Source organism: Toxorhynchites rutilus, chromosome 2 (assembly GCF_029784135.1).
Source record: "Toxorhynchites rutilus septentrionalis strain SRP chromosome 2, ASM2978413v1, whole genome shotgun sequence".
In the NCBI taxonomy this organism is placed as follows: domain Eukaryota; kingdom Metazoa; phylum Arthropoda; class Insecta; order Diptera; family Culicidae; genus Toxorhynchites; species Toxorhynchites rutilus.
Window position 1 is genome coordinate 252,187,390 of NC_073745.1, and position 144,179 is coordinate 252,331,568.

The 144,179-nt window shown below is 38.7% G+C and overlaps 4 protein-coding genes, 1 long non-coding RNA gene and 1 pseudogene across 10 annotated transcripts; 4 read left to right on the top strand and 2 right to left on the bottom strand.

The window, feature by feature from the left end:
* Positions 1–2,968: 2,968 nt before the first annotated feature.
* On the bottom strand, positions 2,969–26,718 carry LOC129768691 (transcription factor 25). The gene is made up of 5 exons (XM_055770483.1): positions 26,272–26,718; positions 16,738–17,141; positions 15,640–16,677; positions 4,277–4,429; positions 2,969–4,203 (listed from the first exon to the last, which is right to left on the bottom strand). Exons 1-5 carry the CDS (start codon positions 26,422–26,424, stop codon positions 3,852–3,854), a joined length of 2,100 nt encoding a protein of 699 aa, XP_055626458.1. The 5' UTR covers positions 26,425–26,718; the 3' UTR covers positions 2,969–3,851.
* Positions 26,719–35,063: 8,345 nt separating this feature from the next.
* Positions 35,064–37,393, top strand: LOC129765508 (uncharacterized). Its single transcript, XR_008741445.1, has 4 exons — positions 35,064–35,213; positions 35,277–35,342; positions 35,400–35,465; positions 35,530–37,393. It is a non-coding gene; the product is annotated as an uncharacterized LOC129765508 (long non-coding RNA).
* Positions 37,394–37,608: 215 nt separating this feature from the next.
* LOC129765507 (nedd8-activating enzyme E1 regulatory subunit) lies at positions 37,609–39,431 on the bottom strand. The gene is made up of 3 exons (XM_055765898.1): positions 39,307–39,431; positions 38,437–39,241; positions 37,609–38,384 (listed from the first exon to the last, which is right to left on the bottom strand). Exons 1-3 carry the CDS (start codon positions 39,387–39,389, stop codon positions 37,689–37,691), a joined length of 1,584 nt encoding a protein of 527 aa, XP_055621873.1. The 5' UTR covers positions 39,390–39,431; the 3' UTR covers positions 37,609–37,688.
* Positions 39,432–43,619: 4,188 nt separating this feature from the next.
* On the top strand, positions 43,620–57,933 carry LOC129768314 (syntaxin-7). 6 transcript variants are annotated; one of them, XR_008741657.1, is made up of 7 exons: positions 43,620–44,070; positions 44,243–44,360; positions 44,422–44,491; positions 44,547–44,934; positions 44,990–45,145; positions 56,911–57,065; positions 57,122–57,933. XR_008741657.1 is itself a non-coding variant. In XM_055769868.1 (7 exons), the coding sequence occupies exons 3-7, from the start codon at positions 44,243–44,245 to the stop codon at positions 56,998–57,000; spliced, it is 822 nt and encodes a 273-aa protein (XP_055625843.1). In that variant the 5' UTR covers positions 43,620–43,907; positions 44,045–44,070; the 3' UTR covers positions 57,001–57,933. The 6 variants fall into 6 exon arrangements, 5 of the variants coding, with proteins under 5 accessions (XP_055625843.1, XP_055625842.1, XP_055625841.1 ...); XM_055769868.1 differs by having other exon boundaries at positions 43,620–43,907; positions 44,045–44,070; positions 56,911–57,933; XM_055769867.1 differs by having other exon boundaries at positions 43,620–43,891; positions 44,045–44,070; positions 56,911–57,933.
* LOC129772125 (U4 spliceosomal RNA) lies at positions 53,619–53,751 on the top strand (annotated as a pseudogene).
* Positions 57,934–128,101: 70,168 nt separating the features above from the next.
* On the top strand, positions 128,102–131,012 carry LOC129768325 (fork head domain-containing protein crocodile). Its single transcript, XM_055769896.1, has one exon. The coding sequence runs from the start codon at positions 128,716–128,718 to the stop codon at positions 129,952–129,954; it is 1,239 nt and encodes a 412-aa protein (XP_055625871.1). The 5' UTR covers positions 128,102–128,715; the 3' UTR covers positions 129,955–131,012.
* Positions 131,013–144,179: the final 13,167 nt, after the last annotated feature.

Consider the following 144,179-nt stretch of genomic DNA (forward strand, 5'->3'; position numbering starts at 1 on the left):
CTGAGTTCACAAGGAAGATCGTTGATATATAACGAGAAAAGTATGGGTCCCAAAACAGAACCTTGAGGAACACCAGAGCTAACGGGTAAAGGGTCTGAAAGAACATTATCATGAAAACCCTCTGATATCTTCCAGCTAGGTATGAATGGATTAGTTGCATTGAATCCCAGCAAAAACCGAATTGATATGATAACTTATAACAAAACATGTTATGGGAAATTTTGTCAAATGCTTTAGAGAAGTCAAGCAATATCAAAACAACTGAACCATTTTTATCTAATACCAGACCAATATAGTCATGGCAGTTTTGGTGCTATGGCCCTTGCGATAGCCCGACTGATATTCGAATAAGATACCGTTATCTTCAACATAACTACAAGGTGGCCAAAGGTCGTCTGAGATCAGCTCGGATTCCGAGGGATATCGCTGCCAAAATTCGGGCGAATATAGTGAGGAAAATGACGAAGAAATATGGGATCCGTGATTTTAAGGCACCGTAGATTGTAAAGGAAGATTGAGGGTCGAAGTCGAGGACACAAAAAAAACTCACATGAAAATCAACTGCATGAGCTAAGAGTCGAGCGATGTAAGAAAATCTTGAACTTCCTCAAACGAAAAACTCCGGTAATCCTGTTGACCGATGAAAACATGTTTACCGTCGATCTCGTATTAAATTCCAGAACCGATCGCTAATTAGTTCTCTCTCGGTATAAGACGTGGAACCGACAAAAACGTGTATCTGACCAAGCACCCTGCTAGGGTTATGGTGTTCTATGGGATTCCGATGGCAAGAAAATTAACCCGATGCTCAATCCAGAAGGCGACAAAGTAAACACAGAGGTCTTCGTCGGGATTTTAAGTCAGTATGTTCAAACGTGGATCGAATAGCAGTACGGCCCGAGGTCAAGCGTTGTATTTCGACAAGATGGGATGCCGTGCCACACCTCGAACCGCATCCAGAAATGGTGCCGGCAGAAGTGCCGTACTGGGAGAAGGATACGTGGCTGCCATCCAGCCTCGATTATAATCCGCTTGATTACTCAGTATGATGTGTCGTGAAGACCAAGGCCTGCTTCAAACATCACCTGAGTACAGCAAGTCTTAGACAAACATTGAGCCGTACCTGAAGAGAAATGGATCCAGACTACATTCTAAGGACCTGTTGTGCGTCCCGGAAGCGTATGGAGGCCGTAATTGTAACAAGTGGAAACTCGATCGATGATTAACATAGTTTAAAACTCGTAGAAACATCTCCCTTTTGAATAAATAGAAAAAATCGAAATCGAAATTATTGAGAATTTTTTTTAATTTCGACATTGCGTAATGGTACAAAGATCATTACGCATACGGTATAACTGGACCCTGATGTCTGTAGTTGCACATCATTATATGGCCACTTTTCTACGCTGAAAGTCTAAATCCTCTCTCGGCCGCCCACCGACCGATGACATTGGTAGCTGCCTGTATCCTGATGCGTGGAATTCCGTGGGTGTCACCCACTACCATGGGGTGATATGTCGTTCGCGTAGGCGAACACGAGGATTTCCCTAGGCAGGGCCTGGAATATGCTATCCATGGCGACGAGAAAGAGGGTAACGGTAAGAACAGAACCTTGAGGTACTCCTGTCTCCTCGTGGAAAAATCGGTAGCTGATATTATCAATTTTGACCTCAAAAGTTCGGCGTGTGGCGAAGTTCTTGATAAAGTCAAATAGTTTACCATCAACGCTCCAATCTGCCAGAGTATTCAGCACTAACAGGATCCCCGACTTTTCTCTGTCTAGTGCTACCATCTCCATGTGTTGACGATTCGGATATCACGTCTTCGAAGATCGAAGGCGAACTACGGATAGTCCTGTCTTCGGACAGAAATTGGACGGTAGCCTTTGACATTGTTGCTGCTTTGGCCGATCTTAGGTATGAGTATAAGACTCGGGAAATTCTTGTGTACTCCACATGTCGTTAAAGATGCTGAGAAGGACGGACTGTCCGAGCTGGTACAGCTGTTTCAGCTCCTCATAGCCGACACCGTCAGGGTTAGTTGACTCACCTTAGGTGGAAAGTGGGGCGAACGAATGTTCGAATGATAAAGTACCGGTTGAGGATTATTAAAACGAATCGTCGGGACCACAAATTTGCTGATTGAAGTGGCATTCGTTTTCTGTCGACGGATGAAATCGGGGTCATATTCGGAAATGGGGAACAATCCCGCGAAATATTTCCCGCGCGTGTTCAAAGTATCTGCCGGATCGCTGAATGTTATCCACTTGAAGTCCACTTGAAGAATTGGGTTGTGTAACCTTCTCTTCCCATGCAGCGCATTCACTCTGCGCCAAAGATCCGCAAAGGATCGGTTGTCGTTGAGAGACTTCAGAAAACAAGTCCAACTGTCTAATTCCGCTTCCCGGATTTTTCGCCATACCCTGGTGTATTATGCTCAATACCTGGCATCTTCATTTTGTCTCCGACGGGTAGTCGTTTGGCCGCACGCAAAAATTATCTCTGTTTATTGGCCTCTCATTTGATGTCATCGGACCACCAATGCAGCGCTTTTTTGCCCGGGGTGATTTATTTCTCTCTCTCATGTACCAAGCATGCATGCATCGATGTTTGTTAGTTTTCGTTTCACTTTATATGGACGTTAAAATAAGATTGTGTACGCGGGCAACGAGGTACATGTCAGGATTGAACAGTAGTGGTGGATTGGAGTCAGGTTGAATGAAGAGGCAGATTTGTATTCATTCGTCACGACATTTAGAATAACCATTTAACCTAGAATTGAATTGGTTAGAAATGAGTTGACGAGCGTTAAGAGCGAGGATGACCGATGAACTAGTCATGTTGGGAGTTGATATGTGTTGGAGGATAATGTTTATCAAATGTGATCCTGTATCGCCCTCTAGAATATTTTCGATGAGCTGGTTGTTAGATAGGGAGAGGGAAGTGATATGATAATAATCCTCATTAGGTTTACATCTGTGTGACAATTGGATTTGAACATTCTCTTTATTGTTTTAAAGATTCAACTCGTCATCAGGGTTATTACCAATAGTTGTTATGTCATTTTTCAGACTGTTTATCAGTTTGGTAAATATATCTCACTGTCGGAACAAATATCATTTAAATAGAGCTCAGTTAGGTGCCACCTTCACGCGATCTCACACTTGTTATGCTGATTGCAGTTTTTCCTTGATTATTTTTCTCTTCTCACCATAAAATATTGAGTTATATAGGAATTTTTATTATTATTAATATGTGATCTTTACAGCCACAGAATACGCATGACGGCTACTAGCGCGTCCGTATAACAATTCAATATTTGATTTCTGATTTGCGATAATAATTTTCCATATTGGTTTATATGAAGATTGAAAATGAATTTCGCTATTTATTATTTTGAAGCAATATATTGATTAAATATTTCAACACATTGAGCAGTGCTTAAAAATACTATAATATTTTGAAGCTTTAATTATCGTTGAGTTTACATTTTTGATTGAAGTAAAATTTCAAAGAACATACATAAAAAACGACTAGCGTAGCTTAGTGCTCAATCTTCTGTGTCGTTTTTATTGGTGTGAGGCTAATATTTGTAATCAAATGTCGTTTTGTGCAAGGCACAACGCTGCTCACATTCAACTTAACGATTTTGATAACAATGAGCAATAAAATTTTTACTACCAAAGTGAGCTAGAGACGAACTTATTTTCTAGAAACTTGACTATTTCGTGTGATGATAGTTTTGGAAATCACATTCACCCATTTGGAGGTCATTAAGCCAGCGAATTTGTGAAAAAAAGTACGACGAAAGCTACTTACTTGAACTAAGGAAAAAACTCTGGCGGTTCCATTCTACGTTAGATAGTCATTCTGTTCATTTTCGTCAGTGCTTCCATCATCATCGACATCGGCATCGTTGGGGCGTTCCAGTACTCGGATATCGGACAGAAAGTCACGCATTGCATCTACGATTGAATTCAGAGAGTTAGTGTAAGCCTGGAGGCCAGCGATGGCCCCATCGGCTGCACCAACGGCGGCAGCCGGACCTGCTGGTCCCTCTCCCGCTTCCCTGTTATGGTGCTGTAGTTGACCCAGCTGCTGCTGCTGTTGTTGCTGTATACTAAAACTGGGCAACAATGATTGGAAAAACATCGAGAACGGAGAGGCGTTGATCATTGTACGCGTCGTCGGACTTATCGAGGGCCTACAAAAGTTGTGGAAGTTATTGTCAAACGATTCACTGTTTATGTGATTGAAATCGAGGATATTTATTTTACCTGCTGTAAATATTTATTGTATCCAACGGAGGAAGGGGATCGTACATGAGCACGGGCTCCGTCTCCTTCTTGATAAACTGAGCTAGAGGGACCTTCTCCTTGAAATCCGATAGTACAATATGTCGCAGAATGGCCCGTGGAGGATTCATATACCTGACGTCGAATAAAAAAAAAATGTAAGGGGTTGTATCTAGGACGTAGAACTACGGAATTATATTATTCAATCCGACTGTTTATCACTTCGAATATTCACCCTCATTCTTGTTTTCGAACGAATAGGAAACGTTCGAAAGTATGCCACATTTGTTTTCTTGTTTACGTGTGAATCCATCCATTCGAATTTTCGAAAAAAGAATAGTTCGAAGGATAAGCCTATTCTAGTTTTCGTATGAATGCGTTTTTCACCTGCCTACCAATTTCCCTTTTTCTTGCAAATCCCGTTCGTTTGTTAAATCAGTATTCTCATTTTTCGGATAATTCAAGCTTAAGTCGTATTGGTTCTCCTGCTCAATCTATTATAGAAGGAATTAAGATGTTGAGAATTGTGAATATGAGTCATGAAGATTATTAATATTTCATTTCGATTCATTTTATGATGCGTTGAAATGCCGGTTTCAGTAAGTCTTCGCATGATAATCGCTGCCATCCCCCTAGTATTGTTTTCGCTATACAATTGCCCAATTTGCCTGACACCTGCTTAATACGTTCGTCGCCCCGTCGGCAATATACAGCGATATACGTATCAGATCAAACCCATCTCTACTTACTCTGAATTCAAAAAGGTTCATTTATTAGAATAATTGACCTAAACCTCATTGATCAAATCCAAACATATTTCGAGCATGTCCCGAATACTCTCTATGATCAGTTCTTGAGTTGAATAAAAAAACATTGCAACTTAAAGATGTAGAACCTTAGGTTGATCACTTGAAATGTACGATAAGTTCCATCCAAAAATTGTTCAATGTTTGATATTTTCTCCGATATGCAGATAATATAATTTTAGCAGAAGACGTTGAACACTATTGTCCATACTTATTCTTTATTCTACCTGCACAAACTCCAGGCATTTTTTTTTGTTTCTCCGTAAAGATGGAAATCACATCCCGGTTAATACAAGTAAGTCAAGTAACGAGTGATGAGATATGTCGAATGTGAAAAAAGGAGGTATGAACAATTTCTTTAAAAATCCGCAGTAGAACTCACGACAGCTGCTACGAAATGTTAGAACATCTTTATCGAAAATTTTGGCGGAATTCCTTGCTGTTTTGATTGTGTATTACGTTGTAACTCCAATTTCAATACGTGCAGTAGATTGGTTTCTGTGGGTTCGAGTTCAACGACTGATTTGGAAAAAAAGATAACAACACTTGAAAAGTTTAGGCATAATTTAACAATAGGAATATGAATCAATCGAATAATGGGTGTGATAAAAAGTCATTACAGAACTTGACATTGCAACTTAAAGATGTAGAACCTTAGGTTGATCACTTGAAATGTAGTATTATATTATAATAGTTAGCGACAACCCAAACGTAAACATAAACAAGGAGTTAGCAGCAGCCAGAACTGATATCGCGAGAACGGAGCTCGCCGACATAAACATAATAACTCATCAAAACAACGATATGAGCCTGCCGCCGGTCAGCATTATTTCAAGGACAGAAATCAGGCCACCCGAAAAGATAAACACAGCACGCGAGCTGACTTTAGAGCTTAAGATCAAATTGTACTTGAGTCTTTAAGTGATCATCAATAAAGGAGCTCCAGAAAATATATTTTGTTAGATTACTTGAAAGAAAAAAACTTTAACTGGCGCCCGAATAGGTACCCAGTAGTGAAAAGTGTGTTTATTGAGTGAAAATAGAGGCAACTGAAGAAGACTCAGTGCGTTACAGTGACTGATAGTTACAGTGTTTTCACTCAGAAGAAAATTAGCACTCGCGATTACGACCGCGTTTAATTAACGCAGCCGAACGGACTGGCTCCTGAGTAGTGAAAAGTGCAGTGAAAACGCGTAGTTAGAACAAAAAGGAAAGCAGCCGCCGTACGGGGACTAATCGCTAGCAACTGGGTTCCCGTGGATCCTGGTGTCTCAAAGTGAAACCCGGCACTACAGGATTTGGAATAATAGGAGTCGACAACGCCCCAGTCGCGCGTCCACAACCTTCCAGTGCCAACACTGTTAAAGGATTGTTGGTTGGAGGTATGTTTCCAGCAATTGTGTGGTGTTCCCACATAATGGTTGGATTAATATTGTAAGTATTGATCAAAAAGTATTGAACAAATTTTAAAAGTGAATTTAATAAAAAATAATAAACGATAAATTTTTTAACAAAAAAGTGAAGAAAGATAAATAAATACTGAGTGAATTTATAAATTAAATTTAAGTGTTTCATTCAAATCAACTTTTAAAGAGTGACTATTTTTATAAGATTAAGGAACAAATTTGAGCTGACATAATTACAATTGAAAAAATTAATCATCCAAACTAATTGTGTTTAAAAAAAAATATTTTTTTTCTCAATTAATCAATTAATAAAATGGCACATCAAATCGAAGATATTTTGAATAGACTGAATGTGTTGGAAAGCATGAACGTTGCATTTCCGGCAGCTGATTACAGTGACCCCGTTTTAATTTACGTGCACCCTGATGGAACACCAGCAGATCCATCTGCAATTGAAAAACTTCCCGATTTAATCAAGGAAATTCCCGTTTTTGATGGACAATCAAATGAATTAAGTGCCTGGATACGAGATGTTGATGCATTAGTGAGAGCATATCAACCTAATACCAACAGCACCGTAGATCAAAGAAATAAATTTTACGCGATCTGTACAGCCGTCCGAAGGAAAATAAAGGGCGAGGCGAACAGTGCACTAGTGAATTCCGATGTCAATATCAATTGGAATTTAATCAAAAAGACTCTTTTAACACTCCTATACTCGCGCATCGGTCTGTCAGACCGAGAAATCAATAATTCGTTCATTTCTCATAAAATATCAACACTACAACTTTGCGCTTCTCTCTAGCTTCGTTATTCGTTGTTCGTCATCGTTTAGCGTATCGCTTGTGTTGGTACAAAGAGGAACGGAGGAGGCACACGTGCCACTTTTTTAACACTTTCGGTCTGACACACCGACGCGAGTATAGGAGTAACTTTTTTGGACAAGTGCCTTTTTCATATTCTAGAATATTGTTGAATGAAATGTATGAATTAATGTTAATGGCGTGGAATATTTATTGCATATAATGCATAAGATCATTACCAGACTATACATATTTCATTTCAGTCCCTTTTGTAACTAGATTGAACGGATCCATATATTAACTATTCGTCGATATCTTCGTCGTTAGATTCATAAGTTTAAAAGGAAAATATACATGTTTTACTTTCGTATAGTTATTCGCTAAATATAATGGTCATACATATACATACTTGTGAAAGAATTCCACTTGTGGAATAATTATAAACAGTAAACTATATACCAATTAGTGGCAAATGGTAATTTTAGTTACAGTTTCGGGGAATTTTTTTTCATAATGAACAATATCGACAAGAAAACTAGAAAATGAAAAGGAAGTTCCTAGAAATCCTTTTATATCATCTGTTAATGCCCCATCTAAAAAGAAACATTAGTTCTTAGTTTACCAAGAATACATAGACAAAGAATATTAGAAATATGCAACCTTTATATTCCAAACTTTATATCAACAAAAAATATGAAATTTCATTATTACAGCACCAATTACAGGAAGTCAACAAGATCCACATTAGAGACGATCACCTACTGGTACATAAGAAGAAAAAATAATTAACGTATTATCTCATTTTCAGGATTTATTCCAGCCCCCAGATGAAACACTAACATTTACCACAAAAGTCAAAGCAGAAATACTAACTAACAATAGCGATCCCATATATTAAAAATCTTATCCTTATTCTCAAGCTTTGAAACAAGAAGTTGAAAACCAGATAACAAAACTTTTGAAAAATGGAATAATTCGTCCACCCTATAATTCTCCAGTTTGGATAGTTCCAAAAAAAGAAGACGCATCCAATACCAAAAAGTACAGACTAGTAATCGATTACAGAAAACTAAACTCCCAAAGGATAAGTGACAAATATCCCATTCCCGAAACAGCTACAGTTCTAGCAAACCTTGGCAACAATAGATACTTCACAACATTAGATTTGGCTTCAGGTTTTCATCAAATTTCTATGGATGAGAAAGACATAGAGAAAACCGCTTTTTCCGTAAATAATGGTAAATATGAATTCATTCGCTTACCATTCGGATTAAAAAATGCACTCAGTATTTTTCAAAGAGTAATGGACGACGTTCTTAGAGAACATATTGGAAAAATATGTAATGTTTATGTAGATGACATTATTATCTTCGGAAAAACCCTCGACGAACATTTGGAAAATTTACAAAAAGTTCTAGAGACTTCGAAAAAAGCTAATTTCAAGATACAACCAGATAAATCAGAATTTTTGAAGAATGAAGTTGAATTTTTAGGATTTATCGTTTCCGAAAATGGTTTGAAACCAAATCACAAAAAAGTTGAAGCTATTAAAAAATACCCAAAACCTTCTAACATCAAGGAACTACGAATGTTTCTTGGATTGTCAGGGTATTATAGACGATTTATCAAAGATTATGCAAAGTTGGCAAAACCCTTAACAATCCTTTTAAGAGGGGAGGATGGCCACGGCCGAATAACAAAACACGAATCAAAAAATTTTCCAATTAAATTAAATGATGAAGCAATAAATGCGTTTGAAACATTAAAAAACATTCTTACTTCAGAAAGAACTTAAAGAGTTTCTGGTACCAAAAAATAATGAATGGCATTATGACAAGTGAACCAATAATGGGCATTATACAAGAAATTTATAAAGGAGTATTTGATCCAAAGTTAGTACGAGCAAGATATGCACAAAAAATTGTAGAAGACATTAACAATGAGAATGATCAGATTAAAAAAATTGCAGAGATCTATAATTACGCACACTTCTTCTTCTTCTTGAATGGCGTTAACGTTCCCTGTGGAACTTTTGCCGTCTCAACGTATGTATTAACTAGCGTCATTTATTAATACTTAGTTGAGATTTCTTAAGCCAAAAAACACACCTTGAATGTATTCCGAGGGGCAAGCTCTAGAATACGCGTGCTCACAGTGCAAGTCGAAGGAAATTTCTCTGAAGAAAAATCTTCCGGCCAAAACGGGAATCGAACCCGAACACCCGTCATGATAATGTGAGACGCTAACCACTCGGCCATGGGTGCACAATTACGCACACAGGAATGCTAAAGAAAATGTGGCCCAATTAATAAAAAAAATGTTATTTTCCCAAAATGAATAAACTAACTATGAATTACATCAAAAATTGTGAAACTTGTAAAACAGAAAAATATGATAGACATTCACAGAAAATATTACCAGTAGAAACACCAATACCACATTACTCAGGAGAAATAGTGCATATTGACATTTTTATATATAATCAATACTTTTTATTTCTGTCTTCAATAGATAAATTATCAAAATTTGTTAAAATAAAGCCCATCAAGTCCAGATCAATAGCACATGTTAAAGATTCTCTTATTGAGTTATTATTCGATTGGGACATTCCTTGTACAATTGTAATCGATAACGAAAGAACATTTACATCAGAAATAATAGAACAACAAATTAAAAATTTAGGCACTCAAATTTATAAAACCCCAGTAAACCATTCAGAAACAAACGTTCAAATAGAGAGAGCACTTTCAACCATACGTGAAATAATGAGATGCACCACAAGTCCGAATCTTCCAATGAATGATTTAATTCAATTAGCCGTACATAAATACAACAATACGATTCATTTATTTACAGATGACACCCCAAAAAATGTATATCTTGGAGTTAACAGAGACAACCTGTCATTCGCAGATTTTGCAAAACAAAGACAAGAAAATTTGGATCGAATAATTAAAATATATCAAAATAAAAATAATAAAATCACAGTTCCAAAATATTTAAAATTCCCAGAAAATTGTTACGCATACGAAAAGACAAATACTGTATCTAAAAGAGATCCACAATTTAAAAAGATAAAAATAAAAGAAGATCATGAAACCTTTGTAATTGATGAATTAGGAAGAAAAATTCACAAATCAAACCTCAGAAAATGTATAAAATAAAACAAACCATTCCACATCATTATCTTTTATCTTTTCAGGTTCGCCCTCTGCGTACCCGTAGCATACTCAATATTAAAGGGTGTGTCACATCAAATTGCATCACGGAAAAAACGCTGTAGAAATTCGCCCAGTAGACCGATCCTTTTGAAAATTTTAGACAGTAAAATAAAAACTATTAAACAACTTTTGGCATTTTCCATTTTTCATACTTCGAGCCCAAGCCCGTATGCTCGTACCTTCCTCTTTACCCCGTCCATAAGGTTCTGTACAACGTCAGGTTGTAGTTTTTTTTGAACAGAAATCCATTTTCTCTTGAAGTCCGCCACCGATTTGACAACTTTTAGGTTCTTCCGGAGGGCCTGCTTCATAATCGCCCAATATTTCTCTATTGGGGGAAGCTCCGGCGCGTTGGGCGGGTTCATTTCCTTTGGCACGAAGGTGACCCCGTTGGCTTCGTACCACTCCAACACGTCCTTTGAATAGTGGCACGAAGCGAGATCCGGCCAGAAGATGGTCGGGCCCTCGTGCTGCTTCAATGGTGGTAGTAAGCGCTTCTGTAGGCACTCCTTAAGGTAAACCTGCCCGTTTACCGTGCCGGTCATCACGAAGGGGGCGCTCCGCTTTCCGCAAGAACAGATCGCTTGCCACACCATGTACTTTTTGGCAAACTTGGATAGTTTCTGTATGCGAATCTCCTCCGGAACGCTGAATTTGTCCTCTGCGGAGAAGAACAACAGGCCCGGCAGCTGACGAAAGTCCGCTTTGACGTAGGTTTCGTCGTCCATTACCAGGCAATGCGGCTTCTTCAGCATTTCGGTGTACAGCTTCCGGGCTCGCGTCTTCCCCACCATGTTTTGCCTTTCGTCGCGGTTAGGAGCCTTCTGAACCTTGTATGTACGCAGGCCCTCCCGCTGCTTGGTCCGCTGGACGAATGAACTTGACAAATTCAGCTTATTGGCGACATCCCGGACCGAACTTCTCGGATCACGTCTAAACTACTTAACCACGCGCTTGTGATCTTTTTCACTGACGGAGCATCCATTTTTGCCGTTCTTCACCTTCCGGTCGATGGTTAGGTTCTCGAAGTATCGTTTTAGTACTCTGCTGACCGTGGATTGGACGATTCCCAGCATCTTACCGATGTCCCGATGTGACAACTCCGGATTCTCGAAATGAGTGCACAGGATTAATTCACGACGCTCTTTTTCGTTCGACGACATTTTTCCAAATTTACGAAAAATTGACAGTGAAGCATGGCCAACGTGATCTATACACTCTTATCTGATTTTAAAGCGAAAGCTGAAGATATAATTCCTAAAAATTAAATTTCTACAGCGTTTTTTCCGTGATGCAATTTGATGTGACACACCCTTTACAAGTACATGATTTAACCAATAATCCGCTGGCCATAATACCTTTAGATATTGCAAAAAATATAGGTCACGCAAGAGTTGTCCACCCAATAAATCTAAATGAAATAGGAAAAACGATTGAAAATCTTGATCGAGTAATTCAAAACGATTATTCTAGCAATGCCCTACACGAATTGATACAAATAAAACATTACAAATTAGTGGAAATATATATGAAAATAAAACCATTCGAAAGAAGACACAAACGATGGGACACCATTGGCACTGTATGGAAATGGATCGCTGGAAACCCCGATGCTGAAGACCTTCGCATAATTAACTCATCAATGAACTCCCTCATCCATCAGAACAACAAACAGATATTAATCAACGAACAAATTGGAAAACGATTACTCGAAGTCACAAACATTGCAAACCAGGTGTTAACCTTAGAATCAGAAAGAATGAACAATCACTCGGCAGAAATAAACCAACTAATTATACTCTCTGATTTGGATTCACTTCAAGATCAAGTGGAAACAATTGAAGCAGTACTTATGGCAAAACATGATATCCCCAGCAGTAAATTGCTATCCATTCAAGATTTTAACATCATTGGTACTTTTCTGGAAAGCCAAGACATATACATATCGTCATTTGAAGAACTTCTGTCGCAATCACAAGCACAAGTTGCAATTAATAATTCATACGTCATGTATATTTTGAAAGTACCTAATGTAAGCTCCAATGAATTTCAATACAATTACATCGACTCTGTAATAAGAAATCAAAAACGGATAACAATCAAGCAAAACTACATAATACAAAATTCAACCAATATATATGAAAGTCAAAGAACCATGTGAAGATAGAGGAAATAAATTCATTTGCGATAACAGCAACCTGGAACCTACAACAGAATGTATTAACTATCTCATTAAAGGAAGACATTCAACATGTATTCTTGAAAAAGTCTACACGAAAGAAATCATCAAACGAATGAACGATGAAGTAATTTTCATTAACAGAGGGCTTTCGTTTCCTCCAGGGAGTAAATGTGTTCGCACTATCTTCCATTAATTCCATTCTTGTATCGAGCTGTGTGTATATGTGAATGAAATCGACATTAGGCATGAATTATGATCGCTCGTTGTGTTGCTCTCTCGCTCGCAACTGTGGTTTCATTTCATTCCATCCCATATTTGGTTTTAAACTTCTTCAGTTCATTCGCCTCTAGCCTTGAGAAGGGCCCTACTCCATACTCCTCCTTTACTTGTCTTGAGAAAAACAATCCACTCCCGATCGACGCTCGCGAGCTACGATGTAGCTTCGATGACCACCAAACGAAATGTGGTGTGAATTCAAACCTCGGATGGCTTATTCATACCAAATAAGTTGAAAACGGGCAGAAACGAATGTATTAGGCTGTCAAAAAATTCCTGCGGTATTTTTTTTGAAATTTTATTTGTTCATAAAATTAGTTACAATCATCTGTTTTAAGTCAAATATGCGCCGTTTTGTTCGATGACTTGTTCCCAACGAGATGCCAACTTCATAATACCCCTGTTATAGAAGCTCGCTTCCTTATTGGCAAAAAACTCGGATAGCCAATTTTCACAGGCCTCTTTTGTGGCTAACTTCTGACTACCTAGCTCGTTCGCCATAGACAAAAACAGGTGGTAGTCACTTGGTGCAAGGTCCGGACTATACGGCGGATGCAAAAGAATCTCCCATCCGAGCTCCCGGAGCTTCTGGCGCGTCACCAAAGAAGTGTGTGGCCTGGCGTTGTCCTGATGGAAGACAATGCGGCCTCTGTTTATCAAAGATGGCCTCTTCTTCATGAGTGCTACCTTCAAGCGGTCCAGTTGTTGGCAGTACAGGTCCGAATTGAGCGTTTGGCCATAGGGAAGCAGCTCATAATAGATTATTCCTTGACAATCCCATCAAACACACAACAGAACCTTCCTGGCCGTTAATGAGGGCTTGGCCACCGTCTGAGCCGCTTCAGCGGGCTTCGACCACGACCGTTTGCGCTTCACGTTGTCGTAAGTGACCCACTTTTCATCGCCAGTCACCATCCGCTTCAGAAACGGGTCGATTTTTTTGCGATTCAGCAGCGATTCACATGCGTCGATACGGTCAAAGATGTTTTTTTGCGTCAACGTGTGTGGCACCCATACATCGAGCTTCTTTGTGAATCCAAGCTTCTTCAAATGGTTAATAACGGTTTGATGACTTATCCCCAGCTCTTGGCCGATGCTACGGCTGCTACTATGCCGGTCTTTCTCGGCTAATTCAGCGATTTTGTCGCAATTTTCGACGACAGGCCTTCCGGAGTGTGGCGCATCTTCGACGACCTCTTCACCAGAACGAAAACGTTGAAACCATCGTTGTGCGGTGGAAATGGAACTGTATCGGGTCCATAAACTGCACAAATTTTAATGGCAGCTTGAGATGCATTTTTGCCTTTGTCATAGTAGTACTGTAAAATATGTCGGATTTTCTCTTTATTTTGCTCCATATTTGCGACACTATAACTCACGAACGACTTAACCAAACGAAACTGTCAAGGACTATATTATAGCGCGCAAAAATACCTTTCCAACAATCTATAGTATGACTCGATACAATGAATACAACTAGAACTACGCGCTTACAACGACACCTCGCGGAAATACCGCAGGACTTTTTTGACAGCCTAATATTAGTTGCTCGTTATTGATGGTACGGGTAGGGTTAGCACACAAATCGGCAAAACAAATGTATGGGAAAAAGGAAATTCTTCCAGTTTTCATTAATTTAAACCGTTTAGGGCTTTTTATTCCTTCGCGAGCAATCGGTTCTCTTCTTACTAACAATAGAATAAGTTGAGATGTAAATACATAGTAGATATAAGATAGGTTTAAGAATTGAGTGTGATGAGTGTGAATGAGAGTGCGAGTGTGAACATTGGCAACATATCCTTATATCCCATCTGTTCAGTCCCTGAAGAGAGAGAAACATTGGTTCGCAAGTTTCACCCCACCTCCTTTTGGTGATTCTCCTGTCACCAGGTATAGCAGTCTAGCAGCAAGGATCACATGAGTATTTTTCCAACCGCAAAGCAGTAAACAACGAAAGAGAGAAGTGAAGCAAAAGGTGAAGGTGTTGAAACCTTTTTTTTCTTCCATAATACTGAGTAGTAAAGAGTTTACATTTTAATCCTGTCGCAACGTGTGTTTTTTGCCATTTGCCCAGTTAGTTCCTTCCGGAACTGATTCCCGAAAGTGTTTCCGCTGAGAACTTCAAGTTCAAGTGTCCAGAGGCACGTTTCCCCCAGTGAAACGGTGCACCATCCGACCAGAACCTCCGCTCTCAAGGCTATCGAATCAACACCATTCTTTTTCCTGATAAAATTATGTTACCCTTCCAAACTCGAGTCAACCGTAATCGGTTTTCTACCTTATTAACAATAGAATTAAGGAAAATTGTTCATAGATATATAGATATAGTTAACATGTTTAGTTAAGAATTCGGCTCCTCTAAAGTTATGTAACTGATCCTGTAAAAATAAACGAATTAATAAAAAAAAACCATTTAGGGAATAGTGAACCGCAACGTATAGAATATCAAACAAATCTTAGAAAATTTCCGATTCGATTGGTATGCAAATTATCAGAATTCGTTCGCTGTGAAAATAGCTATTAACTTTTACTTTATTTTATAATGTGTTTTTTAACGTGTTTTATGATTCGGCACCCTTCCTGAAAGACGCAGTTCTACATAAAAAAATCCTCAAGAATTCGCATTTCTACGATTTATTCGCTCAACTTACCTCTGATTCCTCTTGACTGTATAATCGACCACAATCTCATCCTTCGCGTCAACGCGATCCAGTGCAATATTTACATTTTTCTCCAACCAGGGCAAAATTTCCGTATCCCTCCAAACGATTTTCGAGCGGCAAACGTACATCGAGATGAGCTGCTGGAGTGCCACTGTTGCTTTGTCGTAAGTGCTTGCGGCGAAATAGCTGTGACTGCTAACGCGTGGATCAGGCTGAATGGAAAGCTCATCCAGCAACTTTCGGAGTACAGCAGGGAACATAAGCAGGGCATACTGCAGTGCTCGATCGGCTGCATCCATGCGCTTTAGATAGAACAGTGCCAACGCGTAGGCGTACGCCATGTTCGGTAATTGGGAAAGATTGTTGGTGTTTTCCCATTCTTCGTATAATTGTACGAGCCAGTCGTATTGCTTCGCGCGGATAGCATAGTAGTCGATGATCAGGATAATCGCAAGAGGATCCGTGATGGGGTCAAAGCTTAGAATGAGTTTGGCCACTTCCAATGCTGTTCGCGAGCAAGCTCTGGATTCAAGATACTGTGAGTGCTTGAACAGTGTGATGAACAGAGCACGGTTTTCTTGTCTTCGATAGTCCAAACGACAATTACCCTGCGTTAGGCTGAACATCGTGTGGAACGAGGACTCCAAAGCGAACAACGCGTGCTCGATCAACTCGGAAGCCATTGCATGATCTTCCGACATTTTACAAAGTTCGCTCAATTGAATCAGTGAATCCACGTGATACGGTTGCTGGTTGACGATTTTGATGATGTTGTCCGAATCCATGCTTTCAACGGCGTTCAAAAATTTTTGCTGGATCTGTCGGTACGAAGGAGTATGCTCGAATGCAAAATAGATGACATTCTTGTCAGCTGTTCCTTTCGTCCCACCAGTTGATTGTTCTGGCGCTTGAGTTAAGTTCATGTAAATGCCCGACTTTCCAACCGGTGGCCAATTGTCCTTGGGATTCACCAAGTAGGTGGACTTCATCATACGTGGTGCGCCTCGATTGTTGCGTCGTTTATTTCTGAAGGAAAAAAAAAGATATCAACAAAGGCCATCAAACAAGCACCAGTTTCTAACTCACTGTTGATCTGCGACCACCTTACTGCCAAACATTCGCCTCATCTCGTACTGGGGATTCAAATTTTTGTGCTGAATCGAAAGTAGCGATTTAGTGACGGGACCTGCCGAATCGTGACAGGCATTGTTAGCCACAGCTGGACTATTTTCGGACTTCTCATAATCAGCGAACAGTTTATCGACTTCCTTGACGGTTTTCGCAAAATCATCCTCAACGTCTGCGTTGTCCTCGCTGCTACGGCGAGCCGCATTGGCCACATACTTGCCGGTTCGCTTCTTCTTCTTCTTTTTCTTCTTTTTGGACTCGGCGAGATGTGAGTTGAGCGTTCCACCGGCAGCATCCCGTTCGGTTTCATCGTTGTCGTCCTCTTTCACCTCGCTCTCCGAAAGGGATTGCTGTTGGTTCAGCTGAAACATTTGAAGAACGTCAATAATTGTATTTGTCTATACAGCGATCTGGCGTAGTGGTAACATCCATGCCTCTCACGCTAAAGGTCACGAGTTCAATTCTCACTCCCGACAATCTTCCAAAAAAAATGGAAGTAGAAGTGACGAACCAGCCAAATGAGTTGAAAGTCACTATAATACAGATAAAAAAAAATTATCCGCGAATGCGAGTTCCTTAGTAATTCTATAAACCTTCCCGAAATTTGTCAGTGAGTGGGTAGAGTCTTGCTCTTTTGTTTTGGCCATGGCTTTCACATTATCTGATCACTGATGTAAACGACTTTACAGATGGATAGTTCAACAATTTCTGTATTGATAAAACATAGTTTTCATGCTAAAATATCTTTCTTCGTGTTAGTACCTCATTTTTAGCCCTTTATTGCGTTATCCGCGATTTTCGTTGTACGCGGTGATCTAGCCCGACTTTTTAGCGGATAATCGGGGTTCTATTGTATATATATAGGGTTGGGGAAAGAGAAATGTCGTATTTCTGATCGAAATTTGACGTTTTATTTAAGATACTTAAAATTATCCAATTTAAGTCAAATATGCGCCGTTTTGTTCGCAAACTTGTTGCCATTTAGTAGGATTCATTATCCCCTCTTATAAAACCCCCCTCCTTATTTGCAAAAAGCTCAGACAGCCAGTTTTCGCAAGCCTCTTTTGAGGCCAACTTAGTATCACCAAGAGCGTTTTGCATGGACCGGAAGAGATGATAATCACTTGGAGTCAGGTCCGGACTATACGGTGGGTGCAATAGGACATCCCATCCGAGCTCCCGTAGCTTCTGGCGGGTCATCAAAGATGTGTGGACAACGCTCGGTCCTGGTGGAAAACAACACCATTCCTATTGATCATTTCTGGCCGCTTCTGGTCAATCGCCTGCTTGAAACGGTCAAGCTACTCACAGTAGAGAACCGAGTTCATTGTCTGGCCATAGTTGAGCAGCTCATAGTGGATGATTCCCTTCCAATCCTACCAAACACACAGCAAAACCTTCCTGGCCGTCAATCGTGGCTTGGCGATGGTTTGGGCCGGCTCACCGCGCTTCGACCACGACTTTTTTCGCTTTAGGTTGTCGTACGTGATCCACTTTTCATCACCAGTCACCATCTTCTTCAAAAATGAGTCGAGTTCGTCCCGTTTCAGCAGTGCATCGCAGGCGTTGATTCGGTCTAAAAGATTTTTTGCGTCAACTCGTGTGGCACCCATACATCCAGTTTTTTTTTGAATCCAATCTTCTGCAAATGATTCTAAACGGTTTTATGGTCTATACCCAGTTCCTGGCCAATCACATGCCGGTCTACTTGGATAATTTCAACGATTTTATCGGTTTCCACGACGATTGGCCTGCCAGTATGGGGTGTATCTTCGACAGCCACTACACCAGAACGAAATCGATCAAACCAACGCTGTGCTGTGCGAACCGTTACAGTATCGGGTCCATAAACTACACGATTCTTTTCGGACGCCTTCGTTGCAGTTTTACCTCGCAGGTAGAGGAAACGTAAAATATGGCGAATTTCTTGCTTGGTGGACTCCATCTTTGACGCGCTATAACTTGAGACTGAAAAGGACAATCACAACATTGTCAAAACGACACTTGTAGCATAGATTGTCGTCTTTAAATAGCCGTATAGTATGACCTGATGCCATAAGTACAACACAAGATATGTTTAAGTGTTGCCATATATTGACAATATACGACATTTCTTTTTCCCCAACCCAATATGTCAATGATTATGTTAAAATGATTGTTTTTTCTTTCTTCGGTTTAAATCGAACAGCTAATAAGAGAGTGTGACTAGCTGGCTGGTGTGCAAAAAATGTGTTCGTTTTGAATTTGCAATAAAAAAACGAGCCATCTATTGATGTCTTTCTGAAAAATATGCTGTCCGGCCCAGACAGCTTTTATGCGCTTGGTAGAAACAGTACTGGAACTCAGTATAAAATGAGGACAAAAAATACAAAACGACAGTACCAGAAACGGAACAATCAACAATATATTACGAGAGTTGAGTCCGTGCAAAAATAATAACTACTTAAAGCTTGATTCATTTAGAATTCGGCATCACAAAACCCGTTGTATATCGAATATATTGGTTGAAGATACAAAAAATGTTTTATATCGAAATGTAGATAAATTATTGTTCTTTTCAGGAAAAAATATTGAAAAAAAACTGTTGTTGGAGCAATGAGGAACAATTTTCGTTTCCGTTACAGTTTTTTTTCGTACTTTTCTTCGGATACCCTAGGAATTGAGGGCAGTTGGGAGGGTTGATGTCTTTTTCAATCTAATCGACTTTTAAGTCTTTTAAGTAAACGGGCTGCGTCATCCATATGAATGAATAAACTTCATAATATGTTATAAAACTTCATATTTTTTCACTTTTCATCATTTCAGAAAGGATTTTCTTCAACGCCACTATGTCTCAAATTGCTCTACCCACGAAAAACATTTTTTGAATGGAAATGAACGTACGAGACAAATATGATCTTTATATAACACTTATCAGAAATAAATGCACAAATACTTCCTTATAATAAAAATTTCGTATTATTCCTTCTTTCGGGAAAGTGTCGCATTCGGGTAATTCGGGTAAGTGAAAGTTTGGGTAGATGCTACATTCGGGTAGCTATCGCATTCGGGTATTTGTAACATTTGGGTGAATGTCGTTCGGGTAACTGTCTTCCGGGTAACTGTTTTGTTTCGGGTAAACGTGTCAAAATCTGTCACGATACCACTGAAGCATCTCCCGGCTGTAGAGGCAGCTTGCAAAATCTGACCAAAACTTTACCGAACCTTTGGGGCCTCAATAAACGGAAGAAGACGTTCCTGTGGGCACTCTCCCCTATACATTTTCGAGTCCATGTTTCAGCTTTCGAGTTTGTGATGAGAACCTTGGTTTTCTGTCTACAGTTGACCTGGGAGCTGTCTAAAATACATCTTCACGTACGTTTCGTCATCCATCAGCATGCATCCTTCGTACTTCGTCAAAACCTTGTTGCACAGCGCATCTTTTGACCACTAGATTTTGCTTCAGTGTCTTGTTTGGTTGCTTGCAGGCGCGGAAATTACGATAAGCTTCTCGCATACGGATTTATCGGATGGTACTTTGGTTGAGTTGTATTTTTGGCGATTTCGTAGTCCGTGAGTCCCGGTTTTGCCTTAATAAGAGGGCAATCAATGGAATACAGGTTTGTGTGCGAACAACCGCCGCTTATGATGGCGGATCGGCGATTGACTCGGATCGCGCCATCTTGGCGGCCACTGGTACTCAAAGTTGGGGTTCCTACTACAACACTCCATGGCATTGAGTGTCAAGAGGAGCATCCCCCATAAGCGCAAGTGAATTACAACCGAACTATAGATAATTGCGGTCAGAATAGAAGCACCCATTCGGGTAGTCATCGTCTCTGTTTACCTGCCATGTGGCAAGAACCTGGATTGAGAACTGGAATTTACTTGCAAAAAAAATTCTACGGCCTTGCGAGCGTCCTTTCGGCAGTTACCCAGAACATTCAGGAACATAGTGCCAAGATGTTGTAGATTCCGGAACAGGCGTATCCGACGTCCACAATGTCCGTTTTCGACGCGGCGGGGTACCGTTTTTGAACGCGCACACTTCTTAACGAAGTAGCTTCACGGTTTTCGCCATCACGGTTAGAGTTCGACTGATAGTGCTGTCAATTTTTTTGCTGGCTCATGGGTTACTATGATTGATGCTGCGTGGGTAGTTTCGTCGGTGCGTGTGAAGGTAAACCCATGAAAAATCGGCGAATTTTGTCCATTTTTTTCAATGCAAACGTTAAGTAAACTGGGGTGGAGCAAAGCAGGCGATCTACATAGAATTTGCTACTGGATTTTCTACAGAGTTTCCTCCAGCCACCTGATCACCAGAGACTACCGAGTGAGGCGTGCTGAATGGAAAAAGAAGATTCCGAAAACCTATTCTGCAAACGAATGGCACCAACTACAACGATCCCTTCGACACCGCGAATTTGCTAAACTGTCCTCAATTTCGGGATACGATTTTGAGTTCATCCGACGGCAAAAAAACGAACAGAAAGTCAGTCAATCGTTTCGTGGTTGCGAACGACCGGGTTGGAAAACACTCCATCAAACACTTCTTCGTCGAAGAACTCATCGTCGCGCTGCGATCCATCGAAGGGGAGTCTACTGGTCCCGACTGCATCGGTTATAATATTATCAAACAGCTGTCCCTGTTAGGTCAAACCACTCTCATGAACATATTTAATGCCCTCTGATTGGAACACGACTTCTCAGTGGAATTGACACATAGAATTGTGATTCCCATCCACAAAGGGTGCCTTCCAACCGAGGATGGGCTTAAACATGTATTTCGCATCCCTTGAAGAGGTGGAAGCTGTGCTTAAGCTTGGATACACTGTACACTTCGTAGTTGCTCTCCTTGATTGACCTGAACCAGCGAAATTGCATAAAGAACACACTGAATGACGCTTGGGAGTAGCAAACCATTCTCATTGTGTAAGTTTCGGTGATTCGAGCTTTAAATAATTTCGACAAGAATCACAACCCTATAAATTTTTATTTATTAAATGGCTCTAACGTTCCTAGAGGAACTTCGCCGTCTCAACGTAGTATTACATGCGTCATTTTCATTAGTCTTAGTTGAGATTTCTATTCCTATTAACACGCCTTGAGTGCATTCTGAGTGGAAAGTTCTAGAATACGCGTGACCACAGTGCAAGTTGGAGGAAATTTCTTTGACGAAAAATTACCCCGACCAGAACGGGAATCGAACCCGAACCCCCCGGCATCTTAGGTTTGACGCTAACCACTCGGCCACGGGAGCACCGTTAACATTTTTATTGTTTTATTCATTTGATGTTCATCGTGCTTCTGTTTTTCGGCAGATGTTCCTGCAATCCTTTCTGAGCGCTGTTCGATGTATGGTATGGAGCCCCATTTGTTGAAATTCAATATTTGGCTTCGAGCGTACTACTCTTTTACCCACGGAAGAACACACTTAAAATCCCGATTTAGACCTCCGTTTTTACATTGTCGCCTTCGGGAATGAACACCGGGTTCATTTTTTTTGCCATCGGAAGCCACCCATCCAAACACCATAACGCTAGCAGGATGCTTGGTCAGATACACTAGACAGATACCATATAGCGATCGTTTCTGGAATTTGATACGGGATCGATGGTTAACATGTTCTTGTTGGTGAACAGGATTACCGGATTTTTTCGCTTGACGAAGTTCAAGATTTTCATACATCGCTCGACTTGTAGCGCCCGGCTGCAGTTAGTGATCATATGAGTTTTTTTCGTGCCCTCGACTATCGTCATTTACGCTCTTCCGTGCCGTAAAGTCGCTGAGAAACTCGCCAACATTTGTCGGATACAGTCCTCATGCGGATCCCCGGTATAGCGGCACAGTCGACAATGAAGCGGCCAACCGTTTTGCCGGAATCGGTTACTTTGGACAGCTTCTAACGCGTGAAGCACCAAAGTCTTCAGAACTTTTGGACGGAGAAATGAACCATTGAAACTAAGCGACTTCTCCGGAGAATCAAAGGCTCAATATCTCAGTATCTCTGGCAAAATTACATCTTCAATGCAGAACAGCAACAGAAAATTATGTGGTGGCTGCAGAGGCGAAAGCAATGTCATCGAAACAAAATTTCAAATTCAGTTTTTCACCACAGAATACAACTTTCAACGTTGAAAAATACCTTACGTCACTTTCAACCCGAAAACATTGAAATCACGAAAGTTGAATGATCGATTAAAAATATCACGAATCAGTCATTCACGATTTCTGCATTACTCGAGAATTAATCAAGAATATGAAACCAAATTTGGCATGTGGAGGTTTTAGGGTGCAATAAATGTTTTAACGGTGGTTAGACACTCCACCCCCTCTCTAAGGGGGAGCTGCCATACAAATGAAACACAAATTTCTGCATAATTTGCGAGTTATCAAGCAAATTGAGCCAAATTCGGCATGTGAAGATTCTAGGGGGCACGAAACGTTCCTATGGTAGATAGACACTCCTACCCTCTCTCTGAAGGAGAGAGGGCTGCCATACAAATGAAGCATACATTTCTGCATAACTCAAGAACTAATCAAGCAAACGGAACCAAATTTGGCATGTGGAGGTTTTAGGGGGCAAGAAAATTTTTTAAGGTGGTTCAACACTCCTCCCATCTCTCTAAGGGGAGGCTACCATACAAATGAAACACAAATTTCTGCATAACTCGAAAATTAATCAATCAAATGGAGCCAAATTCGGCATGTGAAAGTTTTTGAATATGAGAAATGTTTCTATGATGGTATGATACCCCTCCCTTCTCTGAAATGGAGAGGGGGACCCGTAAATATAATACACATATTTCAACCAAACATGACAATTGAATTTTTTTTAATGTGATAAAACGCACTCCTATATCTTCTTATATCTATATAAATAAAAATGTATCACCGAATGTGTTGATAAGAGCAAAACTCGAGAAAGGAATTGTTCGATTTAGGGCTGTCTTTATTCTATCATATTCTCTGTATCAAACATTTATTCCATGTAACGGAAAAACATGTTATGTGCAAGTGAAAAATCTTAAACGAGATTTTCAACGTGAATGGGATAACGAAAAATAAATTTTGGGCGGGACGAAGTTTTCCGGGTCAGCTAGTTCTTAAATAACTCTTTAGTCGAAAGTTTGAGTGGCCCTGAAAAGGACCTACGCAGCTGGAAATGGTTGATTAATGATTCATTCTTGTTCTCACGAGAACAGTACACGCACTCAGAACAATACACATAACGCATTCAGTATGTATAGCGGCATTTTTCCCGTACTACATAAAGTGCGGCTTAAGGCGATCATATATTTGTCCCACACTACCGTTATCTATTTCATAACGCATAACGCATAAAATCAACAATTCCTACGATCTCCATGGTATGAAAGTCGACGACAACCCTCCTATTCAATATTTCTCTTCTGCTTTGATTCCGCTCTACACTATGCTTGCTTCTTGCATATTCTGAACATGCATTCTGTGGCAAAAAACCTGATCAACACAGTAGCAAAATAGAAACTGAGATTGGCCAGGGCGAGCACAATATTTAGAGAATTTTCGGTGACAGCCAACGACATGCATCGACAAATCTTGACTAAGATGGACTTTAAAGTAGGTACTCATATTTATGATTTTTTGTGATTTCAATAGTTTTCTATCGAAGCAGTTTTGAGCTATTGAAACAAGTTTTTTGATCAATTAGTAAACAGCATTACTCATACACATTTTATCTTTCGAATGAAGTGATTGGCATACCAGTTTGTACAACTGACAAAGAGGTGTATACGCTCGAAACTTTGCACCCCAACCTTAGAGTACTTGTTTCAGAAATTTCAAACTTGCACCAGTACAGATTCAAATGTGATGTGATGCAAAAATACAGGGGTATTCTTCACCAGACGGCATACAAATCGACGCTGTGCCCTCATCAAACAAAATTGTATCATACAGTGCGTATCTATCATTAATTCTTTCTTAGAATCGAGCAAAACCATTGGGTGCGACATCAGCATTGAGAAAGACTGCTGTTTGATAGCTGGAGCGAGACGACTTGAATGATGATGGCGATGATGATGTTTTGAATTATAGAGGCTTTCAAATTCATCAGTTCATTCGCCTCTAGCCTTGAAAAAGACCAATTTGGAAAACTTCACTAAACACTCGGATTTGAGAAAGATTATTCGAAAGACTCGCTGCTGTCTGGTCGCTAGTTAGATGACTGATGAATTGTGAATACTGTTTTGAAATCGCAGATGGCTTGTTTATACTCAATGAATAGATTACGAGGGAGCTAAGATTGCAGTACTATCCTTATTCACTTTGTCCGTAGAAAGAAAGCTGCAACTGCATTTCGAGCGATTAATTTACGCCTGGCTTATTAGCAGTGATATATGAATATTGTACCTCCCTCATACATACTCGGCCACAAGAACACGATAGGAAAATGTGTATTCTTCCAATTATCCTTAATTAAAATCATTTATGGGTTGGGGAACCGTAATGTATAAATTGACGAAAAAAGAATTTCCGCTTCGATTGGAATGCAAACCATCAAAATTGGTTCATAGCTAAAGTAAATACTAATAATTAATATAGAAAACCGTGACCAATTTTTTTTGCTTTGGTACCATTACTGAAAGACGTAGTCTTATTTAAAAAGAGGTAATGATTTCATATTAATATTTTCATATCGATATTTTAATTTTTATTCACTAATGTCGACAGGATTACCCCTAATGATCGGATTAAATGTATTTGATAGATATTTAATCAACTCATACCGCTTAACTAGACAACTAACTAATGTCTAGATGTGTAAAACTCCATTATTCTCATCTCATTTTACCTAAATGATTTATTAAGTTTTCGTTTTTGTTACACATACAAAATGATAACAGGCCAGGCGGGCCAACCAAAATAGCCAGGTGGGCCGCAGATTGAGTACAGCTGGCATAGACGAACCAGCCTAGGAAGCTGAAAGTCTAAAAAAATAAGAACAAAAATTACCAATATTCATCATCAGTAAGCAAACCAGAAAGTTGGATCGCTTACATTCAAACAATCTTGTCCGCATCCCCCTCTTTTTCTACTGGGAGAATTCGCCTGACTCGTAGGGCACCATCAAACCTGGGCTATGCGTGGTCACATTAGTGAAGGAACTCAAACTGTTTGGATAAGAATGGATGAACCATGTCGTACAATTATATCGAAAGCGTTTTTCTCAATTGACCATAATTATTCACGCATGCAAGTTCACTGAAATTGGTTGGTTTTTCGTAATTCATTTGTTGGAAGTGATCTATGTTATTAGCTTGGAATACGTGGTTCTAAACAATGAATATTTTCAACACGATTATTATTACATGATAACAGATCACCACACGAAGCATTTCTTGTTTTGTGCAATCTAGAAGTATGGAACATTGGCAACATTTATGGATTCTTACGATTGCCCAAATAGTCACACATTTTCTGTACATGCATACCACTCACTCGAGGGAATTCCCGCATCATCTTGCTTACCAAATCAAATCGATTGATGTTTATCTTCTTTCGATTGTTACTGCCGATACTATTGGTGTCATAATCTGCATCGGCACCGTCCGAGATTTCATCAATATGCTCTTTAATCTCCAGGTCGTTTCCCTGCAGCTTTCGCAATATACGATAAGACATCTTGTAGAATTTACCAAATTATCGTGTCATGAAATATATATTTTCTCTTGCTTTTCGCGGTCTGTTGTTTGTAATTCACTTGTCCACCGAATTGTGACACTATTGCACTCGAACGGTTCGCCGAAGCAAAAGAAATTGGGTCCGTGAAAATGCCGAGTGTAGTGACACGAAACAAAAACAATAAACTTTTCACTGCTGTTCCAACAAACTACTGTGGTGCAGCGAAGGAAAACACGCAGTTACGAAAATGGTACATTCTCGTGCTCTTTTCTCTTCTTCAACTGATATTTTGACGTTTTTCTAGCCTCTTGACATTCGATTGCGTGTCCTATGAGTGTTCAAAAATAGTATTGAAGCGATAGAAGCAGAGATGCTATATATGAAGAGATGTGTTACGATTTTTGACAAAAGCTGAGATCAAAATTTTTGTGCGTCGCGTCGCTTCGACGATTATTTTTGAAGATTTGTGTCTCCATATAGGCGGCCACAATGACATATCGTGTCGATGTAACAAACGTTGTTCTGTGCATTCAAGCGTAAAGAACACCTTTAAATACGCTGAGCCCTGACTGAACTAACGGACCGAAAATGAGTCTTTCGTGTTGTCCATGTCGGTTCCCACGGATCGATAGGTGACTTTTCTAAAAATAATTTTCTAGCTTTCATGCTGCCGTTCCCAGTGCCAACACTCTCCAAACGAAAAGTCCACCCTTCGGTGTCAGTGTTGGTCCCCAGGGAACGACGCGGGGCGTGTTTCGTGTTATAGATTCAATCACAAAATGAGCATTTGATTCGTTTGGCGACATTAAGCTTTGTGCTCCATTTCTTTGAAGCGAAATTGGTAATGGATTTTCGAGTGGAATAAAATACATTTTTTTCTACAAATGCTCCAGGACGCAGTACCTTTAACCGAGCCGAACGGTTCCTCATTCTCGTTAGGCTAAGGCTACATTGGCTCGGAGTACGCACGAAAATTTGATTGTACGATAACTGACAAAGAGAAACAAAGAATTTTGTTCGATAGAAGCTGACGAATTCAAACGAAGCAAGGGGGAAGCAATGTAACCACACCAATACAATTCTATGTAATTGTTTACTTATCACGATTGCATGCGTTTCGTGCAGTCGCAATTTCGTAAGAAGCTGCAGGCAGTATCACCGAGGCCTTAGTTATAATTTTGCATGATTGTTACGGATCTCACTTGGATAAAAAAATAACTCATGACAATGGACCCGGAACTGGGAGTGAAACATTTTGCTGATGTGTGAAACAATCTCGCGATCGATAGTTATTCCGTTGAAGTAGAATATATTGGGTCCGCCAACTCTCAAATCGATGGAGCATAATTAGTAGGATGTTCAGTCGAGAGGTTTGTTCGTCTCAAAGGGACATCCCAGTATCTTAGCAAAAAGTGAAATATAACCATAGAACTGCTGTGTTGAACAAACGAGTAGCCACTTTTGTCTAAACCAACATCAATTTGGACCAAACGCACCGTTTTCAACGGGGTAGTGCTGTATTTTCGACACTTTTCCATTGTCCCGTATTTTTATCAATTTGTACCTTATTTTGAGTATAAAGCAAAGAAAAAATTGTAATATTGTTATGTTGTATTACTATTAGTGATCTTTAAAACATTTATTGGCCTTGTTGAAAGAAATTATGTATCTCTGCCTATAAAGTTGCTGCTAATTTTGATGATTCTATTAAAATTCTTCAACATAAAAAAGAAGCAGTATTTTTGACTAGTGAGGTGCAAAGCGTTCTAAAAAATATAGAGGCTTATGTACAAGACAAGACCGCATTGTTGACGAAGGGCTGTGGAATTATTTCGCTTATTTACCGCTTCAACTGGAGGACCGATGCCATGCAACTTTGTTTGTCCCATTTGCAATCACCATAATAGTTTAGTCGAGTGAATATCGGGACTTCTTCATCCACGTCTTCTATGAGAACAAGCGAAGATCCGTGATCGCGAAACAAAGAGGCCTCAGTCGACATTTTACCATTCCCCGCTCAGAATCGGTCCCCTATGCCTAAAGATAATCTGAACATGTGAACATGATCGTATGACACCCAAAGGAAGCACAATTCTAAGGGATAAAATTGGAAGGTACAGGAGTTGAAAAACTCCTGAAAATGAAGTAATTTTTCAGACAATCCCTCTACATGGGTTTTTCGCTAGTAATGAAGAGGATCGCTTCCCAGGAGTGGGGTTGCAAACAAGTAGAACTTTCGGTATAAGGTGGCTGTCAATCCAAGGGAACCCAATGAACTATATTTACACTCTTCAAAGATTACACTATATAGGTTTTTCATCGTTTCAGCAACTGAGTCCAATTCAGCGCATGGAATGGTCAAATTGGAACAAAAAGCTATTTGTCGCATCACTGAGCGATTGTTTTCAAGTGAGGTTTTTTTTTCGATAGTCTGTATGAAGTAAAACCGTTGTGTGTGACATCAGCATTAGGAGAGACTACAAACTGCTTGCTAGTCGAAGCGAGACTGAGTAATAGAAATCGTGAATTGTTTATTTATTCTCAATAAGTTATAGACGGACGGGGCTAATCTACAGTGTCCGTACAGACCTAGGTAGTGCGGACTGAATCAAAACGGCTGTCAAAAAAGATCCAATTGAAATGTCAAAAGAGATCCAACGATCAGGAGTGTTATTTTTCTTATGATAATCAACACTATAAAAGAGGTATTGTTGTCAGGGGCAAAAATAATGCAAACAATAAAATGAACGAACTACATTTTTCCGTAAATTGTTTAATTAACCATTGCATCTCTGAAAGAGCATCTCAGCCTTTCACTGAGCTACGCCTTTTTAATGTCCCCTCTCTTTGACATAACGTTTTTCCGAACGAAATAAAAACAAACGAAGTCAGAGTCACGTAAATGTTTACTCCTGCGATTTGAAAATATTCCATAAAAAGTGGAAGGAAGAGATGCCAGATGATTTTTAAAAAAAGTCTGTAAAAACATGTGAATGTCTGTTAAAAATGTGGAAAAGTCTGTAAAAGTGTGCAGATCTATAGAAATGTCTTTTAACGTTAATTTTCACATATTCATTAATACTTTGTACATCGTGATGCACGTAAGATTGTATTTTGTATATATATACAGCCATTCCATGCCAAACCAATATAATGGTTCTCAGATCTTCGTCAAAAGTGGTAATATTGTACTTTATCGCAAAACATTAGACTCGTATTTTTTTATTTTTTCATTGGGGTGCCCATTTCCATTTTAGGGTGATCCAAAAAATCATTTTTTTCCACTTTTTCCCAAAATGACTTTTTTCAAAAATTTATAACTTTCGAACCACTTAACCGATTTAGATGATCGGCATATCAAATTGAAGCCAATGAGCTTTAATTGAGAAATATTGAACTTGCAGATAACATGGATCCTATTTTCGTAATTATTGATTGTACTCGTTTTTTAATGTTTTCATGGCTTTGGACTACTGGGCGCTATATTTTTTTATATTTTTTCTTGAAACGTGAGAATTTTTTACATAAAATATCTCGATATCAGAGATGCTATTTTTTTCGTTTTTGAAATATGATTTTTCAAAACTAATCGATGGTTTGAAAAACAAATTTTACCCATTTTTCCCACTACAAAAACATAACTCTTGAACTATTGGACCGACATGATCAAATTGAAGCTTATGAGCTATTTTTCTTTGGAAAAATGTTACTTTTGCGAAAAAATTTAATTCTTGTTTTTGTAATTATTGATTGAGTTATTTTTTCATAGTTTTCTCGTTTAAAGATAGGAGCGCTATATTTTTTTTATATTTTTTATGGAAAGCTGAGGATTATTTACCTAACATATCTCGATATCGGAGATGTTATAATTATCGTTTTTAAGTTATAAATTTGTAAATTTAACATGTTTTAAGTCTTCGATCAATATTCATATGTGACTAAACTAGAACTATGCTACTAATATCCGTCCCGCAAGTGTGATATTTTTTCAAATTTTGCTTATTGGCTTCCATTTAATACATCGATCATCAAAACCGGTTCAGTAGTTCAAATGTTATGATTTTTTGCAGAAAGTTTATTTTGGACAAAGAGGAAAAAATGATTTTTCGAACCACCGGATTACTTTGAAACATCATATCTAAAAAAACAAAAAAATAGCATCTCTGATATCGAGATATGTTATGTAAAAAATCCTCAGCTTTCAAGGAAAAATATAAAAATATAGCGCCCTCTAGTCCAAAGTCACCAAAAAAATAAAAAACGACTACGATCAATAATTACTAAAATATAATTATTTTTTTCGCAAGTTAAATATTTTTTAATAAAAGGCTAAGTCATTAGTTTCAATTTTATATGTCGATCATCTAAATCGATTCAGTGATTCAAAAGTTTTTAATTTTCATTTGTCATTTTTGGGAAAAAGTGGAAAAAATTGATTTTTCGGACCACTTAATAACTTATGTGTTGTAAGTGTGTTTAAATGTTTCAACGATCTACACATACATACATACACATACATACGCGTTGTTAATTTTTATAAAAATCGGTATTTCTTCGTTGATATATTGGACATCCACCAAGGTTTGCGGCCTTGTCGTTGATGAAACTTATAAGAAAATACAGTGTATATTTTCCATCCGCCATGCAAGGCTATACAAGTTTTAGATCCCCACTTAGCCATGAACTATGTCTGTGGTAACAATATCGAACAGTAACCCATATTTCGTCATAAGCAGGTCCGAAAGCGAATGTAAATTGTTGAGAATAGAATGAAAATTTCTATTCGATTTTGTTTTAATACTAAGAAGACATAGTCCTGACCCTAGCCTTACTATTTTTCAATAAATCTCCTTGCATTTCAGCAAAACAATCTTATCTAGAACAAAAAATAATTATCAGAGACAATTTTCGTTCAAGATTTTTCGTTACCTGCAGAGAATGCAATTTTTCATTAATTGTGAATAACCGTATCCTCTCTTTCGTCTGCAATGATGTCAGGGCAAAAGTACGGGTTCCAAACTTCATACACACCAGATGGGCCAACCAGAAAGACTGCCGGGCCGCAGGTTGAGAATCGCTGGTCTAACGTCATGTGTATTGATATAAACTAAATATAATAACTTTTCTGTATTAAAACTGTGGAAAATGTCATATGGTGAGTCGAATATTTTTGATGTGATGAATAGAGCCCTTTTATTTTTCAAAAACCTGTGAAATATTGTTATATCCAAAAAGTCTACAACAAAAACAAAAAGTGTTTTACAGACATGTCTGTAAATTTACAAACATATTTGTAAATCTGGCATCTCTGGTGGTCTAAGAATTTATTGCAAGAAATCGCTTGAAAACATGCATGAATTTGCTTGAAAATGAAGTGGATTGAGTCCGCACCACTTAGGTACAGACAAGTGCTGCATTTGAATTTCGACTTCCCTCGTTACTCGGACAGAAAACACAATAAATGTAAAAAAATGAGCATGCTTCCACTTTTTTTTAAAATTTAAACAATATATAGATTAAGGATGTGTAATGTTTAACATATCAAACAATTCTCAGAGAATTTTCATTGGCAGTAAAAATAGTTATCAATGATAAAACTATTTCATATAAACGTGACATGTTTTCTGATTTGGCTCCCTTACTGAAGGACATAGTTAAGTCGTGGGACTAGTTGATTCAGATGAAATATCAGAGGCTAAATTTATCATAACTGTGAAAAATCTGGGTTGAGATACATTGAACAATGGAAGGCTAGTCTAGGAGAAACATAACAGTATTATATTAAAGTCCATCCCGGAATTGCCAAAGATTCAAAGTGGCATTGGTAAAAAAAAACTTACAGGAATTATAATTAATGAGGCAACAAAGTTGGAACATATGATCCGTATCATTTGCAAATCGTCGTGTATTTTCATAAACTTCTTCACAAAATCTCTTCAGCATCTAAATTTTTTTTCTTTGTAGAGACCAAAGCAGGTAAATCTAAGAATGTTTGATTGATTGATTTTATTCTCGGTTTTATTTACTCATCAAAATTCTTCATAACATTTATGGTTCAGTCTTTTGGGTTTACGTGTTCTGTTTTTGTTCCTGAACTATTTGGTCAGCCTAATTTGGACCAGCTCCTGTTCCTCTCATCCAAACGCCAGATGGTTCAATAGCCCATACAGATATGAGCTTTTATTTTCTCTGAATTTTGTGTCTATTTGTTCGTAATTTTACAAACTCGTCGAATATTTTACCAGGATTGATTTGTCGTTTTTTGTCAAACATGCCGCATCTATTTCGAATCACAAGTGGTGTTCAAGGAACACTGAAAGCTTCATAAAACCGGACTCCTTGGTAAAACCAGTACCTTCGGCGGAGACAGGGGGTTGATGCAGGCCCTGCAAGACATCCGTAAAAATGAAACGCACAGGAAAATTCACAAAGAAGTTCGAGACAGGACAATCGTACTAGACCCACGCAAAGAACACGGACTAGAGATTGGAAACTCGAACATGGAACTGCAAGTCTCTCAATTTTTTTGCGAGCACGCGAATTCTTTCGGAAATATTGAGAGCCCGCTATTTCAACATCGTAGCGCTACAGATGGTGTGTTGGAAAGGTTCGATGGTGCGATCGTTTCAAGGTGGGTCTATCATCTACCAGAGCTGCGGTAACACACACGAGCTGGGTACAGCCTGCATCGTGATGATCAACGATCAACAAAAGAATGTGCAGATTGAGATTGACTTCTTCAATATCAGCATTTTTAACGTCCACAGCCCCCATCTAGCTAGCACCGATGACGACAAGGAAGAATTCTAAGCTCAGCTAGAGCGTGAATACGACCGCTGTCCAAAATACGACATCAAAATCGTCAGCGGTGATTTGAACGCTCAGGTTGGCCAAGTGGAGGAGTTCAGACCGGTAATTGGTAGGTGCAGCGCCCATCAGAGAACCAACGAAAACGGCCTAAGACCTTTCGACTTCGCTGCCTCCAAGAACATGGCCATACGTAGCACCTTCTTCCAGCACACTCTCCAATACCATTACATCTGGAGATCACCACAGCAAACAGAAACACAAATTAACCACGTTTTGATCGACGGTCGACACTTCTCGAATATCATCGACGTCAAAACCTACCAAGGCGCTAACATCGATTCAGACCACTACCTGGTGATGATCAAACAGCGTTCTATACTGTCAGTCGTCAATAACAAGACGGGTCTATGGTACTAGGTGAGGTCGTTTCGTCACTAAGTTGGTTAGGGGAGCGGTATATGAAAACAGTACGGAAGAAAGCAGAAGGGGAATTATTTGCTTGTAGCGTGAAAGAGACAGACTGATCACGAGCGAGCTTCGCCACTAGCGTATTGTGTATTGTTTACAAACAAAACACAGTAGACTTCCAAGATGGCTGAAGACTCGTTTTAGCAAGTTGGCCTTAGGATATACTTCTAGGCGCCTTGGTCAATAATACAAGACACCAGCGCTCACCACGGTACCTACGACGACAATAGGAGCGGAACGTTGCTGCAACATACTCGCAGCGTCTTGAAGCTGCGTTACCGGGGGTAGACGAACTTGATGCTGCTCCCCTCGATGAATGCTGGAACACGTTGGAAGCAGCAATTAGCAGCACAGCAGAGACAGTCATCGGGTATGAACAACGAAGACAACGAAACGAATGGTTTGACGACGAGTGCCGAGCGCTCCTGAACGAGAAGGATGCAGCACGCGCAGCCATGCTGCTACGAGCGACTCAGCAAAACCAAGGCGCCTAGAAGTATATTCTAAGGTGGGCCGCTTGTGCCCAATCTCGCTCGTGATCAGTCTGTCTCTTTCACGCTTCAAGCAAATAATTCCCCTTATGCTTTCTTCCGTACTGTTTTCATATATCGCTCCCCTAACCAACTTTGTGACGAAACGGCCTCACCTTAGAATATACTTCTAGGCGCCTTTGGACAAAACGTGGAATGGTACAGACTGAAGCGAAGGCAGCAAACACATCTCCTTCGGGAAAAAAGCGCCGCCTGGAAGAGGAAGAGTGTGAGGAGATGGAGCTGCTTTATCGTTCTCGAGAATCACGGAAGTTCTCCAAGAAACTAAACGCCTCACACAAAGGCTTTGTGTCGCGAGCCGAAATGTGCTGTAACAAGGAAGGAGGCATCTTGACGAACGAGCGCGAAGTGAACGAAAGGTGGAGGCTGCACTACGATGAACACCTGAACAGCGCGCAGACAGGAGACCAAGACAGCGTTGAGGACTACACCGGTGCAGTCAACAACGACGACGTACCACTCCCAACCATAGTTGAAGTTAATGAGGCCATTAATAAGCTAAAGAACCACAAAGCAGCTGGTAAGGATGGCCAAGGGAGGTCCAGGAAAACTTGTGTGTATGGGAGTGTATGCACCGGTTGATAGTCAGGATCTGAGACACAGAACAGTTACCGGAGGAGGGGAAGGACGAAGTAATCTGCCCCATATATATAAAAGGTGACAAGCTGGATTGTGGGGACTATCGTGCCATCACAATCCTGAATGGTGTCTGTAAAGAAACCCACTGATCTGGCCACATTGTTTGGGGCAAAAGCCGGTCTAGTGGGAATTGACATCATTGATAGGTAGGAAGAATAGAGTAGATAGGAGATGAACAGAACAAAAACAAAAAGAATAGAAGTGATTAGATTGGAAGTTTGGAAAGTTGTAAAATAAATATTTAAAATTTGTGCGTTTCTGCAATATTAATAGCAGTAGTACTGGAAGTGGTAGAATTAGTGCCATTTGATTAATTACACGGTAAGAGGAATACAGTAAGAATTGCGTCGATAAGTTGTCCGAATATGATCCTTTTAAATGTAGGTTATACCGGAAGGCAAGGGCCAATTATAGGATAACAATTCAAATTAAACTGCCAATAGTTATCTGGTAAGTCGAAGTCACATACGAACCACTTCTGTGAATATTAATTCAAGTTATATGCAGGCTAGTGTTTTGAAACTAAATAATTGGAGCACTCGTTGTAGGAGGTAAAGCGGAGAAACTATCTTTGTAAGTAGTAATTATGATAAAATTTGTAATTGAGCAATGTATTGAAGCTAAATTAAATTTGCAGTTTGAGCTGCTGAAATTTGCTGCTACAGAACGGTAGTGTATTCCCTACAATCCGAACAGTGTCTGTGGAACGAAGTGGATCGGAATACAAAACCACGAAAGAAAAACACAAGCTTAATAGTTTAACTTTTATTAGCGACCGTTTCATCTGAGAATTAAACTTCGAATGATAATGAAAGAACACATGTTTTCACACATTTTGTTAGTAACGGTAAGATGTTGCTGCGCAGTCATGAATAACGAGGGGCGCACTGATAATTTTGAAAGTGCCTACAAAATTCTGTCTTAGATTCTCTTTCGCCGTCCATCGCCAATAGTAAGTAGATTTGTGGGAAGTTACTAGGCCGGATTCATGCTCGGTTGCTCGACGACGGACCACATTTTTACACTGCGACAGATCCTCCAAAAGTGCCACGAGTTTCAGGTCGCATCACATCTTCGTTGACTTCAAGGCCGCATATTATACAATCGACCGACGACAGTTATGGAGGATTATGGATGAACACGGCTTTCCTCGGAAGTTGGCAAGACTGATTCAGGCATCGATGAACGGTGTGCGATGCAGTGTGCGGATCTCAGGTGAGCTGTCGGAATCATTTGATACACACAGGGAACTTCGACAAGACGATGGACTCTCTTGTCTGTTCTTCAACGTGGTGCTGGAAGGTGTTATGCGGAGAGCGGGCTTCAACATGCGGGGCACGATTTTTTAGTCAGTCAGTTCTAGTCTAGTCAGTTTATCTGCTTCGCCGACGACGTGGACATAATCGGAAGAACACATGCGACGACATGCCGACTTGTATACCTGACTGAAACACGATGCAGGACTGATTGGGCTTGGGATCTATGCGTCTAAGACTAAATACATGCTAGCAGGAGGAACTGATCGCAACAGAGTTTTTCTTGGTAGTAGTGTTATGATCGACGGCGACGAGCTCGAGGTGGTAGAGGAATTTGTCTACCTTGGCTCGTTGATAACAATTGACAACAACAATAGCCGTAAAGTTCGAAGACGCATAGTCAATGGAAGTAGTACCCCGTACGAAGGTTATCATGTACAAATCCCTAATTCGATCGGTTGTTTTCTATGGACACGAAGCATGGACGATGCTTGAAGAGAACAAACAAGCGCTTGTTTTTTTTAGAACGCCGAGTGCTCATAGCAATATACGGTGATGTACAGGGAAACGGAGTATGGAGAAGGAGAATGAACCACGAACAGGCGCAACTCTACGGCGAACCCAGCATCCAGAGAGTCGCTAATGCTGGACGAGTGCTACGTCCAGGGCATGTTGCAAGATTGCCGGACAGTAGCCTTGCAAAGATGGTGTTCGCATCGAATCCGGTAGGAACAAGAAGGAGTGGAGCCCAGCGAGCGAGGTGGTTGGACCAGGTGGAGCAGGACTTGGCAAGAATCGATGAAGCCGGGAGTTGGAGAACTACAGCCATGGATCGGGTTTATTGGCGAAAAGTTGTGAATCATATTTAGTCTCTCAATGAGATATTGAATCATTGTAAATGGTAACCCAAAAAAAAGCCAAGCGAACGATCGTGGGTTCGGCTTTGACTGATTGGCCTTTTTCAATACTAGAGGCGAATGAACTTTGTAGTTTAAATAGAAAAAAATCACACACGGATTGATGTTCTAACGAAAACATATGTAGAACATTTGAATTAGCATGCAAAAAACACGGGGTAGAAAACAGAACAAGATCAACTTGGATACAAATGAATTACTCACAAATTTATTACATTTTTAATATTAAAAAAATAAATTTTAATATATAAATATTTTTACTGAGTTGTAGGAGAAATTTTTAACTAAATTCTTATTCATCAAAGAAATAATTTCATCACTATCTTCCAAATCAGGCTACGGGCCGCGTAAATAAAGAAAACGAGCCCCATGCGACCAGCAGGACTGTCTTGGACAAAGGGTTCATGACGCATTTATCGTTAGGTGTTGAAAAAAAACTCATACTAATAGCATGGAAGAGTATCAGATAAAATGTTTCTGTTTGTTTACACTCGATTTCACGTTCTCTGTATATTTCGGATGTGTGGACTATTTTCTTCCAAGTTTTTTTAGTTGCAACGTAACTCATTTATTCATCATTCGTTAAGTAGGAGAACACTAAACTAAATATACGAAAACCATCTTCACAGTTTGAATATCTCTGTTTGGGAAGTGGTTCCATCGTAGAAGAACGTATTATCAAATGGTTTATATTGTTTCGTGATCAGTTTAATCAACTCATGAGCGATGCATCCACCCATGAAAGCCGAAATACTGTGAACCTCCGCCCCACCGTAACGACAAACTTCATGGGCAAGATCATCGCTGATTGGCGTGCTGATGCCCCAATCGCTTACCATCTTGCTCGCTAGACTCTTGATCCGAGTGGTGTCTCCTTCGACCTGACACTCCCCAGGAAAGTAACCGTGCTCTGCCTGGAACTTGTCTATCGCCCTCAGCGTTACATAATGAGCCATCAACGAGCTTGGAGTCTCCAAGCCAGCCAGAATTTGCGTCGCTTTGTAGCCCTTATCGTATTCAACTGCGATTTTGGAACCACGAATGACAGCAATATTGGCAGCATCACGACAAAATAATCGAACGTCTTTTTCTGTAATTAAGTCATTAGGTTTGTTCAGTTCTTTCAGCAGTTGTCGAGCCCTTCTATAAACAATTTCGGCATCATGTGCTGCTTGCGAGCGATACACGTTTTGGAGTTTGATATAGGAAACGGTATCGGCTGTCATGTCTGGCAAAACTCCTGGTAGTGGCAAGAAGCCATTGCCTTCATTTTCGACGAAGTTTCGTAAAGCACGTGCCAATATCCAAAAAGCGTTACTCTGGAAAAAATCTCAGTTTTCATCTGTACAAGATGTTTCATTTTATGCTCACCTCCTTATTCACATTAGTGCAACAATCATCTGAAAGTAATTTCCGGATTGACGAATTGGGTTTCCCTTCGCCGAAGCTCGAGTTAACCGCCTTGATTGCTTCTTCGAAGTTTTCCTCGTCCGCTGTCATTTTCGAACGAATAAATTCTCGAAATGCGACCTTCTCCTTGTGGACTGCTGGATATTTCCCTTCGTGAGCTTCAACCCACTCCTGGAGGCATTTGTACATTACCACCAACCATGGAATTTTCGAAGTCAATTCTGTTTCGGCAATGTGTTTCTTGAGTCCATCAAAGGCGTTTTCCAAGCGAAGATCCGTCTGTCTGTTGTCAGGATGAGATTCAATAACGCAGTGTTCTCTTATCTGAAGCCGGGCTACACCGTAAAAGCCAACTGATCGACACACGATCAACGGAATGTCCTGTTCCCATAAGAGATTCGAAAGTCTGATAATCGTTCGTTCATTGACGGCCGTAGCCACAATAACATCGAAGTTTTTGAAAAACTCTGGTTGAGCATCGATTAGCTGATCAATATTTTCGTCAACATAATCTCCATGGACATCCGGGTTCAATTCTTGCAACAGTTGCATGCAGCATTTAGCCCGGCTTTGGCCGACGGAATTTGCGTCAAGGAAAAAATTGCATCCAATGTCCTCCTCAGTGGTAAGCTTGTTGTCAATAATGGTGAATCCTCCTACACCAGGAAGAACTACCCCTTTCAGAATCTCAGCGCCAAGAGCGGTCGCATTGACCAAACAAATCTGAGCATTTTCCAGGATCGTTTGACCATGTTCACCCCATAAACTATGTCACGAGATAGAATATGCTTGAAAAACTAGAGCTTACTGTAACCACATTTGAGAACTCACCGAATCTGACGATCGTATTTCCGGTTTTTATCAGATAATTCCGGAGACTTTGGTACCGGCGAAGACATTTCGGAAGAAAACATGAACTGCAAGGGAAAAAACAATATTGGTAAATGTTTCGATTCTGCCCCGAATGACAAATTAGAGATAGATTCCGATAACACCGATATAGGGATGTCAGATATGTCTGATATAATATTAAGGAAAATTCACACTTATTCCTTGCAAATTATCTGGATGTCTTATCGTGACTTTGAACAGTTAAGTTCATTTGAAATGGAAGATGTGCAAGATGTGGAAGAAGTGAAAGATGTGCAACGGAGTCTCTTAGGATTGTAATCACGATCGTTTACTTAGTAAACGAATGCGCAGTCATTCGGCTGCTAACACCCACTATGAATTCAATCAATATTATTGATTGGCTCATTATTGTCATCCAGGCTTTCAATTATATTAAGTTCAAGTTTATTCTGGTTGTAGTTCACCTCTTACATTTTAGGAAGGAAATTTAATTTCGGTCATATGACCACCACGGGGTCCGTTTACAGGGATCGAACCGTTGGACCCAATTTCCCACTACTCGGCCAAACATTTCGACCGAAATGTTGTGAATTTCGCGTTGGATGTTGTCTATGAGCACTTTTAAAGTTACTGGCTTGTTGGCATACCAAGCATGCCCAGTGACTTGACATAACCCCATAGAAAGAAATTCAATGACGTTAAATCGCATGAACGAGGCAGCCAATCGATAGGTCCATTTCTCGAAATAACACGTTCACCAAACTTACTTTTCAATAAACCCATTGTAACGCGCGCTTTGAGGCAAGTGGCACTGTCTTGTCGAAACCACATACAAAGAAAGCTCTCTATAGCGACATCGCAAAGGGGCCGTCGTTATAGAGAATTGTCATTATAAAGAACTGTCGCTATATAGAGAGAAATGCTCAAGTTCACACGAAACAATCAAATTATATTAAGAAATTGATTTCGAACAATCTTGAAACAAAACATTGAACAATAGATATAAAATTCAATTCATTTGTCCCTCAACATATTGTTCTTCAAAAAAATTGAAAATTTTCTGAAGAGCTGTCCTTCGGTAAATTTGTTTTAGTTAATAAACCATCATAAATAGTTTGGAAAGCATCTTAACCTGATTTTGAGAGGGTGGGCTTATAATTACACTGTCAACTACTTCGTCAGGCACTGAATGAGTTTCATCAACAATGTTCTAGTTTCCTTGCCAGGTCATTTGCTTTTTCATGATCACGCAAGATATGGGGATGTTATATGTTTGTGTTGAATTCAGATGTCTGACAACAGAACAGAGATAGGGGAAACTGACAGTATTCCTTTTCGCCTCTCTCTAACTCTGTCTGACAGATTGGATTTTGTTTGCGCCAGAATCATTTTAAGTATCTTGAGAAAACGTGATCCACTACATTCACACAGTATCGCTTAGGTCGAGGACATAGTGAACGCGATGCGATGCGTGCGCGGGCTCGTTTACGGGAAAGCTCTTTCGTTCACGAACGTGGAAATCAAATGCAAACCGCCCTGACCTGACATAGTAAACGCGATTTCAATGCGGCGAAACTGTATGTGGAGTGTTTTGCCGCGAGTGAACGCAAGTGATGGTTGCCAGACGATTTTCATAAATATCTTCATAATCGAAAGAAAATGAAAATTAAGTTGTTAACTTATTATTCTCGTTTTGTTTGATAAATCATATAACTTTATTCTAATTTACAAATGCATATAATGAAAACGTTACGTTAAAGGCTTTCGAATTACAATGTTCACAGATAAAAACGATCTCACAATTCAACTGTTTACAAAATGAAGACATATTATCATATCTGGCATCCTTTTTCTGGGTTGTTTACATGTAGAATGGAATGGAATGAAACATCAAAAAACGCGCGACTAAAGCGATCAGTATGTCATAGCACGCGATGAGCTCCAATTAATCGCTTCACATCGCAAGGCATCGCACCACACCGCATTTACTATATCCTCGGTCTTAGTTTGTTCAGTTGCGCATCACGAGATCTTCAGAGTGATCATGTCCCTTTCGAGAGATATTTTTTGGATTGCACCTTTCGCTATACGAAATAGTACAGTCTGCAGATTAAGTACAGCAGAATTTTGAACAGAATTTTAAAATGTACCGTCAGCAGGATCGCGTCTGAATAGTACCATCTTTCAAATTTAATTTTTTTCTGCTTTTATAATATATCCGAAAATTCATAATAATTACGCGCGTACAGATGAATAATGTTCACAAAACGTAACATAGACTATATAATCTCGGGAAGTTTATAGAATAACTATGGAACTCGCTTTCGCGGGTAACCCGCAACGCGGGTCAGCCGCTCGCGGATAATCGGGGTTGTACTGTATATATCTCAAGGGATAGCAGCGTTGAAAATGAAAAATATAATCTGACTACCATTCCCTGAGGTTGCATCTAGCTAAATAATCATATAGTTTGCACTCTTCGAGAATTATGAACCAGGATCTGCTACATTAGTTGAATATGAATCATTCGCTTTGCGTAGTCCATGTGATCCTGCTGTTTCATGATGCATGGAGAGGATCGATATGTATATGTTAGAGGCAAAGTAGAAAATAAACTTTCTGCACCGAAACAGTACATGACGGTTTTGGTGAGTTGGCTCGTATGTCATGAAGTGCGAACCGAAACAAAGTTGTCTCGTTCTTTTTTGTGTCGTAATCTGTAGCACGTAAAAGCAGAAGAATGCCACTGGGGGAATGATTTCTGTAAGATGATATTTGAACCATCGAAGGCAAATTATTCAGTGAAAGGATCAATCGGCAAACACTGCGGATAACACACCTTGAATGCATTCTGGAATAGCTAGCTCCATAACAATAAATCAAACTGATGGTCGCAGCGGTTCAATGTTCCTACAGAAGTAGCTCTAGAATACCCGTGACTACAGTGCAAAACGGAGGAAATTTCTTTGACGAAAAATCCCCCAGCCAGAATGGGAATCAAACCCGAACCATCGGATTGATAATGTGGGACGATAAATACTCGGCCACGGGAGCGCACTCAATCGATATCCATCGATCCATCGTTATTCCACACTTTCAATCAATTCTCCTGCATACTCAAGATGTTTCGTTTTCAGTTCCGTCTCCCTCGTTTTGAGTTTTTTTTATCCAAGTTAGATCCCTCATGATCATGAGAAAGTATTGAACCTGCTGGAGTCTTCGCAGCCACATTGGGTGCACGTACGCTTACTAAGCGACCGATCATGAATTCAAATTCAGGGCCCTCATTTAACTATCTTTGTATTGTTATTGAATAACTACGTCCACGCAACAATCATCAGCGATGGAGATCGAATAACATTGGTTGCGCGTTCGCTTAGTAAGCGATCGATCGTGAGTTCAAAACTCATTGACTCATTGACCATGGTTGTGTTGTTACAGAATAACTACGTCCACGCAACAATCTTCAGCGATGGAGATCGATCCACGGTCGGAATAAGATCGATTCATCCATACAACTGCTCTGCTCTGCATACCACATCGGGCTGCTGTTCTATAAATAACTCAACAATGATCAATCAACTGTCTCCGCTGTCCGGTCTAACTGGATAATGGAAGAACAGAAGGAAAAAGCTCTTACGCTTAAATGGCTACTGTGTAAATGTGTACCATATGCAATGGTATAGAAGGGAATACTCTAATGTGCTAATCATAGATATGATAAACATGTGACATGTATACGATTAAAATTCGGCTCTGTTACAGCTAAAGTGCTAATGAGCCTAAAATAAACAAAAAGGGATAAAAAACAGTGCCTTCCTAAATAAACTGCAACGTACATTAGACCACTGTATTGAACTGCTTTAGCATGACCAAGGAGCCCTAGCTTTATTTTGCATCCTGCGATATCAGACGGAATTATTACAACGCACGCTTTATCATCTTGGCTCAGGAAACACACCTTTTTCGGTTCCAGAATCGAAGCTAGCTGCTCAAGCATATTGAATTTATTTGACACAAAATTTTTAGGAATAAGAATGGAATTTTAGTTTAGTTTATTTATTTATTTTCTTACATAACGATCATGACTAACCCATTTCCACCCCTTCTACGTAATTTGTGTACGCCGCCTAAGTATACGCTGAAATATTTTCAACACTAACATGAGTATTGATGAGTGTATCATTTGAAGGTTGATGGTCATATTGACATTGGAAGTTATATTGACCGTGTGCGCTGGAGATGGGCATACCTAAACACCCTGTGCATTGACATTTGTGTTGTCACCTCATTACGGGACTCCCAGCTGTGCTGTCAACTTCTGTTCCAGCTGCAAAATAGTGTTTTTGGTGCTACATTGGCGAAAAAATAATTTATTTGCGTTGTGTCATACGCGGTTTCTGCAAATCCTGCATTGTGCAAATCCGTGGTCAATGGATTGACGTTACTCGTAATAATTAAGATTAGTTGGGTGCATTTGGGTTGCGAGAAAGTTGCATGTGTATTGTTATTTTCTGTAGATTCTTTCCACCCACATAAAGAACTTTGTGCAGAGGGAAACAACGTAAGTGCAAAGTGATGTGAGTTCAAAGTTTCCCAACAACACTTTTTCTCGACACTAGCCAAATTGGCTGTAAGAACAAACGAAACTCGCAATCAAACCCATGTGTTAGAAATTCTTCAGATCAGAATAACTGATTGCCTTTTCTTCAAACAGCGATATCTGTTGAAAAACCGAAGAAGGTAATGGAGAGGTTGCTTGTTGAGAAGTTTATCGATGATTCATTCATTTGTGTTGCCATTTATTGCGCACGTTATTTAATTGGATTAAAAATTATTTTCGAATGTTTCGTTTACATATATCCAACGAGCTGCCGCAACTATTGATTTAGTGATATAAACGTTTGTCTTCCAGATGAGTTATTCGTCGTTCGAAAACAATGGAACTGGATCTGCTCCAGTCACCAATGAGGCTGATTTTCAGAAGTTGGCACAGAGCATTGCAACTAGCATCCAGAAAATTCTTCAAAATGGTAAGAATATATCTTACCAGCTGGATCTGAATTATGAGATACCACTATCATTCTATCTTAGTTTCCTCCATGCAACGAATGGTGAACCAATTTGGGACGGCGCAAGATTCACCAGAATTGAAACAACAGCTGTGAGTATCAGCAAACACTTTATTAGACAACATAAATAATTAACTTTGTGTTCAGTCATCAGATTCGAACTTACACACAGCGCCTGATCACCGATACGACTAATTTGCTAAATGACTTAGTTAATTGCAAGGAACGTCATTTGAAGATTCAACGGGATCGGTTGGTGGATGAGTTCACAGCTGCGCTGACGGCATTCCAGTCGGTTCAACGGAAAACGGTTGATTTGGAGAAGAATGCAATTCGCCAGGCAAGAAGTGCCAATGTGGCACTTAATAAACCGCCTGGGTCAAACCATTCCAGCATGGGCACTTACACGGCAGCATCCACATTCGAGGACAATTTCGTGAACGGAAACCAGCGGGGGCAGACACAGGAACAGCTCCAGGAGGAAATTGATTTACAGGCATTGGAGAATCAGGAACGAACGATCCGAGAGTTGGAGGTTCGTGATTGCGACCGAGGAAAAGCCGGAGATTAACTTTTGTTCATTATTCTAGGAAAACATTCTCAGTGTGAACGAAATTTACAAAAAGCTGGGGGCATTAGTTTACGAACAGAGTCATCAAGTTGATTCCATCGAAGCATCGGTCGAACAAGCGAGCGTTTTCGTATCGGAAGGAGTGCAGCAACTTAAGCAGGCCAGTCATTATCAGGTTGGTAGCAAACATCTGTTGGTAATTTGATGTGAATGATATATTTATTTGACTTCATACGATTGATGGTTGTACAATTCGTTAAACCTTCTACAGAACACTATGTTCGAGTATATGAAACTAACGCATCTAAATTATCACTGACTTGTCTTATATGGTATTTTGCTGTTTTATCTTTTACGTCCAACACGCATTGCTAAGAAGAGGTGTGCAATTTGTTTCTTACAATACATTGTAGTTCCAGACGTCAACACGTTACTGCGATATTATCTTGTTAGCTCAACGTTTGCTTACTTTTTATATTTATGCAATAACAGCTTTTTTTCGTATGCTGTATACACCATGAAGCTCCAGAGCCTAGAGACTCAGAAGAGCCACATTCATCTCTGATTATTCTGTTGGTTGTTTGTATCCACAAATATTTGTTGGAATCCTTCAATGTTAGCCCGTCGTGGGCAAGGTTCTATCACTTTTGTCAAAAAAAAAAAAAAAAGAAATAAAAAGCAAATAAGAACGCACAGTTTTCTACATGATAATCAATTACCTACGGTCCGTGGCGTCTCGTCCATATGTGCACCTCGTGCACTGCACAACCTAATATTTCAAAAAGAAAAAAAAGTGAAGCGCCCCTACTATCCTCATTAGCCCAGACTTTTAAAAAAAAAACGTATGGAATATATGAAAACCATAAGGAACTTGGCTACCCCGTGTACACAAGCGTTCTTGATCGTAAAGAAAACGAACGGCATTAAACGAGGATGCAAACATTGGCTTCTATTTCTATCGCTTATTCTACGCTCTCTCAGCTCGCGCACTTTCATTTGTGCATGAGAATTACGTATCTCTATACGCGGATTGATAAAATTGTGTTAAAGCTCTGGTTAACTGAACTGCCTATGTATTGGCAACAATTTCGTGCAGTGGAGGTTGTGCACAAGGGAAGAGAACGGTTGTGGGTTCAATCAGTTCTCCTCATTGTGAGTCTCTCTCGATTTTCTCGCAACCCGAACATAGACAACTATGCTCCAGATCCGCAATCGGCACGCTATGCATAAGGTGCTTTTATATAGCGACTCTCTGAAAGCTTGCTTGGCGCAGATGATTTATTACGTCATCGACATCAGCAAGAGACAATGCAAGAGCAGATCGCGCAGGAAATAAATCAAGCTGATTTCGTTGCAGATATGATCGACAAAATGACTATATTTCTAGGAAATCTCAGTTGGTTACAACATTACGATATTGCTCGAACGACGGTGGGTAGTAATGATAAAATATAAGTTCAAAAACGCATGACCCTTTGACATTCGTCATGAATTAAACTTTATACAAGTATTCCCGTCGAAATATTTGTGTCATTGAGAGATGTTAGTAGTGAAAAGTCCGGTACAGCTTTAGCTAACTATGTCGTTAGTTTACTGCAGTAATGGCGTATCACCTGCTAAGCTGGTTACGCAAACATATGATGGAGTTCGAGTGATGTCAGGAGATAAAGGAGGAATCCAGGCGATCGCAAAGAAGTCGTTTCCAAACGCTGATTATATTCATTAGGCCGTATGAATAAAAACAAAATTCACCTTTACTTTACTTGATTCGAACAGTCGAGCAGTGAGATTAAGTTTTTACTACGTTTGGTATGGATAAAAGAAACAACAAAGTATTTACTTTTCGAAAATGGATGTTTAGCTGATTTCGTATGAATAAACAGCATTCATCAAGTATTTACTTCGTTATTATCAAGTATGTTCATGAGCATACTTTGGATCTGAAAACACTATCATTCGTTTTGATGTCATATTCGATTTATGTTTTATGCTGCTATCTTGCGCTTGAAGTTAAACAAGTTAACGATCCTCATTGATGGTATTGAGTTTACTAGTTTAGGGGAGCGTAAAAAATTGATTGATTTTCAGGCGGAATGAACACGTTTTTAAAATTTAAATTATGAATGAAAAATAACCTTTACGTACCAATTTGGCATTCTGTTTAAATGAAAAACACTTTTGTTTGCAAGTGGTGAAAAAATCTTGTACGAATATTGTTTTTGAAGACAACTTTATATTATAATGAAAAGTGTCAGTAATGATGTTGGAAATGTATAGACAAAGGGTTAAATAAAAGTCGGAAAAAAGTGTTTTAAGTGATTAAATAACATGATGTGAACATTTTCATTCAAATTTTAACATTTGAAAACTGGCTTCGTGTCTTCTAATATGATAGGTATTACACTAACGAGATAGGGATCCAAACTATGGTCCCTAATTGAAAGTCGCCACCAGACGTCGACACTATTCCTTTTTCATCGCGAATTCACGCTTTGTCCAAAAAAACGTTTTGAAACGGAACCTAAACAATCAGTTGATAGATGTTTGACAAAGTAAAAACTATGTTCGAATTCGAAAATCAAATTAGTAAAGTAAACTTTTATTCATACGGATTCAAGTAAATACTAGGAAAGTTTACTTTACTTGGAAACGGGCAGAATAAGTAAATACTTTTTTTTATTCATACGACCTATTGTAAGGCGTATGTTCTCAATATTGTTTTGCTGCACTTTTGTACGAATAATTCAAAAACAAGTGAATCTTTTTTCTTTTCCAAAGCGCGATTGCGAGTTGAAGAAATTTATGCAGCAGAAGATCCCGAACGTGTGCAAAGTCAAGCGGGCCTACAGCTCTAGGATGATCAACATAATTGAAACATATAATAAAGAAATTTGTGCTTGTCTGGGAAAAATGTATCTAGGAGACACCAAGTGGGATGGTGATACGATTTCACTCACACGAGGGCTATGGATACATGCTGGATTTCGATACAATTTTCATCAATCAATCCAAATTTCTCATTCGCCGACATTCTGTACCATACACTAAAATAATGAGAACTGGACTACGTTGAATGTGATAAGAGTATCAGGAACACATGTGCAAGTATAATAGCGATGAAAGACGAACGAAAATTTAATGCTACTTGGGAAACATGCTTGGATGCGACAGGTTGCAGCAGCAGCGGACATCAAATTGAAAAATATGCTGTAATTTACATGTCAAATATCGACCGCATCCTCGACGAACTGAAAATGCGATTTGCTTATTCTTTCAAGTAAAGCATTTCATTTGAAATTTGAACTCTTCAACGCGGAGTTCCCCAAACAGTGGATAGATGATCTTTGTTGTCGATTCTCTAATTCTAACAATGTGAAATTAGGAAATGAACTGCGAGTGTTATATACGAAGTCAGAATTTGCCAAGAAGAAAATATCGGAGATTATAAAAACACTGATCGGTAGCAATCTTGACATTTTTTCGGAAATTATTGTACTCGCAAAGCTAATACTAACGCTTCCATCAACCACAGCATCGGTCGAACTAAAGTTTTCTGTTCTTCGGAGACTGAAGATCAACGATGGGAGAGAAGCGACTCGAAAAGCTTATACTTATGGCTATTGAAAACAAAATGCTTCTTGAGCTCCAACTTTAAATTATTTTTTTTAGAAAATATAATTGACCGATTTGCCCATCGCACAGAACGAATAATTTCATTACTGTATCGCTAGAAGAAATTTAATTAAAAAAATAATTTGTCCCCGGAAACAACACTAATTAACCCCCATTTTGCAATTTTGAGTAAACGTTTTGGGTTACCATGTAGGTGCACAACTAGTCAATTTACTCACGAGACGCCACTGCCTACGGTAGAAGTCTTTTTCACAACGGAATTGGTTGCTTATAAATTTACTAGCTGACCCGGCAAACGTTGTTCTGCCATATAACTTTTTTCTAGTGAATATGCTGGTTGTTAAATATAATTTGAGTGTTCTAACGATCTATAAAATAAATCGAATGTGTTCGATAAAATGGAACAAAAGAAATGAATGAATTTGACCGAAATTATGTTTATGCTGCCGAGAATGACGGTGTATATTGTCATTGGACGGGTAAATTTATAACTGCTGAGTCCCGTTAATCCATTAACGACCAAGCTGTAAAAAATATTTTTTCAATGAAAGCCATAGGTGCAATTTTGATTAATGGCGTTACAGAAACCCCAATCTGCAAGGATATTTTTTTTCCGTTCTTCTGTTTTCCCGAGAATAACAAAAAATCGAAAAATCGCGAAACAAAAACATAGGCCAAAACCTATATTTTTGTTCATGTAGGGGGTTAAATCCAGGAGCGCAGTGAGGGTAGACAGCGCCCCCGGCAAACCACGAAAATAGCACCCCCGAAATATCACTTTTTTTTCACTAGTTTCGAGATTGTTTTTTTTGGAGAAAGTGCTCCCGTGGTCGAGTGGTTAGCGTTACACCTAACATGCCGGAGGTTCGATTCCCGTTCTGGTCGGGGTAATTTTTCGTCAAAGGAATTTCCTCCGTCTTGCGCTGTGGTGACGCGTATTCTAGAACTTGCCACTCAGAATACATTCAAGGCATGTTATTTGGCATGAAAATCTCAACTAAATACTTATAAAAATGACGTAAGTATACTACGTTGAGACGGCGAAGTTCCCCTAGGAACGTTAGGGCTGTTTAAGAAGGAGAAGATATTTTGAGAAAACTACTCACTTATACCAATGATCACTTTGAGCAGTTTATTCGCAGCTTCGCTTATTCTCAAGTCAAATCTTTGCCTTGTGTGCTTTAGCTGAAGCAAAATGATCCACTATTGCATCTGAATCAAGATCTGTTTTCTCGATAAAAAGAATTGTCAAGTAAGGCGGCTCGCACACCAGAGCAATAAGCAACTAACAACTATCAACATGCAATAAGCAATATTATCGCCATTGGGTTTTCCCATTTAATTTTTGTTGATCTCGCACACCGACGCAATACGATATCGCTATCACATTTGTAGAGCAACACATATTGCTAGCAACACAACGTGTCGGTTGAAAAGCAACTTATCAACCATAATTTGATAAATTTCGTTCAATAGGCAGGCTGTTTGCATAATTTCAGGCGTTTTTATTGCTTTGGTATACGAAGCACAACAAATTATGCAGAACGCCATCTCGATGTTAGAATAAACTACTTCGAGAGAGTATCTGAGAATAATGTTCAAAATGTCTAAAGGCGTAGAAGAGTTTCGGTCAGGGAATGGGTCCTTCATTCACGTCTTAAACATTTCCACCTCTGATACAAGATCATCTGTATCATCATCTGAAAATACTTCCGTCCGAAATTTGACGCACGCTGTTCCAACTGTATGCACAGCAGTTTTATAGGGTACACGGATGCAAAATGATCTTCTAATTCTAGTCTTCTGCATACAGAAGATATGTTCAGTATACAAAACCGTTCAACCGGTCGTAGTTGACGTATCTGAAAATTTCCGACAGAAATATTTTTGCAGAATCTGTATCTTCCGACGTAACAAATCGCGTGGATCCGTTTTGTTTTGCAAAAGTTGAGCAGAATGGAAACCGTGAGAATAAGTTAGATTTTGGACACCCACATTAAAATCCGGCGTACATTCGCTGAAATTGGCTGCTGTGCTGTGCTGTGCTGAAACGTTTCCGTAAACGTAAAAAGGTTTCCTTTTTACTTATCGCAACTGTTGTTCGAATGGTTCAGAGGACTCGTCGTATTGGAATTTACGATCTGAAGCTCAGGTTGGAAGCATTGAGAACAATTAGGACAAACCCGAGACGCTCAGACTACGTCATCGTCAAAAAACACAACTCTAACCATAATACCATCCGGAGAATCTGTACACGAGAAGATTATTGTAATTTCCGTGCCTGAATGTATTCAAACAGGACACTGGAGCAAAATCTGGTGGCCAAAAAAACGCGCTTCAAAATTGTGCAACAAGGTTTTGACGAAGAACGAAGGATGCATGCTGATAAATGTCAAAACGTACGTGTAGATGATAAATGTCTCAGGCTTGAAATTTCATAAGGCCACTCCCATCGGAGATGTCCATTTTAGTTTCGCTGATCAATTTGCCAGGAAGCTCTTGATTTGGAAAAAGATTTGCTTTTTTGGAGCACAAACAAGACAGTGGAATCGAAATGTATAGGGAATAGTACATGCAGAAACGTCTCCTTCCGTTTATTAAGGCTCACAAAGGTCCGACGAAGTTTTGGTCAGCATTGACAAGCTGCCACTACATTTAAGAGGTGCTTCAGTTGTGCCGTGACAATAGGGCGCTTGCAGCGTGCATATGTATTAGTGATCTGTTGGGCAGGCAAAAGAGATCGCTGCATAGGATTTATATCGATCGACAATTATTTTAGCGAAATATGTCACTTTACATAAAAATATTTACTTTTAGCGTCAGAGATAAAAATATGTACGTGAAATATTCCAATACCTGAAAGTTGTAGCTTCAAAATGATGCACATCCCATCGATATGCGTTGATTTTTCACGCTGTTACAGCATGTCAAAGATCACTTCAAATTTCCAACTCCGCACTCTGTTCCTCTAACTTTTCTGTCGAGTGTATAATGTTTCATAACGTGATTAAACCGTAAATGGATGTTGGAAGAAATTTTCACTGGTTGTTGTTCCCCAAAGTTGTACAAAGAATTGAGAAGAAGAAATTTTAAACATAGGATCGAGAATAGAAACGAACATAAAATTGAATTTAGGCGCAATTCAACTATTTTTCCGATTTTTTTCCAAGAATTGGAGAAATGTCCACGTGGACAACAGGGGGAGGGGTATATAAAATGTCCATGCTTGTCCACGGAGGGAGAGGGGGGTGTCTTAAATCGTACTTTTTCTGTCCACGTGGTATGTGGAGAGTCCCTAAGGACAGAAGCAACTACTCATGAAGGATTTTTTTTTACTAAATTGAAAGATTAATATAGTACGGGGAAAAATTGATATTGAAAATTCTTGGATTTTGCCGCCCCAAAGGGTCAGTGCCCCCGGCAAATGCCGGGTTTGCCACCCACACACTATGCTGCTGGTTCAATACTATGGTTTTTTTTTCTACATCACAATGTGTGTTCTTTTATCAAAGTAATACTGTGGAAAAGTTTACATATTTTTACATTTTATTAGGTTTTGTTTTTTGTTAGGTTATGTATTTTCCGCACATCTAAACCGAATTTATTGCCCAATAAAGTTTTAGAAAAATGAATGAATTTGAAAGAGAGTGGTAGCTAAGCTATTATTTGATGCCAAACCTTACCATATAGTTGCTTTCCAAAACCATGAAAAATTATCAAAGTTGCTGTTCGATTTTTCGAACGCTTGGCCTAAAATGGGTTAATGAATAGAAACCCAAAAATACACCATAAAACTTCATTGGAGCTGATGTACCGACGATATTCTGAATTTTAAACCCAGCCACATTATTTTCCAGCCTTTGTCAGTAAGGTGCACCGGGGCAAGTTGAAACAATTTTTTCGAAGTTCAACTTGAAAGTTATCTTAAAAAATCACCTTATCACTAAATTGAAATCTGTTTGCGGCATATACAAATTAATAACGGATGACTTTCGATGAAAAATAGGGATTCACACTGGATGTTTCGAAAAATATCAATTTCGAAAATGTTTAGTTTTCATATGCATTGTTTCCCGTTGTCTCGTAGAGCGGGGTAAGTTGAAACGCGGAACTATCATGAGTTTAATGTGCGGTTTTGCTTCTCGAACTATCTGCAACTGATTTATGAAACACTAAATTGAAAGTATTACATATAAACACTTGAAAAAAGGGTTTTGGTACACTTGAGATGTGGGGAGTAGTCTAATACACATAAAATGGATACTATATACTAGGAATCAATATACGAAACAATAACATCAAGAACACTATTTTAGATGCTTTCATGTCAGAGTAACTCGTAAGTCTAAACGGTCACTAATAAGGTTTATGGGATCATTCAAATATTCAAATATTACGTAACGCACTCAAAAAGGAAGAAGGGGATGGCTTGTAGAAACTTGTTTAGAAATAAGTTCAACTAAATCCAAACATTTTTATGCAAATGGCCATTTGTTACATGTTATGTAGAGAAGAGGGAGTCTAAAATAGTAAAAAATGCATTGCGTAATGTTTGAACGACCCCTAGTTGCAAAATTAACAAATTTTGCTTATATCATATCTGTGTATTCATAAATTATATAGAACATACTGAGCAACGAAATATGAATGAATCTTTTTTTTAATTTATCACCATTCATTCATACAGCAATCATCGACAAATCCGGCATCTGCAGCAATGTTTAAAAAAATAGTCGATTTTCACTGGTTTCAACTTACCCCAAGGTTGAAAAAACATGGGGTGAGCTTAAATTAGTGATGAAACGGATAGTGGTTTGGCCGGATACCGGATATTCGGCCAGCTTCGAGGCCGGATAGCCGGATATTCGGCTCATTATTAGCAAATACAGAATTGAGAGAAACGGCGTGTGACATGGTGCAAATAAAGTGTTAAATGTAAGAATGAAATAAACGCATTTTTAAGTCAACATTTTGAACGAATATTAAATTTTTCGTTTAGAATGATTATCCAATTTAGCTTTGCGCATTGGCGATATCGTAACCAATGAGGTTATACCGAGGTGCGATTATTCCTAATTGAACAAAAAATCCAGTTTAATAGTGTATCATGTTTTCTACAAGGAATTTAGAACAGTTTTATTCTGATAATGGTTTTATATTATTATTAATAGAATTTTGTGAGTGTATTGGGATAATTCACATATTGGCCGAGTAAGAGTAAGAATTACATCCAAACAGCAATCAATTATTTTCATTGAGATTGAAAACAAATTTAGAACTGTCTTCAGGGATGGTAGAGGCGGTACACTTATTTCACCCGAAATTATTATGCTCGGCGACAAATCCACTGATTTGAAGGCTCAACAACTCCATCCAGGAGTGGGCTTTTATATATTCGAGGTAATTCCACATGTTCCTGCATCAAAAAAGTATTTGGATAAGGACGAGACTGCACAAAGAACACCGAACTTACCTCGTATGAGAATTTATTTAAACGCTAGAGATGTCGTTTTAACTATTTAGAAGAAGATCCAAATTATCTGACTGCAACTTTTTTAGACCCGAGGTTCAGGTCAGACCATTTTTTTAGGTGTTCTCGAAACGTAAACAGACAGTCAAAAAATCATGAAAATAAAAATCATCTCACAAAACTATCTTGAGACGAATCTTCTGAGAATAACAGCTCATTGCCGTCTTCAACGAAACGTTAAACGAAACGAAAGCGATGAATAAAAATTTGATGATATAAGTTGATAATAATTCAATTTCAAAAACATTTTGACATGTCAGTAATCACACCTTATTTTTAATCACGTGTGAATGATGTTTATATGCTATTGTGTTATATTTTTACTTATGTTAAAAAGATTTTTTTTCCAAATATCCGGTATCCGGCCAGAAAAGAGGCACTATCCGGTATCCGGCCGGATAGCAATCATCGGCCGGACAGGCCGGATATCGGATAGCAGTAGCGTAGTGTGCGGGCGGCAAACCCGGCATTTGCCGGTGGCGCTGGCTCTTTGGGGCGCCAAAATCCAAGAATTTTCAATTGCAATTTTTCCCCTTATTATATAGGGTTGGGGAGAAAGAAATGTCGTATTTCTGATCGAAATTTTGATGCTTTATTTAACATACTTAAAATTATCCAATTTAAGTCAAATATGCGCCGTTTTGTTCACAAACTTGTTGCCATTTAGAAAGCAACTTCATTATCCCCCCTTACAAACCCCCCTCCCCCACCTTATTTGCAAAAAAATCAGACAGTCAGTATTCGCAAGCCTCTTTTGAGGCCAACTTAGTATCACCAAGAGTGTTTTTGCATAGACCGGAAGAGATGATAATCACTTGGAGCCAGGTCCGGACTCTACGGTGGGTGCAATAGGACATCCCATCCGAGCTCCCGTAGCTTCTGGCGGGTCATTAAAGATGTGTGAGGCCGAGCGTTGTCCTGGTGGAAAACAACACCATTCCTATTGATCATTTCTGGCCGCTTCTGGTCAATCGCCTGCTTCAAACGGCAAAGCTGCTCACAGTAGAGAACCGAGTTGAGGGTCTGGTCATTGTTGAGCAGCTCATAGTGGATGATTCCCTTCCAATCCCACCAAACACACAGTAAAACCTTCCTGGCCGTCAATCCGGTTTTCGCGATGGTTTGGGCCGGCTCACCGCGCTTCGACCACGACTTTTTTCGCTTTAGGTTGTCGTACGTGATCCACTTTTCATCATCTTCTTCAAAAATGGGTCGAGTTCGTTCCGGTTCAGCAGTGCATCGCAGGCGTTGATTCGATCTAAAAGATTTTTTTACGTCAACTCGTGTGGCACCCATACATCCAGCTTTTTTTGGAATCCAATCTTCTGCAAATGGTTCCAAACGGTTTTATGGTCTATACCCAGTTCCTGGCCAATCGAGCGACTGCTCACATGTCGGTCTACTTGGATGATTTCAACGATTTTATCGGTTTCCACAACGATTGGCCTTCCAGTACGGGGTGTATCTTCGACAGCCACTACACCAGAACGAAATCGATCAAACCAACGCTGTGCTGTGCGAATCATTACAGTATCGGGTCCATAAACTACACGATTTTTTTCGGCCGCCTTCGTTGCAGTTTTACCTCGCAGGTAAGGTAATATGCCGAATTTCTTGCTTGGTGGACTCCATCTTTGACGCGCTATAACTTGAGACTGAAAAGGACAATAACAATACTGTCAAAACGACACTTGTAGCACAGATTGTCGTCTTTAAATAGCCGTATAGTATGACCCGATGCGATAAGTACAATACAAGCGTAAAGCGTTACATAGGGGTTTTTAAAAATCCGAAAAAATGCCAAAATTGTGACCATTTTTGTTAAAAATGAGTTATTTTTCATGGAAATTCGGTGTTTAAAGCTCATAAAAAAAAACTCTAAAGATTTAAATATCAGAAAACGGCTTTGTAAAATTGATATTGACTATGACTTATGGAGCTCGGTTGGAAGCTATAATGGATTTATGAATTCATTCCAAATATTCCAAATTTTATCAACTACCATTGTATACATCAGCAAATACTGTGCGCGAAAATATTGAAATCCGATGATGTGAGGAATTTGGCTCTCAAAATAGTCAATATAGTTAGTTCAAGTAGTTAACTACGTATAAAAAGCGGTTTGCAGAAACGCAAATTCAGGGCAAGAGAATTGAGGATCAAATATCGGAGAATTATTATTACACCCTTAGGTGCAAAGTTTTTTTTGAAAAATAATTAATTGCAACTGCCAATAAATCATATCCTCAATAAGTGAGTGCATGATCTCGTTTTTCATTGTGTCATCATAGCCGTGGAATCAAAACAAACACAAACACTCGCTGACTTAATCGGTCCGAAAACACTGATTTTTTTCAAAAAATTCGCCAGAATCGCACAGATAATAAAATAGGAATAATCAAGTGTAGTGGTTTTGAAAACTAAACTGAAAAATCTTTTTTGCTTAGCTCCTGTAGCATTCAAACTAGAGATGAAACGGATATCCGGTAACTATCCGGCAGCGGCGTAGTGAGGGTGGACAGCGCCCCGGGCAAACGATGAAAATGGCGCCCCCAAAAAATACCACATTTTCCGATTTTTTCACTAGTTTTGATATTGTGATATTTGGATATATATGAGGAAAACTACTCACTTATACCAATGTTCACATGGGCAGTTTATTCTTCAATATTTATTTAATTAAAAAGCATTTATCCATACAGTTCATGTATTCTGGTGTATATATTTGAGTGTTCTCATCATGTTCCTCCTTCGTTTAATTTTTTCTTTATTCACAGAACAGAGCTCGCAAGAAGAAGCTAATCTTGGCCCTGATAGCGGCTGCAATCTTGGCCGTTATAATACTGCTGATCATCATACGAAACTAGAAACGTAAGTCCGGAAGAAGGATGAGGCAGGAAACTTCATTTATAACGGCGGACTCTTCAAAGTGGTATGGATCTGTTATTTTTTTCGTTTTGAAACTATTGTCTCAATGCTGCTCCGTAGTTCAGTCGGTTTTATGTTGTACACCAATTTTCTGCAGAGATGATGAGATGATATATTTAGGCCGAATTGTACCTATAGCGGATAGCGGAGGATACATCTTGTGGATAGTTACGGATTATTCGAGGTCAGAAGGGATTAAATTTAAAACATTCGCTTATTGATAATGTTTCTGCTATGAAAAACTATGGGAAAGACATGTAACTCTCCTCAAATCAAACCCCATTCCAACAATTTGGGACTTTCAATGTTTCTTCAGGCCAGCATCAAAAATTGTTTGCATCGATCGCTTATCGGATTTTCAACGTTAAATGTCGAATGCATCTATTTATCGGATGTTGATTATTTTTGTTAACAAACCCTGTTATTTTGTAATCACTTATCACTGGAGTAATTATGTGTCCTCTTTGCGTTGGAACACTTTGATGTGTTGGGTCCCAGAAAACAAAAACAAAAATAGAAATAATATCAGAGGAAGCAATTCCAAATATTTTAATCAGGCAAAGTGCAGCATTGAGGGTATCTTTATAGTAAATAGATTACAAAACAACACTTTCGTAGTAGTGATATGCGCAGCAACATTCTATTTTATCGATCAATACACATGAGTTGATATTAAATACCTACTTAGGATTATTTATTATTTACATAAAAAAATACTTTGTAAATTTCTAAGAGTACTGTATCTATATCTATATCTACAACAATTGTTTGGCGCGAAGCAGTCGAAGTACATGTGGGTGAGATATGATCAAATGAAAATAGAAATTTTGAGAGTATAAAATAAAGAATGTCCATATGAAATATGAAATAGAGCACGCCCAATGTCCAAATCCATCCGAACGGTTCCCTGCACTCAGTGGGACAATAACAATATTGGTGTGCCGCGTAAGCTTATCTAGTGATTACATGATCTTCAAGAATCTTTAAAATGTCACCCAACATTGCATTTCTGGAAAACTAAAAATCTGCTGACTGTATGCATTGATCAAGTAGTTGAGTGGGAGAAACACTGACTCGTTCTACGGTTTAGCTTCTCTCGTCTATCGTGTGGAAGCTTGTAGCTGTCACCGATGAACCAGCAAGAAAGTGATGGGCTTGTGTCCTGTGCCCCAGCACTTCTGTCCTCTTGCCGCAACATTTCTGCTGTCAAAATTCCTGATAGAGATTCAATTTCATTGACGACCTTCATTTTCTGGAATGATGAAGTGTAGTGCTGGGCTAGGTCGGTGTGCTAGCAAAAGCCAACACTGGTGGTGGTGACATGACACTGATACAACTGTTTCCGGCATATCTACCAGCACGGAAATGATGTGTAACGTATGCATTAAATTAGATTGACTAATTTCGGATGGCGATGAAAAAAAAATACTAATGATCATTCAATGGACCAAGTTTACCTTAAATCCTATATTTATAAGACCTTCTACAAAAATATTCCGACGTCCTACCGGACTACCTTACGGTAATCTCCGAAGAAAAGAAGCTGCACACTACGCACTAACACACCTATCACTTTTTGTGGTGTCAGTAGCGTAGTGTGCGGGCGGCAAATCCGACATTTGCCGGGGGCGCTGGCCCTTTGGGACGCCAAAATCCAAGAATTGCAATTTTTTCTCCGTATTGTATTTCATCTTTCAATTGAGTAAATAAAAATCCATCATGAGTAGTTGCTTCTGTCCGTACATGAAACCAAAAACTTCTCATTGATTTTCGCGAAATTGAAACAACATCACATCACATTAGGGGAACTGGGTAGAGATGGGCAAACCGTTCACGAACGGTACGAACGAACTAGTTCGCCAAAAAGAGTGAACGAACGGTCGTTCTTTTTCAAAGAACGGTAATTCTCCCCACGAACTGATTGCGAGCGAACGGTTTGTGAACGAACTGATTCCGAAAGAACGGTTTGCGAGTGAACTGTTTGAGAGTGAACTGATGGAGAGTGAACTGCTTGTGAACGAACTGTTTGCGAGTGAACTGTATGGGAAAGAACTGATTGAGAGTGAACTGTTTGGGAACGAACTGTTTGAGAACGAAGTGTTTGCAGGCGAACGAGTACAGCTGAACTGATTTGCGCTGGACGGAATGGACAAATATAACGAGAACGTTTGTAAGGAAAATAGAACGATATTGTCATGATGAGCAAAATGCATCTAACGCACGGTTTGTTTCGTTAATGTATACTCAATTTTGTGTTACAAATTAAATTAGATTTTCGTAGTTTTAAAAGCAAAACTATATATTTCCAATTACATGTATTCTTTCAATTCCGCGTAACATTCATATATTTCCTGATTATCAGAAAAAAATCTGGGGGAAGCTGGGGCGATTCATGAATTAGGTAAACATAAAATCTTATAGTGAGGGCAAAGTTTTTTCGTTGCTTTCAATTCATTGTTTGGCCTATTGCGTATACGTGTTATCGTGATTGTTTGTATGATTTTTTGTTAGTGAAAATCGCTGCTGATTTTTCCCCTGAATGAACATTATGAAATATGATCTTACATGGAACCTGTGTGTTGTCCAAAAAGACAATATGAAAAATTGCACATATTTTGTGCACATCAAATTATTACATATACTTTTGTCGACCGACAAACATATTTTCGCATACAGTTTGCGACTTATCTTTCCCCACAAAATTTCAAAAATAGAAATCTCATACGTACACTATCCAATCCAACGATATCAATTAATAGCTGTCTATTGATGTTAGGTTCCAGCTAACATTCTATGTTGTTCTTAATACCGCTGAACGAAAGAGCGAAAGAACGGTTCAAAAGAACTGATTCACTTAGATGAACGGTTAATGAGTGAACCGTTCATCAAAGTGAACTGTTTTGCCCATCTCTAGAACTGGGCGAAATGGGGTCACTATAGTGCCAATGGATGTATGGGAAAAAAGTGACCCTCAAATTTTCAAAGCGAACTTGATTAAAAATGTTGATTCCCACGAAAAACTACCCTATGCAAAATATCAGCTCAATCGGGCTTCATTTACTAGTGTCGCACAGCGGTCAAAGTTTAAATTTTTTGAAAACCGAAAAATCGCCCAAGGGGGGAGTAAAGGAAATCGTGGTTTTCGAAAAAAAATTGTTGATGCCAAATATCTTCAAATTGCGGGAATTGAGTTTTCTGAAAACCGAAAAATCTCCCAAGGGGGGAGTAAAGGAAATCGGAGTTTAAAAAAAAATTGATGTCAAATGTCTTAGAATTGCATGAAACGTCGAGATTTACTATTATCTCGAAAAAAAATTACGTCAAAAATCGACTTTTCAGACAAAAACGACCAAGTGCCGAAAAGCCGAAATTTTTTTTTTTGAAATCACCCCCTTGGGTGATTTTTTGGTTTTCAGAAAACTTGAATTTTTACATCTGCGACAATAGTAAATGAAGTCCGAATGATCTAATATTTTGCAGAGGGTATTTTATCGTGCAAATTAACATTTCGCAGGGAGTTCCGTATGAAAGATCGATATGACGATTTTCATCAGCACCCTAAACCATACGTTTTGCTTCGTATTCCAAAAAAACGACAGTTGATTTTTTGACAAAAAAAAATTGGGATGACAGTAGATCTCAACGATTCATGCAATTTGAAAACATTTGGCATCAAAATTTTTTTTTGAAAACCCCGAATTCCTCTACTCAAAGTTTGACCGCTGTGCGACACTAGTAAATGAAGTCCGATTGAGCTGATATTTTGCATAGGGTAGTTTTTCGTGAGAATCAACATTCAATTTTAATCTAGTTCGCTTTGAAAATTCGAGATGGCCATTTTCATTGGCACCCTAGTACACATACAGGCTGGGAATTTATTCCACCAAGTGGGCGTCTTGTTAAGGCAGGCCTAACTACAGTGTACAATAATGAGAAGCTGGATAACGAAGCGCTATGGACACTATTTGTGGAGTTCGAGTGTATGATTAAGAACAGACCGTTGAATTATCTGCCCCTAGACTCCGCGAAGCAACGAGCTTCAACGCCAAATCATTTCGAGTTCGGTAGTTCATTCGGGGCGAAACAACCACCGGTCGATAACGAAGAGAACCTAGGAGTAAACGTGGACGCGTATAGGAACTGTTGACAGCTACGAATCGTAAAGTTCGTCAAGCGATTGTACAAACCACCAAATGTGTGTTGCGTAGACCTGTTTCCAAGCCAGCGATCCTAGATGTGGCAGGTGTAGATGGAACAGGAGACAAATTCGAGTTCCACCGGGAGAGAATGTTGCCACAGCAGCCGAGGAATCAATAACTTTGGCGAAAGATCCTTTTCGATCAGAAGAGATCGACACAAATTTCGCAAAAGCACGTCAACTCACAGAGCAATCTTTCAAACAGTATTCTGTGAAAAGACTTGTGAAACACTTTTGTTAATTGTTAGAACCATAATCGGCATTCGATAGGAGCTTATAAGATAGTGAGGAGTAATTCGAAGCATATCTACTATATCCATTGAATTGTAAGTTATTAGCAGTACTTAACCTTAAACCACATTAGTATTGGATTGGGGAAAAAGAAATGTCGTATATTGTCAATATATGTCAATATATGGCAACACTTAAACATATCTTGTGTTGTACTTATCGCAACGGGTCATACTATACGGCTATTTAAAGACGACAATCTATGCTACAAGTGTCGTTTTGACAGTGTTGTGATTGTCCTTTTCTGTCTCAAGTTATAGCGCGTCCAAGATGGAGTCCACCAAGCAAGAAATTCACCATATTTTTTTACTACCTTCGAGGTAAAACTGCAACGAAGGCGGCCGAAACAATTCGTGTAGTTTATGGACCCGATACTGTAACGATTCGCAAAGTACAGCGTTGGTTTGATCGATTTAGTTCTGGTGTAGTGGCTGTCGAAGATACACCCCGCACTGGTAGGCCAATCGTGGTGGAAACCGATAAAATCGTTGAAATCATCCAAGTAGACCGGCATGTGAGCACTCGCTCGATTGGCCAGGAACTGAGTATAGACTATAAAACCGTTTGTAACCATTTGCAGAAGATTGGATTCCAAAAAAATCTGGATGTATGGGTGCCACACGAGTTGACGCAAAAAATTCTTTAGACCGAATCAACGCCTGTGATGCACTGCTGAAACGGAACGAACTCGACCCATTTTTGAAGGAGATGGTAACTGGTGATGAAAAGTGGATCACGTACAACAACCTAAAGCGAAAAAAGTCGTGGTCGAAGCGCGGTGAGCTGGCCCAAACCATCGCCAAGCCCGGATTGACGGCTAGGAAGGTTTTGCTGTGTGTTTGGTGGGATTGGAAGGGAATCATCTACTATGAGCTGCTCAACTATGACCAGACCCTCAACTCGGTTCTCTACTGTGAGCAGCTTTGCCGTTTGAAGCAGGCGATTGACCAGAAGCGGCCAGAAATGATCAATAGGAATGGTGTTGTTTTCCACCAGGACAACGCTCGGCCTCACACATCTTTAATGACCCGCCAGAAGCTACGGGAGCTCGGATGGGATGTCCTATTGCACCCACCGTAGAGTCCGGACCTGGCTCCAAGTGATTATCATCTCTTCCGGTCCATGCAAAACGCTCTTGGTGATACTAAGTTGGCCTCAAAAGAGGCTTGCGAAAACTGGCTGTCTGAGTTATTCGCAAATAAGGAGGGGGGTTTAAAAGGGGGGGATAATGAAGTTGCCTTCTAAATGGCAACAAGTTTGCGAACAAAACGGCGCATATTTGACTTAAATTGCATAATTTTAAGTATGTTAAATAAAGCGTCAAATTTCGATCAGAAATACGACATTTCTTTTTCCCCAACCTTATACAACAAAATTATCGTTAGATAAAAATGTACAGGAATAAAATCGGCTCTGTTACAGAATTGCTAAATGAACCTAATAAAATAAACAGATGGGATGAAAAAAATTGTTGAAGGTCAAGCCTTTAAAACATTTCACCCTCTTGTCAAGGCACTGAAGTCAGCTAAACAAAGGAAACCCACATAGCAGTCAATGTCGGACGATGACGGATTCGGAAGGTGTGCTTTTAGATTAGGAATCGCCTTGTCGAGGTGATCGACAGAGGTGAATCCTGTTTATTTAGCGAATAAGCTAAATAAACAGGATTTATCTCAGAAACTTGGATAAAAATGAATCGAACAGAAGAAAATGACAATTGAAAGTAACAGAACCAAACTTTGCTAAATTTATTGGCGCACTCAGTAGGGGAGAGGGGGCACATTCGGATACTTTTTTTTCCTTGATTTTTTATATTTTTGTAAACTTAAAAAAATCCTGAATTCATCCTGGTTGTCATTTAGACATCAATGTATCATATGTGCGTGTTAGAGGTGTGCGTTGATGCGATTTCGAATGGTTTATTCGAATTTTTAAAAATTGCCTTTTTGTCCGAATGTGCCCCATGTGTGGGGTAGTTTCGGACAGTCCTGAGGCACTTTCGGACAACGAAAAAAAAGTTAAAATTTTATGTTTATCAACAATTACTACCGTTTCCTCTTATTTCCAGCATATTCTGCATTTTTCTGTTTATCAGTATTTGTCTGAATAGAAACTGCTTGCTATGAGTGTCAGTAAAAATTGATTTGATTTTGCTTTATTCCGTTTTCGAGTGGTGGTTTTCGGCGGTGAAGTTTTGGAAAAGGCTCAACATTTTCCGGGGACAAAGTTGCCAAAGTAAAATCTATCTGTGCTGTAGACGCAATGTTTTGCAGCATTGTTGTATTACCCGATGAGTCAGTTGCTACCTCCGCTCCAGTAGATGAAATCATTTGAGCATTCAAAATCGATGTCCGAAAAAACCTTTCTTAAGAATGGATAGCAACTTGTTATTTTGAATCCAGCTAGCATATTACTCAGATTTAAAGAAGCATTATAAGCCGATGCAACTATACCAAAGGTCGTGTATAGAAATAGTTTTTCCAGGATGGTTGAGTAGCCAATCGTTCTGGGAAACTGAGAGCTTTTGCTTGAAAGGGCCCATAACTGAAACATCCAGCGGTTGTCAGCGATTTGTGACATTAGGTGGAAAAGATACATGAATTGTGCAATTTTCTCGGCAATATTTAATTGTTTCCAAAATGCAATGACTTTTTGATTGATTTTTTTTTGAAATTGATACATTTACGTTGCTTTTTGCTACCTTTTTCAAATGTTCCTAAACATTGAGAAACAGTTTTCCCGTTATGCAACCGTTAGTTGGGAAATTAGAAAAGACAATGGACCCAGTTGTGCCTCCTGTGAGCTAGAATTATGAAATCGTTCTATTCGAAACTAATTCGGTAGCTCTTTCCATCTCATCTTCATTGATGCTGGTTCTATCGGTTTTCTTTTTTTTTAGTTTCGAACCATCATTAGGTCTGAGAATCAGACTAAATTGATGTTTGTTAGTAAACAACAATCAGATACAAATTTTATGAGGTATTAAACAGTGTCCGAATGTGCCCCGTGAACGATGTCCGAATGTGCCCCATCACCATCCGAAGACAAATCATAATTTTATCTAATAAATAGACCTTTATTTCCCCGTTGTATGCACGTTTTTTTTCATTTCATATTAGTCACTAATTGAGGTGGTGTACTTGAATTTCTAAATCGTTCACAAAGGAATTAGGGAAATACGTACAACTTTAAGCTCGAGAATTTCGAAAAGTGTATGGAAAAGGGGCGTGTGTTGTTTTCGTAAGTAATAAACGACCAGGAGATGTCAAACCATATGACAACTGTTGGTAGAAGGGCTGTTAACTTACTTATATTTTTAAATAAATTGTTTTAAATAAATTGTACCACTTAATTTTTAAAAACGTTGTCCGAAACTGCCTCCCTTTCCCCTAAGGACCGTATCGTTATTTATGGGTACGCCTTAGAGTCTCCGTCTGAAAAAGACTATAGCTTGTTTTGACAGCTGTTTATTTTTCTCCTGTTGTTGACACAGTTAGCGTTCAGTTAGCATTGTTAAAAGATCGTTTTTTCCTAAAAGTGCAATCATGAGAGGGCTAACAGAAGAAAAACGAAAATCCATTGTGACCAGATACTGCTCCGAAACAGGAATATCAATGAGAAAATTGGCGAAGGCGGAAGGAGTAAGCGTCCATGCGGTCCAAAACGCTATCAAGCGATTTGGTATGTATAATACATTGAAGGATCTACCCGGTCGCGGCAGAAAACCTGGGCCATCCAAGCCAAACTTGGATAAAAAGATTTGCAGGCAATTTGAAAGAAAAAAGGAATTATCGATACGGGATTGCGCAAAAAAGTGTGGAACATCAATCGGTATGGTTCAACGTGCCAAAGAACGTAACTCACTGAAGGCATATAGAAAGCAAAAATGTCCCAAACGCAGCCAAATTCAGGCAAGTTCCGTGAAAACCCGTGCCCGTAAGCTTTACGATGGGATTTTAAGCAAACGCGAACTGTGCATCGTCATGGATGATGAAACCTACGTCAAACTGGACTACAAAACTCTTCCTGGGGCACAGTTTTACACTGTAAAGCAAGGAACAGATGTCCCGAACGCGGAGAAGTCAATTTTTTGCGAAAAATTCGGTAAGAAAGTGCTGGTTTGGCAAGCTGTTTGTCAATGTGGCATGAAATCATCTCCTTTCTTCACTCTCGGGAATATGAATGGTGAAATTTACCGGAAAGAATGTCTCCAAAAGCGTGTGTTACCGCTCATCCGAAAGCACACTGGTCCGACACTATTTTGGCCTGATTTGGCATCATGCCACTATGCACGTTTGACCTTGGATTGGTATCGCGAGAATAATGTCGATTTTGTGGAAAAGGAGATGAATCCTCCAAATTGTCCGCAAATAAGACCTATTGAAAAATTTTGGGCTTTGATGAAGGGACGACTGCGGAAGAAGGACAAGGCAGCCGATGACCTTGAGCAGTTCAAAAAGGATTGGATAAATGTGAGCAAACAAGTCGATGAGACGGTTGTCCAGAACCTAATGAGGGACATCAAGAAGCAGGTGCGATCATTGGCGCGAAAATCAGAATCTTGATTATTTTTTACTGTTACTCCTTTCTTTCATTCATAAGATACAATATTTTGATATCAGAACTGAAAAATAAATGCAATATTTGAAATAAAGCTGTGTTTTGAGCGTACCCATAATTAACGATACGGTCCTTATACTAGGAAAAATACAAATGCTAAATGAAACATTTTGACACACTACTCGGAAAACAGGAACATTTTCCGTGTCCACTGACCAATAGAATTCGAACATTGACAAATTCCAAACCTAAGGTCTCGACGAGCGCATGGTTCAAGGGGTAGAATGTAGATCGTGATTTCATTCGCGTGATATCTCGGCTTATGTCTAATCACTACAACCTAAACGCGCATCTTTATCGCATTGGGCTCGCAGCAAACAATCTTTGTGATTGTGGCGATGGCTACCACGACATCGAGCATGTTGTCTGGTCGTGTATCCGGCTCCATGTTGCCCGCTCTCAGCTTTCCAGAGCATTGAGGGCACTAGGCAGACAATCGGTTATCCCCGTCCGGGATATCTTAGGTAGCCGCGATTCTGATCTTCTGCTTCTTCTATACCTGTTCCTCAGAAACGCCGATGTCAACGTTTAATGATGTTTCCTCCGTTGTATCCCTGTATCATATCCCTCCTATACAATCGATAAACTTTTACTTAGTCGCGGCAATACATACACATACTCTTTACAGATACACAGGTCGAAGGTTGTGCAGGTCACTGATCATTCAACAAGAGCCAAAGGTTGTACCGCTCATGACAACTCTACACGAGCTGAAGATTATACCGCCCAGTGACCATTCTACCCTGGATTCCTCGAGTCAAGAGAGATGCACCACGATTGATATGAGGTACAGATCAATGGTCAGTTGCACCCCAATAGGAAGTATCCCTTGTCTGCCACACATACATAGTACTGGAGACTGCAGCATACCAATTATGAGAATCTCTCTATACTAAACTCGAGCCAACCGCGAGTAATCGGTTACATATTACTAACATAGTTGTAAGACAAAAATTGTCAAAATAACTAACGCCACATGTGCCTTAACAAAATATATATTTTGGGAAAAAAAATCCCGAACCAAGTGACAAACGGAGGATTAACTAGGAACATGGAAACTTATGGTTGCTAATGTTGCGAGACTTTGTTTCCAACACCGATATCAACTGGAACCTGGAGCTTTTTCATTGAGAATGCATCAAGTAACACTTGATTATTTGTCAAAATTTCGTTGATATGAGGTAGTCGCAAAATGCAACAGCGAATTGCACTTGAATCCCCCAAGTTCATTCAATTTTTATTCCCAGCCGTTAAATGACAACAACCACAACAAGATTAACCACTTCAACCGCAAATAGTTTGTTTATGTCGGGCTTGATGTTGTATATTTTCAAACAAATCATTTTCTCATAACAATTCCGAAACTGGTATCATTCTTGCTTTTGGGCCGTTCATTCATTCTTTTTCTTCGTGTGTGCTGCTTAAGAAATCATGGATGCGATTGTGTAAACATGCACGCGTCAACGGCCGATGCAATGTTGTTGGACCTGAGATGTCTCATAAAAATAAAAGAAGCCCTATGACAAACTCCAAAAGCTGCAAAATATGCCTTTTGGTTACATGGAATTTGAACCAATCAGAAAATTTTCTTTATGCAATTAGTACTCTCAACCATCAGTTTTTGGAGGAAAATGCAACTTTATCTTCAATTTACATTAGTCCTGAAGAGCAACTCATTTCAGTAGAATATGGAACTGCTCAGTTCCACTCTCCAGAACGACGTGTGTGGCGGCATCTCAGTTTGGGTTTTGTTTTGGACATGGAATACACTATCAATAAAAATATGTTTCTTGATTTGTTTTTGGAAGCATTGTTATTGGTAGGGCTCTCTATTTGTTTGTTTATTTTTTGTTGCACTGCCTTGGATGCTCTGCAACATTCGGAAATTCTTCGCCTGCATGTGAAATGATTTAGGGTTCTCATTAGAGTTGAATATTACAGATCGATTCTTTCGACTGATTATGGAGAGCAGGATTGTGGCTGTTCGGTTTGCAGATGTTACATTTGTACAAGAAATGTTTTGATTTTCTGCAAACTACAGAACTTTCACCAGTATCGTGTATGAGGAATAATTTTATTTAGTGCAGAAAACAAACGTCAGCCTCACATTGCCATACTGATCCTAAACTAAACGTGCGTTCAACCAATGTGGAATGAATCAATCCATCACTAGACATAACGAATCGAATGCAATTTGTCAACTCTTAGTGATTATACGAGAAAATTAAACGCCACCAAACTCTTTCCGTATCAACCACGATGCAAAACCGATCGTGTGGGGAGCGAACCCTGCGCGTCCAACAGTCTGCTAAAATACTCCAAAATAAACAAACAGCGAGATAGCGGATGCTGTTTGATACACATCACCCCACATGCCATACGACGCTTCAACGCCATCCATCGGTTCGCATCTGTTTAAAATCAATGAACTCTTCCAGCTTCCTCATAGTGCCCCTAGCTTAGCTGTCGTGTCCTCTTGGTTCCCAGACGGTGTAACCCCAATGTGAACAATGACTCCGCGGGAACAAATGCGCTGGATTCCCATTCTCAAAATCAAGCCCCTTTCTGTGGTTGAATGTTAAAGTTGCGGTAAATATTTACTCCTTTTTTATTCTTGTTTAAATGGTGCGATGCAGTTTGTTTCATTGTATCACTGATCATTGAACTTTTTTGTTCCTGATATCATCGGTATTGTTGGGTGTGATATGATCAAATCGAAGTCAGATTTGATGTTGGAGAAAAAGAAGATATTTTTGTTAACGATGTAAAACTCATATATTTCATAAAAGACGCCATTTTAGAATATCATAAAAAAAGTTAGTTAATACTCAGTATTTATTACTGAAATGTGATATTGGGCATCGTCTATTGGAATTGAATAATACGTAGGTTGTTTGCAAAAGTCCGTGCTTAAACAAAAACTGCTTAATTGTTTGGAGTAAACCTTTTTTTATTTTTCAACATCCTTTTAGGCTTATAATCTTCGTCTCACGCTCCTCTAGTTTGTTGATTGATTTTGAATGATAGGATATGTCCAAGTCTGAAGATAGCCATTCGTTTCTGTAATTATCTCCTCGTTTTATTAAAAAAAAAATCCCGCCAGCCATTTCTTCAAATTGGGGAACAAATACAGGGCGCTATATCATTCTTTATTTTTTCTGAAAAGTTGAGGATTTTTCAAATAACATAAGTCGAAACCAGAGAGGTGTTTTTTTCATTTTTAAGTTATGATTTTCCAAAGTTAACCGATGGTTAAAAAACCATTTTTCACTTTTCCAAACGAAAATGACTTTGTTCAAAAATTTATTACTTTTGAACTACTGGACCGGTTAACTTTAAAAATCATATCTCAAAAACGAAAAACTCTGGTTTCGACATATGTTATGTGAAAAATCCTCAACTTTCCAAAAAATATATAAACGTATATAGCGAGACTATGAAAACAATAAAAAACGAATACAATCAATAATAGCGAGAGCAGAATTCGAATTTTCCGCAGGTACAGTATTTTTTCAAAAAAGATCATATGTCGATCATCTGAATCGGTTTAGTTGTTCAAAAGTTATGAATTTTTGAAAAAAGTCATTCTTGGAAAAAAGAGGAAAAAGTTGATTTTTCGGACAACCCTAAAAAGGAAATGGTCACAAAAAATAAAAAAATACGGGTCAAATGTTTCGCGATAAAGAACAAAACTACTGCTTTTGACGATAATCTGAGAACCACTATATCGGTTTGGCATGGAATGGCTGAATTTATACATATGAATCTAAATAGCGCTGCAGAACATTATTCTTTCGTATAATACTTACCATTATTAAAAATATTTTTTTTACTCGTGTGAAACTACTTGTTCAAATCTACCAATTTTTGCTTTGCGTTTTGTCTGTATTTGCTTCATGTAAACTTGCTATCAAAATCAGCTTCGATGTCCCGAATTGACGAATCAATCCGCTTTCCAAACATGTTAAATTTTTTTTACAATTGTATTTTTAGGATGGTCTTTGTTGAATTTTTGAATTTGTCTTTGTTGAATGTACATTTTAACTATTTTATATTTTTCTTGTTTCCCTTGTTAAAAAGAGATTCTGAATTGTATTTTTCAATTCACTATACGAACTGCTTTTCGTTTTTGTTTTGTTGCTTTCATGAAAAGTGAAATGTGAAAACAATTTACGCTCTACTGCCGAAAGTGCCGATTCATCGATTCCGCTCTCCAATCATCGAATATTCCAATGAAGCGTATGACAGTTCAACACTATCGAATATGACAGTTTTTTCTCGTCTGTTATGTTTAGCACTCTTCAAGTGTCCATTCTTCGTTCCACCTTATTCATTAGCGTTTCGGAGGTACTGTGTTTACTTTTCATAAATGAGCGCTGTTATGTAAACACTCGAAGCAAAGAGGGAAAATCTCCCCGTCATTGTCTTTCTCCCGGTTGGACCCAAAGCGACGAATTATCTGGGCGGATGAACAGTTTCCTTTCGACTGAATGATGAACCATGACTGCTCCGGCTTATCTCATTCTGCAGCCAATTCATGGCTTTGGAAGCGAGCTAGAAAAGTTAATACTTTTTCCCTTTATTTCCTCATCTCTCTGAGAAGAAGCTCACAGAATTAACTTTCAAATCTATTTAGCTGCCTCATTATCATGTACGTGTGGGAACGGCCTTCGATGGCATTTACGGGCTCTTTTTTATCATCTACACTACTGTGTGTGCAATTACGAATGCATTTTTCTCGTGCTGATTCATTTTTCCCCTTTTTTCAAATTTCGAAACTGTCAGTTGACAGCCTCAAGTGCGTCAGGTGGGGAAATGTAAGAAAAACATTGACTCGACAAAAATATGCGTACGATTTGTTTATACAGTAACTCTCGTGGTGAGATGCACCGCAGGGAAAAGGTAGAAAATATGTTAATGATTCAATCGCATCAATACCTGCCATTGAGTCGTGATGATTCGAGGAAAGCCTCCGAAGTTCCTTGGTGTTCATGTAGCACTTCGTAGTTCCTTCTTTCGGGAATAATGAAGGAGTAAAAATTAATTCGGACTTTTCCATGAAGCCATCCTGCCATTCCAACTAATGGGCAATGATGTGGGTCTATTTTTGTGAGGCGACCACTTGTAAGTGAAAGAAAATATTATCATAGGATGCTCTTCATTCCTCTAAGTTGTTATTTTTAATAACGCTTCTGAGGGAGAGCAAAGCGAGAGTATGGCAATAGTAGTGGAACGGTGAGTCGAACATTCAGGAGAAGAATTAATTAGTGTTTTCCCCACACCCGGTCATCTGGCAAATGGTGACAATGTGTCTGGTGATAGTTTGAAAAATATTGCTTCTAGATGAATAACAAGAGATGGTAGATTTAACCGATCAAATGGTAGAGTAGGCTTGACAAAATTGAATTGTGAAATTTAATCTCGCAAACCCAGGTTTCAATATTATAGGATACGTGATTCTGAATTATTTTTTTTCCTCAAAATATAAATAGCTATTTGTATATCTCTGATTCTTCTTTCGAACAGTAAATCGACCTAATTCTTGACCAGATCGGGAACACCTATGCTGACTAAACGTAGCGTATTGAACGGGACAGTACCGTTTTTTCGACCATTTTTGATTGTCCCGTCTTTTTATCAATTTGTACCGTATTTTGATAATAGAGAAAAAAGTCCTTTGGTATTATTTTCAATAAATTGTTTTTGTATGAATATCTATAACATCCAATCGAGTGTTTGGCAATCAATATTCAAAGCCTCGCTGTGTGTATGTATGTTTATAAATATTTTCATATTTACACAGTTCATATAGATCGATTATTTGTGATTTCGTCAGTGAACATTATGCTAAATTGTTCGAACATGATAACACACGATTCCTTTCTCTTGTACCTTCTATGGAAAGGATTTTTAGTATTTCTGTCGTATTGCGCTCCCATTTTTCCATTGCTAGGCAACCAAACTTCCTTCTCCCAGAATTCTGGAACATTTCTATGTTTTTTAGTATTAGCTTAGGAGTATATGCTGTTTCATTCACTTCCCAGGTCTTCTTTATGTAGAATACTGCTTTTTCGACACGTTCGCGATCGCTTTTTACCAGAGCTTTCAAACATTTATTCGTTCTCGATGGGCCTGATCACGAACGTCACTTCACGGTGAAAACGAAGTGAATTGTATACAACCTTATTAGTGCTACCGTGTGTATAGAATCCGGAAGAGTTCATCCGTCGTGACAACGTTGATGAACTCGGTGTTATTATGAATGTCACGATACTGTCATTTCACGGAGAAAAACAGGTATATTTGTCACTTGTATCTGCTATTGAAGTTTCTGGTAATGATTTGTTATTATTTTGATTCTTCAACATAAATTAGTGAGGTTCACAATGGTCTTAAAAGTTTCAACGAATCAAATAAATACAAGAGAGGTAAATTTCTTAAGACTGTAGAAATTTTCTACGATACTGTTTTGGGGAACATTGAAAAATGAAATGCTATTTTTATTTTCAGGAAAAAAAACATATTTAAAAATTATTCCGTTACAGGATTGATGAATTTTCGTACTTTTCTTCGGATGCCCTTCATCAAAGTTTGGACCCTCTCATTTTGGTCAACCTCAGCGGCAATTTTATTCCACAATCTCGTCATGTCTGTAGCATCCCGAGTCATTTTGGCACCCTCCTTCAATTTCCGCTTGACAATTGCCAAATATTTCCTGATTGGGTGCAATTGGGGGCAATTGGGTGGATGAGGTATTTTTCAATGTAATCGACCCCATTGTCAAGGTACCATTGAAGCATCTCTGGACTGTAGTGGCAACTTGTCAAATCTGGCCAAAACATTACCGGACCTTTGTGAGCTGTTATAAACGCCCTTTGCCTAATCAAGAACTTCCTGGAAAATTTATCAGCGAAAACGAACCACAATTTGCTAAGGACATCTCTTCTGACAGTGGCCTTATATAATTTCAGGCTTTGGAGCTGTCTAGAATATATCTTCACGTACGTTTCATCATCCATCAACATGCCTCCATCGTACTTCGTCTAAGTCTTGGTGTACAACCTGAACGCTTCAACGCCTCAACGTTTCGCCACCAGATTTTGCTTCAGCGTTCTGTTTGGTTGCTTGCAGACACGGAAATTACGATATCCCTCCCGCATTCGGATTCTCCGAATGGTACTTTGGATAGAGCTGTGTTTGTTTGGTGATGTTGTAGTTCGGGAGTCCCGGATTTGCCTTCATTGTTCTAAATACTTGCAACTTCAGCTTCCAATCGTAGGCTCAACTACGACGCGTCCTCTGATCCATCCAAACAACAATTGAATGTTCACGGATACGTTTCAGCACATCACAAATGGTCGATTCAACTTCTTCCAGCGATTTCGCGATTTTAGCAGCTGACCACGCATGATTTTTGATGTGAGTGCTCAAAATTAAATTTCTGCTCTCGGTTTCCATCCTGCACATTTTTTTCAAAACTAAACGGATCAACGGAAATTTAACCGTCGAAGGACACAGGTCTTTCAAACAATTTGCTGTCAAAAGATTTCAAATACGCCTACCACGACCGCTGCTATAAAATGAACAGTGATCACGGATTCTAACTGAATCAAACCTTAGGAGAAGCTCAACATTATAAATGGATCGTATCAAAATCCATTCCTGAATGGCACGATATTCGAAGTAGCATTAGTATAAAACTTCCTGTTCAGATAGATGAAAACATTTAGTTTTGAGTGGCAAATGTTCAAGGGAAGGAGGCGATCTGGCGTAGTGGTAACATCCATACCTCTGACGCAGAGATCACGAGTTCAATTCTAACTCCCGACATTCTTCCAAAAATGGAAGTAAAAGTGGCGAACCAGCCGAAATGTGTTGAAAGTCACTATAATAGAGAAAATTCCAAGATTCCATTCTTCTTCGGGTTTACATAGGAATTATGGTTCGCTAAACCAGATACTATCGGATTCAAAGTAGGGACAAACTCTCGATTTCAAAGCTTCATCAGTGGGGTTCTTTTCCAATAGCGCTATTTACCAATCCATTTGTTGCGGGTAATTCTTGATTTCACCAACACGATGTGCAACGAACGAGCGAACGGGCGCCTCTTCACGAGGCGGCCCCAGGCTTGCAGCGCGAGCCTCGGGATTGTCATTCATTTTTTTTTTTAAATTTTTAAAAATTTAAAATTTTTTTTAAATTCGTTTATTTTTACAGGCTCAGTTACATAAGTTTAAAGGAGCCGAATTCTTAATTATATTTTTATTATTATACATAAATATTTTCTAAATCTAAGGTAAGTAAGGTAGAAAACCGATTACTCGCGGTCTACTCGAGTTTAGTAGGGTGACATATTTGTTCAGGAAAAGGATGGGATATAAGGAAATTGTTACAATAATGATAATCTCACACACTCAATTCTTAAATCTATTCGTATATCTATTGTGTATTTACATTTCAACTTATTCTACTGTTTGTAGCAAGGGGACCAATTGCACGCAAAGGATATAAGGATATAAGGATAATCACACACGAACATCGATAGCTTTAAGAAAAATATAGATTTGGGACATGTAATCAAGGTCTAACCGAGCCAACACATCTCTCACCGGCACATTGGGCTGTCTTCCTCTAGCACTGAGGGAGTTTTCTAAATTCGATCTGGCGTCAAGATACAACTCGCACGACCAAACAACGTGCTCGATGTCGTGGTAACCGTGGCCACAAACACAAAGATTGCTGTCGGCAAGATTAATACGAAAGAGTAGCGCGTCTAACGAACAGTGGTTGGACATGAGTCGGGAGAAGGTGCGAATAAAGTCTCGACTCAAGTCCAGACTTTTGAACCATGGTTTGAAGCTAACCTTAGGGATAATTGAGTGGAACCACCGGCCCAATTCATCTTCGTTCCATTTGCGTTGCCAATTAGCGATGGTATTTTTGCGGACTAAAGAATAAAATTCATTGAAGGCGATTTGACGCTGATAAATTTCGCCTTCAATTGCACCTACCTTTGCTAATGAGTCAGCCCTCTCATTACCCGGAATTGAGCAATGTGAAGGGACCCAGACAAAGGTAATGACATAACAGCGTCTGGTTAAAGCACTCAAAATTTCTCGTATTCTCTCAAGGAAGTACGGCGAGTGCTTTTCCGGCCTCACTGAACGGATAGCTTCGACAGAGCTCAGACTATCCGTTACAATGTAATAGTGTTCAACAGGTCGTGATGCGACGCTGTCCAGCGCCCAGTGTATTGCTGCCAATTCAGCAATATACACTGAGCAAGGATACTGAAGACTGTGTGAGGTGCTAAAAATACGTTGAACACTCCAAATCCTGTGGACTCATTCATAGAGGACCCATCAGTAAAGTACATATTATCGCAATTGATACGCCCATACTTTGCATTAAAGATCGTAGGAACGATCCCCGATAGAAGATAATCTGGAATTCCATGGATTTTCTCCTTCATGAACAGATCAAAATGTACAGAGGAATTGATGTAGTCAGGAAAACAAACACGGTTGGGAATATACGAAGAAGAAACAACCTGCATGGAGATGAATTCATGATATGAACTCATGAATCCAGAGTGAAAATTTAGCTCGATCAGTTGCTCAAAATTTCCGATCACCAATGGGTTCATAACCTTACACCGGATGAGGAACCGAAGAGATAATAAATTGAAGCGATCTTTTAGTGGGAGTACGCCTGCCAAAACCTCGAGACTCATGGTATGCGTTGAGGGCATACATCCCAACGCAATACGGAGACAAAGATACTGAATTCGCTCGAGTTTAATGAGGTGTGTTTTGGCAGCTGATTGAAAACAGAAACTGCCATACTCCATCACTGAGAGAATAGTTGTTCGATACAACATTATAAGATCTTCGGGGTGGGCTCCCCACCATGTGCCGGTAATTGTACGGAGAAAGTTTATTCTTTGTTGGCATTTTTTACTCAGATACCTAATATGGGCCCCCCAAGTACATTTGGAGTCGAACCAGACCCCAAGATACTTGAATGACATAGCATGAGTGATCGGTTTACCCAAAAGTTGAAGCTTTGGTTTTGCTGGTCTATGCTTCCTAGAAAAAACCACCATCTCTGTTTTCTCCGTGGAGAATTCGATCCCTAGCCCAATGGCCCAGGTTGAAAAATTGTTCAAAGTATCTTGTAAGGGTTCTTGCAGGTCGGATTCGTTTGATCCTACGACAGACACCACTCCATCATCTGCAAGTTGTCTTAGGCTGCAATTTTGTGTAAGACAATTGTCAATGTCGCTTACATAGAAGTTGTACAAAAGGAGGCTTAAACATGAGCCCTGGGGGAGTCCCATGTAGGAGACCCGGCTTACTGTCGAATCTCCATGAGAAAAGTTCAAATGTTTCTCACAAAGCAAGTTATATAACATATTATTCAATAGAGGCGGCAGTCCCCGAGAGTGTAATTTGTCTGACAAAACCTCTATTGAAACAGAATCAAAGGCCCCCTTTATGTCCAAGAATACTGAAGCCATTTGTTTTTTTTCGGCGTAAGCCATTTGAATTTCTGAAGAAAGCAACGCAAGACAATCATTCGTCCCCTTGCCCCTGCGGAACCCATATTGTGTATCTGAGAGTAGGCCATTCGTTTCAATCCATCGATCAAGGCGAAACAAGATCATTTTCTCCAACAATTTCCGTACACAAGACAGCATTGCTATTGGGCGGTACGAATTGAAGTCGGACGCGGGTTTTCCGGGTTTTTGAATAGCTATAACTCGTACTTGTCTCCAATCATCTGGAACAATATTATGTTCCAGAAACCGATTGAATAAATTCAACAAGCGATGTTTCGCCACATCAGGGAGGTTTTTCAGCAAGTTGAACTTAATTCTATCCGATCCCGGAGCAGAATTGTTACATGAAAGGAGAGCAAGAGAGAATTCTACCATCGAAAACTCGGAATCAAGATCGCACCTATCTTGTGGTATATCTCGAACAATTTTCTGCACGGGAGCGGAATCGGGACAAACCTTCCGTGCAAAATTAAAAATCCATCGATGTGAATATTCTTCGCTTTCATTCGTTGAAGAGCGATTTCTCATGTTTCGAGCCACTTTCCATAATTTTTTCATTGACGTTTCTCGTGACAAACCTCCCACGAAATTTCGCCAATAAGCACGTTTTTTCCCTTTGATCAAATTTTTGAACTGATTCTCAAGGGCTAAATACGTTTGAAAATTTTCAGGAGTTCCACGTTTCCGAAAAGCTTTGAATGCATTCGATTTTTCTATATAAAGCTTGGAACATTGGCTATCCCACCATAGATTGGGAGGCCTTCGGCAAATGGTGGAACCTGGGATGGGTTTCGTTTGAGCGCGAACTGCGCTGTCATAGATCAAACGAGAAAGGAAGTTATACTCCTCCAATGGAGGTAAACCATCTCTGGAATTGATGGCTAGAGCAATCGCGTCCGCATATTTTTTCCAGTCAATGTGTCTTGTGAGGTCATATGCCATATTTATAGATTCAGAAGAATTCGACCCAGTGGTGATGGAAATTTTGATTGGCAAGTGATCACTACCGTTGGGATCCTGTATTACATTCCACTTGCAATCTAACGATAGTGAGTTCGAGCAAAGCGAGAGGTCAAGAGCACTTGGCTTAGCAGGTGGTTTAGGTACACGTGTTGTTTCCCCAGTATTCAAAATGGTCATATTGAAGCTGTTACAAAGGTCATATATCATCGATGAACGGTTGTCATCGTACTGTTCCCCCCAGGCAGTTCCGTGAGATTTGAAGTCTCCCAAGATTAATCGTGCCTCAGGAAGGAGTGAGCACATGTCAACAAGTTGCTTGCGGCTAACCGCAGCTCTCGGAGGCCAATACAAGCTGACTATACAGAGGTCTTTGCCTCTGATGTTTGCATGACAAGCAACAGCTTCGATCCCTCCAATAGGTGGAAGGTCAATTCGAAAAAATGAGTGGCACTTATTGATCCCCAATAGCACCCCTCCGTATCTGTCATATCGGTCCAAGCGTATAATATTAAAATCGTGGAAAGAGAGGTCATCTTGCGAAGAAAGCCAAGTTTCGGACAGAGCAAAAACATCACAATTGAACTTATGAATTAAAAATTTGAATGTATCCAATTTAGGGATAAGACTACGACAATTCCACTGTAAAACAGTGATATCTCCGACCTCTCTATTTAAATTAGACATCAAGAGAGATAATCATTGCAAGGAGGGGCCATGTTTGCATCAATTGCTGCAAAATTGTCTTTAATACTGGAAGCATTGCGGTGACAATGGTTCTGATGGAGTCGGAAACATTAAAACACGTGAAAATTTGATCCACAAGGTCGGATAACTTTATGAATCCCGATTGGGAAGTTGAACTTGACGGAAAAACAGGGACATTTGGGGTTTTTGATGTTCCTTCGAATGCTGGGTCGTTCGAAGGTGAACCATTCCCACGGAAGCCAGGAGGAACCTGATTTTGCTTGTCCGCTGCACTCGTTTTTTTAGGCAAACTAACTGGGGGTATCACCGGAGGGACTTGTCCTTGAACGTTGGGAGTGGTCACATTTTTGCGCCGGGGATTCCCTTGAGAAATAGGTGGCGTGCCCCCGTTAGCTGTATCCGCTTCCATTTCGTCAACTGGCAACGTGGCGTAAACATTATGTGTGTTGATTGGTTGTTGTTGTTGAGCCAGTGGAGAAGCGCCCTTCAAAATTTCCGCGAAAGTGCGTTTAGAGCGTTCCCTCAAAGAGCGCTTCTGTTTCTCCCAGCGACTCTTGTATGCTTCACAAGCTGAGAGCACGTGTGGGGTTCCCCCGCAATATGGACACTTTTTTACCGTCGCACTGCAGGCTTCGCCCACATGTTGCTCTCCGCAAGTGGCACAGCGTTCTTTATTGGCACAATAAGGAGCCGTATGACCAACTGACTTGCACTTTTGACAAATCATTGGCTTCGGAATAAAAAGTCGCACGGCTAACCTCAATTTCTCTACCATCACGTAGTCCGGGAGAGCTGAACCAGCGAAGGTGACTCGAAACGAGTCGGACGGCGTAAATTTGGTTTCACCCCCTTCATGGGAGACTGTTCCGAGCTGGCGGCAACCCAAGATCTTAACAGTCATCGAGGGCAGTTTCTTAAAACGGCCAGTACCTTCACTCGTAATGTATTCGCACGTCAGACCCGTTTCGGTTATCACACCCTCAATTTCAACTACGTGAGAGGGAATGTAAACCCGATACTCAATTGTAAAATGCTGGTCGACAACAATCTTGTTTGCGTCCTTTCGATCAGTCACGACAACTCGCAATTTGTTTGGTCTAACCTTCGAAATTTCCGACACGGAGGTATACCTTGCCAGATCTTTCGCGATCTGCATGACTTTCAAAGCTTTTCCATTTGGTTTGGGCCGAAAGAAAACAACCCATGGGCCAGTTCCAGATGCATCTTCTGGATAGACCTTGACACGGGGGGAGGACGTAACAGAGGGGGAAGACGAGGACAAGGATTGAGTGGGAAGGGAGACAACATGGGGAGTAGGCGAAGGTAAGGATTGAGTGGTAGCGGGGATAACAGAAAGGGAACCCGAAGTCGAAGGTAGGGTGGGAGCGTCAAGAGGTGGAGAGGAGAGATTTGCGATTTTTTTATGAGGGGGCTTATTAGCATGAGCTGATTCGTCCCCAGAAGAAACATCTTGCGATTTAGGAACACGTTTAAGTGTTTTCCCTTTTTTACCTGATGGGGGGGATTCATTGGTTTCATTGTCTGAGATCTTCATATTCGGAGACCCCCCACCTTCTGCCATTGTAAATGGCACTTAAATTCAATTTTTTTTTAAATATTTCACAATAATAAAATAAAAAATTATACTATTTCAAGAAAAAAATAAAATAAAATATAATATTTATATATATTTTCTCTAAATGTATTTTTATGCGTATTCACCTAAATGCGCACCCCGCGCAGATAATATTCGATCCGTTCTGCACCGTCCAGTTGATCACGTGTTGGCGTCTATTGTTACACTGCTGTAGGTGTATTGGTGAGCGAGCGCATCTACGTCGGCGGTGGAAATGGCGATGATTCGGCGATCAAAAGTGTCTCTCTATAGACCTTCACCAGTATCTGCTGTGAGAAGCTATTCACTCCAGCTGGTGGGAATTGTTGAGCGCACTTCACTGTTCCCACAATTAACACGCGATGGAAGAAGCACACTTGGTTGAGGAAAAAACACCAGCCAATAACAATAGCTGTTACCGAAACGCGAGCACAATAGCACAAAGCGTCCGATCGCTTCAAGCTGAACTGTGTGAATGTCATTCATTTTATACTCAGACAGGCCGATAATGAATGAGGTGGGTGAATTAAATGACTATTAAAATTTAATGAAGTTAAAGAAAAAATATTTTCTGGAGTTTTTTTTCATTCAATTATATCTTTTCCTTTGAATAAATACCAATAACGCATAAAAATACACAATAGCAATATTACAGAGACGCTTTTTCATTTAAATTGACGATATGTAATTATGAAACGCATGCGTAAGCAGCTGAGCTTGCGTCGACGAAAGTCTTGATCTGAATGTCATACAAGTATTCCCAGAAATATTTCGAAAGAAGATACGAAGAATGCGCAATTCATTAATACTCCTGAGGATTGCGGCCCAATGTTGTCAGCGTTCGACCGATCACTCTTCGATTTATTCATCCCAATCTGATCTTTTGCATTATGCACCTAGTCCATTTATTTTCCGATGACATCTCTCTAGCTCATTTGACCGCATTCAGTGCAAAGTATACTTACACGTTGTCGTTCAAAGGCGCATCATCCCCTCATTTACAAATGTGGTAACTGTAAGCCCGAATATTTGAATCTAGCTAGCGTGAAGACAACAGTCTTTCCTTATGCTGTTCCATACAATGGTTTTGCTCGATACAATGGAAACCTGGAGGAAAACGAAACATTGCCTAACATGCTCCGCCGCTGTGTGATTCTTCTGCCAATCTATATTAAAAAAATCGCTTAGCTTCTGTCACAACATATTTCATTCCCATGTCTGCCAAGCAAAAAGAGTTTATCGTTCTTGTGCTATCGATTCAACACGGTAGTGTTACAATTTTGTTCGGTTCGTCAATCAAAACTTCAGCTACTTCTATAAAAGCCAGCCCTTGCTAGGATCAACAAACTCGCACTATAGAGTTATTTCAAAATGTGGGATGATAATGATGAAAATTAAATTGACTTTTAAAATTTATGGCCGGGATAGAGTTTGTGTTTTTATTGGTGATTTTTCGATCGAATTTTCACTAATTGGAGCATTGTTTCCGGGTCAAAAGCAACGTCAAAGTGCAGCCCATTTCAAGATGGTGATTTATGTGCCGAAGTTAATTTACTGCGGTGAGAGCTGTGTTCTTCGGTTGAGAACTGAAATTGAAAATGTCAATGCAGTTGCTATCGACCCTGCCGCCACTACTCGATCGAGTTGGGTCACGGATTTTCTGCTGCCGTTCTGCCGCATAGTATAATAATGTGGATGATTTATTCGGGAATGATATCTTTGAGAGTGTGGAGGTATAATTTTGCTAAAAGATTCCGAGAAACTACTTGGATATTTAACTCCAGTGTTTAGTGTCGCTTTAGTGTCGCAGTGGATTAACTCCAGTGTTTAGTGTCGCTCTATTGCTTTTGTACAAGCAATAAACTTCTCTTGTTATTGCTGAAGTGACAGTTTGATGAAATGGATGATGATGAAATCATCATGAGGGAGATGAGATTTGAAAATATTATTACGTCGTTGCCTCGAAAATAGTTAACGCTGCTCAGTTCAAGCATTTAGTTTGCTTACATTACATCTGCAATATATAGAAATATGAAGAAGAAGCAAAATAATGAACTAGTTATGTGTTTCTGTTCTTTGGAACGCTTATGGAGTTTTGATTTTTTAGTTAGTGCTCCATATCAATCGTTCTTTGAAAATTTTGCTTGGTGTATACGAAGAATAGTAAATGGTGAACTTGAACTTGTGAGAAAAGTGTGTGTGAGAAGAAAAACCGCTCTACAAGTATGTGTTACCAATTCGCAAGTGAAGTCGATATTTATGTCTTGTCAAGTTCTTATGCGCCTGTTTGTGAAGCTATTTGAAGTGAGAACTATGGAAACAAACGAATTCTTCATTGAATTATGAATATATGCAGTGGGGATATCACTGATAAAAAGATTCTCGAGAGCAGAATAATGCGTAGGAAACAACTAGGCATCCTTATTGAGCGATTTTCTTTTAATCATAAAATAGAAAAAAGCTCAAGTTTACTCGCATCAGTGCGAACAGTCACAGAATAACTAAAAGATTTTATGTGATTGACTCGACTATGACAGGTTTTGAGGGCGTGGAATATTACTACTGCAAATGATTCTGGTGGTAATCATTGCAAGTGAATACCGTGCGAAAAAATGTTTGTTTTTATATAATTTTCACTTGAATTTCAAGATGATGCTCTGGTCAAGAAAAGATATATATTTTTTATTTCAGTTTATTCTGTTTTGTGGTTTTCTTTTAAATTTCTCGGTATGTAGTATGTAGTCGGTTCGGTTTGTAATAAAACAGTTCATTAATAGCAAATAAATGCACAAAGAATCGCGAAATATGTAGCCGATCTGGTTTTTCATACAGAAGTTATTTGGTGTCCTTCTAGATTGCCGAAAGAAATCTCGGTGTACTCAATGTTTCGGGTGCCAATATGAGTGAGTTCGAGTAAGAAATTGATAGGAAATATAACAACTGCTGGCAGCAACCAAAGTAATTTAGAATTCATTACAGGTGTGCTACATTTTTAATATCGTACATCAATTTTGTGAATTTAACTATCTAAAAAGTGATTATCATTACCGGGTTTTAATTAAAAAATTTCGCGTATTTTTCGCATGGAGTAAATAGGATAAGAGGTTTCTGTTAATTCAACAAGTTTCTTCCTCATATTACCTAAAGATAACTGCCGCATTTAAGATTTTCGGAACTCCGTTTCATCGAGGGGTTGATAGTTCACGTTTATATTGTCACATCACTTACCACAGTGAATCCTGATCCATACCTCTCCCCACTAACAACTATCCCTTCCATGATAAACGCTAGGGAACCACGCTATAGAGGCGACCCTTCTGGCCTTCGGGCGGCGAATATCATACTAACATTCCTTTCCTTTCCCTGGTGACTGTAAGGACGTGGCCGGCGTCGTTATTGACCATTTAAAGCTCGAATCGCCGAGAATTGCACAACGAGAATGATTTGCTAGTCCCAAGCGTCATTCTGTGTGTTCTTTGTGCAATTTGGTTGGTTCAGGTCAATCACGGAGAGCAACTACGAATTGTACAGTCTACCCAAGCTCAAGCTCAAGCTCTGTTCTTTGGAACGCTTATGACTCGATTATTTCTCGACAGATCGCAACGATACTTGCATCAATCGTGATCTTGGCTTGATGAACTTTGTATTTGTGAACGTTCCGTATCTGGAAGTTACGATCGATGTCAAGTTATGGGTTAACGAATACACAAGTATCGCAAATGCTAGAGAACATGCTCTGCTGGGTTTAATTTGTCATCATGTTTTTGATTACTCCGATTGATTGATTTGGAAACTCTGTCTGCCAAACGTAGCAAATTACCGTTTTGTCTCAAATTCCGAGCATTTAAGCTTTGTTGAACATTAAACAGCGTCTCATTACTCAAAATGGTATTAATTCGCGAAGTACTTGTATAATAATTACGAAAACAAAATCAAATCGTTTTGAGAGTTTCGGAATATGAGCCAGTGACATAAATGGTGTTCGGAATTTGAGTAATTAAACATATTAGTTTTTTTACCATGAATATGTATTAACCCGGAATAGAGAGACTATGTATTAACCCGGAATACATATTCATGGTAAAAAAAACTAATATGTTTAATTACATTTGTCTCAAATTCCGAACACCATTTTTGTCACTGACTCACATTCCGAACACTTTTGTGCACCGAATTAAAGCAAACTAGCTAGTCTTTTTTTGGAAAATATTAAACTCTCAAAACAATTGGATTTTGTTTTCGTAATTATGGATTTCTTTCGGGAAGGGTGACAAATCGGAAAACGGGTCACGTTTTTATGAAATAAAGTTAACGCTAATAACTATTTTCACAGCGAACGAATTCTAATTATTTGCATACCAATCGAATCGGAATTTTTCTAATATTTGTTTGATATGCTATACATTACAATTCGCTAATCCCTAAACGGTTTAAATTAATGAACACTGGAAGCATTCCCATTTTCCCATACATTTGTTCTGCCGATTTGTGTGCTTACTTTCCCGTACCGTCTGTCTACGGGATGCGACGCACCTCATGACACGCAACATAAATTTAGCAGCGCCCGGGTGCGACCCTGGCTCGTTATTGGTCAACAGGTTTGTTGTGAGTGATGAAAAGCAGGATATAAACAAAAGATTGATTTGAATAGCGCAGATAGTGGTGAAAAGTTTCAAGAATTGTCCTTATCCTATGAATTTGAATTTGTTATTCTACCTAGATCTAGCTTAAAAATACCTAATTTAGCTTCAAAATACGAGCCTTAAACTACATTATCCTTAATTAGAAAAACATAAAGGAGGTAAACCTGATCAGCAAATTATATTATAGTCAAGCTAACCCTTTGCACTTACAGTAATTGGTAGTACGAAGAAAGTACGAGGATTGCGACTAGTACGGGCAAAATAACAGTAAAGTAAACTAAGCGTGAGTGGTTGGCATGCATATTCTATTCAAAAACATTTCCTTTAATGTATCCAAATCAAAATTATCCTCCTAATGTAACACATGAATTGTAAATTAAACCAAACTGATTATGTATTTCTCCCTAAAGGGAGCCGTCACCGTCAATAACGAGCAACTAATACATTCGTTTTTATATTGTCAGACAAGGCGGGTTCTCAGTAAGGACCGGCAGTACAGACGGGACGTTGATATTTGTTCTTTAAGCGAGAAGGTAAATTCGCGTTGACAACATTAAGCTTTCTACCACGAGTTTGGGAAGCGATAAAGACTTTAATGTATTTTCAGGTGGGATGAACACACTTTCAAGATGATATCTAATATTTAAAATGTGATCTATCTAATATGATCGGACTTAAGTAAGAGGGGACCAAGAAGCAAAATTAAAAATTACGAGTTATTGATTGCATTAGGTTAAACATTTTGTAAGCTACATTCCACATTTATCCGATTCGAAAATCACGCGTATAGCATGAATAACGGATCGAAATTGTTTTAAGTGCTCAATGAAAACCCCTTATAGCATCAAACTTCAAGCACGTTTCTCTCGAAATCATAAAAATGTCCGGTCTGACCATATGTTCTATGTCTAATATGTATATTAGGGTGGCAATGGATGTATGGAAAATGTTTTATAATCGAATTTAAAGAACCGACCATGTACATTTTGTTTATTGGCCCAAAAATGACCTATCCAAAATTTTAGCTCAACATGATTTAGGGGGTGCCTCAAAACGCAAAAATCTTCCAAAATTCCATTTTTTTCGGTGCCAAATGACTTAAAAATACATATGAAACGTCGAGATCTGGTGTCATCTCGAAAAAAAATTATGGCCGAAAATCGACTTTATGTGACTTAGCCTGAGTGGCAATGAAAGTATGGAAAAAATTAATCATCGATATTGAAAAACTGACCATGTACATTCTGTTTATTGACCCAAAAACACAATTTTGATTTTTTGGACACTCTGGCTAATTCCCAAAAGTTAGATTTTCGGCCAAAAAGTTTTTTCTAGATAACACTAGATCTTGACGTTTAATGCATTGTTAAGTCATTTGGTATCGAAAATTTTTTTTCGATTTTCAAAATTTCATATAATTTTTTATAGTTTACATGGTTTCGGGACCAAGGGCACTATATTTTTCATGTTTTTTCTTGGAAGCTGAGGTTTTTTTTACATAAGATATCCTAAAATCAGGAATGTGATTTTCATCGTTTTTGAATTATGATTTTTAAAAGTTAACCGATGGTTCGACAAATAATTTTTTTCTCTTTTTCCATAAATCACTTTTTTTAAGAAAAAAAATATAGCACCCTTAGTCCCGAAACTATGTAAACTACAAAATACTACGTATAACGATTCTGTTCCTTCCGTTTGAAAAATGAAAAACAAAAAAATTTCTATATTTTATATTTTTCATATTTTAATTGAAACATCTTAATTTGGTAGATATAAGTTGCATTTTGAGAGTAAAAACTTTAAAGTTAATGTTTTTTAGTTGTTTGTATTAATGTTATCCCAAAAAATACACAATAAACTTGATTGTTTCTATAAATTAAAACAAAGTTCTCTAAACGGTCTGTAATTTGTTCTTCGGCATCTAACTCCTATATTTTCTAATTCCACTGCAATATCATTTTAATGATGCCTTCAATTCTTCTGCTTATTCAGCCATTCCATGTCAAACCGATATAGTAGTTTTCAGATTTTCGTTCTTTTTCGCGAACAATTAGACCTGTATTTTTAATTTTTTCGTTAGGGTGACCATTTCCGTTTTAGAGTGGTCCGAAAAATCACTTCTTTTCTAAAATGATTTTTGAGATGAAGATTTCTGCATAAAACATCTTTTTTTTTATCCCTTCATAGTAGATCCATACCTTTTTTTTAATACCCTCCTCTGACCCCCACACCAATAGGCTCATAGAGAGCCCACTAGTCGTGGACACTTACTAACAGATAAAGAAAAAAAGAAATAATTTAGGAAAACGCGGAGAGTAAACTACTAACTAGTAAACTAAACGGAGTGAAATCCCAGTGGAACTTAGTTCCTTATCGGCTTAAGAAAGAAAACAAAAAAAAATTAAAAAAATTAAAACAAAACGGTGATAACATTTATGACTTTGGAGACTATTTTGAATTAATTTAAAAATTATAACAATAAAGAAAATAAAAAAAAAAATTAAATTCTCAAATGGGGATCAACATAGGGTAGGAGCCTGCCTGTTGGTCTCAAATGTTCCTATCTCACGCCTCCACGAAGATCATATGACGACATTTTTAGATCGGGCGTGAACTGGAAACACACACCTGGTCTTGGCTCCGAGAACGGGTGTCGAAAGTGGCTAAGTGAGGGGGTGCGAGCGAGTCAGAGCGCTATATCTCTCCCGGGGAAGGCCTCCCGGGTCATGGAGGCCTTGCCAACCCGCTGTCTCCCGGGCAAAGGAGATACACCCAATAAAATGGAGCTACGATCACGAAGAATAATTAGAATGCGATCACCCGAGGAGGGTCCCCGAACTGGAGCTGGTCCTGGAACGGGCGTAAGAGCGAGCGGCCAGCGGCTGGAGGGCGATGTGCAAGAGCGGGCCACCAGCCGGGTTCAACCCGAAGAGCTACCGCCACACGGAAACAGCAGCCATCGACATCACCCAAGAAACGCTGCGCCTACGAGACGTGTTGCGACTGCCAGACGACAGTCGTCCACACTTGTGGGTACCACTAGGCGCCGGATCATGTGGACACACGAAATGAATGAATTCGTGATCCGCGCCTATTACATCTGCACTGCTTTGGAGACGGACATGAGCGGTCGCCCTCGAATACTAACAATGTTCGAGGAAGCGTATCCAGAGTTCGTCGGGAGGCTTGATCAGAACGCGATGAACGCGAGGCGTAGAGCGATAGTACGCAACAACATGCTCTCCCAAACGCAAATCGACGAGATCAAGCAGCAGGTGCAGAGAGAAATAAGCTCCAGGAACAACAGAGCAAGCGATGTGTCGAGACGAAGTTCAGTACGGCTGAGCAATTCATTCGCGAGTGGGGCACGCGAATCAGCACCAGTGGAGGCCACAGTACTACAACCCCCTGAGCCGGAAGACCCACAGCCAGATCAACAACTACTACGCGATCTGGTCTTCCACTACGACGAGGCGATCTCACAGTTCCGCGACACAGACCCATTGTCGCGCCCCAGGATCCCGAAGTTGCAGCATTCCCGCAGGCTGACAAGTGCAGTAAAGCTCATGAACGAGCACGTTCTTCCGCTGCACTTGGTTGATGCTGAGAACATGGAGGAGCTGCAACTGAAAGTTTACTGTGCTGCTGTGGCGACCGCCAAAAGTTTAGGATACCGTATTAGGCCAAGAGGCGGACTGCTCCAACATCTCCGTGAAAGGCGTGAGCCTCCATGGCGAAGGAGATTGGAGCAACGGATCCTAAACAAGCGCGCCGCAATTGGAAGACTGATGGCGTACAAAAGAGGCAGCAGATCGGCGAAATTATGTCGCCAAGTTGCTGTGATCGTGCGGCCTACTGAACTTCGCCAGCTGGGAGCTCACCAGCTGACGGAAAAACTCGACACACTGGTACAGCAATTGAGCGTCCTAACTAAACGGCTGAAACGTTACTCTGACTCTGCAAAGCGCCAGGAACAAAATCGGATGTTCAGAGATAACGAAAAAGCGTTCTACGACCACATTAGCGACGAGAAGCCCGACTACCGCGAAGGTTTGCCAGATATTAGCGATGTGACGAACTTCTGGGCTGGTATTTGGGAGACCCCAGTACAACATCGCGACGGGCAAATGTGGTTAAGACGGGAGGAGGAGAGTTGTGGTGAAATTGGAGAGATGCCAGCTATCATCGTCGAAGAGAACGATGTCCGCGAAGCCTCGCGGTACCTGAGGAACTGGGCAGCACCGGGCCCCGATGGTGTTCAGAACTTCTGGCACAAGAAGCTGACCGTCGCACATCAAAAGATAGCTGAGTGCTTCAACAAGGTGCTACGTGACCCACACAACCTCCCTGAATTCGCCACCCGTGGCGTCACATTCCTCCTCCCGAAAGACAGCAACACATTGAACCCATCAAAGTACAGGCCGATAACGTGCCTATCGAGTCTGTACAAGATATTAAGCAGCATCATAACCGCCAAAGTTTCTGCCCACTGCGAACAACACCATATCATCGCAGAAGAGCAGAAAGGATGCAGAAAAAATACGCATGGCTGCAAAGACCAGGCCATCATCGACGCAACCATAGTCGGCCAGGCGGTTTATAATCAGCGGAACCTAAGCATGGCCTATATCGATTACAGGAAGGCTTATGACTCCATACCTCACTCGTTTCTCGTCCGGGTATTGGAGCTCTACAAAATTGATCCCGTCGTCGTTAGGTTCCTGCAGCATGCGATGAGGCAGTGGAGCACGTCTCTGCACCTTAGTGATGGGGAAAATGTGTTGCAGTCTAGAACGCTGCAGATAAAGAGGGGGATATTCCAAGGCGACTCTTTCAGCCCGCTTTGGTTTTGTCTGGCACTGAACCCCCTCAGTAGGACGCTCAATAGAAACGGTCATGGCTATAAAATAAGGTATGGCGACGGCGCCCACGAAGAAGTGACCCATACCTTTTACATGGACGATCTCAAGGTCTACGCTGATTCACGTCAGCGTCTAGGTGTAGCTATCCGGGTTGTCGAAGACATAAGCAGGGACATCTGTATGGAGTTCGGCCTCGACAAGTGTCGCTGTGTCCACCTGCTGAAAGGACAACTTACCGAATCCGGAGGCTACGAGGTCTATGACGGCGAGTTTATAAGAGACATGGTTCGTGGCGAATCCTATAAATATCTTGGATTCCGACAGCTCACCGGGATTCGCCACTCCGACATCAAGACGGAGCTGCGAGACAAGTTCTTGAGTCGAGTGAACTGTGTCCTGAGGACTTTCCTCAACGCGGGGAACAAGGTACGCGCGATCAACACATTCGCGGTTCCCCTGCTGACCTTCAGTTTTGGTGTAGTCAAATGGAGCAAAACTGACCTAGAGGACCTTGAGAGGAGGATGAGGAAAGCATTCAAAGAGGCCGGAATGCACCATCCTCAATCGGCACTGGAGAGAGTTTCACTACCACGCAAAGAAGGGGGACTTGGAATCGTCGACATTTCTGCACTGTGTGTTGCCCAGGTACGACAACTGCGCGAGTACTTCGCAGAACGCGCCAACCAAAACGCGCTATACCGGGCTGTCTGCGCCGCCGACAGAGGATACAGCGCTCTGCACTTGGCGCAAGCGGAGTACCAACTCAACTGCAATCTGCAGACAGTGGAGGAGAAGATTGCAGCTTGGAAGCAGAAGGCAGTGCATGGTGCCCACCCCCATCAACTGGATCGGCCACACGTCGACAAGGCCGCATCTAATCTGTGGCTAACGCGTGGTGAACTCTCTTCAGTAGTAGAAGCCGACATGATAGCCATCCAGGACAGGATAATGCCGACGAGAAACTGCAGGCGGTACGTCTGGCATCAAGACGTTGATGACATTTGCCGGATGTGCCATCAACCAGGTGAAAACATAGAACACATTATGGGAGGCTGTCCCGTTTTGGCCAACGCAGCCTACACCGAGCGCCACAACAACGTGGCCCGTATTGTTCATCGACAACTGGCGCTCCAATGTGCTCTACTGGAAGACAACGTACCAAACTACCGGTACCTGCCTGCACCTGTCCTGGAAAATGACCGTTTCAAGCTGTACTGGGATCGCACTGTTCTGACCGACCTCTCGATCCACCACAACCGGCCAGATATAATGGTTTACGACAAGAGCGACCGCAAAGTCACCATCATCGATGTCGCTATTCCACTGAACCAGAATCTGGAGGAGACCCACGGTCGCAAAATCTGCAAGTACCGACCATTGGCCGTGGAGCTCAAGGAACTGTGGGGGCTAAGGGAGGTCCCAAGAATTGTTCCAGTCGTTCTCTCTGGAACTGGAATTGTCCCGAAGACACTTCTGGAAGCGCTAAAGGTGTTGAATATGGAGAAGGAATTGGCCGGCATCCAAAAGTCGGTCATCCTTAGCACCTGCGCGATTGTCCGACAATTTCTCGGTCAGGACTGAAACAGCACGAGCATGCAGATACGTGCATTCCGCAGAGCCTAGTCCCCCTTTGGCATTCAGAAGCCCGGGGGCAGGTGAAAATTCTGGCTAGGTTCGCCTAGTTAAGAAGTGAGATAAGTCTGCCACAAAAAAATCAAAATGGTTAAGTCTAAATTCTAAATTGGTTGGCACATTTAAAGAATGTATTCATTTATGTTACTGATTATATGATGTTTCAGCGTACTTTTGAGAATATTGTTATTGCTTATTGATTTCAAATCATTGGAAAGTAAATTGAATTTTAATGGACCGTAGCTCATTATGCGCGTGAAACCCAAGTTTGTGTATGCTCTACTTCTTGTCAACTAATTTGCATTTCTCGTATTCGGAAGGTTCACTCGAGTTGAAAAATTTATGTTATGATGGAAATTACGATTATGCAATGTATTATGTACAAACATAATTGTTTGAGTATCACACAATCCTCAAATAAGAATAACTCTGTGGTGTAAACTAGTGTAGATCGAAATTGTCGGATATCGGAACGGTAGATTACAGATTACTTTCACACATCTGTTCTGAAGTTTTCATGAGACCACATTGAGTTGAAACTTTTCTCGATACATGATTTATATGAGTGTCCCATGAAAGACAAGAATCTAAGTGTAGCCCTAAATATTTCAAAGATGTGACCTTCTCAATTGACAAGTTCCTGACAGACGGATCGAGATGTTGACAGATTTTCTTGTGTGGCGAATGAAAAACCATATATTTTGTTTTAGTAAGGTTTAGTGTGAGATGATTACCACTAAAATATTCCATGAGAGCCGCTAGATCTGATTCCATATCTGCTACAATGGCTTCAACATTAGGACGAGGGTAAAATAAAGCTGAATCATCTGCAAAATGTCTCGGTATACCATGAAGTTTTAAATTTCCTAAATCATTGATGAAAATCAAAAAGAGTAAAGGACCCATGTTACTTCCTTGAGGAACTCCCATGCCAATTAGGCGTAAGTCACTGCGAACACCATTATACATAACGAATTGTTTTCGATCAGATAGGTACGATTCATCAAACCATTAGCAACTCCTCTTATACCATATCTTTCAAGTTTTTTCAGCAAAATTTCATGATCTAAAGTGCTTTTTTAAGATCGATAAATAAGCACCCTACGATATTTTTTTGATCAATTTCACAGAACAGTTTCTCAACAAACTTGATAATAGCGGTCATTGTTCCACAGCCTTCCCGGAAACCATATTGATATTCGTACATAGCATTGTTTGTACGCAGGAAGTTTACAAGCCGTGAAGTTAACAGCTTTTCCAAAATTTTATTGAGAACAGGTAATGTTGAAATCGGTCGATAACTCGAAGGATCGCAGGAGTCTCCGGATTTAAACACTGGTGTAACTTTGGCGATTTTCAAAGCATTTGGATAAATTTCAGTTACGATTATTTTATTAAAATTTTTTGAAATTGTCTCAGAAAACTGATCTGTGTTTGCTTTTATCAGTTTAGCTGGAATATTATCATAGCCTTTGCTTTTTTATTAAAATGCTGACTTCGTTCACGCTAGCGGGTCTCGAAAAAATAGAGCTGCTTATACATTTTGAAGGTTTGAGATAGTCAAAATTATTTATTGGTAATTTACTGGCCAAGTTATTGCCAATACTGGAAAAATAGCTATAAAGCACTTCTGCAACATCTTCATCAGAAACTATGGTTCTCCCATCAATTTTTAATTTGATTTGTTCTCTGGGTTTAACCATACATTGGAGTGACTTGAGCCATTGAGTATATTTACATAATATTCTTTTTTACATTCTCATTCATGATTCTCAAGTTTGGCATGGTCAACAATGTTCATTTTGAACACTTGTTGACTTTGTGGTCACTAAGATCGCTAAAGATAGTATCATTTTGTAGGTTCACAGCAAGATTGATCGGACATATAAAATGATCTAAAGTATTATTACTTGCTGGACGAGTTGGGTGCGTATTTGCACATACATAACCATAAGATTCTAATAAATTTATGTACTGTATTACTGCGTTATTGTTCTGTAGATTTATTGGAACATTACAATCACCAACGATGAGTGATGGCTTCGATTGTGTAGCAGTTGATAACCAACCCTCCAAAATATTGTGATAGTCATTATAATCAAACGAAGCCGGACGATAAACACCAATAACTTTGTACACGTGGCCATTGCATTTTAGTTCTAAATGGGTGTAGTGCAGACCATCTACAGTTTGGCTATCTAACCATTTGTTTTCTAATGATTTTTTTTACGAACATTGCTAAACCTCCAGGAGAACTATCGCGACACGAGAAAAATGCGCGATAGCCGGGAACATTAAAGATTTTACTATTTTCTTCTTCTTCAACCAAGTCTCGCCAATAACAATGACATCAATAATGCTTTTACGCTCATTAACAAAGTAAATAATTTCATCAAATTTGACAAAGTCATTCATTCCTCTCACATTCCACTGAGCAACATTCAAAGTTTTTTTTACGAGCCATATCACATGTTTTATTATAATCATGTAAATTGTCATAATATGTATATTAGGGTGCCAATTAATGTATGGGAAAAAATCGACCTTAAAATTTCAAAAAGTTAACATATACAAAATGTTCACCACCTCGAAACAACACCATATGCCAAATTTCAGCTCATCCGGACTTAAGGGAGAGTGGCGCAAAGCGGTCAAAGTTTGAGTTTTTTGAAAATCGAAAAATCACCCTCCCCCCTTGGGTCAAATTTTAACATTTGTGACACCAGTAAATGAAGTCCGAATGAGCTAATATTTTGCATAGGGTATATTATTATGCAAATCAACATTTCGTAGCAAGTTCCGAATGAAAAATCGAGATAAGTATTTTTATTATCACCCTAAACCATACTTTCCGTTTCGCATGCCGAAAAAAAAACTCCCAGAGTGTCGAATTTTGACAAAAAAAAATTTCGACTTAAAACCTCAATATGTCCAATTTGGTTTTATTTGCTTGATTAATTCTCGAGTAATGCAGAAATTTGTATTTCATTTGTATGGCAGCACCCTCTTAGCGAAGAGGGAGGAGTATTTAACCACCGTAAAAACATTTGTTGCACACTAAAACCTCCACATGCCAAATTTGGTTTCATTTGATTGATTAATTTTCGAGTAATGCAGAAATTTGTGTTTAATTTGTATGGCAGCCCCCCCTTAGAGAATATATATTTAAGGAGTATTTAACCACCATAAAAACATTTATTGCACCCTAAAACCTCAATATGCCCAATTTGGTTTCATTTACTTGATTAATTCTCGAGTAATGCAGACATTTGTGTTTCATTTGTATGGCAGCCCGCCCTTAGAGAGGGGAGTGGAGAGTCTAACCATCATAGAAACATTTATTGTACCCTAAAACTTCAATATGCCCAATTTGGTTTCATTTGCTTGATTAATTTTCGAGTTATGCAGAAATATGTGTTTCATTTGTATGGCAGCCCCTCCTCCTTTGGGAGGGGGGTGGAGAGTCTAACTACCATAGAAACATTTATTGCATCCTAAAACTTCAATATGCCTAATTAGGTTTCATTTGCTTGAATCATTCTCGAGTAATGCAGAAATCTGTGTTTCATTTCTATGGCAGCCACCCCTTAGAGAAGGGGGAGGGGTCACAAACTATCACGGAAACTTTCCCCGGCCTCAAAAACCCCTACATACCAAATTTCATGTCGATCGGTTTAGTAGTTTCCGAGTCCATAAGAATCAGACAGACAGACAGAAATCCATTTTATATAGAATGAATTGAATTGGTCCTACAGGTTTGATATTTTCCTTTGGTCTAATTGATTCCTGATGCCGCTGAATTACAAAAAGAGGATGGACAGACAACGTTGTAAGAAGGAGGAGCTTGAAAGAGCAACGCAGGCCATCGAGAACGGATTTTCTTTGACCAAGCATTAAAAGTGTTTGAAAACGCTCGACCAACAGTGAAAAGATTCATGCAGAATTCGAGATGGTGTCAATCCAACTTTTCTGGTCTGGAATCTGGCTAAGACACCTGGTATCGATCCCAAAACATTGTTACTGATTGTAACATTATCCCAAAATACTTTACATAAACATAAGTATGTTTTTTTTTCGATGAAATACACACTGGACCAAATCCCCCCACAGACGGTCCAAATCACCCCGCATAAAATTTTAATGTCCAAAAATCATCTCTTTTATTTTATGATATATTTGGTAGATTGAAGCTTCATATAATGATTGAACATTATTTATTGAGAGAAAACAAGTGTAGCTCAGTATACAATGTGACATTTTTTATTTAGACCGTATTGGTTTGGAAATATTAGGCGATTTACTTAGGTGGTCCAAATTCCCCCCTTTTCCCCTATATAGATTTTCTAACGCAAGCATTTTGTCATCGGTTTTGACTGTTACATTTTTTTTTGCAAATGCTTAATATTATAAATTATAGCCTGTCAATGTTTGTTTTTGTTTTGACTGTTTTTCTCTGATCTCTTCACTAGCTACGTGGATTGTCCCGGATTGCTCAAATAGGATTCGTGGGATATTCCTCCTCGTCATTTTCGTATAAACTATGGATTTAATAACTATTTCAACTATTTTCGTAAAAAAAACCACTTATCATGCTTTGATGACATTCTCACCGATGAACATTACACGACCGAATATACAAGAGGTATGAAGAGAGCTCTAAATCTTAATTTTTGGTAGTTTGGAAAATCTTCCGAGTTTCATTTCATCTGCAGTTTGCAATTTTGTTATGAGCTACGATTTTAATACAACTTATGAAACAATTTCCAATCTGGATATTATCAGAACCGGATCTGGTCAGCAACGCGCAATTAATATGTTGTATACTCCGACTATGTATGTAAAATATATATATATATATATATATATATATATATATATATATATATATATATATATATATATATATATATATATATATATATATATATATATATATATATATATATATATATATATATATATATATATATATATATATATATATATATATATATATATATATATATAGTCGTTGACATCCTGAATCTAATTAACTCTCTACCGTAGTTTGTCTATTTCAAGCGAAAATGTCAAGAACACACACCTACGAGTTTCTGATCCACCGAAAAAGATTGGCTCAATTAGATATAACATCAATAAAACTGCTACGCCATGTGTCTAAAAATAACAATTGAAAAACTGCTATATTGTTCCAAATAATTTCCCTCTAGCTTTAATCTACTTATACACTCTCTCATACACACACAAACACATCTCGTTTCGGTTCATCACACCACTTCACTTCGTTCGCTCATTCTCTCGAGGCAAACAGAGGAAAAGCTTCCCTACAGCTGAAATTGAACGGAGAAGGGCGGATTACCCCTAGCGCTTATCGGTTCTGTTGTCCCTGGCTGGCTTTTCAGTTCCGTTTATATGCGCATGCATTTCCCATTCCTTCCTTTCTGCCTTCTTTCCTTGCTCTCTTTCATTCGACATTCGATAAACGACGACGCGCATACGGGAGCAGCAGCGCGTGATACCATCCGATGATGATGATGGTATTGTCCTTGCCTATATAAAATCAATCACGAAGCAAGTCATTTCAGTTGAGCGATTATATATTTATTTACCTAGGAGAGTGAGCGAGATAAGCGTATATTCGAATGGTAACGCCCGTTTTCCTAGATAAGCACACACACTCGCGTACTCTTTCGCGCTCAATAGTGATGATACGCCCTGGGAATGATACTCGAGATCGGATCTCAGCGCTCACGAGCATAGGGGTTAGACATAAAATTAGCAAACGTACGATTTGCCGCACAACTATTCGTGTTTGAGAGCAGATGCTTCCGTTTTCGTCCGACAAATTTTGGTTGGAAACTGAAATTGAATGGTGTTAACCCTGCTCGGCAGTGAATTTTGTGTGGTCTGAATGTGGTGGATTTATTGGATTCAACGATGGAAAACGAGATGATGGATTCTTTAGTTTTTTTTTATTGTCGATTGAGTAGCTTCAGTTAATAACGTGGGATATACAGAGTTACTCAATATGACGTGTTTATTTGAAGTCATTATTCGAAGTGTGTGTTGCAATAGTCTGTCGTACGAGAATTTGTTGTTCGAGATTTGGCGTAGTTAGAGCTGATCCATGTTTTGTATGCAGGCATCTGTGCAGCGGTGTGGTGTATTTTGTTGAGCATGGAACGAAACACATCTTTTGTCCGTAAAATATCTACAGTGACTCAAATCCGTAATCGTACTCCACCATGCAGATCTCTTTTCCCTTCTTTTGAAAGTCGAAAACAAGCTTTCGGAACATTCTATTCAGATAAAGTTATAGTGTCATATGAGAGTTAAAAGGATTGTTATCTGTTTTCAAAATAATGGTTTTCATATCTCTAAAAATGGCGAATGTATGTGCTAATGTATGAAAACTGACTCAAACTCATAATCGTACGCTAGCTGAAATCTCTACTCGATTTCGAAGGTGTTGGCCAATTTCCGAATTCCATCATTAGTATGGTGTCCCTTGTTCATTGCAACTATCTTTAGCTGTCTTTGGCCTTATCTACGGGTTTTTTTGGTGTCTTCGAAAGGAATATTTATCTGTTTTTAAATAAAGTGTTTTTTAAAATCGTTATTTTAAAAAATTTCACGGTTTCTAAATTTCCTACACAGATAACTTCCTCAGTTTTTTACTGGGATTGATGTCGGAAGTTGTGGAGGAATATCAATAACTTTTGAGTAATTGTAATGTAACCATGTGCGTACTTTATATGTCTTGAGCTCTTGATGTCGGAAGTTGTGGAGGAATATCAATAACTTTTGAGTAATTGTAATGTAACCATGTGCATACTTTATATGTCTTGAGCTCTGGTCACTTCCTTGGCAAAACTGGTATCCTCGATTCCATCACATTTTGTTGACACTTTGCTTCATATTATCTTGAGTAAACATTCTGATCCAATACACCATCGACGAAAACCAAATTGCTCATACATGCACCCTCATACCATCCCTCCACGACAACCATGTTTGAACGTTGCTTTCAGATTATTTTTTTACGTTTAATTCAACGCTGGCTTCCCCGATACGAAACGATAACCATCGGAGCCAAAAATATCAATCTACTAAAATAACATCTTACCAGTAAGACATTGATGTGTTTCATGCTGTTTGGAATTATCAGATTGGAGTTACTGATTTTTTATGCTGAGATACTGCTTGACCCTCTGTGCTCGGGTATTCAAGTTGTCCTTCCTAGGCACATTACAAACTTTTTGTTTGATCAATTTGGTTTTTATCGATGGTGTTAGGGATCAAAATGTTTACTTGAACATCCTGAAGGGAAATATGAAGCAAAGTTTCAACAAAATGTAATGGAATCTAGGATTCAAGTTTTGCCAAAACAATGACCCAGAGCTAAAGACATATAAAGTTCGCACATGGTTACATTACAATCACTCAAAACTTATTGATATTCCTACTCAATCTTCTGATATCCATCCCAGTAAAAAACTGAGGAAGTTATCTGTGTAGGAAATTTAGAAACCATGAAATTTCTTAAAATAACGATTTTAAAAAACACTTTATTTAAAAACAGATAAATATTCCTTTCGAAGACACCAAAAAAAACCCGTAGATAAGGCAAAAGACAGCTAAAGATAGTTGCAATGAACAAGGGACACCAGACTAATGATGGAATTCTGAAATTGGCTAACACTTTCGAAATCGAGTAGAGATTTCAACCAGCGTACGATTATGAGTTTGAGTCAGTTTTCATACATTAGCACATACATTCTTAGAGGCGAATGAACTGCAAAGTTTAAAGCCTCTTAAAAACAAAGAAGAAGAAGAAGAAGCACATACATTCGCCGTTTTTAAGGATATGAAAACCATTTTTCTGAAAACAGATAGTAAACCTTTTAACACTCATATGACACTACAACTATATCTAAATAGAATGTTCCGATGGCTTGTTTTCGACTTTCAAAAGAAGGGAAAAGAGATCTGCATGGTGGAGTACGATTACGGATTTGAGTCACTGTAGGTGAAAAACGATATTTGAATGGTGCACACACAATCTTTTGTAGACATTGAATTGGAATGTCACTTCCTTTTTTTCACATGGAAAATCCAGTATTTTGTGTCAATCCATAATTTTTGTAATTGTTTTTATAAATTTTGACAGCTGATATGAGTCATTCTCATAAAAAGGACTATGCTTTACATTTGAATTGCATACCAAGCTGAATTTAAAGATCTTTCTGGCGATCGATTCTCAGAAATATATGAATAGTGTTCTAACAAAAACTTGAGATGTGTTAATGCTGAAATTTTCATCTAACATTTCTCATAACTATTTTTCGACTCGCAACATTCGGAAGTTCGATGGTTCGGTTAGGTTCAGCAGACCAAATCTCGTTAGGCATAAGAATGCCCTTTCCAATAATCCACAGTCTTCGCTGAATTAGTGTACTGCATTGACACAGTAAATGTTCCGAAGTTTCAGCTTCGAAATTGCAGAAACAACAGTTATCATCATCTCAGTTTTCCGAAAAAAATCGTCTTAGTTCATAAACGCCGACGACCATGATTTCGTTATTTGACGAGGAGGTTTAGCTTATGGACTAGTCAGCTTGTTTAACAGATTATCAAAACTTAAAAAAGATAGATATTTTAACCCATCTGTTTTTTTGATGTTGAACTACGTCATTCAGGAAGGGTGCCAAATCAGAAAACAGGTCACGTTTTTATGGAATAAAGTTAACGTGAATAATTATTTTCACTGTGAACGAATTCTCATGATTCGCATATTAATCGAATCGGGAATTCTCTAAGATTTGTTTGATATGCTATACATTACAATTCGCTAATCTCTAAATGGTTTAAATTCATGAAAACTGGAAGAATTTCCTTTTTATTCACATATTTGTTCTGCCGATTTGTGTGCTAACCTTACCCGTATTTCGAATTCTTATAACTCGAACATTTCTCAACAGATCGGAAAGATGTTTGTATCAATTGATAGGAAATATTTCTACGCGTCTATCACAATTAATACAATATTATTTTTCATTAGATGAACGATTGAATAACTGTAAAATGTCCAGGGTTGATTGGCCCGATTTACGGTTTCCCCAACGCAGACTTCTAAATCGATGTACCTGTGGAAATCCGCTCTGCAAATATACATGCAAGTCGGGGGTATTTTTGTTCCCACCGAGCTGTGTTTCCCTAACACGGACTTCAGAATTAATGTGCCTGGGAGAACCCGCTTTGAAAATACATGCAAGTCGGGGGTATTTTTTGATGTTAAGTACTTTTGTACTCGCTTGTTGTTGTGCAGACCGGAATATGTTTCCCTAAAACGTTCTTTTAATCTGAGAAGCCTGGGAAAATCGTCATTTCAGATACTAGAGGTGAATGAACTTTCGCGGTTCGAGAACTACGTAAACATGAGATGTGCAATATTTTCAGAGAGAAATGTAAAATACAATGATCGTTTGACAATTCTTCTGTTCACATATTTTGTTAGTGCTATGCATCATATCAAACGTAAAAGGACGTTCTTCAAATTTATTTGTAACGAAGAACATAATCTATTACAATGCATTCTAAAATAATATTCGAAGTGGTAAACAAGTGGATTGCATAATATAATTGCGTAGCTCTACGTCGAAAATATGCGGTCGTGTCCAAGATACAACCCCTTACAATTTTTTAATTTTTATTACTAGGCTCATCTAGCAATTGAGCTGTAACAGAGCCGAATTTATCGTGTACATTTTTTCTTATGTTGTATATTACACAGTAGCCATATAGGCGTAATAGTATTGCTATCTCATCGATACACATTTCTATCTATTGCACATTAGCCATTTAGGCGTAAGAGTATTCATTCCTATTCTATCGATATACAACACATGTCGCCTTTTTCGGCGTAAGAATATTCCTATTGTTCGAATGTTCACAGTTGGACACAGCGGGAAAGTTGATATGAGGGTTCCATTGTTGTGTTTATAAATAGCACCAATTACCGATGCAGCAGATCGATCGTATGTGGAGTGAGAGGCTGGGATTACCATCACATGATGATTGATGCATGGACGAAGTAGCTAGAATAACACACAAAGATGGTCAGTTGAGGACCCTGAGTTATAAGCTCATGATTGTTCGCTTAGTAGCGGCTACGAAGTTAGGCTACGAAGACCCCCAAAGATAGATTTTTGACCTATACGGAAAATGAGTTAAATGTTTTGACTACGTCTTTCATTTCTATACCGGGGTGTAAAATCAAAGTTTCGAAAACGAAAGCGTTACGCAGGAGACCGAGATTTTGAGCATTAATAGCTCCTAAACAACTGAACGAAATGGTATGATAAACACTTCATTCGAAAGATAAAATGTCTACGCGTTCTATACTTGTTATTTTTTGATCCAAAAACTTGTTTCAATAGTCTTAAAATTGCTTTCAAAACAGGCTATTGAAATCACCAATCGGTATATAAGCGAGCGCCGCTCGGAAATCCGCTCAGTTCTAATTGAACAGCGATTGGAGCATGTTGTCGCTGTTGTGGTGAAGCTCTTCGTTTATCATGAAAGCGCGGATGAACGGTGTCACCAAGAGCCTGTTTGTGCACCTTAGGCCAGACATGAATCCACCAGGAGGAGAGTGATGCCACAAATGGTTCCCCGGGAAGATCTCGAAGCAGCCACTACACACACACACACACATACACGCACGGAATTCTTTCCGTTTGGATGCCATTCAGCATCGAGAAAGATCCGGAAAATAATCTGTCAGTTCCTCTGGGAATTTAAAATTACATTCATGTGAAAGAGTTTATTTTGATATTTTCGATCCATGTAACACTGTGACCAAATATTTTTCAATCAAGTGCTATTAACAGGTGGTTATCGAATTAGCATTAACCACTGGTGGGCTTCCAGTATCGAGGAAAATGTGGAAATATCTAATCGTTACTGAAAATAATCTGCCAGTTCCTCTGGGAATTTAAAAATACATTCATGTGAAAGAGTTTATTTGAATGTTTTCTATCCATGTAACACTGTGACCAAATACATTTGGTTTTGTGATTTTTCAATCGATCGCAATTAACAGGATAGCTTCTGAAGATTATTCTTCCCCATCAGTAGGATATTTTCGTATCCAATATTGGATGCATAAAACCTTGTACCTCCAACGTAACGCTCTCGTTTTCGAAATCCCTCAAATATTCATTTATTCATTCATTCAGAATGCATTCAGATTCAACTTCAAACAAAGGATCACTGAATCAACGATAGTCCTACGTCACCATTGCGGTTATACCATAGATATAACCCACTTTCTGTTTTTTTAGAAGTTGAATAATTACAAAACTGGACAATTTCGATTGCTTATGGTCTGCTCATCAAAACAAGCATAACTGGAATTTACCCTATACCCGTAGTACATGGCATGCCGTTATTTGAAAAAAGTCGGGGTGGCTCTGAATCGTCCTCGAAATGGTGGTCTTAAGCCGACCCTCTGTTCCAGCGAATCGATAGTGGACTTTTCTAAGTATCATTTTGTAACTTTGATGTTGTCGTTTCCAAATGTCGACACTCTCCGAATGAAAAGTCCGCCGGTGGTGTAAGCTTGTATTTGCGTCTGTGTGTTTGTGTGTGCATATGCGCGTACCTGTATGTGGGCGTTTGTGTTTGCGTGTTGACCGTTGAACGTTGAGCGTTTGGCGGTAAGTAGTGAGCGGTGGGCGGTTAGTGATGAGCGTAGAGTGTTTGCTGGTGAGCGGTGAACGTGGAACGTTGAAAGTTTAACGTTTAGCGGTGAGTGGTTAGCGTTGAGCGTTGAGCGCTGAGTGTTGTGTGTTGAACGTTGAGCGTTGAGCATTTAGCGGCGAGCGGTTAACCTTAAGCTTTGAACGTTGAGCGTTTGGCGTTTAGGTTTGGCGTTGAGCGTTTAAAGTTTAGCGCTGAACGTTGACCGTTGGACGTTGCATTTATTTTCTTTTTCGTTTTCGTTTCCGTTTCCGTTTCTGTTTTCGTTTCCTTTTTTGGAAACATGCATGTGTTTGTGCACGTGTGTTGTTGTACTGCCGCCATTTCGCTCTTACACTTTTTCGTCTCGCTATAACACTTGCTCTCAGCTCCCCTAACTCAATTTCCGGTCTTTTAGTGCCGTTTCCAATAAATCGAAAGCCACCATCTTCATTTTCAAAATGGCATCGGAATACGATATTCGTCTTCCGCTTTTATAGTCCTTCCATCCAATACCCATATCGTAGGGGGTTTCGATCATTGCAGATCATTCAGAGCTATTATCAGCAAATCGGAAGTCAAAACAAGATTATACAGGTTGGACTCGATTATATACAGACCCGATTATGTGTGATTCGATTATGTACAATGTAGGACTGGATTATATACGGTTTAATTGTTTTTTTTATATTTCAAATATGTATGTCTCATTTCAAGAAAAAATGTAACCTTCCAACGTTAAGGTGAAATTTATGTGGCTATCACATATACAGTGAGGTAATCGTGATGTTTGAGGATGTTGCTTGAATTTTCACCAGAAATTGTTTATATCGATATTGCAGCCAAATTAAGAAGTATAGAAGTTGGGCGCCAAAGAATTGTAGAGCGTTCAGAGATCTTCAATCGAATTGATAGAAACGACGAATTTTAATATCAATTTTCAGGATAAAATTAATAACTTCCAAAATGTTATCAAAATCCACTAATTTAGATGTACCACTACTATACCCTGTACTAAATCTTCTCATCTTTCAAATGAAAGCAACATAATCGTCTTAGGTAGCGTAATTTTTCATGTAGAGCCAGTTTGAGGCAACAGAGTCCGGAGTAAAAAAAAAATTACCGGTCACCGATTCGATAACACTGTAGAAATTCGTGACGCAGTTACATGGTACTTCAAAAAGTTGGACGCTACGCACTTCGCGCTCGGAATAGAAAAACTCGTGCCACGCTATGAAAAATGTCTCGAACGTTACGGCGATTATGTAGAAAAATCTCTATATATATAAAAATGTTCTGTTCGTTTGTGTACGCGTCAAACACTCGAAAAGTACGGAACCGATTGAGCTCAAAGTCGTACACAATATACAATCCACTTGAAGGAGTGTTGTTACGACATAAAAACATTGGAAAAAGTGGAAGAAAAATGATTTTATATATGACCAGAGTGCGTTTCTGGAATTGAGCTTCTAATGAAAATCGACTATTCAGCAATGAATATGTGTTCTATGTGATGGAAACATCTTTTTTCCACGTGTTTGACAAAATCATGAACGGAAATTGTGTTTCGAAGTGATTTAAAATTTATCGATTTCCCTCATCTATCTCTATCTCTATATATATATATATATATATATATATATATATATATATATATATATATATATATATATATATATATATATATATATATATATATATATATATATATATATATATATATATATATATATATATATAAATGTTCTGTTCGTTTGTGTACGCGTCAAAAACTCGAAAAGTTCGGAACCGATTGAGCTCAAAGTTGGACAGAATATACAATCCACTTCAAGAAGTGTTGTTACGGCATAAAAAATTGGAAAATTGGAAGAAAAATGTTTTTATATATGACCAGAGTGCGTTTCTGGAATTGAGCTTCTAATGAAAATCGACTATTCAGTAATGAATATGTCGATTCTAGGATTGTTGTTACAACATAAAAAAATGAAAAATTCAACTCAACCATGCAACCTCACTGTGCCACAGCAAAGCGTGGCAGGGTACAGCTAGTAGAAAATAAAACGTAGATTACGAAAATCACCCTGTTTTTTATCCTAACTTTATTTTTCAGCGATTTCTGAGGCACTGAAACTTATTTTTTGAACGACCCTCAGGCTATACATTTGAAAATTTATAGTACGGATGGTTTGTACTGCAATTTTTTAAGAAACCCATATTTTACGACATTGGCATGTGTTATTGTTGTCGATACGTCTTCAAATTAAAGAAAATATTGCTAGATCATGTAAAAGTTGTCTACAAAATAAGTTTGATCTTCATTTATCCGCAAGTTGGACTACGCAAGAAACTTAACAGATTCAGGGAATACAGTTTGAGGACACACGCATCACAGCATCAATAAACAACACAGGACATAATGGAGCCAAATTCAAATTCCTGGACAGGACTTCCTAACCACCCTGAATATAAAATTTCGTTTTGTTTTTGAACATTCAATAGTCGGTTATTGGACGAGATAAAAGTTCACATTGTTGTCTTAATAAAAATGCCCAGGTGTCGCTTGTTTCCTTCATTTACCGCAGACTTAAGGCAAATAAATGGTTCGGTATCGTTCGAAATAGTGTGATCTACGTTCCTTTAAAAGCACTATTGCATCATAGGCGGTTTTCTCGAAAAAAGCATCATTGGTTCGAATTTGTTCGCGTCTCTTAACACTAATATCGTTAACTACTGCTCAGTTCTCGGTTCATACGCCTAGATCTACGATTTGTTACCTGCTACAATCTCATAAACGATTTGCAAGTGCCACAATTGTGTTTTTATTAATTAATTTCCACCAATCTATACGGGAGTCTTGGAGATTCTGTAAGGTTATATGGAGTGCAACGGGAACAAACAAAATGCGATGTCTTTGATCATGCAATATGTTAAAGCATCAAATTTACAGAACATTCCGATCATTAATATTTGCACAGTCTAAAAAATGTGAAACTTCATAATGAAATTTTCGAAAGGCACTTAAAATGCTCAATGTTGCAAAATTTTGAAATATAAATTGTTATTCACACTCAGATCAGTTCATAATTATAAACCATGAATTAGGACCACTCTCCTCTATCATTGAATGAGGAAACCGAAACATTTGCATCAAGTAGTTTTTAATAATCACGATTATCAAAAATGTCTGTACACATTTAAATAAACATCCTTCTAAAATAAATCGTTTGTTCAGTGATTATTTCCCCGTTCGGGTTGTCAACAATGATTAAATGTTTAGCAATTAATTGGGGAAAAAGCATTGGCCAGTTTGGCCTTCACAACTGTCAGGATCGCTCATGCATCGGACCCCAATGTGGCAATTATGTTCTCTAGTGCATTTATTGCAGTTGGCATCTCATAGTTTATCCAAATTCCTGTATTCCTGCATTCCAGCTTCTGCAACCACTGCGCTCTACATTCGAAGCGTACTTCCCCAGCTGGCTGATCCTTTTATAAAGCCAGCCAGCTTTTATTGTCTTTCGAAACCACAAGCTTATTTTTTACACAGGAAGTTTTACCTTTGAACCCCCGTGGACAAAAGAAGCGCAGACTGGTAGAACTGGTATGATGGAACTGCATAATCTAAATCCTCGAAATACTTTCGATAAACCAAAACAATAACAAACTGTCAGTTTCGTCTCCGTAACTCTTTGGCTTCGTTGCGACGTCAAGAATTGCGGTTAATCCTTCGGAGCATCTTTCTGCAGCGGCAGCAGCAGCAGCTGAAGAAGATTTGCATAAAGCTAGCCTTCTTTGGGGTGGGAGGTAGACTGACTAAACTTAATGAGGAGTCATAAAACTTGCCTACCCACTACTTAGAGCCTTCTGCCTCACATCGCTCAGGTTGGTTCTGCCGTAGAATCATCTGTGAATTCATTCATGTGCAGTGTTGACTGCAGCGTGAAGCGAGCGTTCCATGAGGGGATCATAATCAGTATTAGTGGTTAGCTCAAAGGGTAAAACAAAGGCGAATGAAATTGACTCCGAGAAAAAAGGGATACGGGGAAATTCCGTTTCGGTTCTGTTTCGGCGTTGTGATGATTGAAATGGAAGCATTAGGTAGATTGGGGTTTTTTGGGAATATCCAGGATTAACGGCATTTTTTTTTTAACTGCTCGGGTTATTCCCGGATCAAAGCCACAAATTCTGCATCTAAGTATGGGGCTGAATATAAAAAAAGTTGTAAGGAAACACGTGAGATTTCCGCGCCTGGCGCGTATTTAAAAAAAAAATTTGAAAATTTTAAAAAGAAAAAGAAAATAATTAAAAATTCTCCAGAACAGTCGCACTGCACACTTTAATACGTAAATATGCAAAACAGGTTTCATGAAAAAAAAATATTTTCTTTCATTAAACCTTAATCATTCTGTTGAAATTAATAACAAATGGTCGAAGTCTTTTATCTTCAAATTTATGGGCAGCAAAACTTTCCTTAGCCACGAAAATCTACCCTGAAACAGGATCCGACACGACGAAAAAAAAACCCAAACCCAAAAGAAATTTAGACAACGGAAGCAGAGCGGACTTGTCTTTATCTGGGTATTTCCGATTCCAATCCATTCTATCTGCCTTTCTTTGCTTTCTTTTGTTCTCGGCCTGTTCTCAGTGCCGTAAAGCCAACTTTTTATTGCCTTTTCTTAGCTCAAGTGTGCTCTACATTCTCGGTCATTATGAGGCTCCTGCCGCGACAGGAGGCTGACTACCCCTGGTCGGGATGCCGTTGAAAGATACTCGAGCTGAACTCGAAAGACAATGTCATTGTTGTTTCGATGTGTTGTATGGTTTTTATGCTGGCCAATTAATGGTGTTATAAATCGTTTTATTGGGGGGGTGGAAGCCGGAAGATCGTAAAATAAATCAGGTGTCGCCTCCCGGTACCGGAACAATTATGTATAGTATAAACCCAGTTTTTTTGGTTCGTCGATTGAAAATGAATTAACGACCAGATCTTTGCTATTCTGAGAAGAATGTAAGCGCCACTAGGAAGCGGAATTTGCCCGAGTTTTTTCCTATTGCAGTCGAAATTTTTTTTGGCAATCTGGTTTTACCGGCTGGTTGACCGGGAGCTACCTGTACAAAACTCTTCTGTTTTGAGAACATCGTGATCAATATGATTTATAAGCTCATACTGCATGTCGCTGTAAATGTTAAGCATGGTTTCCAAGTCACAGCTTTTCAAAGACGTCTAACACGTATTTTATAACAGTAGGCCGTGGAATAAAGGTGACTCATAATTTTCATCATAACGAATATTTCAGATTTTCTATGTCATTCTTTTCTCTAAGCCATTTCAGTGTTTTGAAGATTATTCCCGGAAGAAATAGTGAAGTGACTGGAGCCATTTGTATAGAGATTGGAGTTCTCTGAAGGAGATATACGAATTTTTCATTTTCAAGAACTTTTCGGTGTGTAAAGCTTTCCGCTGTATTGAATCTTGAAACAGGATTTCTGGAGATTTCCTGCCACTGGATATTATAGGGTAAATGATCTTGGTTTGTCCAATTTGGGGTGTTTTTACGCAACTAGTAAATGCAAATCGATTTTTCTTCATGAAAATCACACATAATCGATACGAGTTTGGGTTTGTTGAAAAGCCCCAAGTCTCTAGTTGCTAATACTACCATAAGGTGTTGAAATTATTCAAATTTTTATGTTTTTTAACGATTTTCCTTAAAGAAGAATTATGATCATGGTTTGACCACCTCTGATCCGAGTTTGCCCAAAAAAATGATCATGGTTTGTCCGGTTTTAGAAATCTCCTTTTGTGAATGAAAACATTCGAATTCATAATTAGATGTTGCATTTATCATTGCTTCAGTTTACTGTCATCATATTGATTCATTCATAATTTAGGCTTTCTTCAGAATATTGCCTTTTCTTGGGCATTTTAGAAGTGTTCACCTCAACACAATCAACACAGAAAAACCATACTTCTGCTATGCGCGAAGCACACCATAAACAAACTGCAGTGCGCCAAGCGGTTGCCATAGAAATCATGTGGACAAAACAACATTATTGAATTGGACAACTCATGATCAGAATTGAGTTCATCAAAATGTGTTAATTTAATGGTTTAGATATGTAAATCCGATACAAATGGTGAGCAAGCATGATGTTTACAATATTTATAAGTGTTGTAATCCAGAAAAGGTCTGAATACGTGCCAAATAATCATCTGGTGATCGATTTAAAGTTAGCTCGAATGAGGGGCGCATTGACACAAATAAAAGGTGTATTTTATAATCCTTTAAAACATGTGATTTCGTAAAAATATACTATCATACTACTATAAATCATGTAAAAGGCAATTTCATTTATATGTTTCGAAACACTCGAAGGCCTTATTTGACACAGGAGCGCTGAATTAGAGCATTCAAAAAAGTGGGCAAACCATGATCATATTTTCGACTGGACAAACCAAAATCATTTACCTTAATACAACCAAATTTTTGTTTTGTGAAATTTTATTAATTTTTTTCTTAATTTTTTCGATGACGCGTATATTTTTTTTATATACAAATATAATTGTTTTACCTTCTGTGAGTGTTAGGCATTGTGTGCACCCGTGGCCGAGTGGTTAGCGTCTCACATTATCATGCCGGGTGTTCGGGTTCGATTCCAATTCTGTCTGGGGGATTTTTCGTCAAAGAAATTTCCTTCGACTTGCACTGTGATCACGCGAATTCTAGAGTTTGCCCCTCGGAATACATTCAAGGCGTGTTCTATTGGCTTAAGAAATCTCAACTAAGTATTAATGACGCTAATTAATGCCATACGTTGAGACGGCAAAAGTTCCACAGGTAACGCCATTCAAGAGGAAGAGTGTTAGGCATTTTATGCTATTTCTGCTCTCAGTTCGGTTACGCATATTTTTTCTAAATGGAGGGAAACGAACCCTCCGATGTTAATATTAGCATCGTAGATTCTCCTAGTAATTGTTTTTTTGAAGCTCGTCCTGTTTCACTCAGATCAGTTCAAAATCTAATTAATTCTCCTCAACATTTTATAATTGAGAATGCTCCTTTCAAGAATCTTTCTCGAATTCGACAATACCAGGACGTTTCGGGATCTTCGAAAAAACGTTGGGTGGTATTCCTCCGTCCCAAAGGGAAATCTTTATAAGTGACCTAAATTGTTAGGCCCTGTAGTCTAAATACCCAAGTGTCTTGTAAATAACAAAAGTGAATAAAGACAAACTTCGTGTTGTGCTCTTGGATTGCAAAGACGCTAACGCGTTTGTTCAACATATTTCGTTCACTGATGAATATCGAGTATATATGCCGGCACAAATCGTTGAAATCGATGGTGTGGTTTCGGAAAAATCTTTCCAACTAGAAGAAAAGAAATATTTTCCATCTGGCTCTTTTAGAATCTCCTTTGAGCGCACAGCTCTTCGTCTAAGCCGTCTTAAGCCTCGTCTTCCAGTTCGATTATTTACTCCCAAAATAATGACATGCACTAATTGCAAACAATTAGGTCACACTAAAACCTTCTGTTGCAATAAAATTAAATGTTCCATGAGTCGACCATGATGAAAGTACTTGCAATGAGGATGCTGATAAATGGATTCTTTGTGGAGGTGTTCCTCACACAGTTAAGGACTGTCCAACATACAAATCCCGTTCGATTAAACTCAAACGGTCACTTAAGTATCGTTCTAAGCGATCCTTTGCTTATATGCTCAAGGCAGCTTCACCTCAGGTATCCGAGGTTTCAGAAAATCGTTTCTCTGTTTTATCAGACGACGATGAATCGGATACTACTTTTGATCCAATAATCGCGGGAAGAGCAAGGAAGAGAAAAAATAATTCCTCCTCCAAGCCTTCTAAAAAAGACGATTATCCACTAATCAACCAGAAGCTTCTTCTTCTAATTGTTCTGCTCCTTCCAACAATAACCCTCCTGGTTGGGGATCCTCTAACTATGACGTTCATTTCCATGAATTGTCAAATCATTCCAGATCTGCTTCTCAATCGGTTCCTGAACCCCAATCATTTTCAGGAGGTATTTCCTTCTCTTCAATTGTTGGATGGATTTCTGATATTTTCGGAATTTCAGAATCATTAAAATGTCTCATTTCTGCTTGACTTCCCACTATCAGTCAGATAGCTAAGCAAATGGTTTCAAAGTGGTCCCTCCTCTCCTTCATCAATTTTGATGCCTAATTTATCGGATGAGTCAGAGAAATCTATCATTTTACAGTGGAATTGTATAATTGTGTTGTCTTCTACCAAAACTTGAATCTTTATGGCAATTCCTCCATTTTTTTAATTGTGATTTGTTTGCTCTATCTGAAACATGGCTTCGTTTGGACAATATGTTAAAGATCCATGATTTCAATATTATTCGTGTCAGGCACGTATCAAAGGTAGAGAATTGTGCATTACTTCTATATATATATATATATATATATATATATATATATATATATATATATATATATATATATATATATATATATATATATATATATATATATATATATATGTATATATATATATATATATATATATATATATATATATATATATATGTATATATATATATATATATATATATATATATATATATATATATATATATATATATATATATATTTATTCCTCCAAGTACAATGCTCAATTATCCTTGTGAATATAGTTGAGCTTCTACCGCAACCTCATCTTATTCTGGGAGATTTCAACTCACATGGCATTGGCTGGGGTGAGTCTTTTGATGATCGAAGAGCTTATTCTGTTTATGATCTATGCGATGAATTCAACATGACAATTGTGAATACAGGTGATATAACAAGAATTGCTACATCATCCGGTCGCGCATGTTGCTTAGATTTATCCCTTTGTTCTCTTTATCATTAGATTGTTATTGGGAGGTTATCTAAGATCCACATGGAAGTGATTATTTTCCGATCACAATTTCTATGTTAAATTACTCTAAATCGTCTGGAACTTTAAATATTCAGCATAATTTACTAATAATATTACAATAATATTGATTGGAAGAGATATTTTTCAATTATTTCAGTTACTTCCGTCAGAAGAATATAATTTTCTAGCTGGATTAACTCATGACAATTGCTATTGATGCTCAGACGAAGCGTTTTCCTGGGATCAAGCTAGTACAAATCTTTATGAAGAGAAATCGAATGCGTTCAAGGATTGACGTAAATTGGGCAACTACGAATTTTACGACAATTACATTTATCTGGAGAGTGCATTCAAAAGTTTCGTTAAAGCCAAAAAGTTATTTTGTAAATGGACTTTCACGAGAGTCTTCTTTGAGTACTCTTTGGAATATGCTGAGTTTTTTCTTGCAGTTCTGTCATGTAACAACTTGGCTCCGGGGTCAGATAGGATCAAATTAAACTTAATGAAAAACCTACCTGATAATACGAAGAAACGTTTGTTAAAATTGTTCAATGTTTTTCTTGAGCAGAACGTTGTTCCGTATGAGTGGTGACAGATTAAAGTAACAGCTATTCTGAAACCTGGTAAACATGTGTCTGATTATATTTCTTATAGACCAACAGCAACGCTGTCTTGCATTCGCAAATCATTAGAGAAAATTATTCTATGTTGCTTAGACAGCTGGATAGAATGTAAAAACCTCCTCTCACCTTCGCAGTTCGGGTTTCGTATAGGCAAAGGAACTAATGATTGTCTTGCTCTGCTTTCATCAGAGGTTGACACTGCCTTGTGTGGAAAGCAACAAGTGACATCAGTGTTCCTAGATATCAAGGGTGCGTTTGAATCAGTTTCCATTGAGGTTCTTTTTGAAAAACTTCATCTTAATGGGCTTTCTCCAAAATTACATAGTTTTCTGTTTGACCTCATGCATGAAAAACATATGAGATTTTCCCATGGTTCTTCGCCAGTTTTACGGATTAGCTACATGGGTCTTCCTCAAGGCTTATGTCTTGGTCCAATCCTTTACAACTATTATGTAAATTACATTGATGTTTGGTGGGAGATCCATCCTGACGATCTGTGAAAGAGTATGGAAGTTTTTGCTCCGCTGCCCGTGCTCATATTCTGCAACTGGAGAGAATTTAATGTCGCTGTTTGCGTATTGCTCTAGGATGTATGCAGTGACCACATACAATGAGCCTAGAAATTCTCGCTGGTATACTTCCTCTTTCTATGCGCTATTTCGAGTTATCACTCCGTTTTTTGATACGTTGTGAAACACTAAATCCGATAGTAATAGCAAACTTTGAAAAAACGCTAACCTTAGGCACTAAAACTAAGCGAATGTCGCTGTATCATGAATTTCTGACCCTGGAAAATCCATCTGCATTATCTGGTTTCCAGACCATTCCTTCAATTTTGTTCAATCCTTCTGTCAATTTTGACCTGTCAATGAAAGTTTATGTTAGTGGTATTCCAGGTGATTTCGGCCAAATAGCTATGCCTGTAATATTCTTGTCAAAATATAACCATATTGACCCAACCAAAACTTTTTTTTCTGATGGATCTAGGCTTAATGGTTCCACAGGCTTTGTGGTATTTAATATTAACTTCTCCACATTCCGTAAGCTTAGTTCACCCTGTTCAGATCTTGTTGCGGAATTGGCTGCAATATACACTACTTTACAACATATTCAGACCTTGTCACCTGAACGTTTTTACATTTTTTTCTGATACTCCCAGCTCTTTAGAGGCACTTCGTTCAGTAAGGTCTAGATATTCTTCGTATTTCTTGTCCGAAATCCAACAGCTTTTAAGTGTTCTGATGAGTTGATCATTTAATATCACTTTTTTATGGATTCCCTCTCATTGTTCGATACCAGGAAATGAAAAAAGTAAATTTTTTTGCTAAAAAGGGCGATATGGAAGGACTCTTATTTCATAGGCCTATTACTTTTGATAAATATCTCTATTTTCCTCGTGAGCGTGCACTTGAATCTTGGCAGACAAGTTGGAATGGTAGTGATAAAAGTCGGTGGCTGTATTCTATCATTCCTAAAGTTTCCCTCAAATCATGGTTTAAAGACTATAATTATCTATAATTATATAATCATTATTCTTCGAGCGCACAACTTTTTCGAATTGATATCAGTGATAGTAACCTATGTATTTGTGGTATAGATTACCACGATATTGATCACATTGTGTGGTATTGCTCGGAATTTCAAAATAACAGGTTATCTTTCATAGATTTTTTTTGCAAAAAGGGAATGCCACTCAATGTTCCGATTCGCGACGTTCTGGCTACTTGTAATCTCGATGCAATTTCGTTGATTTATGTTTTCCTCAGGTCCATACACTTTCAAGTATGAGAATATGTGTAATTTTTCTTTTATTTTTAATTATCGTTCATCTCCATTTTGTTTTTTGTTTTTTGTTCTGCATAATTTTATTATTTACCAATAATCTATGGTTATTAACTTTTTTATTTGTTTTTTTTAACTATTTCCATCAGAACTCAAAAACACTGAGAGGCACTCAATCATCAATTCCCTAGTTCCCAGGAGGTGGTTATCAAAAATCCACAAGAAAAAGCCTTAAATAATATTTTATTCTGATTTGTTATATTATATTGTACCATTTCTTGATAAGACAATAGGGTTTTTATGCCTTTTTGAGAAAGAACATTTGCATAGCTCTACTCACTATACATAAACACGGCTCATTGATGCTTAAAGTTGCTGAGCCATTTGAAATTAAATTCAATTGAAAAAAAAGCATTTTCTCACAGGCAATTATCTCTGCGGTGTAGTAACTTTGATAGAAGAATGTAGGAATTTGTATGATATTATCATAGAAGCCATGAAAATATTAGTTGTAAATATTAAGATATGTGATCATGCAGCAAATCATGGACATGTCTATTTGAACGAGTTTATAAAAAAACAGTGAAAACAAATCCGTGAAACTTTGAAGCAGGAGGTTTTTTATTGTACGGCTGTGAACAAACTAAAGCTTTTGTGGAAATTGTGGCTTTAAGTAAACTAGTTTGTAAACTTGGCTAGGAAATAATTTACTCCACTATCGAGCTGAGCGAAATTCCTCCAATTATGTGCCTCCATCTTGTGAATAACATGAGACGAACTTAGAAATAGGCAGTCATTGAACATGCACCACAAAACGCTTCACAGTTGGTTAAGGCTATCACTGAAAATGAAAATCAACCCGAAAACAACATCTTTCTCGGTGTCCGATGTCCGGGTCTCACTGCTTGGAGAGTAAATATTTGCCTTGTTCTTAAATCTTGTCGCGATACAAGCCTAAGCTGCCACATTTTAGTGCCTTTCGCCTTTCGAAAGCACTCCCCAAAAACACAGCCATCGAGCGACTCGCTTTCGTGCGTGTATCTATGCGTGCTTATCATTGATTAAAATCAATGCATCTGGAGAGTGGCAGCCAGGGCCATAGGCAAACGCCTTTTTACTGGCCCCATCTCTTCTCAATCAGCAGAGCCGGGAAGCGCGCGCTACTTTTCGAACCACAAGTAGCATCCCGCTATTTATTATTCTTCACACCTATGTCGACGACGACGATGACGACGGGTTTGTCATCTACAGAACCGTTTATTTCGCCCCGGTCGTTGCCGCTGTCGTGTTGCTATCGAAAGGTGAGATGTCCCTCGTGACCATGTTTTGCTAGCAGATCAAAGAAACCCATAAAAGGCGAGAAACGAATACGAAATTTATGTGCAGCGGCACTCTTTCTCGACGAACGATGTCAGCTACACTTTGATCATCTGCTGGCGATGTCATTCACAATTTTCCACAGCTGGGGTTGAAAGGAAAAGTTGTGAATCAGAGTTTTCGCCTAAATGAAACCAGGTACTAGGTTCGTGGAAAAATAATTGACAGTATCTGCATTTGATTGATTAAAATCGAATTCGGTAGTGATCAACTGTGGATAGTCATGTATCGGAAGATTTCCCTCTGTCTCCAAATAGCGGCGCCTATGCAAACATATTCAGAGTCCCAGATTAATCACAAGGTCACATAACGAGAAAACGAGATTGCTATTGGGACTCCTCACGGCGGCTCGCTTCTTTGTTTGGTATGAAAATATTTACTTTTTAATTACTTTTCCATGCGTTTCTGTCCCTTTCTTGATAGCTTCACGTGCGGAAAACGTTTTGTTTAGCGCATTTTTTTACGTTGGTGGCATGAGCGAGAACGCGAACGCGAAAACCGTACACCTCATTTACTGTAAGAAAAAAAAAGCATTCTGACCTTGATCGCGTGGCTTGGATCGCTGAGAAACGTAGCAAATTGGAGAATATTTTGCTTCGAGGACAATTGCGAATGATTTCGTAGTAGTGAAATACCAATACCAAAACAAGATAGAAATACTGAAATAACTACCAAGCTGTTTTCATTCGTAGGTATAGTTTTCAGAATTTATGTCTGAGTTCATTATGAGATAAAAGTTGGGTGTCAAAGAATAGATTGTAGAGCGGTTAGAGAGCTTTAATTTGGTTGGAAGAAACAGTCAAGTTTATTATGAATTCTAATAATTCAATTTTAATTTTAATAAAACCAATAATAACACCTTTAAAACCACTATCTTTGAAGTTTTTCACTCCTAAATTGTTATTTAAATCAATAGTACCAATTCACAAAGCAGGTAATCGGAGACACATGTGAAAAACTACCGTGGAATATCGATTCTCTGCTGCATTAGAAAAGTCTTCGAAAAGTTAGTCCACAACGCTTTGTACAATCGGAGTTCCAGCATAGTTTCGTCCAGCATCGGTCCACAACGCTTTGTACAATCGGAGTTCCAGCATAGTTTCGTCCAGCATAGGTCAACAACGAATCTGCTTTGCTACACAAATACATTATTTCGTGAAGTCGAAGCCCGTCGACAGGTCGACTCCATTCCGTCGATGGGATTCCCAAGTTGGTTGGTTGTTTGGTTCGTTTCCGACTTGACCGGTCGTCAATCCTTTGTGTCGATCAGCTCAGGACGCTCAGCAGTCTTCTCAATTACTTCAGAAGTTCCGCAAGGGACCGGGTTTTTCGACTTACGTTCAGTCCCTTCTTGTGTCTTATCAATGTCTTAAATTCGAAATATAGATGATTCGAGTTAGTTGCACTCGCAAACTACCTTACTCTATTCGTACTTCCTGTTCGTATTATAAATGAAGGCATGAGTATCTGTCCGTACTATTGGTTAAGGCATGGCTATTTATAAATAATTATAAGTTTTACCTTTTAACTACTTTTAAGTCCAATAAAAGTGAGGTTCAAATACTGATAGCTTTAATCGTTTTTGTAAATTCCTATTTAATGGAAATTAATATTAATAATTCGATGTTAGTTCTGTAAAATTAATTTTCCAATTGATTTTAATTACTTTTTATATAGCACAATAGCGTTCCAGCATGGATTCGGTTTTAATTTCAACTCACGAGGCTTACTTGTTCGTACTTTAGCTTTTTGTGTTTTCATAACTTGTAGAAAACCTATAGAAGAGTGACAAATATTGTTTACTACGCTATTGTGCATGGGATGGTTGTGTGGTGAAAGCCACTGTCGAAACTGAGTTCTTGTGTGCTGATTAAAAACCAGCCACAGTAGCGACGTGTTGACCTGAACTCGCCAACAGTCCCCAACTCTTAAAAAATGTTCCTATTCACTGCAGTTAAGATCCACACAGTTCATCTCTATACCTGCACACCGGACCGGTTATGGCTTCAACAATCCATTGGACTTATGCCTACGAGCATTCAATGAAATCAGTGCACATTTTGATTTTATGACTAGCAAACCTGCTTTTCAAAATAGTATTAGGAATATTAAATAGAGTAGTCTGTGCGAGTTTTATCGAAGACGAAACAACAATAAATAAATAATTTAGATGTTTCACAACAACAGGATGTGCTAAATTATTTCATCTTTCAAACGGAACCATAGAATCGCCTTGCGCGGCGTACTTTTTAATATAGACGAAGTTCATGCCAACTCGTCGTAGGAGTTGGCTGCACCATCTCAGATAGTAGTGAAACGTTGTGGGTGTAAAGACATGGGTCATTTAAGCAACTTTGTGTACTTGAAGTATTTGAAAAACAATTAGACTACTTTTTGGAAGAAGCCAAATTTTCCTTCCCAATTTTTTACAAAAAATTATAACTTAAAAACTTCGATGCCTACAAAATTCTTGTCGAAGGATGAAATGTATGAAATTGTTTAAATTTTCACAAAAAATTACCAAAAAAAAAATTGGAAAAAATTTTCGCTGACAAAAAAGTTATTTTAAAAATTTAAATTCATTTTTCTCAAAAACGTATTTTTTTAAAATTCCAAAAAGTATATATATGAATAGCCCTTACAATTTCCAACAAGTCGTCCATGCATCGGAAGATGGGCACTTTTACAGGGGAAAGATTTTTCAAACAACAACTTTTTCATGTTTTCTTTGAAAAAAATACAACTTATCCTAATTTTGTTTAAAGTCAAGATAGCGATATAGTGTATTCGACAAAGTTTTAGATCTTGTTCAAGTATAAACCTTTGTCGAAGACATCAATTTTCTATCTTTTATAGTTTATGGAATATACGTCATAATAAATTGTATTTTTTTCAAAGAAAACATGAAAAAGTTGTAGCTCGAAAAACTTTTTCCCTGTAAAAGTGCCCATCTTCCGATGTATGGATGACTTGCTGGAAATTGCATTTATATATATATACTAGCTAACCCGGCAAACTTCGTCCCGCCCATTTACTTGATTAATTCTCGAGTAATGCAGAAATTTGTGTTTTATTTGTATGGCAGCCACCCCTAAGAGAGGGGGGAGGGGTATCTAACCACCATAGAAACATTCATTGCACCCTAAAGTTTCCATATGCCTAATTTGGTTTAATTTGCTTGATTAATTCTCGGGTAATGCAAAAATTTGTGTTTCATTTGTACGGCAGCCCCCTCTAAGAGAGGGGGAAGGAGTATCTTAACACCATAGAAACATTTATTGCATCCTAAAACCTCCACATGCCAAATTTGGTTTCATTTGCTTGATTAATTCTCGAGTAATGCAGAAATTTGTGTTTCATTTGTATGGCAGCCCCCCCTTTGAGTGGGGGAAGGACTGTCTAACCATCATAGAAACATTTATTGCACCCTAAAACTTTCACATGCCAACTTTGGTTTCGTTTGATTGATTAATTTCCGAGTAATGCAAAAAATTGTGTTTCATTTGTATGGCAGCCCCCTCTAAGAGAGGGGAAAGGAGTATCTTATCACCATAGAAACATTTATTGCATCCTAAAACCTCCACATGCCAAATTTGGTTTCATTTGCTTGATTAATTCTCGAGTAATGCAGAAATTTGTGTTTCATTTGTATGGCAGCCCCCCCTTTGAGTGGGGGAAGGACTGTCTAACCATCATAGAAACATTTATTGCACCCTAAAACTTTCACATGCCAACTTTGGTTTCGTTTGCTTGGTTAATTTCCGAGTAATGCAGAAATTTGTGTTTCATTTGTATGGCAGCCCCCCCTTAGAGATGGGGGAGGGGTCTCAAAATATCACGAAAACCTTCCCCGGCCCCAAAAACCCCTACATACCAATTTTCATGTCGATCGGTTCAGTAGTTTCCGAGTCTATAAGAATCAGACAGACAGACAGACATCACTCCATTTTTATATACAGTCAACTCTCCCTAACTCGATGTTCTGTATCTCGATATTTTCCCTAACTCGATGGATTTCATGGCACCTCCGATTTTACAAGCATTCTTCTCTCCATAACACGATACCTCCCTAACTCGATGCCTCTCTTACTCGATGTGTTTTGATTCATTTTTCCATGGATTTTCATCTCCCTAACTCGATTGATTTTCGCGTACATGTTTTTGTGCGTTATTACCTCAGATTTCAATTGCCCTTGAAAGTGAAGACGGAGTGTTCGTGTCATCAAACAATTTCTTTTCAAGTATGGAAAACCACGAGAAACCTTTCAAGCGAACAATCAAAACGCTAACCATTGCGCAAGGTTTGAGCATCATCGAGCAGGTCGAAAAATATGGACGGAAGGGGTCTGAAGCTGCAAATAATTTCAGTATTGCACAAAGTGCGGTATCAACACTACTCAAACTAAAGTAAAAATGGAATCGGAATGGAAAATTGTATCTAGACCAAAAGCATATAAGGTTGGTCAATGAATTTTTGTCTTGTCAAGCTAGACAAAATAAATTACCCCTCTTCTATTCTTCGGGATATGGCTTAAGAATTTGTCCAGAAACTGAGAATTCCTAACTTTAAAGCACAACCAACATAGACGGATGTGATATTCCGCTGGCATAATTAATGTGTCGTGAGCGATGTCGACGGTACAATACCGTTCGATTGCTCAATGTCTTTTAATAATTAGTGCAAAAAGGACCAAAACGTGATTTGCTGTGATCTGATGCCAGATACCGATATACTAGAAAGTGTTGAAAAACCTGAGAAAAACGCTGAAGATAGTAGTTCTATTGAGATGTTAATTCGAACGTTTAATCAAACCTGAAGAATATGTCCGGAATATTGAAATCAACTGAAAATGTTCCTGTGAAACTATTCGAACATTTCTTTGTGATTGAACAGTTCCTACGTGATCGTTACAATTCAGTTTGAGTAACATACTTAATCAATATTTTCTTTGTTAACCTAGTGCCTCGTGCAAGTCGGACTCGATTATATACAAACTCGATTATATATGATTCGATTATGTAAAATTTAGGACTCGATTGTATACAGTTTGAAAAAAAAAGTTTTTTTTTATAATTCAAATATGAATAATTTCAAGAAAAAAAATTAACCTTTCAGCATTAAGGTGAAATTTAAGTGGCTTTTATAAGTACAGTGGATTAAAAATCGCGATTTTTGAACATTTTGATTGAATCTTCATCAGGAATTGTTTATATCGATATTGCAGCGAAATTAAGAGAGATAGAAGTTCAAAGTCAAAGAACAAATTGTAGAGAGGTCAGAGAGCTTTTATTTAATTGATAGAAACAATCAAGTTTAGTATGAATTATTAGGATAAAATTAATAATTACAAATAAAAAAAACTTTTAAATTTTCCACTTCAAAAATGTTATTTTAATCCACTAGTTTAGATGTTCCACTACTATATCCTGTACTAAATTTTCTCATCTTTCAAATGAAAGCAACAAAATCGGATTACGTAGCATACTTTTCAATGTAGAGTCAGTTTGAGCCAACAGAATCCGAAATAAAGAAAAAGTTCTATAAGTCTGTCATCGTTGAAATTCTAACACATGCGTAGAAGGATTTTTTTCGTGAAATATAACCGTCTATCACCTCCTGAAAGATTCTGGAAAAAATATTTTTTTTATATGAGAAAGGTGATTTTTCACTTTGAGGGAATGAATCAAAAATTCAAATTCATACCATAATTGGGACACTTACCCTAATATATGACAATTTAAGACATAAAAAAATAAGGAAAAAATGTTCTGTATCTCGATACCTCCCTACCTCGATGGTCCCTTTGGATATCGAGTTAGGGAGAGTTGACTGTATATAGATTTTTGAGAATTTAAAAAAAAATACGTTCTTGAGAAAAATGAATTAAAATTTTTAAAATAACTTTTTTGTCAGCGAATTTTTTTTCCAAATTTTTTTTGGTAATTTTTTGTGGAAATTTAAACAATTTCCTACATTTCATCCTTTGACAAGAATTTTGTAGGCATAGTTTTTAAGTTATATTTTTTTGTAAAAATTTGAGAAAAAAAATTTGGCTTCCAAAAAGTTGTCTAAATATTTTTCGAATATTTCAAGTATGCAAAGTTGCTTAAATGACCCATGTCTTTACACCCACTACGTTTCACTGCTAACTGAGAGGATGCTGCCAACGGCCAGTCGAGTTGGCATGAAATTCATCTATAGAGCTAGTTTGAGGTAAACAGAGCTTGAATAAAAAAAAATCCTTATTTTTTTCATCAAATATGATCGTTTATTATCTCCTGAGAGATTCTGGATATTTTTTGTGCGAGCAGTTCGTAGTGCAATTCGACCAATTTGGCCGTGGCGACGGCGGAATTTTGATATTTTCCATTTTTCTAAACTTCGCGAACACCCCCGCTTCCACACACGGTCAAAACAAAAGTACGAGTCCGATTCGGCTGAAGTTTTGACAGTAACCGTTTACGAGAATGTACTACACGACAAGTAATCTCTCTTGCGATACTGACACCATCGGGCGATGAGACTAATCGGACCGCCCTCGTATGAATGAAAATCAAATAAATATTTGTTTTGTTTCAATTATTCTCTGTGTTTCACAACTATAGAACCACTCAATTTTTCTGAGTTTCCAGAGATATGTAAAAAGTCGGTTGGATTGAAGTATATGGTGTAGGATATAATAACTATCTTCATTTATAAGACTGGCCATTTGAACTTTATTGTGTTCAGGTGCGAAACATCCAAAAAAGTAAAATTCCAGTGTTTCATAGCTATACAACCAGATGAAAAAACTCGTACTCCTTTACAAAACTAACGTCAATTTCATATGAATTACAATAAGTTTCTAATTCGTAGGTTATCTTTAGTTCTCAAACAGTTCAAGTAACCCATTCGGGGTTGTTTCGACCATGCTGCGCCATGTTGTAATGTGTGCTCTGAAGCTCTCCTGAAATAGTGAAACCCATGGGATTAGCATCCACATTAGTTTTTGGATCGGCAGCTTTGAAGATGGGATATTTATGGAAACTTATTGTAATTCATGTGATATAGACGTTAATTTTGTAAATGAGTGAGAGTTTTTCTATCTGGTTCTAGAGTTATGAAACACTTGAATTTTAGTTTTTTAATGTTTCACACAATAAATTTCAACTGACCTATCTTATACATGAAGACAGTGACGTAGCGTGATCGGGTGACACCCGGGCAGGTTACTAGGGTGTCACTCTTCCATAATACTTAGTTTTTGTTTTCGAATGAAAAATAAAGCAGTTACAAAAAAAGAAAATAAATAAAATATGGTTTATTTATGGATGTCGAAATGTGACTCAAATAAATATTTTTGGGAGCTGAGACTGACACTGATATTGTACAAGTGTTTCCCGTGAGTGAGCTTTTGCTATCTTGTTGTGGGCTCAATGGAAATGCAGCAATAAGCCTGACCACAAGATGCTACAGAAACGTACACGGTTAGACACAAATTCACTGTAAGATTTGTCCGTAAGTCCGAACCGTTAAAGAACAAATCTACCACTTTTCATGAAAATCCGAGAACCACTATATCGGTTTGGCATGGAATGGATGAAAAAAGATTTTTTTAACCATCGGTTAATTTAAAAAAAAATCATAACTTAAAAACGAAAAAGAACACATCTCTGATTTTGGGTTATTTTATGTAAAAAAAGCTTTCTTGAGAAAATATAAAAAATATAGCACCCTTGGTCCCGAGACCATGGAAAAAATAAAAAACAAATACAATCAAAAATAACAGAGGCAAAATACCAATTTTATGCAACTGAAGTATTTTTTCCTAAGAATTGGCTTTAATTTGATATATCGATCATTAGACTCGGTCCAGAAATTCAAAAGTTATGAGTTTTAAAAAAAAGCCGTTTTAGGAAAAAAGTGAAAAAAAGATGACTTCGGATCATCCTAAAATGGAAATGATCGCCCTAATAAGTCTACCCCTTTCACGAAAATCTGAGAACCACTACATCGGTTTGGCATGGAATATACAGTTTGGATTTTTTTAATATTTTTAATATGAATTATTTCAAGAAAAATGTAACTTTCTAACGTTAAGGTGCAATTGAGGTGGCTATTATAAATACAGTGGGATCAAAATCGAGATTTTCGAAGATTTTGCTTGAATTTCCATCAGGATGTTTTATATCGATATTGTAGCGAAATTAAGAAAGATAAAAGTTCAGTGTTAATGAACAAATTGTAGAACGCTTAGGAAGCTTTAATTCAATTGATATTCGTAGAAACAATCAAGTTTAAGATGAATTTTTTGGATTAAACTAGTAATAACACATTAAAAATTACTAACTTTTAAGTTTTTTACTTCCAAAATGTTATTTAAATCCACTAATTTAGATGTCCCATTACTACAGGGTTTTCCATTTCGGGCTTCCGAAAGTATACAGCCCTGCGCTGACAACCGTTTGACATATCTGTCAACCAAAGCGTCATATCGTTAGTTGAATGTCTGCCATTTTACAATATGGATCGTGCTAAACGCACAACGTGTTAATTTTGTTAAATTATACTATAAAAATGATGAAAAACCGGCAAATGTTTTTCGAGCATTACGGACGGATTTTGGTCGTCATGGACGGCCTACAAAGCACACAATCGCTAATGTAGTGCGTAAATTCGAACAAACTGGATCCGTAGCGGATATTGTGAAACCTGTGCATCATCGTAATGTGCGTTCGGCCGAAAATATTGCTACTGTTGCTGCCAGTGTGGAGGATGACCCGAATGTTTCGATTCTACGGCATGCTCAGCAATTGGGCTTGTCAAACACATCATTGTGGCGAATTTTGCATTTGGACTTGCACCTACATCCATGTAAAGTCCAACTGGTACAAAAATTAGAGCGTGGTGACCATGAAATGCGTCGGGCATACGTCGATTGGGTGAACGAACAACAGCAGCAAAATGCTGAATTTTCGCATCAAATTTTCTTCAGCGAAGAGGCACATTTCGAGCTCGGTGGCTATGTGAACACCCATAATTGCCGTATATGGGGCTCAGAAAATCCACACGTGATTGTTGAGAGGCCATTGCATCTGCCAAAAGTCACTGTTTGGTGCGCATTATGGTCTGGTGGAGTCATCGGGCCGTATTTCTTTGAAAATGAGGACGGCGAGATGGTAACTGTGAATGGTGAGCGCTATGGCCGCATGTTAACCGATTTTTTTTTGCCACAAGTTGAAGATATGGATACGGATGACATGTGGTTTCAGCAGGACGGCGCCACGTGCCACACAACACGACCGAACATGGCCATATTGCGAACGAAATTTGAGGGACGCATAATTTCGCGTTTTGGTGATGCCAATTGGCCGTCCAGATCATGCGATTTGAACCCGCTAGACTTTTTTTTGTGGGGTTATGCGAAAGGCCGTGTGTATGCCAACTCTCCGCAAACTATTGAACATTTGAAAGACAACATTTGTGAAGTTATGACCGACATACCGCCCCATATGTGCCGAAAAGTCATCGAAAATTACCTATTCCGGATCAAGGTGTGCGAGGAAGCCCTAGGTGGACATTTGAATGATGTTGTATTTCACACATAATGGCTTAAACCAAACTTTAATTTGAAATAAAAGTTTCATCGAAATTCGAATTCTAAGTGTGTTTTATTCCAATTTACTTTCGGAATTTAAAGTTGGAAAACCCTGTATATCCTGTACTAAATTTTCTCAACTTTCAAATTGAAGCAACAGAATCGTCTTACATAGCGTACGTTTTAATGTAGAGCCAGTTCGAGAACACAGAGTCCGAAACAAAATATAAGTTTTATAACTCTGTAATTTTTGAAATTCGAACGTAGAAAGCGTAGGAGGATTTTTTTATCAAATATGATTGTCTATCACCCCATGAGAGGTTCTGGATAAATTTATTTTTTTCGTGTGTGAAATGTGTTTTCTGACTGTATTGATTATATTTTCTGAATAATTTAATTGAGTGGATGACACCAATAATACAAACAAACAAATAAACATTCTTAGATGTACTAGCTTTGTTCTTTATAACGAAGATTTCTTCGATAACGAAGCGACTTTGCAAACAAGATTATGATTTTTGGAAATCTTTTCATAAAACTTATCATATTCTAGATCCATTTTCTGTTTGACAATTATCATAGCTTCAATGGTTTAAATATCGAATCGTTACTTTTTCGTAGTCCACATAACAGTTCGGCTGAAACGTTTATAAGGTAACACAGTAAAACTTTTTTTTTTGCAAAATTCAATTTTATTATTCAACATAATTGACTTAGAGGGCAATACAGCAATACAGCGATCTTGCAACTTCCCGATACCATTTTTATAGTACTTTTTCGGTTTTTCCAAAATAGGCCTCAGTAATTAATTTTGTTTCCTTCAATCATTTTTTACTCACCAAACGAAATGTTTTCATCTATATGAACAGGAAATATTTTACTGATATTACTTTGAATCCCAGACCATTCCGGAATGGACTCCATTTATTCTACTGTGTTTTTCTTAAATTAGATTAAACATAATTTTTCAGTGTACTCCAACGCAGTATCATAAAAATCCTCAGTTTTAAGAAATTTAGTTTCCTGTGTTCATAATCGGCAAAAATCTGACAACACTACTCATTATCGTTTGTGTTCGACGTTTGTTTAGCGTGAGCACGTCGAATTTACCCGTTTATAAATATTTAAATTTCTCCTGTGTTTCATCAGTTCTCATCATCGTTAACAGTTTACTGTGATTGGTTGGTAAGTTTTTCGCAGTTGATTAGAAAATATAATCAAGTGTAATGTAATTTTCGTCCAAAAAATTACAGAATAAAGTGTCCGAAATTTGAATTCAATCTGTCCGAAATTTGATTTAGTGTCCGAAGTTTGATTTTTATTCGCTTCATTTGAAAAGCGTTTTATTCGATGATCTTTTTATGTTTTCAATCAAATAGGTACCAAAGTAGAAAGCTCAATAGCATATTGAACTAATATATTGAAAATATCAATCAAATAATACCTGTGCATAATGTTTAGATCTGTTTTCTGCATCATATGCCTTAAGCGTCCGAAATATGATTCAGAACGGTATGCTCGGGCAATTTTCTATCAATCACAAGAACTTTTCAATTGTTTCATAAGAATACGAAAACATTGAGCATACTTGTAAATAATATTTTTTTTATTCTATACTTTATACTCAAGATACGATACAGATTGATAAAAAGACGGGACAATCAAAATAGGTCGAAAAAACGGTACTGTCCCGTTAAATACGGTACGTTTGGTCAGCCTACTTATTAACTATCGAAGATAATTTAAAGATTTTAGATAGCATTTTAGCATTAATTGAATAAATAGTGTTCCAACAAATGGTTAGTCTTGAAACATAACAACAATAATCATTGGGAACAATTTTATTGAAAAACCCAAAAAAAACCCACAAAAATCTAACGCCGCCTTGTTTGGACCACACGATAAATAAATAAACGCCGTATTTCTCTGCGTGTGCGTGTGTGCGTGCGAATGTGTACTCATCAATTTGTCAACTAATATGTTATTAAAGTATTTTAATTGCTGCCGTGTTTGCTTTTCAAAACACTGCTTGTTTTTTTTTTGTTTGCGGGCTGTCGCGATTTATTCGCCAACCGCCGCCGCTGCTGGTTGGTTGGAAGTTGATGATGGATGGCACCACAAAAGCCGAAAAATAGTGGTGGCGCTTTCGCGCGGATAGGGTAGGTCTGGGGTTCGGACGCGGCGGACAGACATCAGATCTAGTTATCATATATGCCACACCGCTGTCGCCATCATGGTAGCAATCATTTTGTGAGTGTGTGAGCGTGTATGTGTGTGTGTATGTGGCGGTGCAGCATGTGCGGTCATTGACGAGGGAGAGTGGAAAAAATAGGAATAATAAAATAATATTATTTTAGTGATTATAGCGAAAATAAATACTGACAAAAAAAAGTACCACGGGCGCGCCGCGGATCAGATGCGGATGCGCCCCGCCGATGGGTGGCAAGCTCGGTAGCCATAGCAAATTGCACTTTTCACCGGCGGTACAATCGAGAGTGATTGAGTGAGTAAGAGCCATGCGAAGCAACCTGCGATGGTTGGCACCTAAGTTGGTCGTCTCTTGCTAGTTGCGGGAAAAATGAAGCGGGGCAGGGCTTAATACCTGTCCTGCTTTGGCCGGCCCTAGTGCTATTTCGGTTCATCGAATGCACATTGGGTGCGAAGAGAATAAGAGAATGGACGAAACAGGAACAGACTAATCATCGTTTGTTCAGCCCCCAATGGAGGGAGGTGAATGAATGGAAGATTCTGTCTCGTTCGCTTTTGGTGGGAAAAATCGAGGCGTGAGCGAGAGGGATATAATGGTCGGTTGGTGCTGTAACTATGGCACACAACGATGGCGCACTGGCTCTGTGGTAGTGTGCATATACGTGCGTAAATGCTGTTTTTACTGCTGCTCGTTGGCTGCTGCGCTTCGTTAAATCAGTGTCGTAGCAGCAAGAAGTGAGGAAAAATCATCATCCCGCATTCCCGCTCTAGTGCTAGTGCGCTAATCGGTTCCGACTGTTTTTGTATATTTTTGGCCGTCCAAGTGTGTTGATATGTTATTTTATCGCTGGAAACCGTCGCTGCAATAGCAAAATTCGCTCGTTTGTGCCGTTGCCGCCGCCGCCGCCGCCATTGACAACGTGTGTTTGTGACTAATTCCTGGACCGGAATATCGGACCAGCAGAGGCAGCCAGCCAGCCTGCCAGTCAGTATCAGTGTCGCACCCGGGGTGGATGTGTTTTTGTTGTGTATGATAATAAAATGAAATTTTGATTGAAAACAATGTCGGTGTGATATTTACCTTCGACCGTCTCGCCTTTTACGAGAAAGCAGCGGGTTTTTATTATTATTGGAGAACAAGACGATTAGTGACACACTGTGTGCGCGAGAGTGGATCTAAACTGTGTACGAAAGCAGAAGAAAAAAAAATCATATTTGTGCACAAATTTGTTGTGGAAGATAATATTGTTACGAATAACAAACTCTGCTGTTTCGTTTGATAACAAACAACAAGTGGACTGGTGATTTTTTTCTTCGCACCCGGTTTCGCACAGAAGGAGTAGTGAAGATGCATACACTGTTCACCGATCAGAACACCTTTTCGCGGCATTATGGCCACGCACAGGCGGGCTACGCAACGAATACGGCTACGATGGCTCCCGCACATCACTATCCGTATGAGCAGTACTCGAGGTACACCTATGCGGGGTCAGCTTATGCCCTAACGTCGCCCCATCAGAATAAGGAAATGGTGAAACCTCCCTATTCCTACATCGCCCTGATCGCCATGGCCATTCAACATTCTGCTGATAAAAAAGTCACCTTGAATGGGATATACCAGTACATCATGGAGCGGTTCCCCTATTACAGGGACAATAAGCAAGGATGGCAGAACTCGATCCGTCACAATCTTAGTCTTAACGAGTGTTTCGTTAAAGTGGCTCGCGATGATAAGAAACCCGGCAAAGGAAGCTACTGGACGCTGGATCCAGACTCGTACAACATGTTCGACAACGGATCGTTTCTCCGTCGCAGGCGACGATTTAAGAAAAAGGACGCCCTAAAGGAGAAGGAAGAAATGATCAAACGCCAAAGTATGATGTTGGAAGATAAAATGGGTGACATCAAGCCTATCAAGATAATGGGGGCATCCCATTTAGATAGCAAACAATTGAGCCACCAATTCAAGCGAGAACCTGGTCTCGATCTAGCGACTCAGTGTATGGTAAAAGATTCGCTCGCACCCACCATTCTCAACTCCTGTCATGAGTCTCTGGCCACGCAAATGAATCACCTTTCGGCCAGCGAACACGGATTCTCGGTGGACTCTCTGATGAACGTTTACAATCCACGACTTCACCACACCTCATATCCCTATCACTTCAACGATGATAACTTGGTAAGCACATCGAGCCAGCTCCGACACCACCACAGTTCCGCCCATCATCATCCACCGCCCCATGGAGGATGGTACACCCCGGAAACACCACCGGAATCCATTGGAAACCTTTCCGGGGGCAGTGCATCAACTCCAACCATTCCGACGTCCGCGCATACCATGTCCGGATTCCGGGATATGGTGTTCGAGCACAGTCAAACCAACTGCCAACTGGATACGGGCAGTCCCAGCAATAGCATCACATCTGCCAGCCCACCGGTGATTCCGGGATCGGCGAGTAGTTCTGCGGCGGCAGCAGCAGCAGCAGCTGCGGCGGGACACCTGTCCGCCGGGAACCTTAGCCATCTGGGACACTACCGATCGCACGTTGGGTACTATCAGGACTGTGGCATCAAGTACGGGGTGTAAAGGTATATGGTAACGCAGGCTGTAAGCTGATCAGATCTCTTACGTTAGGTGCTTTTCTTTAATTTTGAGACTTCCTCGGAAATATTTAAAAAAAACATTGACTGATACGCCAATTTTAATTTATAATCATGACACATTTTCAACCATTAGTATGCAATTGGAGTGAGCATCTCATTCCGAAATTTCTTTGCCCTAAATCAAAGAGGTGCCCACACGTGTATAGCATTCGAGAGGAAAGAATCGTTATAGTTGTTTCCACTTAGACGTTTTATCACTACTGTAAGTGTTACACAAAACTTTCGACACTAGCAACGCTTCGCGTCGGAAGCAAATTCGTGTTCTCGTAGAAACTTTTAAAGCAAACAATTATTGTACATATAGTCGGTAGTAAGTCGAATGTTTTAAGTTCCGTTCCAAGCCATGCCACCAATAATCCTACCATTGTGTACAGAAGCTGCTACTTCAATTCGAACGATGCACATAACGAATGTTCGAACAATAGGCGGATAGGAACTCGAGCATAGCAAAAAAAAAAAAAAAAAACCAAAACGATGTGATGTACCCCTAAAACAAATGAAAACTGTGTACGTGTGTTTACTATATGTTGGTGTGAGTGTTGCGCCCCACTTGAGGCTGATTCAACAGCAACAGCAAAAAAAAAAAAAGAACGAGAGAGGATAAACCATAGCGAATCACTTTTTTCTGGTTCCTAGTCGGCTTGTCGGAAACGGAACAGATGCAGTTCAGAAAAATCAAATTTGTATATATATATATAGAAAAGATCTAGTGGCCAGCCAGCTTTCGCGAGGTAACGATAATAGCAGGAAAATAGGGCGGAACGGCGGAGAGAATAGTCGAATTGTGACTTTTTCTCGTTCAATTCTATAATGAATTAAGAAAAAAAACTCACTGAATTAGGGAGATTTTAATGGGGCGAGTATTCTTCAAGAATTCTTATCTGTACGTGCATTGCTAGGAAGTATATTGTATAATTATAATTATTATTTAATAATAGGTCCAAATCAATTATTATGATAAAACTGCGATGGAAATGAATGTTCGGTCAATCGAACCAAAATTAAGTATGTTTGTTTCATTTGACATTTCACGGAAATATGATACAGTTGAGAAAGTAATCGTTTCGCGTTGAATACTTTGTCCAGGATATGATGAAATCGGTCGGTAAGTATATTCACCCTTATCTACACGATTTGAACAGGATACGATTGGAAATCGAAAGTATAATTCGCGTTGATGGCATTAGGATTGGGCAATCTTGGATCGATTTTCAGAAGATCGATTCTTTCCATTTCGATTTCCTATTTTTTGGATCAATTCTCTGTACCCAAAAAATCGTAAAAATCAAAATATCGATCTTTTTCGATTTTAGAATTTTTTTTCAGTGTACTTGGATTGATGTTCAGAAGATCGTTTTTTTTCGTTTTTTTTTATCTAAGACAAACTTTTTTTGACGTAGAATTACGTCTTTTGGAAACATATTGGGGTACAAATTGAAAATCGAAAATCGAGCACATCGTGAAAATTGTTCAATTTCAAACGCTTATTGCTCAGTCATTTCATGATGGAAAGATGAAATTTTTGCGTCAATCGATCTCGGCACTCCATAACAATTTTTTATATTGAAGAAAATAATATATGTCATGAAACTAACTATCGAACAATTGAAAAATCTCAACCCCTATCCCAACGGAATTACCCACTTCTGATTGGTCGAAATTGACGACACATGCGGCGGGTCCCTAACAGAGACATCAAAACCAAGCTGCCTGGGGGAAATCGGCATTGCAAATAGATGAAAGTAGGAGAAGCTAGAGATCCCCGATTTTTGAAATTAATCGTTCTTCCACTAATCGAATACTTTTCAGCAGTTTGTTATTCGATACGATTTATCGCCTCAAATAATCGATTAATCGTCACACTGAGAGAAATAATTAGTTACACTAATATTTATCATTTGTTAGAAAGTCATCTAGAATCAAAAAAGTGTTCATTCCACCTGAAAATCAATTGTTATCTTTTACGCTCTCCTAAACTCGTAAACGAAGTTCAATTCGCATCGACGGCATTGAGCTTCATTTAGGAGCTGAGGGGAGCGTCAAAGATAATGATTTATTTTCAGTATAAAACTGCAGCAGCCGTACGGGTTTTTTGCTCTGGGTTTGGAACGATTAATCGACGTAAATTATTCGTTCGCTTCGATTATTGGTTGTGCAGTATTCGTTCGATTTATAATCGACTTCTGTAGGAAGTATTCGATTAATCGAATAATCGAATGATTATCGGGGATCACTAGGGAGAGCTTTTGTTCCCACCGAAATGTGTTACCTAACAGAGACATCAAAACCAAGCTGCCTGGGGGAAATCGGCATTGCAAATACATGAAAGTAGGGGGAACTTTTGCTCCTACCGAAATGTATTCCCTAACAGAGACATCAAAACCGAATCATTATCAAATAGTTTAACGATATACTTCTTCAAACATATCCAAAATCAACAGATAGCCTAACGGAATCCTACGTCAACTAAGCGGTCGCGTCTCGGACACAACCCTCCTGTGACTTTTTAAATTCGTTTAACAATAGACATCTGTTCTTATTTCATCAAACATTCATTTCATCAAATAAATTTTTTAAACATAATGGCAATGTTTGACCTCTTTGGAGCACTTGATTTGGCTTGCTAACAAAGTCAGTTTGATCATTCTTCGATTCAATTCCGTACAAATTATGACCAGATCAGAACTAGCGACAGCTACTAAGGGTTGTTGTTGAGTTTCTAATGATGCTTTTCCAATTATTTTTTATGGATACTCTGGAAAACACTTTTTTCGGGGATCTATTTTTTTATGGTCTCCATGTTGAGAAGCAAAACAAACTGCTTTAGATTTTTTAATACCATAATTTTTTATTACATGTTTAAAAAAAAGACGGCACTCATATAAAGTAAGTAGATAAATTGGACAAAATGCTTTTGACGTGGGACTACGTCTAACCGGAATATTCGGGGGTTAAAATGAAAACCTAAACACAGAACAACAGAACCAAGCAGCCTTGTGGAAATCGGCATTGCAAATACATGAAAGCTTTTGTTCCCACCGAAATGTGTTCCCTAACAGAGATTTCAAAACTAATGTGCCTGGAGAAATTGGCATTGCAAATTCATGCAGGTCGGGGGTATTTTTGTTCTATAGAAGTTGAAGTTGTTGATTCATGCAAGCCGGGGGTACTTCTGCATCCGCATTTTTGTTTTGCATAGCGGGTACGAACACAACGTTTTTGCTCGGTTATTCAAGGTTGTATTGAAGGATATGCCTTCATATGTTCTGCTCACAGAATTTCTACGCATACCAAATGCCTGGCAAGTGTCTGAATCAAATCAAGCAAATTCGCAGTTCGAGAAGTACATACACTTGAGAGATGCAAACTTCAGGGGTAAAAGTAAAATAAATAATCGTTTGATAATTCTTCCGTTCACATATTTTGTCCTAGGCATCATACCAAATGTAAAAAGACTGTCATTAAATTTACTTGAAACGAAGAACATAATCTATAACAATGCATGAATCGACCTTACATAGCCTTTGTTCAATCGTTTTACTTACATTTAATATAGTTGGGAAATTGTTTCATTCAATCAAAAATTTAATCAATGCAAACAAATGATTGCTAAGCTAAGATAGTCCCACGTTAACCTTGCGGTTATATCATAGATATAACCCATCCATTTTTTTAAAGATCGATCCGGCTATGATCGATTCTTCTGTACCGATTTAATAAGTGAATTGATCCCTATGCCGTTTAGTGAATCCAATCCTAAATGGCATCGTGTACCTTTTTGTGTAGCAAAAATGGTAATGGATTTTGAGTCGTAATGAGCATATTTTGGAATATAAATGATGAACAAAATCCAACATTTCCATATGGAATATGTATTCTATGTAATGAAGTAACACATTTTCTGCACGTGATGAAAATATTTTGAATAAAAATTGAGTTTGATAATGTTTTTACATTATAATGCTAAAGTTTCAACGGAAACTATCCTACTGCTTAATAATAAAAAAATCGGTGGGTAAGGGCCAGGACTTCGTGGTCTAAGTGTGTTCATATAATGATTCAATTCGAACAATTTAAAACTACATTTGGGCCTGTCAGTCTGATACATTAAAAAATCAAAAAGTAAATTACTCCACAAACACGGTTTAATTATTTTACGTTTGACTAGCGCCAGGCCATTTAAGTCGAACGGATTGCAGAATGCAAAAACCAAGATCGATCTGGTTTCACGGATAAGGGTGATCATCTCAGACCAATGTCCTGGAAATATATGTAATGCAGATGGTGGATTGTTCGAGCGACATAGCATGCGCTGCCGTAACTACTTTTCAGATCATGATGTCAATATTTGCGTTTATTTTCATTTGCCTGTCGCATCCATGTGAAAACGCATTTTCAGTAAGTTTTTTTTTATCAAATAATAATAGACATTTTTCAGACTTCTCGCTGATTATGAATATAATGTGTGCAGCGTGCGGAGGATATTTGTGGAATAATGTCGAAAAAGACGAGTAAAAGTTATAATTCTTTTTCACTCCCGCACGTTCATAGAAACAAACGAACTTTCATCATTTTAACGATATCAAGTTGATATTCTTTACTTCCTTGAGAGAATACGAGAAATTTTGAGTGCTTTAACCAGACGCTGTTATTTTATTACCTTTGTCTGGGTCCCTTTACATTGCTCAATTCCGGGTAATGAGAGGGTAAAGGTGGGTGCGATTGAAGGCGACATTTATCAGCGTCAAATCACCTTCAATGAATTTTATTCTTTAGTTCGTAAAAAGACCATCGCTAACTGGCAACGTAGGTGGAATGAAGATGAATTTGGCCGATGGCTTCGCTCGATTATCCCTAAGGTTAGCCTCAAACCACGGTTCAAAAGTCTGCACTTGAGTTGGGACTTTATTCGCACCTTCTCCCGACTCATGTCCACTGTTCGTTAGACGCGCTACTCTTTCGTTTTAATCTTGTCGATAGCAATATCTGTGCTTGTGGCCAAGATTACCACGACATCGAACACGTTGTTTGGTCGTGCGAGGAGTATCTTGTTGCCAGATCGAATTTAGAATAGGCTTAAGAATTAAGTGTGATGAATGTGAGTGTGAACATTGTCAACATATCCTTATATCCTTTCCTTTTCCTAAAGAAAATATGTCACCCTTCTAAACTCGAGTAGACCGCGAGTAATCGGTTTTCTACATCACTAACATTAGAATTAAGAAAAAATGTTTATATATACTTGTAACAATACAGTGAGGAGTTTGGCTCCTTTAAACTTATGTAACTGAGCCTGTAAAAATAAACGATTAAAAAAAAGTTGATATTCTTGGGGCTCTCAGTGTCGGTGTGTTTGTTGTTGGAGCTAAGGGGATATTTTAGTGTGGAGGCACAAATTTGGGATGTTTGTTCATGCTCTGAAGAGATGAAACAAAGAATATTTTTACTATACATTATTTGATTTTTTCATTCACTTTTCAACAATACAACAAGAACTAAACGGGGAAACATATTCAAAACTAGAATAGTCACAAACTGGTGAAGTGGAAAAAAAATTGTGCAATGGCGTACACGTTATCTTGAGCAAAGAAATCGAACAAATTCTGAATTAGTAAAGATGTCGCTATGGTACGAACCTCGGACAAGTTAAAACAATTTTTTAATTTTTTTGACAATATGCCGGCCTGGGTTGCCAACAATAATTTTCAAAAATCAGGAAGAATGAAAATAAAAATCAAAAATATATAAGGATAGTGTTAAGTCGGACCAGATTATGTGACATTTTTACCATTTTCAGAAAAACGAACTTGAAGTTTAGTGCAATGAGGGGTTTTCGTTGATCATTTAGAAAAAAAATCGATCCGTTTTTCCTGCTGTACACTTCATTTCCCAAATCTGATAAATGTGGTGTGTAGCTCACAAAGTTCTAAGCTTAATTGATTCAATAACTCTAAATTTTTAATTTTGCGAAGGTCCCACCTTACTTAACACCGACCAATTGTATATGCACAGCTTTGTTTCACCATTTTCCGTCACCTTTCACATTGCTTAAAAATTATATCCTCCCAGAATATATTTGCTTCCTCGTTGAAAACTGTGTTATGTTGTCCATAGAGTTAAAGTTCTTGCTCTCAAGTGAATTTTGCAGAGACCTGAACCTGTGATAATCTGTAGGTGCAATATCCGGTTAGTTTAGCTGATGGGACAACACATCTCAGCCAAACTCCGGAAATTTTCGGAAATGAAGCGAGTCGAGATGATCAATTGCGAAAGATTATGTAGGGCCACCAGATTTTTTTTAAATACCTGAAATTGAAATATCGAACCGCATAAGAATATTACACATTATTTATATAAGATCTAGCAAATGTAAATCTGGCATTTTTTAAATAAGATTTTGGAGTGAGAGGAAAAATAACTTGTAGCGTCATCCTCATTGTTCATTTATTCAATTCACGAAATTTAAAAACATATTTCTAATATATTGTGAGGCGAGAATCTTATTGGATTTGCAGGTGGATTAAATGCATTTTTAGAATAAAAATTATAAATGAAAATTTACTCTTCCTATCGAATTTGTATTTTACTTAATTCAAAATTGCAAAATTGCTAAATTGAATGTTTGTTAGGTTATCAGGGAAATCAGGATGGTTGGAATCTCGGATGCCGGCCGTTTGAAAAAATAAATCTCTTTTGACATAGGACTATGAATGAATAATAGATAATAAGAAAAATTGTCAAAGTATTGGACTCCCGGCCCCGTGAGGCTAACGCCATATGAGCCTTGATAAAAATATATATTTTGGAAAAAAAAATAGGACTATGTCTTTAATTTCTATATAGAGGGGTCACTCTACGAAAAATGTAACGATTTATTAAGAGTTTTCAAATGCATATTACTCAAAATGGTTATTGCGGCATACGTTGTATTATATATCATTAGACAGGAAATTTATCCAAATTTTTTTGCTTGAAACATGAACAGTGAATATAGTAAAAAAAGTTAACAATTTGACGATTTAATTGGGTATATTTTCTTTCGATTGCACTATCCACTCGCTTCCTCCCCGACGCAACGAGCAATCTTTTTGTCTAAATTCGGGCGTTAGCTTAAAATGTAAATTGATGCGTGAAATGAATTAATTTACCATTTACCGATAATAGGCATTCATTTTATATTATATTGTGTATTGTCCAATTAATTTATGCTCAATTCGTGTTTTTATCGTGTAGGTCTCACTACTAACAATTTGTGTAAATGTGATCTAGGATGTCATAATATCGAGTATGTTGTTTGGTTATGTAAAAACGAAATAAATGAATTTAAATGGCTGCTGATTTAGAAGATCGAAAGCGTATAACCAAGTAAATCAGATTATGATAGCTTGAGTAGTAGCGAAGTTATTACAAACCATGTTCATAGATTGATTTGACTCAGGCTTATATTTATGTAGGTCTTAAGTATTTAGACTTGTGTTTAAAAATGATACATGATGAATATTTGTCTTCTTCTGCATGATTGAATAAACAGAAGAAAAGGGTAGTGATGGCTCTAATGGTATTTTTGTGTACATTTTTGAACAGAATGCGGTACCGAATTCTACCACGTTATGTCATCTAACCCGTTTAAAGGATACAAGTACATACAGGAAACGGTTTTTCCAGGGCATCCATTTGACGTATCAAAAGAGAAAAAAATACAGATTTTAAACAATGAAAAACTCAATTTAAATGCAATTACTACACACAATCACAGTCCTATGTCAAGATCTCGTTTGTGCCCCTAGGCCCAGACCCATTAACTTTTTTGCTCTTTTTTGTGTCACTTTTATTTTCTTTCAAAAGTAAAATTTAAGAATAATATTTTTTATTGAGTCATGCGATAGAGCGAGTTATAAAGATTTAGTCACATCAAATTTGGAATAAATCGCACTCCCCGCGCTTTTGGCATATACCAAGAACGCGATCGCGCTATCCTCTGGCGCTATTATGGAACCGTAAGTATTTATTGCTATTTTTTTGTCACCCTATTTTAAGACTGAGCACCCTAATGAACAATTAAAAAAAATACGGGACTAATTTTTTTGGCTGGTGACCAATCTCTGTAATTTCGAGCAACAAAATTATTGTTTTGTCTAAGAATGTACAGGGTTTTCCAACTTTAAATTCCGAAAGTAAATTGAAATAAAACACACTTAGAATTCGAATTTCGATGAAACTTTTATTTCAAATTAAAGTTTGGTTTATGCCATTATGAGTGAAATACAACTTCATTCAAATGTCCACCTAGGGCTTCCTCGCACACCTTGATCCGGAACTGGTAATTTTCGATGACTTTTCGGCACTTATGGGGCGGTATCTCGGTCATTACTTCATGAATGTTGTCTTTCAAATGTTCAAGAGTTTGCGGAGAGTTGGCATAGACACGGTCTCTTTCGCATAACCCCACAAAAAAAAAAGTCTAGCGGGTTCAAATCGCATGATCTGGACGGCCAATTGGCATAACCAAAACGGGAAATTATGCGTCCCTCAAATTTCGTTCGCAATATGGCCATGTTCGGTCGTGTTGTGTGGCACGTGGCGCCGTCCTGCTGAAACCACATGTAATCCGTATCCATATCTTCAATTTGTGGCAAAAAAAAATCGGTTAACATGCGGCCATAGCGCTCACCATTCACAGTAACCGTCTCGCCGTCCTCATTTTCAAAGAAATACAGCCCGATGACTCCACCAGACCATAATGCGCACCAAACTGTGACTTTTGGCGGATGCAATGGCCTCTCAACAATCACGTGTGGATTTTCTGAGCCCCATATACGGAAATTTTGGGTGTTCACATAGCCACCGAGCTCGAAATGTGCCTCATCGCTGAAGAAAATTTGATGCGAAAATTCAGCATTTTGCTCGTTCAGCATTTGTTGTTCGTTCACCCAATCGACGTATGCCCGACGCATTTCATGGTCACCACGCTCTAATTTTTGTACCAGTTGGACTTTATATGGATGTAGGTGCAAGTCCAAATGCAAAATTTGCCACAATGATGGGTTTGACAAGCCCAATTGCTGAGCACGCCGTGGAATCGAAACATTCGGGTCATCCTCCACACTGGCAGCAACAGCAGCAATATTTTCGGCCGAACGCACTTTACGATGATGCACAGGTTTCACAATATCCGCTACGGATCCAGTTTGTTCGAATTTACGCACTACATTGGCGATTGTGTGCTCTGTAGGCCGTCCATGACGATCAAAATCCGTCCGTGATGCTCGAAAAACATTTGCCTGTTTTTCATCATTTTTATAGTATAATTTAACAAAATAACACGTTGTGCGATGCTAAAACGATCCATATTGTAAAATGGCAGTCATTCAACTAACGATATGACGCTTTGGTTGGTAGCTATGTCAAACGGTTGTCAGCGCAGGGCTGTATACTTTCGGAAGCCCGAAATGGAAAACCCTGTATGTCTCGCTGTATGTAATCGCTGTATACAGTAGAATCCGTTTATTATGACTCCGCTCATACTGACCTACGTAATTACTTATATTATTATTACGTAATTACACAACGTTGGTTTTCATGTAAAATTATTTGTAAGAAATTCGTAAAAAAACGTTTTTTTTTCTTTCAAAAAACGCTTTGTATGACGTCCGCTTATTATGACCTCCCTTCGATGACCTTCCTTTACTCCTTGGGTGATTTTTCGATTTTCAAAAAACTCAAACTTTGACCGCTTTGCGCCATTCTCCCTTAAGTCCGATTGAGCTGATATTTTGCATAGAGACATGTGAGAAGTCGGTTGAATTGAAGTATATAATGTAGGATATAATATCTATCTTCATTTAAAAGACTGGCCATTTGAACTTTATTGTAGTGTTCAGGCGCGAAACATTAAAAAAACTAAAATTCAAGTGTTTCATAACTATAGAACAAGATGGAAAAACTCTCACTCTCACACATGAATTATAATAAGTTTCTAATTCGTAGGTCATCTTTAGTTCTAAATAATTTGAAATAAACAATTCGGGGTGGTTTCGACCAAGTTGCGCCATGTTATAGTGTGTATCTCGGTTTCGTGGGACCCGTTTCGACAGCATTGAAGACATAAACACGAATTGGCTGCGTGAACTGCAGACTATTCCTGAATACAGCTAGAAATAGTGTTTCGCTGACTGGATCGTTCCCGCTTCTCGTTTGATGGTAATCGGAGCAACGTCGTGCCCGCGAGCGTCGAGCGGGAATGGATTGTCTTCTCAAGACAGGATTAATGGAGTAGTTTTTTTTACACAAGGGCCCTTCTCAGGGTTAGAGAAGAAAGAACTGTAAAAGTTTAAAGTCTATATAAACCAAACAAGGAAGGAAAGAAGACTTGTTTATTTGAAAAGTGTATTGCTTCAGAAGGAGCCTATTTTGAACGCGATTAATCACTTTTAATAAAGCTTGTAAAAACTGCCGGCTTTTATTAATATTTGTTAATGTTGGAGTGTTTCTGCACTCCTAAAATCGTGCACCTAGGGGTGTTCCACACCCCGGCCCCCTCGATTTGCTTCGATTTATCCACCAAAATAATGCAAAACACTTTATAAAAATGATTATTCGAGGCATGGTTTAGATCTCCACCTTGCTGGAACACCTTGCCACTGATGCTGCGACGGCCAATGTTATGTTTTTGCGAACTTACTGGAAGCTTTCGTTCCAATATGTCCAGATAATCCTCTTTTTTTTCTCATTATTCTGTCAATGAAATCGTGTTTTCCGACTAAAATTCAAGTGTTTCATAACTATAGAACAAGATGGAAAAACTTTCACTCCTTTACAAAATTAACGTCGAATTTACATGAATTATAATAAGTTTCTAATTCGTAGGTCATCTTTAGTTCTCAATAAGTTGAAACAAACCATTCGGGGTGGTTTCGACCAAGTTGTACCATGTTATGGTGTGTATCTCGCTCTACGCAGAGGATGCTGTTCTTTTAAGCTCTTCAAAGCACTCATACTACTTGTACGCTGCATTTACTATTCGTACGATCACTCCCCATAAGTTCTTGATAGGGTTTTGATCTGGTAAACAAGTTGACCAGTCAAAAAGGCCTGGTTTAGGTAGCTTACCATCAACATGAATGGAAAGTCAGAAGTGCAACGAAGTACTTCAGAATCATTTACTTATTGGTTTTTGGTTTTTACATAACCAATGTGATAATTGGATGATTCGACATCAGTTCGTAAAATCCGGAAAATCATGGGATGGTTTGATGAATAAGGATTCAGGTTCTGGACTGGTCAACTTGCTTACCAGATCTAAACCTTATCAAAAACTTACGAGGAGTGATCGTACGAATAGTAGACGCAGCTTACAAGCAGTATGTGTGATTTGAAGAGCCTAAAAGATCAGCATCCTTTGCGTAGAACGAGATACACACTATAACATGATGCAACTGGGTCGAAACCACCCCGAATGGGTTATTTCAACTTATTAAGAACTAAAGATGACCTACGAATTAGAAACTTATTATAATTCATTTGAATTGGACGTTAATTTTGTAAAGGAATGAGAGTTTTTTTTCTATCTGGTTCTATAGTTATGAAACACTTGAATTTTAGTTTTTTGAATGTTTCGCGCCTGAACACAACAATAAAGTTCAAATGGCCAGACTTTGAAATGAAAATAGATATTATATCCTACACTATATACTTCAATTCCACCAACTTCTTTCATATCTCTGGAAACTCAGAAAAAATGATTGGTTCTATAGTTGTGAAACGCAGTGTATCATTCAGGCCGATTGATGATTGAAAACGAATTGATTTCCCCTGTTTCAACGGCGCGTATGTGATAGAAGTGATAGGATGCTTCATAGCGGTAAAACCACGGAAGAAGGGCGAAGGGAACACATAATTATGTTGACGATGGTAATTGCGTGTGCGTTACGGTCTTTTGTTATTGCTTCAATTGGTTCACAGTTACATCAAACGCTCCCAGTGGTAAAACGATGGCGGACTGCTCTCGATCCTACCTACCCTTAAAACGGAGTACACACCGGAGTGGGCGATAAAGCGGCCCACCTCCCCGTTGACAATGCAATGATGGTTAATGCCAAAGGACGATAACTGCCACGACAACGACGACGACGATTCTGGCGACCGTCACAGCCAGCTGGTCGAACTCCCACAGAAAGTAGCATTGGAATAACAATTTATTATAACAAAAATAAGATACAACTTTGTGCCCCCCCGGGTAACTGACAACCGATGGTGTGTGTGTATGTGTGTGCGACAGAAGCTGAATTGTTCTGTGGTGAGATACTAAAATGATGCTGAATCAATAGCAGTGAACGGGAGAACCTTGTTTGCACTCTATTTTCAGCCATTTGGCAATCAAAACTTTAGCGATGGAAAATTTAGTGCTGGAAAGGAGTATTTAAAAACCGAGAAAGGATATGAAACTCAAGCCGATGTTTCAAAATTTTTCAGTCGCGTTGATTCATTCAATTTTTTGAATAATCATTTGATTATTAATTAAGTTCATTCTAGAAGAAAAAAAACCTTTTTTAATATAAAAAAGCTAAAGGCTTAAAACCTGAAGGACGCGAAATTGTACATAAAGCATAAAAAGAGCTCTTTTCATGTCTCATGCGACTGTATTTACAAACATTCACGTAGGAATCATTATACGAGTGAAAAAAAGAACACGACTAGCACCAAGCAGTCTATAAATAAGTTCACACTCCATTAGAGCAGCGGAGTCTATCCGTCTTTCGAGATCACGGCTGCCCGGATCGGATAACAGGTCGATCGGTGTATTAGACCAATGAGCTTCATGTGCGACCAAGAATCAATGTTCACGGGCGAGACGCCGAGGGAAAATACATTAAATGCGTCCGGAAATTGCTTTAATATCTTAGAGAAAAAAAAAACTCTTTCCTCTAGCTTCTACCCGTTTATAGATTTCCACGCTAGCAGCAGCAACATCAGTACGCATTATCGCCCTGAGGTCAGAATCCAAACAGTTAACGACGATAGGTTTGGTATGCCTGCAATTAGTTCTAAAAAGTGAAACTGTTGCTACGCTGACTATGGAAATTTTCGATGAAAATAGAACGTGCCTTTATCAGCCCACTGGATGATTGTTTTCCTTTATCACCCACGATAGAACCCCCCGGAATCAGGGGGTGAATAAATTATGATTTTTATTATAGATTTACTTCGAATTATATTGGCGGAAGTGCTCCACACAGAGCGCACCAAAGAGACAAAAACGGTGGAAAAAAATTATGATGGACAGCGATTCCGTCCAAAAGCAGTTGTTTTCTTTACTTACAGAGTGATGTTTTTGTTATTAGAGGGCACAAAATATAGAGAGAAAAGGAACGACCAGCGTAACTTTTTTTTCTTCAGGAAATCCATTTAGGTGCATTACACGATAGCTCGGTCGATAGCTTGCCGCGGCACTCGCCCAGATGGACAGGATGGAATTGTGAAACGCGTATTTCCAGAAGTAAACTCCCACTGAACGGTATGCTTTTTGTCGCCGGAAATTGGTTGATTCCGACATTAATTAGGAGATGATTAACGGATTTATTGGAGGCGTGCTGTTCCGAGCCGTGGTGGGTGCGATTTGGGGAACTCACTCACTCACCCGGGGTGGTGACGAATGATTTGGCGCCACCTTAGTTAAACGGGTGGGATTATCTTAGCAATAAGAGGTTCTTGTCTGATTGAAAAAGTCAAAAAATCATATTCTTATATTACTTACATACGAGGACGGTCCGATAAGTACTTAGTCTCATCGCCCGATGGTGTCAGTATCGCAAGAGAGATTACTTATCGTGTAGTACATTCTCGTAAACGGCTGCTGTCAAAATTTCAGGCGAGTCGGACTCGTAGTTTTGTTTTAACCGTGTGTCGAAGCGAGCGTGTCCGCGGATTTTAGAAAAATGGAAACATGGAAATTCCACTGTCGCAACGGCCAAATTGGTCGAATTGCACTACTGCTGCCCCATCCACCGTATTTGTAGAAATTTAAGTCGAACGAAGTCGAACGAGGAAGTCATCGCCGCCACGGAGGCCTACTTTGCAGACCTCGAGAAAACGAATTTTTCAGATGGATTAAAGAAGTTGGAGCATCACTGGGTCAAGTGTATCGAGCTA

What these genes read in the sequence shown, in the direction of transcription:
- LOC129768691 (XM_055770483.1), bottom strand. Translation starts at nt 26,424, where the DNA reads ATGTCTTATCGTATATTGCGAAAGCTGCAGGGAAACGACCTGGAGATT. An exon ending in AAGGTGGTCGCAGATCAACA is followed by an intron (nt 16,678 to 16,737) that starts GTGAGTTAGAAA and finishes TTTTTCCTTCAG; the next exon opens with AAATAAACGACGCAACAATC. An exon ending in ACAGTCAAGAGGAATCAGAG is followed by an intron (nt 4,430 to 15,639) that starts GTAAGTTGAGCG and finishes ATTCGACGTCAG; the next exon opens with GTATATGAATCCTCCACGGG.
- LOC129765507 (XM_055765898.1), bottom strand. Translation starts at nt 39,389, where the DNA reads ATGTTTTCTTCCGAAATGTCTTCGCCGGTACCAAAGTCTCCGGAATTA. An exon ending in AAATACGATCGTCAGATTCG is followed by an intron (nt 39,242 to 39,306) that starts GTGAGTTCTCAA and finishes CTCGTGACATAG; the next exon opens with TTTATGGGGTGAACATGGTC. An exon ending in GCACTAATGTGAATAAGGAG is followed by an intron (nt 38,385 to 38,436) that starts GTGAGCATAAAA and finishes GATTTTTTCCAG; the next exon opens with AGTAACGCTTTTTGGATATT.
- LOC129768314 (XM_055769866.1), top strand. Translation starts at nt 44,243, where the DNA reads ATGAGTTATTCGTCGTTCGAAAACAATGGAACTGGATCTGCTCCAGTC. An exon ending in CCAGAAAATTCTTCAAAATG is followed by an intron (nt 44,361 to 44,421) that starts GTAAGAATATAT and finishes ATTCTATCTTAG; the next exon opens with TTTCCTCCATGCAACGAATG. An exon ending in GAACGATCCGAGAGTTGGAG is followed by an intron (nt 44,935 to 44,989) that starts GTTCGTGATTGC and finishes TCATTATTCTAG; the next exon opens with GAAAACATTCTCAGTGTGAA.
- LOC129768325 (XM_055769896.1), top strand. Translation starts at nt 128,716, where the DNA reads ATGCATACACTGTTCACCGATCAGAACACCTTTTCGCGGCATTATGGC.